Source organism: Chelonia mydas, chromosome 8, assembly GCF_015237465.2.
Source record: "Chelonia mydas isolate rCheMyd1 chromosome 8, rCheMyd1.pri.v2, whole genome shotgun sequence".
NCBI lineage: Eukaryota > Metazoa > Chordata > Testudines > Cheloniidae > Chelonia > Chelonia mydas.
In genome coordinates, this window is record NC_057854.1 from 57,272,699 (window position 1) to 57,416,877 (window position 144,179).

Below are 144,179 nucleotides of genomic sequence, written 5' to 3' on the forward strand. Positions count from 1 at the left end.
GTGGAATTCAAGTATGCCGATCACAAGGCTTGGGGCACCACAGAAAAACACCCTAAGAAAAATAAGCATATATCCTAGATCATTTGGACATAGAGGACCATTTCCCACCAGAATTCTGACTTGCCTGCCTCTTACAAGGTGCACAGTGAGGGGAGAGGCAAAAGGAGTGGTACACCTGCTCCTTTGCTTGACATGCAAGTGGACTGAATAGAATTGCAGTCCCTGTTCTCTGGGGGTTTATCGGACAGTTCCTTTCCCTTGGGAGTGGGGGGAAAAGGAATGGATAAGGTAAATCCAGGGCTCCCCATACCTACAAACCAGTCAGCAAAGCTGTACAGTCATAGAGGGAGGATGCTAAGCTGCATCTTATAAAAATGGTTCAGTAACAACATGCTGCCTGTGAATACCCAGCAACTCTGGGCAAAATACCTGCTGGAGTTCCCTTTAGGGCAAGGGTTCTCAGAACAATTTCTTGGGTGGCCTAAGAGCATGGCCAGCAACCCTTGCTGGTGGTTGTTCTGACAATTTTTCCAAGCCCAAGTCTAGCTGCCCCATCCTGAAGCCCAGGGACTGAAGCCTGCTGAGCACACATGCTGCTCCCACATGTCTGCAGAGGTGCTGCCCAGAGCCCCCTGGAGGCTGCATGGAAAAGGGGTGATGATCCCGTGCTGGCAGTGCCAGCAAACACCAAGGCAGCTGGGTGCTGCGGGAAGGGGCTGCTGCTTTGTCCTGTCCCCCCATCTCAGCCCAGGAGGCTGTTGTTGCTGCAGAAAAATTTCATGGTGGCCTCATTTGAGAAACATTTCCTTAAGATGTTGCAGTTATAGCTAAGTAGAACAACATAGGCCCTCTGGGAACAACAATCATACAGAGTAGATTCATCTTTAATTTTGCCTGCAATTGCTTGTCATGGGGAAAAAAAGGGGGCAGAGGGAGGCTGCTTCGGAATGACACACTTTGGATTTGCTGGATGGTATTCTAACACATCTGAAAACATAACACTACTTCATAGCATTTTAATTAACAGAGGGAAAATGATGTGTTTGGAGTTCTATACTTTATCAAAAGGGTTTTAATTAGTGTAAACTCATTGGAGGCCAGGCAGATAAAGGAATAGCTTTAACAGCTTTTCTCTTTTTCTGGCATCTGAGGTTTTGAAAAGCAATAGCTGTCTGAACCATTAAAGACCTATAGGGGAAGTAGCTTCTTTGCTGTGACTGTTAGTTTAGGGATCTCTTTGGATGTCACCCGAAAGTTAGAAGAAATTTTACACTTTGCTAGAGTTTAATAAAATAAAGACCTATCTGGATAACACTTGCTGAGCGGATTTCCTGTATGACAAAGTATATATCAAAATTAACATTCTCAGTGTAACCCATCAAATATTGATATTCCTATATTTTAGGCTACATGCATCCTTCAGTCCAGACGTGTCAAATATAAATGTTCCATTTTGTATTTGATTTCTAACCGAGAAACACTTATGTGTTTGTTAAATTTAATAGTTACACTCAGCGATGGGCAAACCTCTTGGATCTGCAAAACTGTGTTAGAAATCTCACAACAGATTTTTTTTGTTCACTGTGCTCTTGGCACTGCTGAAGAGGGTGCATTCAGAAATATGATGGGGGGGGGGGGAAGAGAGAGGGTTAGGGTACTTTCAGTTAAGGTTGTAAATTAATTATTTTTTTCCTTACTAACTCTCATGTGGGTAATACTCTTCATGCTGGAAAAGTAACTGATAAAAGTGAAACCTTAATGCATTCAGTAAAAGCCACTTTTTTATTGCTTTTTGATTTCTACAGCTTTAAATAACACTCTCACTGTAGTCAAAAATAAGATTGTCTATTGTTGACATGTAGTTTTCTGTTTAGGTTCTTCTATCATGCACAACATGATGGTATGTGAGCAATTTATGGATGAAACCAATACAAAACTCCAAGATGGCTTACCTCAACTAGTCAAGAGTTTTGTCTTCATTTCTCATATCTCCTGTACAAGAGTTTTCTCATTTTACATACCTCCTGTACAAAGTTATCATCTCTTTCTCTTTTCTGAGTGCAGTTGCTAATAGGTTATGAGCTACTTTGTGGGAAATCAAGGTGCAAAAAACTGGGTTTTCTCTTTAGTCCAGAAAATGGTGGGTAGATGGCCATTCTTAATCCCCGTGGAAGTGAATTCTATATTCTCAGGTTATCTGCCAAGAGCCCTCTGTTCTGTGCTCATGAGTTTCATATTCAAGCTACACAGTTCCATTGCTCCTGAGGGATGGACCTTCATATGTCATAGGGCCAACCACCTGAATTCTCTGAAAATGAAGACTAAGTCTTCAAACTTGATGTAATATTTTATATGTAGCCAATAGAGTGAACAGTGAACTGCAATCACGTGCTAAATGTAGTCTGTCCTGCTGAGGAAAGGAAATGTCACATTCTTTACTAATTGCAGGTACTTTGTTAAGTATGACTTAACTGGATTTTTCCAACACATGTTTTTAAATTTTTGAGTGAGACTAGAGGTGTGTGTCCAAACCCAATTAATCATTGGACAGGGTAGTCCCTAAGTTAACTGTAGATGATAGAAAGGGGGCATTGTATGAACCAATGTAAGAACCAAGTGAGACTGAAGAGTCTGGAAGGACTCCTTGACTACCTTTCTGACTTGGAAGTGAGATATTCTCAAGTGTAGGAGATAGCATAGTGGTGGAGAGTTCTTCAAAATGTTAAACTAAACCCAATAAAGATGGAGGTTAAGGCCAATTCTGCCTCATTCATGTGCCGATCCTGGCCATACATTGGGATAGTTTGACGGTTTTGAGATACAATGTGAAGAGTTGAGTGTCATCTACATTATTGCTACTATTTGAGTCCATAGGATGTCACAGTTCCTTCCAGCACCTGAAGGTAGACAGTGAATATGTCAGGAACTAGTGGTACCCTACTGGGGACGTCGCTGTTGGTAGAGGAGTGGTTGCCCATTAACCACCAGTCATTATCAGGGATGGGTTCAAAGTGTTCCTGTATTAGGATTCTAATAGAAGCAACAACTGCATTTTTAAAGTGAAAGGAAAATAATTCCAGACAACCAGGAAAAAAATCACAATATAACTGATGTAGGAGCCAATTCAAAAAGACTGTTTGATCAGTTAAATAGAGCAGGGAACCAAAGAACAAGTGGTGGAGTACACAATGGCAGGCCTCCCACAAACTTCTGACAGGATAGAGAATGTTCCCATAGAGCAAGAGGTAGGCACTGTATCAGAGTAGACAAGGCAAACAGTGGCTGATGGGCCACTGCTACTTCTCCAGGTCAATATTTTAATACAATTTTAAAAAACAAACCTAAAAACCTATACATCCTTTCCTAAAAGCCCAACACATCTACCTAGTAGCAAAATAGAGAAGTACCAATAGTTGGAACCCGAGAGTTAGCATCACTTTTAGTAATAAAGTTTAAAATGTGTGTTTACTTGCAAACGTTCTGTTTTCTAATACAGGTTATCTTACACAAGAGAACACTTCTATCAGGAAACCTTTTATTTCCTGACTTTGCCTCAGAGTATCTCAGAACATACTGAATATAATTCTATTTCCCTTCTATTAGCAGATCATTTTAAGTAAGGTATTGTTCTTTGTTGGTCTGAGTGATTGAATTAGGTAGGTTTCATGAAGCCTATTTTAAAACGTAATGAAAGTGGATGAAGACATGATGAAAGCTGAAATCAGCAAACAAAGTAAGACACTTTTAACAGTTCATTCTTTGAATCTTTCATTATCTGGTATATAACTAAGCAATTGGAGCTGTATTTTTCTATGACATTTTAAACAAACCATGTAATTAACCATTGAAACAAGGGATGCTGTAAAAATCTCCATCACCTGGAGTCTTTAAATCAAGATTAGATGTCTTTTGAAAATACCTTCCTTGGCTCAGCTGCAAGTTACTGTGTTATATACAGGTATCATAAGGTGAAATTCTATGGCCTATATTGACAAGAGGTCAGACTAGATAAATGGATTCTCTTGGTCTTTAAAATCTGAATTTATAATAATGTTGGTGATGAAGAGGGTCTTATTCTCAGTTGTTTCTCAATCCCAAGAGCAGTAATTCAGTCAGAGGTTACGGGTCTATTACAGGAGTAGGTGGGTGAGCTGTAGCCTGAACTGTTCATGGTGGTCCCTTCTGGCCTTAAAGTCCATGAAGCTTTGAGGTGTGAAGAAGTGATCTATTCCCTAATGACTGTGGAGTTATTTGTTCTCTATCTCTCTAGGATTGCTTTATCCCCTGATATCAATTAGATGTAGTTCTGAAGTTACATTTAATAATTTGTTAGAACAGGTGCTATTTTGATTGTAATTGGTCTCTTATTTATAAATTCTTGAGCATTAAGTTCAACTCTCCAGGTCACATAAAACAAACCAAAACCATCCAAACAGTTTCTGTATCAAATTATTTACTTTCATTGGGGGGGGGGGGGGAAATGTGGGTGTTCATTTAGGGAATTCAGTTCTAGTCGCTCCCATAATTTTTCCATCAATGTCATTACTTTGCATTTATCGACATTGAATTTCATCTGCAATTTTGTTGCCCAGTCACCCAGTTTTGAGAGATCCTTTTGTGGCTCTTTGCAGTCTGCCTGGGACTTAACTATCTTGAGTAATTTTGTATCATCTGCAAATTTTTTCACCTCACTGTTTACCCCTATTTCCAGGTAATTTAGGAATATGTTGAATAGGACTGGTCCCAGTACAGACCCCTGGGGGACACCACTATTTACCTGTCTTCATTATGAAAACTGACCATTTATTCCTACTCTTTGTTTCCTATCTTTTAACCAGTTACCAATCCATTAGAGAACCTTCCCTCTTATCCCATGACTGCTTACTATGCTTAAGAGCCTTTGGTGAGGGACCTTGTCAAAGTCTTTCTTAAAATCTAAGTACACTATATCCACTGGATCCCCTTGTTCACACCCTCAAAGAATTCTAGGAGATTGGTGAGGCATGATTTCCCTTTACAAAAACCATGTTGACTCTTCCCCAACAAATTATGTTCATCTGTGTCTGACAATTTTGTTCTTTACTATAGTTTCAATCAGTTTGCACCGGTACTGAAGTCAGGCTTACCAGCCTGTAATTGCTGGGATCACATCTGGAGCCCTTTTTTAAAAATTGGCATCGCGTTACCTATCCTCCAGTCGTTTGGTACAGAAGCTGCTTTAAATAATAGGTTACAAACTACAGTTCTGCAATTTCACATTTGAGTTCCTTCAGAACTCTTGGGAGAATACCATCTTGTCCTGATGACTTATTACTGTTTAGTTTACCAATTTGTTTCAAAATCTCCTCAATTGACACCTCAATCTGGGACAGTTCCTCAGATTTGTACCTAAAAAGAATGTCTCAGGTTTGGGAATCTCTCTCACATCCTCAGCCATGAAGACCAGTGCAAAGAATCCATTTAGTTTCTCCTCAATGGCCTTATCATCCTTGACTGCTCCTTTAGCATCTCGATTGTCCAGTGGCCCCACTAATTGTTTAGTAGACTTCCTGCTTCTGATGTACTTAAAAACAAATTTTGCTATGACTTTTTGAGTCTTTGGTTAGCTGTTCTTCAAAATCTTTTTTGGTCTTCCTAGTTATAGTTTTACACTTCATTTGGCAGAGTTTATGCTCCTTTCTATTTTTCCTCACTAGGACCAGATCCTGTGCTCCACTTAAGACTAAATTAAGAAGTGCCTCTCCTCTTGTGGATTCTAGGACTAGCTGTTCCAAGAAGTGGTTATTTCATGTGTCCAGAAAGTTTAGAGGGGATCAGACGAGAGAGAGAACCACTACCGTTTATTGATCAAGAAAGAAAAATCTCAGGAAATAATCTGTGGGTGTCCAATGTGGTGAAAACTGGAATATGGAGGGGAAAAAAGTATTTTTAAAGGACATTTCAAAACAGACCAGATATATCATCCCAGTTGTTTTACCAATTTTCAGAAAAGATGTAAATTAATAATTTCTACTTCCCAAAATGCCTTAGTCCTTCCACAAACCCTGTGGTTTCTCCTTCTATCTCCTGACTTTCCCCCAATGCATCTGCTACTATTCTGATTGCTCAGCAATCACAGCACCAATAGAATTTTTCTTCCTAAACCCCTTTTGCAATTTTAATACACTATTTACTGAAAGCAACTCTTGATTAAATCTGTGTTTTCATGTTTGCTGACTGGATGGGGAGAATTGTATCAAATGATTTATCATGTGCCATTAATCGTTAAGTATAACCTCTTAACTGTACTGTTCTATAACTTTCCCATTTCCTAACCCCATCCCTAGCACCTCAAGAAACGAAGTAACATGTAATCACATTATATATGGCTGAGATGCTGATAAATTATTTCACTGCCATAGAACTTGCTTGGTATTGTTGTTCCACTGCTCATTAGAATGTTATCAAACTAAAGCATTATACATCTGTCGAGATGTTGATTAATAGTTGTACTCTTATGAAGTACCCACATGAACAACACAGCATAATACAGTACTCCATATGGACTCATGACATGAATACAAAGCAGTTAAATCATGGTCTGGGATTTTCAAAGGAACCTAAATACAAGATGTTACTTTTGACATACACACACATTTAGCTTACAGGATTCCTACTATCAGGATGCTCACACTAGATATGTGCCTGCAAACAGTACCTGGTATATGTAGAAAAATTCTATGCAGTTCTAGCTTCTGTCTTGTTCATTGTCCTTGGGTCTTATCTTGGTGGACTCACTGTATGGTTGGGCCCAGCTCCTGAGAGAAATAGCAAAAACTGTACTTTGAAATTCTTTGGCCCCTCACAATGATTTGAGGCTCCGCATAGAACATCCTCTTACCATCAAGTTTATTTGACTTTGTCCAAAGGCAGTTCTCCATTTGAGTAAGGCTAGTGCCAGAAAGTGTGTTGAGGAACCATAACACTAAGGCCATTTCCTGGGGTTCACCATTAGATTTTGCCTAGCACACTGCTCTGGACAATCTCTGCAATGATTGCACCCTGGAGACCTGCATAAATTATTTTCACACGCCTCTGCCTGACTCGGAACCTGAGTGTCTATCTGACTCATCCATACCAGGCAATTTCTTTTAAAATTGGTTTCCAATGTTAAGAGCCACTATAGGATCCTTTCTGGTATGATTCAAACTGGACTTCATGCTGACAGTAGTGCAATGCCTGAGTAACTCTGGAATACATGTATAACACTTCCAGAAAGCCTCTTTGTCTCCACTAGATGCAGCTATTTTACAACATTCTCATAATTCCTTCCTTCTTTCCCTTTCCTTTCTGTTTAGAAGTTGATAGGTGCTTTAAGAGTTCCAGAAAGCGCTAATACAATGACAGCTGGAAGGAGAGCTAGTCAGGAATCTTTTAAGTTAAAAAAAACAAACAAACAATTTAATGTTTTATGAAAAAGGGAAGGGGTTAGTTTTGGCAAACTTGAGTTGAAAAGTTTAAATGGTCAAAATGGGACAAAATGACTTTGTGTCGATAATTAGAATAAAAAGACGTTTTAGATTTCAACTGTTTTTATTTCTAACAAATTTTGAAATTATCATAACAAAATATTTCAACCTGAACTGAAATCTTGTTTTCAGATTTGTTTCATTTAAAAAAAAAAAATCAAGATTTTGACTTTTCATCCCAATTTGGGAAGAGGGGGGAATCAAAATCTCAAGTTTTCATGGAACAGGAAACCTGTTTCCAACCAAGCCCAAGTACTGCATGGGGATGTATCAAAAAGGTGTTGTTTGAGACATTCCCTTCCCCACATGACTATGTAGGACCATTGCAAGGACAATAAGTACAACCAACAATGTCATGCAATTGTTGGCCTTTCAGCTTGCTTTAGTGTTTTAGAACAACATAGACTTAAGGTGAATATAGTGCTTTGGAGAAATTGTGTGATTTGGGGGTTTATAATGGCCTGTAACTAAAAATATAAATGTTATCATTAGTCCACCTCTGAAAAAAGGTGGATAAATATAAATCAGCAGACTCCTTCTGTCTGGCATGTTTAGCTATAGAAATCAGGCCTTTGTTCTTGTAACAATTAGTGTGTATTTTAGTGTAAGGAATCTCATTGTCACACTGACAGTTTGTAATTACAGTGAACTGGTGCAGAAAATGGCTGTTCAAAAATTTATACAGCTAATCAGCTTCAAACAAATACTTGAGGAGCTGCTGTCGTGGTCAATGTTTAACTTGATGATAAAAATAATAATGCTTTTTGTATAGGTAACGGTTTCATTTTGATGTGACAATACTCGAGTAACCAAGTGTATAATGTAAATGAAATAAGAACTAATATCTGAAGCAGATTATGGCACACATATCTGAACTGGAGAAGATAGGGAAATCTTTAATCTTACCTTGAAAACTGTATAATTGATTGTGCAAGACAAAATCATTTCACAGATGTCACTGTGCCTCAGGAGATCACAGCTGAGAATACCAGATTCAGGACAAACTACAGAGAAATAGGGCAAACTCACCCCAAACTTGTGGTTATTCTACCAGTAGATATACCATCCCAGTAACAAAAGTAAACTTCTGTCTCACCACACTGGTTAACAAGAAGTCAAAAAATGCAGTCTCCTTAGGTGTTCCAGCACTTATTGCACCACCCACATACTAGACTCTATAGTGAGTGGTTATTGAAAACCAAGAGGTCAGCCACATAGCCAGGTCAATATACAACTCAGTTCTTACCCAATAATCACACTATTGCCAGTCCTTTAGTAACTAAAATGTAAAGGTTTTATTTATAAGAGGAAAGAAGAGAGTTAAAATGGTTAAGGAAATCATATACATATAAGTGATTGCAAAGTTCTTGTCTCAAGTTTAAAGCAGGGATGGAATAAACAGCTAGTTTGCAAAAGTCTCTCTGAAAACAGCTTGGGGGTCGTCAGTCCTTGTTAAGAGCTTCCTTGGTAGAAATCCAGTCCAGAGAAACGAAGTAGGAAATGAAGACAATATGGAGATTTTCCAGGGTCTTTTATATCCTTTGCCATGTGGATAGAATTTTACTGTCCCAAACAAAGCCCACAGCATAGTTTGTGGAAAAGTACAGGCACAGGATGGAGTCCAGGGTCACATGAGTGAGTCACATGCCCTTACATGGCTTCCTGACTCTAAGGGGCAAACCACTGGCCACTTGGCGGCTAAGGCATCTGCAGGAAGAGTCATCTGGGTGAAATGAGTTTCTTCTATAGCCCATTCTGAGAGATAATTGCCTTTGATGGGCCATCAACGCAAAGATGTCTGGCTTCAATGTAGATTTTTCCTGGTGGGTGTTACTCCAGGAACAAACACATTTGGGATACAGATCTATATCCAATATTCACAACTTCAGATGCAGAGATGATATGTGGATTTAAACAGGATAATCACATTTAGAAAATCATAACTTTTCCATTGTCCCTTACATGACATACTGTGCACAGGATTTGTTGCAATTGCCTAACAGTGGGAATATTAATGATGGTCATGTTTCAATCATACAGCATCACAACAGGTAGAAGGCAAATCTGTATAATCTAAAATCCTGTTGCCCAAACTTTGCAGGGGTCATGTGAATGGCTTGAGTCACTCACTCAATTTCAAACAGATTTTTATTCAGTTCTGATTTTTATTATTTTGCATTTAGCAATGCAGTCAGTTTGAGAGAGTCTGACTTGTCTTGTTTGATGAGAGTAAGCACAAAATTAACTTTACTCCTCTTCAAAGCAGATCTTGAGAATGTTACTGTTAATGGGAATCACTACAGAGGGGTCAAAATTCTAACTGAATGACCTTAGTCAATGCTTCCCTCACTCCACAACCTACATAACAATCTATACTACATGTTTCAGAAGGAACGGTAGGTCTTAAAGAAATACCCACAACAAAAGTAGCATCACCATTTTGTGTGAATGTCTCCATGTTGAAAAGCCAGGGGCTTGAGGAGGCAAACTACAAAGCTACTAGTGGAGAAGCCCTCAGGTTTTCCCTTGTGGGGGAGCAATTTCCCTTGGGATTTGGTCTTTTCTGTGGGAACTCTGCAATACAAAATGGAGAAGGAACAGGAGTGGACAGGTGGGAGTGTGTGTAACACCCTTTTTCTGTCACATAGCACAGAGAGCTGCATACAGAACTGTCACTGTTGGGGCCATTTCCCTTTTGATTTGGCCTTCCTCTGGAGGAAAATGGAACTGACATGATGTGCATCCAATGGTCTTTTTGCTAGCAATACTTGCTGTTGAATACAAAATCATGAAATGTGCAAGGAACAGAAAGCTGGCCCTGTTAATTTTATGTTTAAGATTACTAATCCAACAAAACAGGTATTGGCTAAAAGCAGTCTTCTCCCACAGGTTTGTTAATAGGTACCATTGGTGTTAGCAAAGACATTGGTTACAGATGTGGCCGTAATTCCAAATAGGGACATTAAGTATGGATATGGAGATTTTGACTTTATTCATAGGGGCTGGGGGAGGGGGAATGCAGGGGGAAGAATTAACTAATTAACTGTTTAATAGTACTTTTTGAATTCCTTTTGTTGTTTCCTCTTATGCCATTCATAATTGCACTGATGATTTTTAATTAAGCATGTGTTTTATGAAATATGGTACATAATCCTACTGAGACTGACTTTTAATATCTATTCATCATTTGTTTAGTAGGTATAAAGGGCAATAGAAACAATTATTGAAATGTGCTTAGACAGTGTAAAACACAAGAGACCTTGCAGAGAATCTTATTGTCTGATTTCATACATTGACAAGTTTACAATAGAAACTATCTTAACAGATAAGACAACTTTCTTCTTATTATTATTCTTCCTGATACTATGATGAACATCCTAATTCTTTCTGGCAGGTTATTTCTTGGCTACCATTTCATCAGTTCACAAACTGAACATTTAAATGCTTTTAGTGAAGAATGGAGGAATTCACGAAAGAAATAGGAATTAGAAAATATGGTTGAGTGATTAAATATTTTGATGTTTCAGTTCCTAGGTACTGTGCTGATTGGTGCTATAGAAAACCCTAAGATAGACGGATAAATTATAGGAGTGTAATCAGCTCTCAGCTACTTATTAGTGTTTTTTTCAAATACATGGTTTATTTCTGTAAACATGTTAACTCAGTTTCACAGAACTTTGAACACTAAAACATTTTACACTTCTAGTATATTTTACTCAGGCCTGGATTTTAATTTTAAAGCAGGAGAGGCCATGGAGGGGAAGGGTTATTTTTCTTATACTGGGACCCCTGCCTCAGATGTTGTACCTAAAAGCACCACTGTGTTGCTCCTGAGAGAGCGACCTTTGTTATGTTAGCAAATTTGGGGTTTAATCCAATTCCTGTTGAAGTCAGTGGGATTTAATGCTGTCTAAATGCTTTGCTGGGTAGGGTGGGATTTATACACAAGCTTAAGTTTTAAACTCCTGCTTGAGAACTTTGCTGAACTGCGGCCATCATGCCAAGGTCAATGTTCAGAGATGCACTACCACATTTATGTCTCGAATTAACATTTGTATTACACAGATCTAGGTCTGTTGGGATGCAGTGCAGATTTCAGCACTGGATCAAGCATTCATTATGCACAAGCCCATCAAGTAGCATCTAGAAGAAGAGTTCTGTTTGGTAGAGAAAGATCCTGAAGTGCACTCTCACTTTCTTTGGTTTCAACAGCTACTACTAGGCAGCTACTACTCTGCCAACCCAACCTAGGTAGGCGAGCAGCATTGCTTTGTGGGACAACACTGAGAGAACCTGATTTCTGAGCACCCCCTTCACACAAGGTAATGATTCCACAATGCTTCCAATTAGCTAGTGAATAGGACTGCAATATAATTGTCAGGCTGGAACCAGGTTCTAGCATGGTTGTTGGTATGGACAAAGCCCTGGCTGGGATGATTTGATAGGGATAGATCCTGCTTTGAGCAGAGGGTTGGACTAGATGACTCCCTGAGGTTTCTTCCAACCCTAATCTCCTATGAATTCTGTGTTCCACTGCATCCTTGGTCTTTTCTCTAGTCTACAAAAACAAGCAACCCTGGAAAAAACAGGTTTTCTCATGTGGATTAAGAAATCACTTTTCTAGGTTCTTCATGCCTCGTGGTCAGCGCTTGATTTAGGAGAGCCTGCAAACTATTTCCCCTTCCTGTTTATGTACTTTAGAGTGAAATTCACTCTTGTAAAGAGGACCAGCACCAATTCTATGTACCACTTAAGTTCTATTTAAACTCTCCTTCCTAAGTAGGACTAAAGTGGTGACTAGTCCTTGTGTTGGCCCCATGCTCAGGGGTGAATTTCACCCCAAATGTACCCAGGTGATCTGAGCAACTTTTCCAGTGTGAGAGCAGGCCCTCTGCATGGCTCCATTTGATGGGACTTTACTTCTCCCCTGGCTGATTTAATGTGGGGCATGTGTTGTCCTTATCATATTTTTCAAAATGTCTCTCTTAGCCTACATAGTTCTGTGCACTGAAGAAAAGGGGGTGAGGAACACCTTTTTGGTTGACTTAAGTGCACACGCATTACCATGACCAAGATAGGAGACAATAGCACCTGGCAACCACACTTGTATTAAGGATATTTTCCATATGTATCTGTTCTGGAAGGTCAAACCAGGTGGTGCTGTTGCAAACAGTATTCAGAGTTCTTTCTTAACATGCAATCACGTTTTTAGTCTCAGGAGAAATGCTTGTATTGTTGAATAAAATCTAAAGTTAGAGAGTTTGGGACCGAGGAAGCAGAACTGAGAGTGGCAGGAGTTTTGCTCTCTGCCTTGGGTTCTGATCAGAGTCAATTCTTGAGGCAAAATTGCTCCCTGGGAGCTGAGCGTGTTTGGTGGACTGAAATTTCTGGAAAAAAGGGATTGCCTGCACCTCCATTTCCAGACCGGTGTATCTGTGTAAATAAAACAAGTTACACTTGGAATATACTCCATGTCACTGATTATTTTGCCTCTCCATTAGGAAGCTGACCTACAAGGTCACAGACTTTCTGCAGCTGCTTGGCAGAGGGTTGATGCTGGTGTAAGAAAGGAACACTGGTGTTGGAAGAAGAGGCAATATGTACATGTTTTATCTAGTATAGCACAGTGTTCATCGTATGTAATTTGAAATCAAGAAGAATGGAGCAGTAACGGATATAAGGGGAGGGAGGTGTGATGGGGAGACATCACACGAGGAACTTTTTTTTGTGTGTAAAATACCTGTTACCTGGTGTAATCAGGTTCATTCCAAAGGTTAAAAATTGGTTCTTCAGAAATAAAATACCAGGAGCAAGTCATATCTGACAGGGATTGTGTAGTGGAGTCCAGAAAGGGAATTAATTTATTAAGAGATGGGCTAATTACCTCAACCTTTCCATGATGTGGCAGAATTTTAACAAGAGGCTCCTGTGAGCTCCGGAAAACTTCCTTCAACAGATCACTGATTCCTGTTCTTACATTTTTGTGTTTTATTCCTAAAACACCTGAGCTCTTTAGCAATATGTGTACTGCTGGCAATAATCAGCATATTGAGTTGCAGCTCTGCTTTTGTGTGGATTGATGCTTGTATTTCCTTGATTGTACTTGCCACTGGAATCAAAATAACTCCTAATGAATCATTTTCTCTTACATTCAATTCATAGCACCTGCAGATTTCATAGCCTGACCTTAGTGCACATGAGCACCTGACAGCTTTCTTCCAACTGCTGCTTTACACAAGTCTCAGAAGTTTTTGCTAAAAGATTTATTTACTTTTGGTGTTCCCTCCCCTACTCCATTCTTGTTTCCTTATAGTTAAGATGGAGATCCTTTCTTTAATATAGGTAGGGCATTGCCTTCCTCAATGATGCCCACCAAATACAGGCACAGATGGTCCAAATCTGGTTCTGTCAAAACAAATAGGACCAGGATTTGGCTCGGACATTGTCTGTGAGATTTTCAAAGTCAATAGGGGCTAAATGCCTAATTGCAGTTAGTGCCTTTGAAAATCTTTACTGTTATCCTTTAAGCATAGGTACATATCACCCTCAGATGGTAAGGTGACAAAAGCCCTACAAACACTGGGGATGGGGGAGAAGAGGTGGTAACTTAACTATGTAAATGTTTGGGTAGGGGGAAAGTAAGAAAGGTGTGGGTAAATATATTACTTGCACATCCAAAATAGATGGTATTTTGCTACTGTAATACAATAGTGACAAATACTTTCTAAATGGTAAGATATTTTACCCTGAGACTTGCTCAAGGTATGAAAGCATATGATAAACAAACAAAAGTAACTACTGGCTGCAGAACTACAGAAGTCAAATCTAAACTTCTTGCTAGTCTTCTTTAAAAACCAAAACAGAATGCTGGCATTCTTAGTGAATCTTATACAAGGGTTTTGCTCATTTAAATAAGCATAGAGAGCAGTTGCTTTTTGGTCAGTTCATTGTCTTGGATCTTGTATTTACAACACTAGCAGTATTGTAGCTGTCGGAGCCAGTGCAGACAGATATACTGTTTCCTTCCGGAGGCCTGACTTGTTAGAATTGAGTGAAAGTTTCTAAGTCCATGAAATACTGTGGAAAACATCTGTTTCTCATGATGTTCAGCTAGCCCAGCTTTAAGTAGTTGTCTGGGAGAAAAATGAGTATTTCTAAATAGGGCCAAAGAGAGAGAGCGAGTGCACATTTCCTGTCAAGATGTTTTGTTTTTCTCAGCTCTATATTGCTTATTACTTGACTGCTAATGTGGATGTGTACTGAATGGAGAGGCCTTTAAAAAATATTGCTTTGTGGACATAGGAAACAACCCTGCAATGAAGTCTGTACCTGGACCCCTGGACCTGCCTGGGGCCTGTCACAGGGTGAGCTGGACCGTGGGCTGGGTCTCTGCTATACCTGTGCCAAGCTTACTCCACTTCTCCAGGTGAAGGGATGAGTAAGGTAAGAGATCCCAGGGAAAGCAGATCTGGAAGGGGATGATTCACTAAAGGTCAGGAGAATAGCCAGGAAAGGGCCACTGGGGTGGTCATGCTGAACATGTAGGAAGAGACCCTGGGAAAGAAAGATGAAGAAGTTTAGATTATAGGCCAAATAGCCCAATTGTTTAGGGTCTGAAGACTGAGGGGTTATAGTAAAGGATGGGGTGTATGTTCCCTCTATGCCACCACCAGCAGGAAGAAAAGACTAAAGCCCAGAATTAGAAACTGAACCCAGGTAATGGGGTAAAGACTGGGGTGGGAGAAGACCGACCCTGGGAGCAAAGGCTGTGTCCAACAAGTGTTTGGAGTGTTTCTGTTTGGACTCTGACTTCTGCTGGGGAGGACTTTTGTGGAGGGCTAAGTCCCAACAGCAACCTAAGTGCACTGGGAGTCATAGATCCATCAGAGAGGGAAAATTGAAGTCTGACATTGAGGGGAACTGAAGCAATGAGCAGACCTAAAGCCAGACCAGGTCGGTCTCTTCTACAGGGTCCCGTTGAAATCAATAGGGATCTACATGGGGTCAAATGTCTGCCCACATGGAACAACATACCGGACTGGTTGCTGTATCTGGCTGAAAAGCCCTATATGGTACCAGTGTCTCTTATTCTTTTCCTAAGATATAGGTCAACTTAAATGTTGCAGTCAAACTAACAAAGAAGTGACATTTAGAGCTCTTAGCTGTTCAGTTATTTGGACTGAAAAAAATAAATGTTTGGCAAGTAGCCAGAGAGAAAGCTTCAAAGGTGTTTTTTAAAATATGTTTGAATGAACCCATTCTGGGGCTAGAAAGAAACTAGCAAGTTAAGAGAAGTTTCAACAATAATCACAGTGGCACTTTTGGTCTAAATGTTGCGGTGGTGCCTGGAGTAAGCTTCATAGAATACCTCAGTCCTCAATCTCCACAGCAGCTTGCACCATAGGTTTCTACTATGAGTGAGATTTTCAAACATACTGCAGTGGGAGCAGTGTTAGATTATGCAGAGAGCTTCTGAAAAATTCTGCCACCATTCAGTCCGGAATCACCCACAGTCCTTGCATTATAACCCTTCTTTCTCCCACTCCCAGGCCCACCTCTGGCATGGTCCCTGTGTTGAAATTTGCAATGATGTGTGGGCATTTAGTATAACATTAGCTAATGGGTATCATTCTCAACTTGCCTATGCTGGTGTTAATCATGATTATCTCCATTTAAACCAATGAAGTTGCATTGGATTTATATAAAACTGGTGTATCTATACTTTAATTAGATATTTTTCCTCTCCCCTTCTTTGCTATATTTTTTTCCAACAATTGCGCCCAAGCACCACATTGAACCCTATAACTTGGCTTAGAATCTGAGCCAGATTTCCACATCTATGATATTCATGAGGGTTTGAAATTAGTGAAACAGCTTTGCACAGTGTCCATAGCAAGTTGTGCAAATAAAAAAAAAGATCCAGTGGGACCTCTGTTCAGCTATGAATTATTGAGCTGATTTATTTGAATTAAACAAGTTTGAATCTCGCCATTAAATGGACTAATACTTAGAATGCCCAGGAAAAAAATGAGTTCAATGAATTTATGATAAAGCAATAGTGTTTTTGCTATTTGCCAGGCATGTCACTCGGGATGAGGTTATTGCTGATTAAAGGTGCTCAATTCTCCAGTTCAGAAATCGGAATGTTGTCAAACAGTTATGGTCTGAATAAGCCCTCATCTGGTCTTGGATGACCTCAGTCCAAAGAACAACCTGGACAGAAAAAACACTTATTATGGGAAGCTCAGAATGATGGTAGAAATCCCTATCTTGTAGGCAGAAATCTGACTTACTGGCATCTAAAATGCGGATAAAACTGGAAAGCATACTGGAGACAAACTTAAAGTAGGAAATGCCAGTTAGAAGTGCTGCTATGGGCAGCATGCACACAACTGTATAAAAGGGAAAGGTGCTTAGAATTGTGTAAGGAGACATCACATCATATTCATATAACATTTTTCCTCCTGAGGAATCAAGCCCATGATTGAAACACCTTCCGATGATTTACACCATTTGAGGGCCTGGGCCAAAAGTATTTAAATGGGCTCTGAGCCCTGATATTTTGCTATGAGCCAATGACCTTCCATTGTTAGGTATAATAGTAACAACAACTTCTACTCTGAGATGAGGTTAGGTGCTGGGAGAAAGGAAAACAAAGGTAAAAAATGGGAGAAAAGTGAAAAGGGAGGCGGGGGGACCAGTCAGGGCCAGAAGTGAGGAGATAAGTAGCAGAATGTATGTATTGGGAGAGGAATAGAGTAACCATTGTCTAAGATAAAGAGCTGAAAATAAATATTTGTTCATGAAAAATGCTTGCAATTTACTTTTATTACACAAATATCAATCAAATTTCAGAATTCTCAATATCTGTGATGCATTATAGGAAATAAATAAAAAATGGGGGTCATTAAATAGTCGGGGAAATGATCAGCCAACCTGTTCACGTATTTTAAGGTGCTTCTTGGGTTAGCTATGGGCACACCCTGATTCAAAACACACACAAATGCTTGTCCAACAATAGTCCTCATATATGTTTCTGTATTAGGATTAGTGCTGGGCAAATAATTCTTGGATATTTTTGTCTGTTTTTTGTTGTGCATAAATAAAAATAAGACAAATCACGGAGGTGGGGGGGGAAAACCCTTGATTTGGGGCTAACCTAACCATCAAAAGGGAAAACAAATACAAATACTAGTTCATTTCATTTGAAGGTGGCTATTCACCCTTTTTCTCTATTTAGTTTAATCTACCTAAAATTTGAAATGTTTTGACATCTTGTTTCAAAACATCCTAAAAATGTTTCACTTTTTTTGTTTCGGTAACTTTTTTTTACCTTTTCTCCTTCCCGCCACCCCCGAAACATTTTCCCAAATTTGACCACAATTATCAGTTTTAGATCAGCCTCAAATTGCATTTTTCCATGAATAGTTTATTCATTTTTTCCCTCTAGCTCTAGTTAGGACAGCTCTTGACAAAAGAGCAGGATTTCATAGAATCTCAGATCCATAAGGGACCATTATGATCAGTGAGGCTGACATGCCTAACACAGGCCACAGAGGGATCACTTGGTGAAATCTATCTAGCCCCAAAATTTTTGATTGAGCTGAGCATAACTCTTTAAAAACATACCCAGTCTTGATTTAAAGATGCCAAATGATTTTTACCACAAGAAAAATCTACCACATTTATTAGTAAACTGTTCCAGTGGTTATCTATCATACCTTTATCTACCTGATACCATTTTAGAATGGTAGAAATATTGACAGATTTTGTATTATGATAGCAAAAAGAAACTGAGATGAGATCAAGGCTCCATATTGCTAGACACTGGACAAATACAGAAGAGAGAATCCCTGCCAGAAAGAGCTTACAATCAGAATAGAAAGGGTAGAAGAGAGAAGATCTTACTATCCCCATTTTAAAGATGGGGAATGAGGCAAGGAGAAATTAAGTGACTTATCCAAGATCACACAGGAAGAGTGAGACAGAACCAGGAACTGAATTAAAATCTTCTAAGAATTAGCTGAGTGCCTTAATCACAAAATCAACCTTCCTGTAAGCAGTCTACAAATTAAGCATTGAATTTTTGTCCCTACATCAGACAAGCAATTCAGTGATACAAATTGACCTAGAAAGTGCTACATGGTATCAGTTTGCGTTCGAATAAATTATCTAGAGTAATGAGAGAGAGTTTGGTTTTTTTTCCTGTACAAATAGTGAATTTAAAAAAAAATAAAGATGATATTTAAATGTGCTGGGAAACAGTTAGCATTTTTCTTTCAAGAAAGATGAGCAAGGACAAGATTAAAACAATCAGGTGCAAGACTGGAGGGGGAACATGTTTTCTATTTGTGGTTCTGTGATGCTTCCAGGGAGTACCCAGGACTGTGAGGTACCTCATTGCCACTTTCCCTTAGCCTGAGGAAGCCTTGACAGTGCCTGCCAGGGGTCAGCTCCCCAACTCCACCAGCCAGAGGCAACACAAGCAATCCCCTCTCAGCCTTTGCAGGCTCCCCTGTCCTCTGCAGGTAAGCAATATACGCGCCACACCCTGAGCATGAAAAGTTTTCCCCTGGAGCATCCAGCCTCTGGTCTGCTGGATACTCACAGAATTCACAGATCTGGTATTCCTAAAGGGACAGTACACCCCATCCTGACCTCAGGATCACCACTCCACTCAACTTGCAACATTTAGATTTGTTTATAGTGAAAACATGTAGACATTTATTTAACAAAGAACAGAGATTTGTGAAGAAGCAAGTAGAATTAATGGAACCAAATGGCTACATCAAAAATGAAATCATAACACACTTTCTAGAGCTTAATTTAACTAACAAAACATTTTCTTGTCACATACAGGTTAGCTCAAACAGTCTCTCTACCAGCATTAAACAGCGAGACTGGCTGTAATCCTCCATTCATAAAACAAGACAGCTGACAGTTTGTCCCTTAGGTGAGGGATACCTGGGTGTAAATCTATATCCCAGATATATTTCCAACCAACCATTGTCTTCACTGGTAAATATGGTAATCTCTGCTGCTTGTTGTTGTTTTTCTTTCCCCTGGAGACTTTTCAGACCCTTGATTAGCATTTTGCTCTGTGTAAATAGGTATTCATTGTGAAGTATACAATACTCAGTTGACAAATAGCCAGACAGGCAAATAAGCATCTCCGGCCTGAAAGAAACTTGTTTATCACCTTATGGTGACCAGCCCCAACTCTCAAAGTGTAAGAACATAATTTTGAGTATATAAACATAACTTCATACATATTATCTATGGATACATTTTGCAATGACTATATCAATCATTGTGACATGACATCCTTTGACAAACTACTATGTAGCAACCAGACCTAGGGGAACCCTTTAATCCTATATACCCCTGTGACTTCTGCCAGTTGACACCAAGAACTCCCTGGGTCACAGGTTCTATTTTATTTATTGGATTGAAGCAACAAGTGATCAAGAGGGTTTTTAAAAGTTCATTTGGAAATGAGCAACTTTGCTTCATATTATGTAAAATACCAGTATGGAGCCAAAGATTATTTTCAAATTTGCAGATCATGTTTTGAAATCAGAGAATGCATTGAGGATTTTTTACTTTCTTTTTTTTTTAAAGAACATATTGTTTATGTAAAACTGATAGGAACCATTTGGAAGAATTGTATTCCAAATGTTAAAAATAAAAATGACTTAGTGCAAGTGAAACTTTTTATTCTGTACAATACTAACCCTCTTTTACACTTTGAAACATAATTTAAAAATAATGATGTGCTACATAATTTTAAATGGCTTCTCTGGTCACAGAATAGTTGTTTTCCAAGATGGCTTCTATCTCCTTACACTACAGATCCTATTAATGTTATAACTGTCACTTTTTACAAAATGCACTTTTTTTTTAGTCTAGGAAAAATAGCAGATAATGATTAAAGTGTGGGGAGGATGGAGAGGGGGAAGGGAAATTATGGCTATGGATGTTGTCTCCTGGCTCTATCAAAGGGAATGGGAATGAGGCAGACAGGCATAAAGCAACTTCTGCTGGTGGTTGCAGAGTACGGTAATGGGGTAATAACTCTGCCTTCACCCAATATCCTTTAGAGAAGCTAGTGCCTAGCACAGTGCAGAGGCAAAAGGGGTCAGTGTCCCACACCCATACAGGGCTGGGCATGTTCTAGCCAAGAATTTTAAAAGATAATGTCAGAATGTAGAAAAAGTAGAAACAAATGTCAAGGGACGAGTGTATGTTCAGCAGTGTGTTGCAGGAGGAAAAGGAGAAAGGGTTGGGTAAAAGCTTACTCATAAATTGTCCAGTCAGTAAAAGTCATTGGGTGACTTTTAAAAAAAATGCTAGATGGACTTAAATGTGATTGCAACATTTTAGCAGATGAAATTTAAGAAGGCATTATCCAGTGTTACCTTAGTGTCACTGAGAATAGAGTTTGACTCATAGCACCTAGCTTTTACCTCCAGTGTCAGTGAATGCCACAGGATGACTACACTTTGTGTGAGTATATTTTGCTTTATAAGTTTTAACTGTACATATCCTTAATTTTATGTGGCCCCTTGATTTTTTATTATAGGCTAATTGGAGGAAGAGAGATTTGATTTTACTGTTCCCTTCTGAATTTTAACAGCCTCAGTTAAGTTCCCTGTAACCATAATTTTAGGTTTTAGTAATATTTTCTCGTGTAAATCCCGCACACATCTATCCTAAGCATCTTTACTCAATTTTTGTCGAGCTTTTCAATTTTGGCTATATTGGTCTTAAGAGCAATCCAGCAATGCCTGCAAACTGTATGGAAACTTTTTTTAAAAACACCGTTACAGAGGCTCAAAGCAAAGTAAGTGGTCATCGGATAAGTGGGACAGTTCTCTCATGGATCAATAAATGGTTAAAAGAGAGGAAACAAAGGGTAGGAATAAATGGTCAGTTTTCAGACTGGAGAGAGGTAAATAGTTGTGTCCCACCAGGGATCTGCACTGCAACCAGTGCTGGTCAGTGTATCCCTAAATGGTCTGGAAAAAGGAATAAACAGTAAGGTCGCAAAGTTTGCAGATGATACAAATTCACACCCAGGTGAGAGGCAGCATAAGGCACAACTAAGACATGTGTTCAGGCTGGGTTGGATGCTATTGATGGAGTGGCTGTGCAGGGATGTAAGTCCTTGTACGGCCTTTGTACTATGAGAGGTGGGGGTCCTCATGCCAGCATACCGGTATGGAAAAATTCTGTTGAATTTAATAAGGGTGAAGCTGTGATTATTTTTGAAAAAGAGCCTAAGAATTAAGCACCCAAATCCCCTTCAAATGGAGTGACACTTAGCTGCCTACCTATTTTTTAGGTTCCTTTGGGAAGAAGAAGAAGATGGGGGGCAGGAACAGGGAGAGAGTTCCAAAACCTATATGGTTATAAAGAAATTACTCTTAAAAACCAGATCCTTTGCATAGATTGTATGATCCATTTTACAGCACTCTAGTAGGGATATAATTCTATAGAAAGGAAATCTATTCATAGAATCATAGAATATCAGGGTTGGAAGGGACCTCAGGAGGTCATCTAGTCCAACCCTCTGCTCAAAGCAGGACCAATCCCCAACTAAATCATCTCAGCCAGGGCTTTGTCAAACCTGACCTTAAAAACTTCTAAGGAAGTAAGTCCTTTAGGATTCTTCCTTAAGAAGATGCGGGACAGGAGAAGGTGTGGATTAGGGCAGGGGTTGTGTGGTCCACATTTAGGGTACATCAAAGCAGCATTTGGGAGGTGTGAATCACGGCTTGAGTAGATATACAGGCCCTAGCTATGCAGTGTGGCTGTTCTGGCACAGCTAATGGCTCAGGCTACATAACCAAAAGGTCAACTAGGTATTTGAAATAGCATGATGGTCTAGCCTTCGGTTGGATTTCATCATCCCAACCTTCTCTCTCCTTTGTACTTTGACAGCTTGCTTACTCACGCTTTATGAGAGTGGAGTGAATGTATCCTTTTTGTGAGAATTAAGACTTTTTTCATCATGCCTTTGTTTATGATCTAGTTGAAGTTCCATGTGGGACAAACCTCCTCATCTGAAGCCAAATGTCAAAAATAAATTTTTTATATATCTTCCAAGTGTCCTTTTTTGCCCTTAATACTGAAAGATAAAACAGTTGAATGAAATACAGGGGTGACAGAAATATGTCTGAGTATGGTATCACAGCAAGCTAAAGGTCAGATAGACAGATCTAACAAGTAACTAGATCTGTCTGGAACATGTCTTCCTGCTACAGAGTATCTATTCTATGCAGTGTAGATGGTCATAAATAAATAAATCACCATATAGTGTAACTGGTCACAAAAAGAGCATCGGAATATCATCAATACTTTTAATGTAGTTTGATTTGTAACCCTTATGAATGCAATCCAGAATAATTTCCTTGTCTTCAGTAACAATAACACCAATATCTAGATCTCATATAACACATTTAAGCAGTAGTTCTCAAAGTGCTTTACAAAGAACTCCGTATCATTACCCCATTTTACCACTAGGGAAACTGAGATATAGAGAAGTGACTTGCCCATGGACGACTCCAGAGTTCTGGTCCATTGTCCACTGCCTCCGGTAGTTTTTTTTTTTTTTTTTTTTTTTTCCTGTTGGAAACTGCTTATATGACAATATCAAAATGTTTGGGGGAAAGCATTTATGTAGATGGAAAAAAAATCAGTGCTTTGTTGTGACTTGTATATAATAACAACATAAAAGTCAAAATAATAAAGTAAATATGAGGCAACTTGATAGGGTCCTTTCAATATTTGTGATCCCTGCTTCCCACACCCCAAACTATTTAGCAGGAAATTTTGCCTTTTCATTCTAATTCAGGACTTTTTTTTGCCAATTTTCACCCACACATTTATTATTACTATTGTTCCCAATCAAGATCCTGGCCCCCTTGTGTTCGATGCTATACAGTCACAAAGACAGCTGCTGCCCTGCTATTAAGAATTTACAGTCCATGGTCCTGGTCCTGCAAAGAATTCCACCTTTGCTCAGTGGCAGTAAAACCACCAGAAAAAAAAATGATCCCTTTTCATTCCCCTTGAAATAGATTTATTTTTAGAGGATTTTTTACTAATTTTCTCTGCAAATTAAACTAGAATACAGTACACAGATGAGTGGCAGATTTATCTGTATAATAGATTGAGTCATGTAATGGATCATCTAATCCCATTTCATTGTTGAAGTATGGGTTTTCTGTTAATTTAACAGTTATATTCTCCATACTTTCCACTGGGTATTTAAAGCATGTAAATGTGCACCCTGCTTATTGAAAATTATAGTATATAATAAATATATTCTTGTAAAAGCTCCATTTTCTTCATTGACATTTAAGAAGGCCTAATGATTTACTTATCCTTTCATTAATCAAGCCATCAATGAGTGAAATAAACTATGCTCAATAACTGCAGGGATTTACCAGAGTAAGGATAAGTGTTTGAGTTTTCCAAGCCATTGCTTATAAAAATAATAATGAAGTACTTTCATTTCCCATATCAACAAAAGTTCTCAAAAGGACCCAATCTATTTATATAAACCAGCATTCATGTCTCAGGATGAATTATGCTATCTCCTATACATTCTCTGTCACTCTTGTAAGAAATTAATCAATAATTCATAAATTTCAAGGCAAGAAGGGACCATTGTGATCACGTAGTCTGACCTTCTGTATAACACAGGACATGTAACTTCCCCAAAATGATTCCTAAAGCATATCTAAATAATCGAAAGGTACTATTGATATTCATGACAATAACTCAAAGTCAGAGCTGGTTGAACAGTGCAAAGAAGTATTTTTTTTAAAAAAATTCAAATAAAGCCCACAATCATTTGGCCATTAGTCACCTTTGTTTACTTCCCTCAAACATTTAAATCAAATGAACAATTTTTGAGTGAAAAAATATTCACAGACACAGAAAGTGATATAAATGCACATTCTCACAAGTTTTTCTGCTGAAACTGTACTGCTAGCAACTTTGAAAATTCTGGGGCCAGAATGGTACCATGTGATTTTAGGCAACCAATCACACAGCACAAATGGGCCATTACCAATAACAATTATGCAAAGCAATAGTATCGGTGAATAGTAGACTTCACAGACTGAAATTTTGATAAGCATGCAGTGTATAATTTTTTAATAAACATTCATTCATAAAAATCAGGGTTTTTTTGTAGCTAATTTGTCTAATAAACTGCTTCTACTGAAAGGTACATCAGAAGATCGCTGCTGATGCTCTTAGGGTCTTGCAGTAGTGATCTCATAGTCAGGGCTCCATCAGAATTGTCTGTTTTCCAAAGCCTTTACCTCAGAGTCTCACCTTTTTTTTTTTTCGTTCAGAAGCCTTTTTTTTTTTTAAATAGGCCAGGGGGCTTTTGAGCTAAATTTCATTAATTAATATTTGTGTGGAATAAATTCGAAAATATATTTTTGTTTGTGCCTGTCTTTGGGGAAATTTGGAAAAACGAACACACAGAGGGGGAGAGAGAGAGAGAGAGAGCCCCCTGTGACTGCCTGAACAGTAACTTGTATCATCAGAGATAATGCACTCAGTACTCACTCGCTCCAGTTCATTTGTATGCTTGGGGAGAGTCACCAGTGCTTTGGTTGTCATGTACTGGGGTAAGTAACACTGTTTCTTTTCAAAGGGTAGTTGTTTAAATAAATCCATTTACTCATGTCTGAGTATCAGTGATTTCACAGGAGAATTTTTGGAAGCATTCACAATCTATATTAAGTTCCAGTACACTTCAGCCAACTTTTCACTGATCTGGCACACAGCATCCACCCATCCATCTCCTTGCTGGTCATCACCTACAATGATGATCCTCCATGATTCCTTCTATAATAAATTTCTCAGGGTTCTTTCCATTGCTAAGCCTAAATTTAATATGTAAGCTCTTGTCTACTAATTGTTATAATTTATCTGTATGTTGTTGTTTTACCAATCGGGGGCTGTGGCTTTCTGACTATTTACCTTTTTTTATTAAGCAGGAAATTACACATATTTCCTAACTTCCCGAGTTTTCTGTTTATACAATTATTTATATGTATCTATATATCATTTAGAAGCTGCAGTGAAACTGAAGTTGCATTAAAAAGAACAAAAAACAAACATGTTTTGTTTGAATATAGTTTAGTTTAATTATTTTACTTTTAATATGTTGGGCAACATCTAGTGAAATATGGAGCTTCTCAAAGATAACGACAAAAATATGCACTGAAGACAAATATATAAGTGCTTCATTATTTCAATAGCTCGTGATTTTTTTTCTATTAGCAAACTACGGAAAATCATAAACCACAATCTTCATTTGTTAAAGTTGCTCTCATCAATAAACTAAATAATTAAAAAAATTGGAAACACAAAGTTAAGGATTAAAAGGAATTAACAGGTTACAGAAAGTCAAACACCCGTCAATTAGGAAATGCCAGAATTAACAGTGCACGTGCAATCTTGATTCATCCCCCCGAAGTGCATATGCATTTTCATGCATGTCTTTGGGTACATGCAGAAGTAACTACTTGGGAAAAGTCTGCTGTAAATGATTGACTTGGACTTTACATGGAAGCAACAGTTCACAGTGAAATTTAGTGCTGTCTTTAGATTTTGCCAGTTTGTAAAATCCTCCTAAAGTCCTTTATGCCAGCCAGGTAACTCTGAAGCACAGCACAGCTCCATCTCTGCCCTCAAACACACATTTCTACACTAGGGGAGATTCCTTCATGGCATGTGTGTTAGGGGGCTTATTCCTTCACCCACTTACTTCCCTGGTCCTTCTTGCACGAACGGAGAGCAACAATACCCAAAGTCCAAAGGTGCAAACAATTCGATGTTTATTGGAGTGAACTTCCAGCAAGCATGATTCCAGTTTCTTTCCTTAGTGTCCTCCTTCCCAGCTCTGACACCACAGAGCCTTACACCTGTGTCCCTATTCCCATTCCTGCTCTTAACCAAACATGATTCCAATTTCCCCACACCCATTCCCTGTTCCCATTTCCCCTACCCACACCCCACCCACTCACTTCCTGATTGACTGCACACGATATAGTAAAACTTGAGTTCTGCTTAGCTATACCTTAACCAATCATTTTCCTGAAATTTAACTAACCAATCCTAACATACTGTAACATGATTATGTAACCAATTATATCCCACCACCTTAATTAGTTTACACCCAGCAAAATTAATTATACAGCAGACAGGAACAATCACAGAACCAGACAGAGATTATACAGACAAACAATAGCAAAGTGGGAACTATAAAGACAAAACAATACAGAAGTGAGGATTTCACATCCCAGCTATTGATAAGTGAGTTCTTGCCAGACAGGATGCTATCAAACTAAGTTTCCTTTTACATCTTCTAGGCACTTCCTTTTCTCTAGAGGTGATAGGAACTATCAGGACAGGATTGTATTCCTAACAGCCCAATAGCACCTTCTTTCAATGTGACTAGTTTGGAATGTGAGGATATGACCATTCGCTTCCCAGCTTATGGCTGCCTCTGTTGCTTAGCCAAAGGCCTTAGCCTAAGCACAGGGCCTCAAACTGTCACAGTAAGAGAAGGCCCTTACACCGGCAGACAGTGATTTTGATTCTTTCTTTTGTACCTCTATAACTAGCCAAGTGATAAGAATACACCTAAATTCTTAGAGTATAGGCCTTTACAGACAGGCCTGAATATCTATATCCTAACAATGTGAATCCTTGGTTGCCTGGTATATGGTCCATTTACACTGCTCTAAAACTGTAAACAAGCCATAACATGGACCAGGATACTTACCTTTTATTTTTTGTCTACCTCTGTGTCTCAGATTTTGATACAATTCTGTCTGTTTTGCTTCTTTTATTTTAATGTTTCAAGCATGTTTGATGATACTGTTATGAACTAGAGAATGCACATTATTTGAACTCTAGAGGCTTTGCTATATTTTTATATCCACCTCATTGCATGCTAATTGTATGTTTGGAACAATGTGAAAGCCTTTCCCTGGCCAAAATGATATCTGAGTCCCTTTGGATGCATTAAGCAAGGGTTGTTCATTTTATATTGAAATATGAATCCTTCAGGGGCTGTAATAACATTGATCAGCTTATAACTTACCAACATAATACCCCCCCAAAAGGTGCCTGCTATAGGAAATGATGGAGTTAATTTTCCTTTAGACAAAAAAGGTTGCAGCCTAAGACTAATTGCTTGCACGTGTTCAACTCCAGCTAGAGGCTTGAACACATAATTGGTTTCAATCAGAGCCCAAGACAGGTGCTTATAAAAAGCCTACTGGAGAGTAACTCTTCCTTTTAGAAGGTGAGTTAGAAATCTCAAAGGCAATTTTCTTCCCCCACTGAAATAAATTGCCTTTACACAGACTCCCTCGGTGTGTATGTCTCCCTACTGGAGTAGTGGATCAAAATGAGGGGAGTTAAGATGTTGGGACATTAATTTTGCAGAAGGTGTTGAAACGGAAATTCGTGTGAGACTTTAACACTTCACACTGATTTCCCCCCCCCCTCTTTTTAGCCAGTTACCAGAAAAAGAATTAATCAGTCTTCCAGCAACGTTCTGTGTGAGCAACAGTTAGGGTAATAATTATACATAGTTAACCCTTTCTTCTCCCATTGCAATACTGTCATGCTCTGCTTCTTTAGTTCTAATGTTGAATATTTCAGGGTCTGATATTTCAATCTCAATTGCCCTGGGAGATGAGTGCCCATCACTTAGATAAATCAAGTTATTAATATTTAGAAGTGAGGGGGTAGTAACAGTTTCCTGTGGATATACCAGATGGCTTTTTGTAAAGACAACACATGAAGTATATAAAAAATTAAATAGGGTTTATATTTGCTGACCCTCTTAATGCTAGCTAACGACTAGAGTAATCATTCCTTTTAAATAGTGGCTATCTAGAGGGAAATGAAGTATTTTCTGTTTCATTTTAGACTATGTTGTACAAAGTGTGGGCAAGTGGAATGCTCTTGGTGGCGTGTTTGACCAAATATAATATTTATGGAGATTCTCCTCATAAAATTATGGACTGAAAAATAGTGTAATCTTTTATTGGTGGATCACATAACTATTCTGTTAACATAGGCTGGAACCATGCCAGGTTTGATCCCTAGTAGTTCAAAAAGTCCTAGTCTATTTTATCAGATACAGAAAAAATAGAACCTCCTCTGTCTAGTTTTAACAGCAACGGTGGTAAAAGAAAAGGCGGGACTATAAAACCAAATAGAATAAGAAAAATGCTGTAGAAAAGAAGAGGGATTTTTTTTAAAGTGAGGGCACTAGAAAGAAGAGGGTTTTGTTTTGTTTTATTTTAAACAAAATAATGTTGATTATTCTATTAACCCTCTTGATTTAAATTCAGCACAACTCCGATATTTTGCACTCAGGTGAATGAAAGATATGCTAATAGAACAAATTAAGGAAAGCTAAAGTAGAAAAGGTTTATAACTTGGAGATTTTTGTATGGCCTGATCTTAGAAGCTCTTCTTACTGGATGCCAGTCACATTGAGCTTAGCATAGGAAGTGTTTGAATGGCTGGCCTGCTGGTTTATTAAAATCCTAGAATAACAAGATAGGAGCTAAATTCTTCAAATTTGGTTGCCTAAATAAAGGTGGTCTGACTTATTTGCTAATAATCTGTGGTTCATATTGCTTATGGTGATTGCTGGGTCAGGTATCTTTGAAATGAAGATAGGACTAGTAGGACAATAATCACAATAAATATTTAGCACTGTCACTCACTTATGACAGTTTCTGCTGTTGGTGCCCTCTGCAGCTCAGTCATGGAGCTTCTCTCGGCCTCCTTATTTCTGCAGCTGTAGAGGCTAATTACAATTCTTTAGAAAACATTAGCATGCACCCATATTTGGCTCCAACGCTGCCTTAAGTTACGGCTTTTCTTCAAGGAAGTAGAAATTACTGATGGTAAGTAACAGTTAAAATAGGAGGTAACAGTAAATTTGCCAAAGAGCCTTGAAGGCTGAAAATCCAAAATAAACTTTCAGCAAGTCAATGATGTAAGGCAATATTGTTATAGAGGAGTCTATGTAATCATGGAACAATCAACATGAAACATTCTTCCTCCTCCAAAAATCCCTATAATTTTTCTCCAATCTTTGAGGCTTAAGTATGGAAAAAATAATATAATACATAATTAAGAATCATATATGATAGCTAATCTTACCAGATCCCAGTGATTATCCAATACTTTTATGTTGTGGACTTTAAGAGTGTGGGAGGTGAAGATTATTTTATAAACAACCTCCCTTTCTAACCAGTACCTTTCCTTCAGCTGCTATAGTGCTTGGTTATAGTCTCCTTACCAATAAACTAGCTCTAATATGATGTGCATAGCTATTTTGTTGTGCTTATCTGTGCTCTTTCCTCTTCTTGGATGTAGAAATGTACATTATTTACTATTATTTCAGCATCTTAGGTTAACACACAGCATTACAGGCAAGGACAAGTTCCTGCTCCAAAGGCTGACTACAAGATATGTTGTTGGTGGAGCCTCCTAGACTTCAAAGGGACTGCACAGCACTGTGCTTGAATGGAGTAATTTACAGGTCTTAAGGTCCTCCATCCTTCTCATTGAGGATGAGGAGAGTTTTGCCTTTGACTTGAATAAAGCAGGATCTAACCTGACAAAGAACAGCAAGGGATGATAGACAAGAGGGGGTGATGTCATGGGGAAGACTTAGAGAGAAGGTAATTGAATTGCATTTGTTACATATATATTTTATTGTTTCTTCCTTCCTCCTCTCTCTAATTTATCACTAAAATTTTGGACCTGGGTCCTGCAACTGACCCCACACCTGAAGCCTCATCCTCTTTGAGGGTTATGTGGGCACAGGAGCCTACTTGTGTTAATTGCAGTGTTGGGAAGCCTTAAAGTTATGTGTTAATGGACCGACCCTGAGCTGATATAAACTCTAATGGCTCCTTTGTCTTCAAGTTCAGGATCTGTGCCTTTCAGTGTGAAGAAACCAAGTCTGTTTGTAGGCCAAAAGCAGTAGGTTGGAAATCGGTACAGGAAGACTAACATGAAGTGGATGTTTTTAGAGGGATTAAAGGAAGGCTCTCATTCCAGGAGCACAGCCCAAGTCTTCTAAACAAATTAAACTTGATCTGAAGGCCCTGATGTTTCCATCCATCTGCCCTGAAACATTTTTCAAACTAATTCCCAGGGTTGCTAACAATAGTTCATAAATTGAACCTTTTTTTTCTAGGGAGAGTGTTCAAGAGTAATTTAGTAAATCTGCTTGGAAAGAGATGCTGACGTCCTGAGGCAGGCTATCAAAGGATTTTTATTTTTTTTTAGGTAATTTTAAAGAGATTAAAAAGTGGTCTTGTTTTTTAAAGAAACTATTCTATTCCTACATTATTTGTGATGCATTTTATTTAATAATTTAACAAAACCAGCCTGGCAATATTGTATTTCCCTGGAGGTCAGGCAATGACTTAGGAATTATCTTAGATTGTTACAGCTCCAAAGATGCATTAAAATCACATAAGATGGTAAATCCCCAAGTAATGGTAGTTTAGCATATGAATTTTAGTATTCTTTGAGACCTTTTTTGATGGAGAATATTATTCTTGTTTATGAAGGGCTCCATTTGTACCAATAAGAGGTGGATTCCTTATATTGATTAAAACAAACTTCCTTATATTGGGTAAAAACAAAAAAGAGAAGATTTGATGAATTGTCATCCTTTTAGTCTTTAATTTGGATTTCATAAATTTGTTTTAAGCTTTTGGTTTTCTAGGAAGTTGAAGAATCATGAGCTGTGAGAGCTTCTGATGTGGAAAATGAATGATGATTTTTTTGTCTTGTTTCTGGAATGTACTTGATTTGAGTTTTAAAATGTCTGTATTAGGCATGGGCAAATGGTTTGAAGTTAAGTTTTACAAAATTTGTCTTGATTGTATAAAACTACTGTGCTATAATAATTGCATTTCTCTGTGAAAAATCTTTAGGCCCAGATCCCACAAATAACTTGTGAGTAACTTCATGCATGAGAAGTCTGATTGATTTCACAGTTGGGGACTCATTTATTATTGGGCTAGTTCTAAATATCTTGTCAGATGAGAAGTTACCAGTCAAATTCTGTGTAGACTTTATAATCCATGGAGATTACCATAATTCAGTATGATCATTAGCTGTCAGTCAAAAGGACATTTGGGAGGGAGAGGGGAAAAAGGGATGAAATGACCCTGAATTTCTCTTGGTGCGGGCTACTAACATGAAATCTGAGGTATAAAGTTATGTGATTACACTTTTGCATCAATCCTCTCTGATGTTTTACTGGGGAACTAGTATTAAACCCACGAAGGTAAACTGAACAAGTTGGTGGCTGGACTTTCTCTGTCATGTCTACAAACCAAAGGGGCGATTCTGTAAACTGTTTCATGTAGATGGAGCCCTACACTAACATGAAATCTCATTGACTTCACTACATTTCCATGCAGGAAAAAAGGTCAACATTTACAGGGCTGAATCCTTGGCTTTTAGAGGCATTGGACTGTGTTCAGTCTGTCTTATACTGTGCATTGTATAATGTAATTTAAATCTACTGAGTAATCTATTAAGTAATGTGCTTTCCCTGAAGTCAAGGCATATTGCCAAATCTTCTAGGCAATTAGAAGGAAACAGGATGAAAACTGAAATGAGAAAAGTCACCCATGGATATGAGATTTGGAGGATATCCTCCATCGATTGTGAACAGTTTATACCAAGCTGGACATATGGCTAAAAAACTCATGAGGGCAGACTTTTGAGATTTTTAAAACTTTGTTTCCAGCTAAAAGTATTGGAAGAACAACATTCTCTAATGAAGAGCTCTGTTTGGCTCAAAAGCTTGTCTCTCTCACCAACAGAAGTGGGTCCAATAAATTATATTACCTCACACGCCTTGTCTCTGTAATAGTACATCCTCAGTTTTGTTTCCAGGATTTTTCCAGAACCTGTAACTAGAGATGCTTATGGAAAAAAAAAAAGTTGTAGAATTTTCAGAAATGTTTGGCTTGCTTCAGAAAGTGGTCAGTGTTCAGGATACATGATCCTGGCTTTTTTGACAAACCAGCTCATCGCCCCAATGTGACTTGTATCACATTTGTTCTCTTATTTAAACTTATTGACCTGAAGTATTAGAAGCTTTGTGGAAATGACTAGCAATCTATTTTCAAAATCCCCAAATCTCCTATATTTGTAGCCAGGTTATGCAGATAAATATTACATATTCACATGATATAAAATTCATTATCCTAAATCTGGTCAAGCTTAGACTGTTTGAGATTGTTGAGAATAACATTCAAGATCTTGTTTTCCAAAAGGAAAAAATACAATCTATCTAAAGCAATTTTATGCAACTGGTTAGACCGTAACTAGAAACCTGAACAAACAATTGTCTCTAATGAGGGCCCTTCAGAAATCTTTGATATCTCTGCTGAATAGGAGCAGTAATCAGACAGTGAAATGAAGATATTGTAATAAATGTGCAATGATTTTTTTTATTTTTAACTAATGCTTTGCCACTACATTCAATAAATTCAGTGTATGTTTCCTGAAAAAAACTAAAATCACATCCAGATTACTGTTAACAGAATCTTAAGTGAACTTTCACGCTTTATCATACAAGAAAAAAAGAGGTGTGATTTTTACACTTTGCAGTCAGTTGAAAAGGGTTTCCTAGACAGAGCTATGTCAAACTTCAATATTGAAATGCAAAGCTGGAGACTTAGCTGGGCCTGGCCTGATTCAGCTCCACAGAAAAGCCTTTGAACCAGGGATGATGGTTGCAGATGGAATCAAGACAAAATGTGACACTTTTTCCTAAATTTCACTTGGCACTTTGGATTTGTTTCAATGCAAGCTCATGGCATGATGGAGGACTGTATCAAGATCAACTAAGGGAGACTCAAAGATACCTTTGAATAAAAATATTAATAAAAACTGAATGCTAGACTGTGAGTTATAATAAGAACCCCCTTACATAGGCTACTCTGATATTGAGTCTGAATATTCGGGGTAAAAAGGGCTACTTACCTTCTTGCTCACTCAGTGGAGCTGGTCTGGGGACTTAGTTCAACTTCTAATCCCCTACTTTTACTGCTCTGAGTAGCTGAGCTAGCACAGTGAGGGAGGTAGTAATGCTCAGTTGAATTAGACTCGCAGTACATTAATAACCCCGGGAGAGAGAAGGAAGCAGGGAGAGAAATGTGTCCCGGGGAGGGGGTGGGGGGGCGTCGTCGTCTGAGCAGCAGTGTTTCATGAGGCTACGCCTGAGCGGGTGCAACCACGCAGTGGTTACACACTACCCAGTGCTTAGGGCTCTGCCTAGTGTCAAGATCTAGCTCTGAGGTCTGCAATAAACTGCTGCTAGATGCAGTCGATTTCTGAAAAGGGAGGGTAGTTTATTCAGATGCCATAATATATGTATTCTTTTTCGACTGATTGAAACTTTAAGAATTTTCCAGTTTTTACTTCATTAAATTGTTTAATGAAGATTATACTTGTACAAACAACCAAGAAATGTACTGTTTGTTACATTGTATACGTTTTGAGCAACGCTAGCGAGGAAAAAAGATGAAAAGCATGTTGGAATTTGCTGACTTGTTGAAATCCAAATGTTCTGAGGACCTGGTTTAATTTCTAAGGGGTTCTGGTGATACACAGGCAGGCTTCCAGGGAACATGGCTCCAGAGCAGCTCCACAGGCAGGGAGCTGTCTCGGAGCTGGGGCTCCATTTCCTTTCACAAAGAATTTTGTTCCAAATTGAAACACAACCAACTTTTGAAAGAGCACTATCCAACTGAAAACTCTAATTTCTTGTTTTGAGAGATGAAATTCCATTAAGGACTATATTAACTTAAGTTAAATGTGCTTCTGACATAGTCTAAGTAGACATACAATCGGTAAGAAATGTTCTTTTCTGTTCTGGGATCATTTCAGAATCAGCTTGAGATGCGGATTTTTTTGTCTGTCTTTTCCTCATAAACAGTCTCTATCACTGATTTTCTTCAGATCTTTTGGAGCTGATTGTCCTATTTTCAAAATTTAGGGAACAAGGTAGAACAAAAATGATAGTATATTCTGCTTTTTGATGATCTTTAATTGTTAATATAGTTCTGTACTCTTTTTAGAACTTTGAACAATATGGGAGCCTTCCTTTAAGATACTGGGGTCTCAGTGACTACTTGCAAAAACTTGATAAGGCTCTATAAACACTTGGTGAAGCTTCTTACCTCTTAATTTTTTATATTTAGGCCTTATCTTTTATATTTAGGCCTTATCTAAATGGGGGAGTTGAGCACTTGGTGTAGCTACACCAGTGCAAATACCCAGTGTGGACATGTTTACTCCACTTACTCCAAGTACTCCCATTAAAGTCCATGAGACAATTTGAGGATTAAGGTGCTATCAAACATAATTAAGGTTGTCAAAATCTGGACCTTAATTCTGAAAAATTTTATTATAAGGACAGAGTACAACTTAAGAAAGATTTACAACTAGAAAAACTAAAACAGCAAGTGTGGTAAATACAAATATGTCATCAGTGATCTGAATTGCACAGTAGTTATTTTTATTTGAACTACAAACCATTCTTCAGTTCTGATAAAATTCCAACAGGTAAAATAAAGTGCAAAGGCTTTACCCAAAACATACCTTGTCTGACTAAAATTTTTAATTCCAAAGTAGATATAATAGGTTCTCTTAAACAGCTTTCTCTAATTTCTCTTCTTATGGAACTTTTTATTATGAATCTGTAAAATATCCAGATTCAAAAAGCAGATCTCCTAACTATGCAACAGTACAAAATTGCAGCAGTTTCTTTACAGAACACCCCACCAGAGGACACTGAAGAGCAAAGAATCAGTCATTCGAATTACTCTGTGAATCACAGCGTAATAAATCTGTAGCTAGCCTTGGGTGCTTCCATTCCCCTATCTACATGGTTCACCCAATTGAGACTACATATTTTGATATGGCTTATTTTTCCTCTTGCTACTACTTGGTTTATGTAAAAGTATAATCTCTGCATTTATTAATAAAGCAGAAGAGACTAATAGCAGCCTGTTCTGGGCAACACACTTGAAGAGTAACTCATTTTTGCAGCATTATTACACAAAGCCCAAGCACTTCCTGATTATTTTTAACCTAGAAATTGGATAACATAAATCAAAATGTATTACTAAGGCTTTAGTGCCACCATCTATATTTTAGACCTACATTGTAGCATATAACTGGTTTTTGAAAACAGCAGTCACTAAACAGTATAGTTGCCTTTATCAAGTACAATGTATGTTTGCGTGTTGGTACATGTGCACAGCAATGAAGTAGGCCTGGGTATCATGTTAGCAATGAACCCTGAGACAAAAAAAAGTCCTGATATAAGACCAAAAAGCTAATTAGTGAGCAAACATAAATATACACACTTTTAATCTTTGGAGAATTGTACCAGTAAATATTTATTATGTGATGTTCCTGTATTTTTATTGCTTTTGTTTAAACTACAGTTTAGGAGTGAAAATGTCCCCCAGTTCTATTACAGACCCTCGTACAAGTAAACATTGATTTAAAATTCCAGTGTCTATGTTCTCTGAACCTCCACCAATCAGCTGCTTACAACAGCTTTGGTCTTGTTTTGTTTTCAATTTTCTGCGAAGTTGCTGGTTTTGAATGGTGCAGATTTGACATCTCTCAAGATTGATGTCTTCCTGTTTACCAAATAGGTACAGCACAACTTTTACTGCTGCTGCCTACCTTTCAGTGTACCTTATCTAATATTGCAGTGTCCATCCAGTTATTTTTCTCTCAGCTGGAACTGCCAACCAATGTACCAGTTGTAGTGGTGGCATTTGTAACGTAAGCAATATGCTAATAATACTTGCGTCTGCATTTCATTTTCCCTCAATACTGTAATGTCTGCTTTTCCATTCCCTGAGAGAGCTAAACAGGTGAATAGGCCCCAACTGGCTTTACCTCAGGCCAGATAATGTTATAGAAGAATACACCCACACAAATGTGTGTGATTTGTCTTCTGTAGGGAGTGCATATCCAGCTTTTGCCATTATGATTCACCATCTGTAATGGGGGCTACAAACCCAATTGTGAGCTGAGCGGGAGGGTATCCTCTTCTGTCTGCCAGCAAGCAGCTTGACCTCACCCACATCAAGCTACCAGAGCTGCCAACCATGGAAGCAGGCACTCACAGCTGTGTCCAATAGACAAGGCCTACTGTAAAGGAGAGAGTGCAGAGAAGGAAGAGGAGGCAGAAGGGCCTAGGACAGCAAAGGGGCACATCCCAGCACCAGGCTGCCTCCCCGAGCACAGCTAAGAGACAGAGGCAAGATTCTGGACTCAAAAGTCAGAGTAAAGAGCCCCCCTCCGGGGAACAAACTAAGGGGGTCCCAGCAAAACAGCAGCAACCCTCCAAAGGACCAAACCAGGAGACATTGACACCATCTTAGAATCATATTAGTTGTGTTGCTGTTCTTCGACTGTTACTAAAGTCAGAGCTGTGTCTCTTTTCCGGTATGGTTGACCTAGAGGCTAAAAAGTATCTTTCTCTGACCTAAAGCTTGCCATTGTGATCATGTCTTGGTAACTTCAAGACCACATTGCTACGGTGCTTGAAAAAGCACTTGAAAGCTTAGGCTACTGCATTCTATACTAGTTGATCGCTTGAGTGGAATGAACACTATCGCTATTTATCACCTTTTTGTTCTGTGTTTGTACAGTGCTAGCCCATTGGGGTCCTGCTCCATGACTGGGGTTCTCAAGTGCTACAACAATACACCTAACTCATTAATAATAATCCTGACAACCTTGCTGCTCCTAACTAAAATTGGAGGTGTTGCCTGTGCTCTATAAAGATGAGTTCTCTGTCACTGTCCCATCACAGGAATCATATTTTCCTAATAGTTTCTGACATCAGTTCTGGAATTAAACTCCCCTCATCAGCAGCCTTTGCTATAATTCAGTTCCTTTTACGCTGATCTCTCTAGCACTGTTCTACAGCCTGAGGTTGAGCCTCGTGAGGACACAGTAATACTAATTTGTTTGGTCAAGCTTCAGTGAACTTTATTGTTTAATATTGGGCAGTTCTTGTTATGGAGAAGGGATTCAGTTGTTCGGTCTACTAAGCAGAAAGCCTTATTTTTTTTTGGTCTAATGATAGACTTGTTGAGGCAAGGCATCAATGTGTCTAGAAATGGGTATCAGTATAAATAAACAAATGTGACTCCAGCTCCTCCTGGACAGGTATTGAAATCAACATGCTACCACTTGTCAATTTCACTCTAGGGAGCATAAGGCTAGCATGGATAATGGATGGTGATAGTGACAAATATATGGAAGATGGCAGCTAAGAGCATGTACAGTACAAGGCTAGGAAAATACCCTTTTCTCATCACAAAAATATACATGGTAGAAAACTGAAGACCTACTAAACCAGGATGATTTTTTTTTAAACAAACTTCTGTATTTTTTTTAAAAAAAGTCTAGCAGTGTGCAGAATCCACTGAGCTACAGTTAAAAGAAAGGAAATTATCTTTTTCCAGCTATGTGAGAACAAATGTAATTAGAGATGTCAATAAATGCAGAAGCAATGTGAAAAGGAAGGGGGTAGAGAAGGAACCTATCATTGCCTTGCTTCTGATTCAATGAAGTATTAATCAGTCTTCTAATCACTAGCAATACATCACATAACACTTTATTCCAAATGCAGACAATTATGATCACTTAAGTTCTATCTGAAATACAACATAAATAGAAATATTTTATGACAGCACCGTTGCTGCTGTAAAATTGAAGGTTAAGAGAGTAGAATATGTAATGCTGTAAAACTAAACACTATACATTGCAAATCCCTTTAGTCAGACTTCAGGGACACTGGAAACCTTCCAATAAACAGGCTTTTGGTGAGCAGGGAGAGTTAGCCAGGCTCCCAGCTGTGTTGTGCTTAATGGTCTCCCTTCCTGAGTGTGGAAGAATCTCAGGACATCTATAAAATCCCATAAGACCAAACTGAACTTGTTTTTATTTGCTAAGTTGAGTTAAATATGGCTGTATTGTACTTCAAAATGTGAAGTTTGGGGATTTTTGATGGGCAAACTGGCAGGCAGGTGGTGAGGAGGAGGCACCTAATCTGTCCTGTCCTTCTTTGTGATGCCCTCATCCTTCCTCTTACAATCTGGCCTATGAAAAGAGAATTTAAGTTCTCACAATACAGTTTCTACCCCAAACCCCACACAATTCAAGCTCTGTTGTCCATCACACACAAACTAAGCTCCTCCCATGCTTTCCTTGCTCTGCTCTCTCATGTGAGTTCACTTATATCACCCAAAGTGATTGCTTTCTGTTTAAATTCCCATATCAGAGCTGGAATAATGCCATGTGACTTGGGTGAGAAGTCATTCACCACAAGTGTGTAGTTGAAGATAGTCAAAGAAAATGCCTCATAGGCTGAAATATATTCACGAAACAATTATGAACAATTATGTAAAAATCAATCTGGGGGTCAGACAACTTGCAAATGGAACAAAATGCTAAATCAATCAGGTGATTTGTTTGCTATGAATACATCTCCTAGCTCTGGTTATTGCTATGCTACATACAATGGACACTCAGACTTCACCATGACAACATGGAAGTCGTATCCTCCTAGTCTAAATATGTATGTCCTTATTGCCTCCCCCTTTCTGCTGCTTGCAGTGTAGGATCTAGTATAGAGGTGAACAGTTTCAATTCTATCCAGCAAAAGTAGCCAATTTGTTAAAATGTTAATAATTTTTAAAACTAACGAAATCATACTGAAGTTGAAGATAATTATACTTTGGTTAATAGGAGGTGGATTGGGTTCATGGGAGGACACAACTAATTGAAACACTTGACTTGAAAAGCAGTGTGTAACCCAGATAAAGAAAATGGAAGGAAGTGCTTAGGGTATGTCGACACTATGAAATTAGGTAGTTTTTATAGAAGTCAAGTTTTAGAAATCGATTTTATACAGTCAATTGTATATGTCCCCACTAAGCGGATTAAGTCAGTGGAGTGCGTCCTCAATGCCATCGCTAGCATCGACTTTTGGAGTGGTGCATTGTGGGTAGCTATCCCACAGTTCCCACAGTCTCTCCTGCCCACTGGAATTCTGGGTTACGCTCCCAATGCCTGATGGGGCAAAAACATTGTTGCAGGAGGTTTTGGGTATATGTTGTCAGTTGCCCCTCCCTCCCTCTGTGAAAGCAAAGGCAGACACTCATTTCATGCCTTTTTTCCTGGGTTACCCAAGCAGACGCCATACTATGGCAAGCATGGAGCCCGCTCAGCTCACCGCTGCTGTTGTGAGCATTGTAAACACCTCGCACATTATCCTGGAGTATGTGCAGAACTGGGCTAAGAGATGCCAGCATGAGGACGATTGTGATGAGGACATGGACACAGACGTTCCTGAAAGCACGGGCTGTGGCAATTGGGACATCATGGAGGCACTGGGGCTGGTTGATACAGTGGAACACCAATTCTGGGCCTGGCGAACAAGCCCAGACTGGTGGGACCGCATAGTGTTGCAGGTATGGGGTGATCCACAATGGCTGTGAAACTTTCACATGCATAAGGCCACTTTCCTTGAACTTTGTGAGTTGCTTTCCCCTGCCCTGAAGTGCAGGAATACCAAGATGAGAGCTGCCCTGGCAGTTGAGAAGCGAGTGGCAATAGCCCTGTGGAAGCTTGCAACACCTGACTGCTACTGGTCAGTCGGGAATCAATTTGGAGTGGGCAAGTTGTGGGCACTGCTGTGATCCAAGTAGACAATGCAATCACTGACATTCTGTTATCAAGGGTAATGACTCTGGGAAATGTGCAGGTCATACTGGATGGCTTTGCTGTAATGGGGTTCCCTAACTGTGGTGGGGCAATAGATGGAACGCATATCCCTATCTTGGCACCTGACCACCTTGCCAGCCAGTATGTAAACCGCAAGGGGTACTTCTCAATGGTGCTGCAAGCACTGGTGGATCACAAGGGATGTTTCATCGAAATCAACATGGGATGGCTGGGAAAGGTGCATGATGCTCGCATCTTTAGGAACTCCGGGCTGTTCAAGCAGTTGCAAGAAGGGACTGACTTCCCAGACCAGAAAATTACCGTTGGAATGTTGAAATGCCAATAGTTATCCTTGGGGACCCAGCCTACCCTTTGCTCATGAAGCCATACACAGGCAGCCTGGGCAGTAGTCAGGAGCAGTTCAACTATAAGCTGAGCAAGAAAGGTGGTAGAATGTGCCTTTGGACGTTTAAAAGCTCGCTGGTGGTGTGTGTTGACTAGGTTAGACCTCAGCACAACCAACATTCCCATTGTTATTGCTGCTTGCTGTGTGCTCCATAATATCTGTGAGAGTAAAGGGGAAACGTTTATGGTGGGGTGGGAGATTGAGGTAGATTGCCTGGTGGACGATTTTGAGCAGCCAGACACCAGGGCGAATAGATGAGCACAGCTAGGCACACTGCGCATCAGAGAGGCTTTGAAAACCAGTTTCATGACTGGCCAGGCTACAGTGTGATAGTTGTGTGTGTTTCTCCTTGCTGCAAACCCGCTCCCTTTCTTGATTTTAATTCCCTGTAAGCCAACCACCCTCCCCCGTTCAATCACAGCTGGCAAAGGAAATAAAGTAACTATTGTTTGAAACCATGCATTCTTTCTTTATTAATTAAAAAAAAAAGTGAGATAACTGACAAGGTAGCGCGGGTGGGGGAGCAGGGAAGGACAAGGCCACATTGCTTATTGTAGCCACACTACAAATCAAAACTGTTTGAATGACAGTCTTCTGTTGCTTGGGCCATCCTCTGGAGTGGAGTGGCTGGGTGCCCGGAGCCTCTCCTTCCATGTTCTTGGGTGTCTGGGTGAGGAGGATATGGAACTTGGGGAGGAGGGCAGGTGGTTATACAATGGATGCAGCAAGGGTCTGTGCTCTTGTTGGCTTTCCTGCAGCTTCAACAGATGCTTCATCGTGTCCGTTTGCTCCCTCATTAGCCTCAGCATCGCCTCCTGCCTCTGCTCTTCGTGCTCACTTAATGCTTTCCTGGTCTCTGCCACTGAATGCCTCCATGCATTAAGCTGTGCCCTATCAGTGTGGGAGGACGGCATGAACTCCGAAAACATGTCATCACGAGTGTGTTTTTTTCGCCTTCTAATCTGTGATAACCTCAGGGACGGAGATGATAGAAGGAGCATAGAAACATTTGCACCTGGGGGGAGGTAAAAAGGGAGAGTAAAATTTAAGATGATACATTTCTGAGAACAAAATGGGGACTCTTTCACAGTGAATCAAACAATTCACAGCAGACAGCACATGTGCTTTAGGTACAAGGTTGCATTTTGCTTTTTATATTGAGTGCCTGCCGGTACGGTAACACATCACAAACGGCTGGGCAACAGAATTCAGTTTCCAGGCAGCCATGGTAAGCCTTTTGGTACATGGAGTTGACTTCTTACGCCTTCATAATGTGTGGGAATGGTTTCAAACTGCAGCGCCATCCTTTCCCATAGCAAGCAATGCCAGCTGGGTTTCACATTTAAAAGGAGGGGCTGCGGTTTTCAGATGGATGTGCAGCACACACCTCCCCGCACCCCACCGCATGGCTATTCTCTGGGATGATCCCTTCACCCCTCCTCCCGCCGTGTGGCTATTCTTCGGGATGATCCCTTTTAGCCGAGCGCAAACAGTCCAGCATGAACGGGGTCCTTTTACTGTTCCCTTACAAAAATTCCCCTATTTCAACCAGGTGACCATGAATGTTATCACTCTCCTGAGGCTAACACAGAAAGATATAGCCCGAATGTTGCTTGAATGCGACCAAAACCCAGGACCATTTGCTGCCATGCTTTGTGATTCAGTGATTCCAGACTACTTGCTACTGGCTTGATGTGGTAAAGTATCCTACTGTGGAGGACAAAATAAGGCAGCCCTCCCCTGAAATCTTCTGTAAAGGCTTTCAGAGTACCTCCAGGAAAGCTTCATGAAGATGTTTCTGGAGGATTCCCACTCCATCCCCAGACACGTTAACAGACTTTTCCACTAGCTGTACTGGCCGCGAATGCATCCCAATTCTTCAGGGCAAATCGAACATTTAAACACTATTGCTTTTAAGCCCTGTACTGTAGTTACAAATGTGCACCCACCAGAGGTGCCTTCTCCGGCTTCAGGGTCGGGTATCCTGCCTTTGGAGGGTATTGGCTCCAGGGTGATGAAAAGGTCCTGGCTATTGGGGAAAATGGATTCACCGCTTGCCTGCTGTGCATTCTCCTCCTCCTCATCCACAAAATCCTCCTCCCTGTTGCTTGAGACTCCCCCCTTGCAGGTGTCCACAGACAGTAGTAGGGTAGTGGTAGGGTCCCCCCCTAAAATGCCATGCAGCTGATCATAGAAGCAGCATGTATGGGGCTCTGACCTAGAGAGACCATTTGCCTCCTTTGTCTTTTGGTAGGCTTGTCTGAGCTCCTTGACTTTCACGCGGCCCTGCTGTGTGTCCCTGTTGTAGCCTGTGTCCACCATGCCCTGTGCGATTTTGGCATATAAGCATTTCTTCTTTTTGATAGAAGTTTGGCCTGCACAGATTCTTCTCCCCATACAGCAATCAGATCCAGTGTCTCCCTTTCTGTCCATGCTGGAGCTCGTTTGCGATTCTGGGGGGACTGCATGGTCACCTGTGCTGCTGAGTTTGCCATGCTGACCAAACAGGAAATGAAATTCAAAATTTCCCAGGGCTTTCCTGTGTACCTGGCTAGTGCATCAGAATTGAAAGTGCTGTCCAGAGCGGTCACATTGGAGCACTCTGGGATAGCTCCTGGAGGCCAATAACGTCGATTTGCGTCCGCACTACCCCAAATTCGACCCAGCAAGGTCGATTTTAGGGCTACTCCCCTTGCCGGGGAGGAGTACAGAAGTTGATTTTAAGAGCCCTTTGGTTGATGGAATGGGGTTGGTTGTGTAGACGCATTCATTTAAAAATCGACCTAATGCGGCTAAATTCGACCTAACCCCGTGGTGTAGACCAGGGCTAAGAGTGGAATGTCCCTTTCAGATACTCTTAGAAAAATGTTCAGAGCACATGTAATAAGGAGGATTAATTTGAGGTAACGCTGAAAAAAGAATATTATTTTTCAAAGCAATTATAGAAACATGGTGAAATTTGCATGAGTGGAATATCAGCATTGTTTTATACAATGAACAGGGCACAGAAGGGGAAATAGTAAGTGGGACATTCCTAGTATATAGTTAGAATCAAAACACCAAGAAGTGACATGCATGTTGTATGGAGTATCTTATTGTTATAAGTATGTGTGAGGTGGCTTTAAAAAAGCCAATAGTTAACTCTGCATTCAATATAGAGTATTGTGTGATTCCCATAGCAGAGTTGCAGCTTTGAGTAGGTTGTGGCTACTGTGGTGTTCATTGGATGTAAGGTAAGAATTTTTTTTAAAAGTAGTTAAGTACAAGCTCCATACAGGTAGTAATTCTACTTGTCCCAGTAAGATGGTATTGATTAGAATACTAAGGCAATAAGAGTAAGTGGGAAGAATTGACAATTGGAATTCCATATAAGAGACCTACATGAAAAGTAAAGATGGTAGAAGACGGAAAATAAAGATGGTATGGACACATGGGGCCAGATCTTCAGCTGGTGTAAACAGCATTATGGAGCTACATCTTTTTACACCAACTGGATCTGGAACTCAAGAGATTCTAACGACCCAGTTAACTGATGGAGGGAACATATGTGTATAATAGCAAATCTTCTGGTTCATGTTTACTGTTCCTGTAATTTCATGTTTCTACTAGTTACCAGCAGGGGTCAGGATCCCCAGTGTCCAACTGATCTCTTATTGGGGTTCAGAAGAAATTTTTCCTTGGGTCAGATTAGCAGTGACTTTGGGGGTCTTTTGCTTTCCTCTGCAGCATATGGTGCAGGCAACTTGCTGGCAACATCTGGTATATCTTACTTAATCAATTCCCTGCCTTTGGAGGGGACTTGGGCTTTGGTGCACCTTGGTTCCGCCTGTTTTTTGCCTGTGGCACACAATAGTTTAATCTCTTGAGGACTGTAATAATTTGGCAGTTGTATTTAGCATGCATGTGCTGGGTATTGGTGGCCTGTGATATACAGGCGGTCAGGCTAGATGATGTGGTGGTCCCTTCTGGGCTTAAATTCTGACTCCAAAACCATAGTTCGAAGCCTGTTTTTAAACATGATCCACTCAGTGTGGTGAAGGAATGGGATTTGCTTGGAGCAGATTGTCACCCCTTGCTTACATGGAGTAGTTCCTTATTACACCAGTGGCCCCATGGTACTATTAAGTGGGGTAAGTAATATTCAGCATCAATAAGTGAATCTGAATCTAGCTCTGTGGGATTTGTTGCTAACTAATAACCTTTTGCCCTTTTGTTAAGTTTTTATACTGTTCCCAATTCTGTCTCATGCATGTCATCTTGGGCACTGATTCAATAAAGCATTTGAGCACATGCTTACTTTTTAAGGATGTGCTTAAGCAGTGCCTTTAAGAATTGGAGCCAGAAACTGTGGGACAATGAATGTGTTCTTGTCTGTGGACAGTGTTTTGCATGTTTGGGGCACTATCCTAATAGAAAAAGTAAATAATAATAGGTGAGCAGGGAGATCAGATTGTTGGCCAGGGTAGCAGACCTAATGATGATAGAAATCAGTCCTCCATTTTTGATGTACCTGATGGTAGTATCTCACTTCTCATTGAAGCAAATTAATGACAACAGAAATGCTAATCAGTGAACCTAATGTTTTATATTGAAGTACTATACATGTTTTGTAGAAACTAACCCCACATAATTTCACGCTCCATCCTCTGCAGTGTTGTGTTGTGCTCTAATTTTGAGTCGTTATCACACTTGTGAAAGGCTTATGTTTCCCATTTCAGTGTTGGCAGTTTGAAATCTGTTTGCATAAATTAGGACTCTTCATCAAACTCATACATCAGCTAATCATCATCCTTCCAAGGCTGTTAAATTTAGAATGACACTAAGGCAGTTGCAAGAATTTGTATGGCTTTTGTCATAAAGCCAAATTTGTATGAAAATATTCTTGTCCAGTTTTTATGTATGGATGAAATGAGTTGTCCTTTCACTTTTACTAAAATAATTCATTGCATCATGGCCCTTATCCTTCTCCCATTAAAATCAATAAGCATTTTTCCATTGGGTGGAAGGATGTTGCCAGATATAAGCTCTTTGTGCACAGGTGCTGCTGTAAAAAGTCCTTGGGTGTGGGAAGGACGCACACAGTCATAACAGAGTAGAAGGGGAGGATTTTATCAGTAAAAATCAGCAAATAAAAAAATAGATATCATTCAGCGTTCTCTTGAGTTGGAGAAAGTAATCCTACCTTTCTGGTATGCCACTGTGTCATCTTCTGAAGTGTTATGGGTGAATAGAGTGTCTTCATATTTCCATTACTCTAAGTATTCCATTGTTTAGGTTCTTTCAGGTTCTACAGCTGCTCACCTTTTTATGTATTTATATATTTCTGAGAACTTTAATGGGTTCAGTAGATTTTTTTTTCTTCTTCAGACCAAAGGGCCAACTAAAATAATCTAGGCCATGAATTCTCATCATGCAGGTTCTAGCAGGTCAAAACCAACTTCCATTCCCTATGGTTAAATGAGAGAGTGGGTCTGAAACTTTTCTCTCTCTCGCTTGCAACAACATGGGTCCACAGTATGGGAAATGTTCAGAACCAGTTGTCTAGCCTGACCTCCTACATAAGATAGGATACAATATAATTAAGGACCAAAGGTACTTCATGGATAAATGTTTGGAAGATTTTCATACCCGATGTTTAAATTGGTCTTGGTCACAAGATGTCACAGATCTGGCTAAAGCAAAAATGCCTTAAGTGAATTGTTAGGGGGTATTACAAATGTATATAGACAAGCTAAAGCCCTAAAAGTTTTCCACAAACTAAAGAAATTCCTCTAATGGGCAATGCCAGCCCTGGCACTGTTCTGTATCTACTTCAAGCCCTGTTATACGGCGTATCATATTTTAGTACCTCTTTTAATTCCTTTAATAACCAGTGCATTTGCATGAAAACAGGATCTTTGCTGCCTAAGAGTTTGATGCCTGCTACTTAATCCTGACTTGAAATCATAATCTTCTGTTTGAGCTATCACAATTGGTTACTTTGGAGGTAGTTATGATGTCACAAAAAGAGCATTATGACTTTGGGTTGGAATTAAGCAGCAGGAACAGATGAGCTATTTGAAGCAAAGAACTGTTTTTCATGTGAATGTTCATATTAAAGGATGGAGGGGAAATAGTGTGTGAATATCATATATGTCCCAAACAAAATACTTTGTAAAGTTTCTCATGGGGCAGCAGCTTTTGAAATTGAACTATTTTTAATATAAGAAACATAATTTGTCAAAGGTCATATGTATGTATTTATCCAAAGATGTCTAAAAATATTGTAAACCTTAAGTAAGCCTCTCAATATAGAATATAATATGAAAAATTATTATTAGACTTCTTCAGTTGTTTACTCTACATAGAGGGAAAGGGCCAGAGTGACACATCATTCCGTTGCCAGATCATGATCCACTTGCTCTTCCATAAGTATTCACTGATTACAATGGCCCAGCTCATTGTGCAGTGGTAAAATAATCCGACCCTAAATGATTTATCCAAGCCTGTATTGGGCAATGTCTACACAAAATAACTTACTAGGGAGGGGGAAATGTCACTAGTTCATTTGAGCTAGTGTTGGGACTGGAGAACTATAGCATAGAGAAAGTTTTCATGACTAGCCCCCTTTTTAGCAAACGCTACTGAAAAACAAATCTAATTGAAATGGTGATTAAAAACATGTCCACTTTTCTACCCTAGATTTCCCACTAGTTCAGCTAGATCATTTCAGAATGGTTAGTTAGCACCAAATGAACAGTATATTTACTAGAAAAAATACAAACGTTGAAGAAAATGCCATAATACCATTTTTATCCTAAGTCTCCTATGCCCTACTCTCAGTATTAACATCACCCGAGTCTGTTCTTCCTGTTAACCCAAAGCCCTTGCCAGCAAGTGCTGACTATTGGTGTCATATGTTCAGCTTTTTCAATTGTACTTTATTAAACTATATTGAATTGGGGAGACACACACTACTGTGTAGCAAACAAAACATTTCTGTATCAATATTTACAAAGAGGTCTTAGCATCAGGTGTATATGGTAATTTGTTAGGGCAAGGATAGAATTGGCCAAGGTTTCTGTAAGAACGTATTCTGTAAAGCTCAAGATATATCTAAGTGGTTTAAAATTCATCTCTCTGGGAAATGTCATATAAACTTCAGTGATGAATCTAGAACCCTCTAACATTAAGAGGTTAAACAAATCTGGCCCAAGGAGTGTTTTCATTCAGCCCCACTTATTAATTAATTTAGTACGTTAAAATAACTGTTTAGTTGGAAATCAGAGTTTCCCATTTCAAAGAGTTTTACAGGTAAGTCTTCAAACAGTACAGCATGGAATTGAGATACATGAATGGCCATACTGGGCTAGATGGACTATAGACCTGGTCCAGTATCTTGTCCTCTGGCAGTGGCCAGTGCCAGATACTTCAGAGAGAATTAACAGAACAGGGCAAGTGAGTGATCCACCCCTTGCTGTCCAGTCCCAGCTTCTGGCAGTTAGAAGTTTAGGGACACCAAGGTCATGGAGTTGCATCTCTGATCACCAGGACTAATAGCCATTGATGGACTTATCCTCCATGAACTTACTGATGCTTTTTTGAACCCAGTTATACTTTTGGCCTTCACAGCATCCCCGGCAATGAATTCCACAGGTTGTGTGAAGAAGTAATTGTTTGTTTGTTTTAAATCTGTTGCCTAATAATTTCATTGACTGTCCCTTGGTTCTTGTGTTATGTGAAGGAGTAAATAAAGCTTTCCTATTCACTTTCTCTGCACCATTCATGATAGACCTGCAGCATAGATCCTCCTTAGTTGTCTTGTCTAAGATGAGCAGTCCCAATCATTTTAATGCCTTCTCATATGGAAGCTGATCCATATCTGTAACTTTTGTTGCCCTTCTCCATACCTTTTCCAATTCTAATATATCTTTTTTATATGGTGGACTAGAACTGAAATATTCAAGATGTGGGTGTACCATGGATTTTTATAGTGGCATTATATTTTCTGTCTTTTATTAATTATGCCGTTCCTAATGGTTCCTAAAATTCTGTTAGCCTTTTTGATTGCCGCTGCGCATCGAACAGATGTTTTCAGAGAGTTATCCATGATCACTTCAAGAGCTTTCTTGAGTGGTAGCTAATTTAGACCCCATCATTTTGTATGTATAGTGAGGATTACATTTATCAGTATACATTAATTGGCACTTACCAACGTTGGCTGTCATATGCTATTTTGTTGCCCACTTCTCCAGGTAATATCTAAAGTGCATTGAGGTGTCCAGGAGGAAGGAGCTAGCTACTTTTCCCATCCAAAAACATACCGAGCAGTTGGAAACAAGGAGGAGCCAGCACCATGTGAACTACTCTACATATATACCACAAACAAGGCCTGTGGTTCTCAACCAGGGCTATGCGTATGTAGGGGAGGGGAGAGTACTTAAAGGTCTTCCAGTGGGTACATCAACTCATCTAGATATTTGTCTTGTTTTACAACAGGCTACATAAAAAGGACTAGCGAAGTCAATACAGATTAAAATACAATATTTATATTCCGATTGATTTATTTTATAATTATATGGTAAAAATGAGAAAGTAAGCAATTTTTCAGTAATAGTGTACTGTGACACTTCTGTATTTTTTATGTCTGATTTTGTAAGTTTTTAAGTGAGGTGAAACTTGGGGGTACACAAGACAAATCAGCCTCTTGAAGGGGTAAAGTAGTCTGGAAAGATTGAGAGTCACTGCTATAGGCCAACAGTTTGATAACCTCTGGTCTGTAGATCTAGTGGCTAAGCTGCAGGAATAGAAGTCAGTAGATCTGGGTTTTATTCTTTTCTTTTATCTGCTTTTATTCTCAGCTCTGTTACAGACTGTCTTCCAGCAAGTTTCTTAATTTCAGTGTTTCAGCTTTTGTAAAGAAGATATCTTTGAGGCCAAGAACTCCATAATATCAGGACTAGACGCTTATTTGAATAATGAGAATCTTCACAGTTACATAAAATGTTTAAAAAACCATAAGGGATATGCACACTTGTATTTCATGGAATAAACTAACCTATAATTATCATTGACATGTTAGGTAATTGTCCATTGTGGGGTTCCTTGAGTCTTTCTCCTAAACATGTGGTCTGTGGCTGCTAGCCACGGTAAGAGATTAGATAGAAGTCAACATGGACAACTGGTGTGAACTGGTATGTCCATTATTCTATGTCTAATACTTCACTAACACCTGTAATGTAGGTTACTAGTTTAATTAAAATCTAAAGTGCATTGAGGTGTCCAGGAGGAAGGAGCTAGCAAAATATAGCATTACATCATGTTATCTGACACAATCTGCCTTTATAGATAGTTCAACATACACTGCTCATCTTTGGGGGGACAAAGGGCCAAGTGGAGGATTTGATTGTCTTCCAAATTGTTGGGCTCTGGTAAGTAATTGACATTTTACAGTGAACAAATCTATTGATGTGCAGTTCATGCAACTGTTTGGTTGCTTGCGTTTGAAGTGTACTTGCTAATGGTACAAAAATTTTATCCCATTTGTTATGGATTTCTTTTGAAGTCCCACTGAATATATGTTTTCATAAGTAACAGAAACAAAAAGCTTGAGTGTTCCTACTCTATGATAGAGTAAAGAAATTTGCATTTTAAAATGAGGATTGACTTAGGAGGAGTAGATGAAATAGGGTAATCAGAAGCTGAGAAGCTGGGTTGAATCTGGCCCCAAATAAACACTGCCAACCTGATTTTTTTTCATTTCTATACGAAACTGCATACTTCCTGTGGACGAGAGCAGTTTCTGTAATACTGTACATATGTTGAACATAGGTATTTATGTAATTGAACATATGAACATGTGAATGACATACCACTATGCCAATAGCTAGTCTCCTGTAGTCCATCATTCTCTTCTCTAACACTAAATTTTTTAACCAAGTGGGTTTTTAAGGTGAGATTTTCAATACTGCCTAAGGAATTTGGATTCCAAACCCATTAGGCAGCTCTGAAAATCTTGTCCTTTAATCTGACTTTCCCATTTGTATATTGTCGAAAATCCTTTGCAACAGAGTACTTCCAAAAGGTATTTTTCTGTGCAGCTTCCTATTGAAGGATCTCTGCAGCTAACAGGACAATTAACCTCATTCCCTGAAAACTTGTAGGAGTTGGATAACTTCATCTACTTGATACCCAAAACAAGTTACATCTCTCACCCATGGTTTCATGTTCTCTGTGTATATAAATCTCCCCACTGTATTTTCTCACCCGTTGTTTCATGTTCTCTGTGTATATAAATCTCCCCACTGTATTTTCCACTGCCTGCATCCAATGAAGTGAGCTGTAGCTCACGAAAGCTTATGCTCAAATACATTTATTAGTCTCTAAGGTGCCACAAGTGCTCCTTTTCTCTCAGTTCCTGAGGCTACTAACTGAAAATCTCCTGATTTATTTTTTAATAAATAAAGCCATAATTTTAATATACAAACATTACATCAGAATAGTGAGAGAGAAGTGTTGTGTGTTAGTGAATATAAAGATTGAGGGAAGCATAACTACTATATAGACGGGTGCAGGATAGGAAGGTACCTCCTGAGTACAAGTTATGAAAGTTTGTTTTTAAAATGTTTGTGTTTGTTTTTTGTTACTCCACCAGTCAACTTCTTTAGGTCTGAAAGAGGTTGCACAGGTTCTTTAGAAGTATTTATTGATTTATTATACAATTTCTTAAAAAATCAAGAGTATTCTCATCTGAATGTGCATAATTCCCTAAACATCAAGAGGAGAAAAATATACCCATATGTTGAACTATTTATTAAATAAAATTAGCTTTAAGACCATCTTGGGTTTTGTAAATTGAGATCTTGGGTGGAGGGGACAGGAGAATACCCTGTAAATGCACAATATGAGAAAACCAAACTTATTAGACTTGAAATAAGATAAATGTGTTTTCCCTTTCTCAGAACATTGATATAGTTTTAAGAACTAATGACCCAAAGCCTACTGGAAGTAAAACTGGCTTTGCAGCAGGCCTCTAGAGCCTATGAACATTTGAAATGGCTACTCATACTCATGACTTCTTTAAGAGTCCTTTGCTCAAATTAAATGCTACCAGTCTGTGCCTTTGTGGGCCACTGAATTATAAAAGCAGCTTCTGAAGCCACGTATTCCACTGTGTTTATCGAGTTAGTCATTGGGTTCATAGATTTGTATATTTCAGAACTGTAAATCCTATTGGGTTTATCTATTTTGGCTTGAAATATTCCTGTTGTTATTGTGGCACATAGAAAATATTGTATTGTTCCAGTTGTTTTAAGAGGGATTTGAATGGCTTGAGGACTAAACTCATTCAAGGCAATAGTGACTAAAATAATTTCCATCTAAAGGCTCGCTCAGATCTAATGTGAAATGAATGGGTGGTCTTAGTCCAATATATAATGGATGGGTATCCACAACACGAGCCATATCCCAAAATGACACTAATTGGCATTCTGCTGGCAGTCACAGCTAGGAAAAAGGAGATTTGTTTGCTCATGCAGTTACATATTTGCTCATTTTGCATAGCTGGGTTACTCCAGAACAGGTAAGATATATGGTGGGATAACTTGTTGAAAGATTGTATTACCATTGCTCATACTTGCTGCACCTCTCTTGTTGGTAAATAGATGCCTTCATTTTGCAGTGTGATCAGTCTAATAGCTTTCCTCATAACATTCATAATTTTAAAGTGTTTTGAAAATCAAGAAGATGGGTGTGCAAAAAAATCTTGATTTGCACCTACAACTAAACTTCATTCGCAAAAAAGGTAGAATCAAGTCACATTTTTTTCATAAATATCGTATGCCCCTTTATGTGGCTGGTGTGATATTTTTTTATCCCCTGCCTAGTAGATCAAAAGAGATTGTTAAAATAAACCAGGGATGAAATACGAAACAATGACTTGTTTCAGGAACATTCCTTCAAACAATAGCCAGGTTTACAAGCATAAGAAGGGACTCCTCAGCCCCAACCCTTGTGACAGAGCTGTTTGTCAAGTTTGAGAACCTAGAAGATATTAAAAAAAAAAAACACGAAAGGGAGGGGAGAAGAGTCAGAAGCTGCAAGCTGACAGCTGACTGAGAGCTGGGATCCGTGGCAAGCAGGCTACAGCTTGATTCCCAAGGGAATTTGGGGAAGTCAGGACTAAGTCATGTCTATTTAGGAGTTTGGGGGAATGCCAAGTGTGGGTAAGACAGCATGCGTATAGGTGTCTTCATATTTTAAATCCATTTCTCTAAGCACTTTGTACCTTTCTGGCAAATACTTCAAAACAAAGTGTGATTTATCTGCTTCTGTCATTGCATAGCTTCACTGTCCATAGGCTCCCAAAGGGAAACTCCTGCAGGTGCCCGTTGGGCCTGCTAGGCATCATGATTGGCTACTGAGCGGTGCAATCTGGAGACCTAGTCAGGAAGTGGATGGGATGTGCCCTATCCCGAGGAAAAGTGGAGGCATAGGCCTGCCAGTAGAAAGAGATGCACTTGGGAGGTAAAGAGGAGGGCTGGAAAAGAGGCCTAAGCAGGGGCAACATGCCTAGGGACTGACAGAGGTCACACTTGAAAAAGTTGCCCTCTATCATCTACTTTTGTATATCTCTACCTAATAAACCCTATAGCTGTACCACAACTCTGTATCTAGAAACAACTCAATAGTTCCCTAATATTGCTTCCAGCCATTTATTCCATGTGTCAATTGCCTTTTGGTAAAGAAGTTTCATCTGATTCTCTAAAAAAAGTTTCCTTCTTCATATCAATCAATAACCTCTTCAATTGGAAACTTGACATCAGTCTGTTCCTTGAACTTCAGGAAATCATATAATTAATGGAAATATCTCTCATTTTTGTTTTGTGCTGCATGGGTCAAGTCTGACTAGACTTTCTCCGTACTCTCTAAAATGCCAAATTACTCGACTTGCCCTCTACTGGACCTTTTCAATCCTTACTATGTCACTCCTAAAATGAGGTTCCAAATTGCAGCATATTTTAGATGAGGTCTCTGTCCCAAACTTTGTTACATTCCTGTGAATTTGGAAAAATAATTAATCCAGGTCTGCTCATCTGTGATTCATTTGTTTGTTCCCTGATTATTACAAAATGTTGTAATTTAGATTTGTGTAATATCAGTAGCAAGAAAATGCTTCATTTCTTGAACCCAGTCCTCAGGTGAGTTGACTTCATATTAAGCACAATTAATAGAGAAGAATGATGGCCTCTTCAAGTTTAGGCTTGACAAAATAATCCTTAAGGAAATTAAGAGACAGGACAGGGTTTGGAGTTGAAAACTCTGTTGCTGGGAGTAACAATTCCATAGGGACTGCTACACTAACCAAGAACTAGGAGGGATACTATATGCTTCAGCCCCCTCCTGCTCGTTGTAGGCTTAGGTTTGAAGTTGGATCCATCTAAATGCAAGGCTAAATCTCAACATGCAGCTGTTTGGAAGGTTCTGATTCAGACCCTGATTTCAAACATCCAGATGTGGGAGTGGCAACCCTATAATCTACAATACTTTCAGACATTGCAATATATGGGACCACAGTCTTGCTTAAACAGGCCTCTGCTAGGAAGAGTAGCAACAAATTATACAATAGGTTGGTTTCCTTCTCATTGTATGACTGGAAAGTAGAATAGGTTGGGAGGTGAGTGAGTGGGGATGGTAGCTTTGATTGTTTTGGGGTGGGGGGGGAGCAAGGGAGGCAGTTGAAAAACTTTAATTTTTGTATAAAAGTTCCTATTTAAAAAAAAACTTTAAAAAAATAGTTTAACTGCAAAAACAAATACTGGCCAATTTGCCAAAAAAACCTCTTTTTTTTTTTAAACTCCATTCCCCCCATACACACACTCTCCCCAAAAAGTAAAACCTAAATTCTCTGGTGGAAACTTCCATTTTTGATGGGAAAAGCCTTTTAAAAACAATTCACATGAAAAATATCAATCAGCTCTACTGGGAACTCATTCTCTTTTCAGATCCTATGAGCTGGGGCTATCTTTTTGTTCTGTGTTTGTACAGTACCTAGCACAATGGCATTCTGGTCCATAATTAGCCCCCCAGGCACTATAGTTATACAAATAATGATTAGTAACTAATAAACTCTAAACACCACAAGAGCCCTGGTGGCCAAAACAGCATAACTGTTAAGAAATATCATCATGCTGAGTTTAGTTAGAAGTCTACTATTAACACTTAAACTGCATTTCAGTATAAGCCTTCTGCCATTAGTTGAGATATAGTGCAAATTTACCTTGAGACAGAACAGTGAATAAGAATCTGTGAATCAAAACTTGCAGCATTCTCTGCCCTCTACACAGGAAATATAACTGCAGATTGGAATGTGTCCCTTTGATGGAAACTAATCTCACAAAGTAGTTGTTGTTGTTTTTACAGATAGAACCAGAGCTGAATGGAAGGTACAATTTCCATCCTGCAGCGTGGAAATTCAAATATATGAACACTTGTTTTCATCCTGAAAAGTTTAAAAATCCAAATTTTTCACTTAGTAAAAAGTTATGAAAAATTGCAAAATGCTTCATTTTTGACATCCCTGAATTAAAAATGCTTGGTTTCGCTGTGTTAAATCAAAATGTTTAGAGTCAGTTCAAAATTAAACTGCATGTGCCTAAAATGTTGTATTGCCTTATTGGAGTTGTACTTTGCATGCTTCATGCTTTCATTCTTCCTTATGGGCCTTGCATCCTGGCTGGACTAAAGCTTCCTTAATGCATCACAGACATAAGACTTCCATAATGCATTGCACAGCTTAGTGGGAGGAGAAACCAAGGTGCATTATAGGATACATAGTCTGGCCAAGGAGGGAAAGAGGGATATGAAACACCTGAATCATGAGGCACTTCAGCAACGGAGGTGGATATTAATATCGAACTGACACAGAAGACAATGCCTAGTTTCGGTTCAACAAACCAAGGTGTTTTGATTCAGGTCAAACTGATCCAAAATGAAATACACTGTTTCAGTTTTCCCAGCAAAATCAAAATATTGGCAAAACTGATTTTTTTGGGGGGGAGGGGGGGAGTTGGATTTTGCAGAATCTGCATTTTCCATTGAAAAATAATTTTGACTGCTAATTCCCAACCAGCTCTAAACAGGACTCAAAGATAGGGTGGGAGGCACCTGGATTATGGGAAATGTTTAACAGATGGAATACCTATTCAGATTCTAAAGGAAGCTGTTAATTTGTGTAACCAGTGCATATTTTGTGCTTGCTCCCATGTAAAAAAACCAACAACTCTATTTTGGGATATAGCCACTGCTAACAGTAAAGATAAATTGTCTCTTTTTCTGATTGTTATGAAGAAAATGACAGTTTTAATGGTCTGATGCATTTCATTACAATGTAGGCAAAAGAAGGGGGGGGGAAAGAGAATTAATCAAATGATGACAAAGCAATCTCACTGAAACTGTGTAGAATGTCTGTTTCTTTTGTCAGTAAGTAAAATACATTTGGAAATGAACTAGACCAGATCTGATGAGATTCAGAAATAATAGCTAGTGATTTCTCCTTGGTGCTCACCACTCAGATTCAATCTAGAGCAAATTAATTGAAGAGCTCCACAAAGAAAATATAGTTTCATAAATAATATGGAATGACTAGAGATATACAATCAAACATGTCAAACTTTTATATCTGTCCTTGTAGTACAGCTACAAATATTGTTTCCTAACTCATCTGTCCAATCAGATAAAATGTATGTAAGACATCCAAAGATCAACTCATTGAGTTGTGATGAGTCATCTGGTTTGAAAAAAATGCAAATCAGCAAATTTCTTTCCCATCTTCCATTGTCTCCAGCAGGGGTCTTGTCTTTTAACATTTTTCTGGATGAAGTTCATCATTGTACAGAGGGCAGTTCAAGTCCACTTCTATGTACCACTTAAGTCCCATTTAGGAGGCTTAACTGGGATGTTAATGGTGCATAGAACTTGGGTTGGTCTCTGTGCATGTATGAACCTCACCCACTCAGAACGTTAGTAGCAAAATTGCCAGATAAGGGCTCTTGGCATCCAATCCTCAAACTGTATGAATTCTAACACTTCCATGGAGCAATGGAAGCCATGCATTCTAGAGTTACTCTTACCTGGAAAATCCCTGGAGTACATCAGATTTTATTAGAACAGCTAGATGTGCAAGAAATGAATGGTTGTTTTTTTGTTTTTGTTTTTTAAACAATGCATTACCAAAGGCAGGGGAACTGGTTAGGATGAGTGCTTTTGTCGTAGTGGATGCAGGTAGGTAGGAAATTGGATGGTAGGATGCTGGAATTGAGGTTAAATAATAAGGTTCAGGAGAAAGGGAAGTTTAGTAATTTAATATTGGGTTGTCTTTAATTTTATTTTAGGGATGTGTAAATTACTGTTATGAGCTAGGTGAAATCTTTTAATGGATTGAGTTAACTTCATTCAAACTGATGTGTGAATGCACCCTTCACTTACATTAGTTGTAAGAAATGTTTAAGGGGCCACACTAAAATAAGGCCTAATAGAATCTGGGTATAAACTAGAACTGTGTGTGGTTGGGTGGGTGTATGTGCGCTCGCATGCACCAGACACAGAACAGAGAGGGGGCACAGGGAAAGAAGACAAGAAAGCTAATCACTAGTCTGTGAGCACAGTGTAACCCTGGAAAAAGCTAGAGAGAGCTTTTGGATCTGCTGCGGGCTAAAGCTTGAAGCTGTAAGCTAAAAAAGTTCTCCTTTTGTTCTCAGTTCTTCCTGCATTTGGAGAAGCAGGACTTGGTACATTCCTTCTAAATAAACAAGATTGGGTAAAAGAAAATACCAGACTCCATCAATTTCTACTTCCAACTGAAACATCCTCTGGACCCTGAAATTTGGCTATCCTCTTGGATCAAAGGGGGCAACAGTATGGAGACACAACAAGAAGCTAGTAGTACATCTGGTATGGCCAAAACAGCCACTACATTATAATAAAAAAACCAATAAAAGTATTGTTCAATCAAGACAGCAAGTCCGACTATGCTAGCATAGCTCTTTGTATTAAAACAGAAAATGTACTGTCTAGGTAGAATAAATCTTTTCTTAGTAGATTTTACAAATATGCCATTGTTAGAGACAATGGGCCCGATTTTTTAAAGAGCTCAACTTCCTTTTAGAAAAAAGAAAAGGAGTACTTGTTGCACCTTAGAGACTTACCAATTTATTTGAGCATAAGCTTTTGTGAGCTACAGCTCACTTCATCGGATGCATCTTTTTAGTCATCAAAATAAGTGAGCAGATTTTTGAAAGAGCTCAAATTTAGTGCATCAAGCACATCTGAAAATCTGGCCCTTATTTAGATCTATAAACAGGAGTTAAGTTCCTCTGGCCCTAAATATGGGTGCTAATCTCATGAATATCTGACCTTAGTCACATTAGATCTGCTGTTGTCAAATAGCCTCACATTGGGATTTAGTTGGTGGCACATGGGTGTATATAACTAGTGCTATATGGACAATGGATTGTGACTCAGTCTATTACTTGGTATGCTACTGTACACCAAAGACAGTGCAAATGCAGGTTTCTCCTTATACTACATGAGTGGCATAAGTTACACCTTTCTCTTCAGAGCTACTGTACGCTAAACCTCAGCTTCTGAATCTGGCATATTGTGCAGTGTGAAAAAGAGAGCCAGTGCTATTGTGGACCTAGCTTTTAACCCGGTGTTGTTTGCCCATGCAGCCTGCATCTTGCTGACTCGCTGTTGCAATAGTTCTGTTAAAAACCAGGTGGAGTTGCACGGTAGGAGAGGCTTGCTGAGGAGAAGGAAAACTATGTTCTGGGAATAAGTAATACTAGAAAAGTCACCCCAGTAACAGCCCAACCTGGGGAGAACAGGGTTCGTCTGGAATTTGTTTGGGGTTTTGTAGTTATTTTTTGCCCAAACCCTCATAGGATGGGTTGAGTTTTATGCCTTTTCCAGTGGTTTGACTGTTACTAAAGCAGGCTAGAAAGCCACTGACTTCAGATGCAGACTTGCCATAACATTTCTAACAGGGTTGAAGTTAGTATGGGATTGTAAGATTTTTGCAACATTCAATTTTAATATGTTATTACTGTAATAGCCCCTTGTGGGACTCATTGTGCTAGACACTATGCAAACACTGCAAATTCTTCAGAGCTAGGACATCTGTTACTGTCTAAATACCCAGACAAAGGATGGGAAGCAAGACAGGGAGATCAAATGACTGGTCCAAGGTCACAGAGTAGGTCAATAGTGGAGCCAGGAATAGAACCCAGATTTTCAGAGTCCTAATCTAGTTTCTTGGCCACTGTACAATGCAAAGTCTCAGATGATAGTGTTAAATAATCTTACATTTAAAATGTTAAGGAGTTGCTGCAAATAGATACTTGTTGATATTTCAGATTCTGATAACTTGCCAGCTTTGTTTCATTATTACTTTTTTAAAATCCCAGAAGCTCCCTGTTCACTCTTGCTATTGACCTGAGGAAAATTCACTTTAAAGTCAAGCTATTTTTGTGTAATAAGAGTGCTTACAAACTTTCACAGTTACAAAATTATTTTTGTCCTATATTACATTACATCCTAAAAATTGAATGCTAAGATCTAGTTTGCCAAGTTTCAGCTAAGAGCAAAGGTTTAAGCTCCTGAATGGAAATGCTGACACAGAGGCAGTTAATGGGTGTAGCATTAGCAGACACCAATCCATTCAAAGCAAATAAACAAAAAAACTGAAACACGCAACTCAAGATATAAAAAACGTATGGCTTCCACAACAGCTGTAACTCATTTCTTGTGTATAGTGTATTTTGTATTACTGTCTATGTTGACAAATATATGCCTCAATGCATTTATGCTATGTCACTATTATGGTTTCCACCAGAACAAAAACTATGAAATTTTTGAGATTTTTGTTTTTAATTGAAAAACTATAATTGCATGGTTAGAGCATGCTTCCAGGAGTCAGGAGATCAGGGTTAGTTACTCTCTGTGTGCCTCAGTATACTATTCATTAAAATGGGGATAATAGTCCTTCCCTGTATCATAAGGTTGGGCACCTTACTTTAACAGTGTTTGTAAAGCACTTTGAGGTTCATGGATGGAAAATGCTACAGACGTATGTTGTATTACTGAAAGTCACATGTAATGAGGTTCTACCGTGCCCTTTGGGGGACTGTTCTACAACCTAATGGATCCTACTGTCAGAAAATGTTTCATGATACTTAAATTAATATTCCCTTTCCTGTTATCCTTACTTCCCTTACTCTGGGCTATAAGACATGATCTAGCTTTATAGTAGTGATGTAATGGAAGGCAGGATAATCACCTTTGGAGCTGGTTCTTAAGATAACTGCCTTGGTTAGTGTTTCTACAGTACAGAGAAAAGACATGACTATAATGAATGCAAAGACAAATATTGAGACTACTGGACATTCTCTGAAACTAGGTCATTTGCTCTGGCTATCCAGGTCCCAAACTGGCTGACACACACATGCCTGATGCCATTTATTATCACACAGGACAAGTGGTTTCCATTGTCTAAGTAAATCTAGTTTCAACAGCCAATGTCTGCTGAATAGATGACACTTATCAAAACAAACAGCTGTGCTGGTAGTGTTAGTGAGCTTGTAAATAGATATGAACGGGTCAGCTTTAACTATCTTTCAGACTTTTTTTTTTCCTGGTGGAAACAAATTGGTCCAATATTGCTTATTTCTCTTGATCCAATAATTGACCTGCTTAGCAGTGGAACATAAGCAGTTTGTAATCAGAATTTTTTTTTTTGTGCAGCTACTTATGCAAAAACAGTCTGATCAGGTTTTCCCTGACTTCTCACTGAGTGAATGATTTCATACTCCTTGGTCACTAATCTTCATTCTCCCCACAATTTACACTTAAACACCCTGAAATAAAAGGGAACTATATTCATTATGGAGATGATTGGCTGTTTGATAAATAGAACAAACATTTGAGATCACAACCACCTGGTGCACCCACCTCCAGTTGCAATAATTGCCAAAGGCCTGATTCCATGCAGTGGATTTCACTGACCCTACAGAGTGGATAAATGGAACACTATATCCTTTTGAATGACACACTTGGTGTTATCTGTAATCCTGTTCACAGGTGTGAATTGGTGCTTGCTTTGCTGTGTGGGTCTTTGCTCATTTCAGATTGCTTTCTTGTTCCTAAGCGAATTGCTTTCATAGTAATATATATTTTGGAGATGTTTAAATGCTTTGGGTTGTGCTTATTTTAAAGTAACTTTTCCAAAGAAACGATGGACTGAAATGATGTATTCCCATGTGCTTTCAATTAATTGTAGTGATTACTAGTCTGGCACACTTTAGTTTCCAGAGTTGCGGTAATTGTGAAGAATCTGCAATACTAGGACTTCAAAAGGACAAGAAGAGGTAGCCAGTCAGGCTTAGCAGCATTCATAGGTCTTGTTTTTCTTATAGTGAACCTTTTGTAAATCCCGCATTTCAGGAGACATGCATTACAACTGGAATTCTGCATAAGACATTTCTAAGAGCAGCTCAGCACTCCAGCCATTTCTCCTGGACTATAAGTATAAACGATCTCTATCTTTATGTGACTAGGACATGCCGCTCAGCACCAATATAGGTTTGTTTGTTTTTTCGTGTGACTGCATACACAGCTTCTTTAGCAGACTTAGTTCAGTACTTATGAGACTGAGCACTCAGTATCATTGAAACTTGTCTGCAAGACCAGACCAAACAGAACATTTCCCTTTTGTCAAATATTCCATTCTCGAAGGTATGAGACAAACTCTGCCTTCTTAGTTTTCTCATTCTGTGCTGAGTGGCTGCGACTTCCATCTAGGTCAGTGGGAGCTGGGGTTGTTCCACACTATTCAGGATCAGGCCCTTTGATACTTTATGGCCAGCTGGGGTAGAGGAAGCTAGTGCCAAGCAGGGATTGTAGTGGGACATTTGGGAAGGATGGCCGTGGGACTGGAATTTGGGACTCGGAATTCAGAACACCAGGGTTTAATTTCCAGCTGTACCATTTAACTTCTCTGTCCCTCCACTCCTCCTCTGTAAAATGTAAATGATACTTCACAAGAGTGTTGTGTGTCATGAGGTTAAACTAACTTATGAGGTGCTCTGATACTATGGTGATGAGGTCTATAGAAAAACGGATAGTTTAATAACTAAACATCATTAATCTGGCTTGTGTGTGAACAGGATCATAGTGTATAGGAATAGGATTGTGTCCCTTAAATTCTTTGAGTCCTCTAGTGGTTGTCACTGTGTTCCATGTTCTAGAATCCTCCAGAAATCAGGCCAGAGTTGCAGTGACCTAAGACAGGCCTTGTATGTTTGTCTGTTTTGTAAACATGGCTACTTGGAATAAAGCTGATCAAGACTTCAAATAAGGCATATGTTTGTAATGGTCAGAGTAAGTAACCACTGGAGTAATTGACCAAAGGTTATGGTGGATTCTCCATCACTGACAATTTTTTAAATCAAGATTGTAGGGTTTTTTTTCTAAAAGATGTGTTCTAGGAATTATTTTGGGGAAGTTCTATGTCCTGTGTTATATATGAGGAAAGATTAGAGGATCACAATGGGCCTTTCTGGATTTGGAATCTATAAGATTTTTTAGGCTAAATGTTTTTGTCAAACATTCATTATGCTGATTCATTAAAATCATACTTCTCACAGGGAAAGGTAGTTTCAACTAATTTCCTGACCAACCTTCTCCCCCTCCCCCCCCAAAAAAGGAAAAAAAAGTTTCAGCAGTGTTGAAACTAAAAAGTCTTATTTTCAGTTGACATAATTTTTCATTCTTAAATTTAAGCTAGTTAGCAATTTTTATTATAATCAAAATGTTTTCAAATTTACGAGCACCAGATCAGACATTATTGATGCAAAATTTGTACTTGTCCTATGTAAATAAAATAAGGACAAGCTCTTCAGTCAAATCTAAATCTGCTGCAATTAAAATATTTAGTCCTTTCTATAAAGATGCTAATGGGTGGTAAACTGTGAAGGCTTTATTTTACACATGCAGGGCAACATGATCATATTTGTCGTATGCTAGCAAAACAGCTGTCCTTGAGGTCTGTAATATTGAAGCTTGTATTGCTGCAACATTCTCTCTGGGGAAGTGTGTGTTTGTGGGTGAACTTATTTTTTGTGACGTACATAATTCAGCTGAACATTATTCATAATTTTGTCAACACTTCCCCTGAGTGTTTTGAAGAGGTTATTTAAGAACTCTGAGAGCAGTGGAATCCTGTTTGAAACTTGATAGATGTGTTGAAGAAAGTTGAAAAGTAGTCTAAATTACAAAGTTCTGTGGTTTTGCCTTGAAAAATGTTGTTGCAGAGCTTTGCCCAGAAGGAGGGAGGCAGGAAGGAGAATAGATCTCCTAGGAGTCAAAGATGGAGCTTTCTTAAATGGTTGAACTTTATACACTATAGAGAGCTTTTTCTCTTCTGTTCATCACTTAGTGTCTTATTTTCTTCTCTGCACACTCTTTTCACTGTTTCATGGGAATAGCTACAAGTATCTTTTTTACACCGTGTAGATTCTCCACGGCAACATCTTGTAGGGGTGGTTGGGAGGTTTGTATGTGTGCATAAGTAAATAGCACAATGAAATTCTGCTTAAAATATCCACTTCTCTAGGACACCTATATAGGAAAACACTTTAGCATATGCTTAATGACCACTAAAATCAATGTGACTTCATCACATTTTTAAATACTATCTGAATAAGCTGAATAGGAACAATGGTTTAAGTGCTTTCCTAAATTGGTGTCTATATATCTACATAGATAGGGCTGGCAGTTCTAGAATCTTCTAATACGGGGAATCCAATATCTAATCGTGGATATGTCAAACATTTTACTGTCTGTAAGGCACCTCTCTGGAATTTATTGGGGAGCAATATTACAAGAAACAGTGTTGGTGGAAACTGATGTAAAATGTGTTCTCCGAATACGTAGAAGCTTGTACATCCTGATGCAAGATAACTGATACTATACCACCAATGTGCCTCCTCCTTTAGCTAGTATCCATCTCTCTGTTGGTAAGGGTGTAATTCTGTCTCCATACACATTAAAACCTTTACTTCTCCACTAACACTGTCAAATATGGTGTCTTTCGTGGAGAGTGTGTGTATGATGTGGACTTTATCTCCTAGGATTATGCCGACTTGATGCTTTTTTGCGGGGTGGGAAACAAAGGGTATTTTCCTTTGTGAAATGCTGCTTAGTTTTCATTTGTAAACATTTCTAAAAAACTGGATCACTAAAAATTATCCACCATGAAGAAGCTAGAATTGTCACTTGTACTCTGTCAGACAACGAAAAAAAAAAATTGCAGAACTGTTGTGGTGACATGAAAGATGGTCTCATTTACAGCTGGTATTTCAATAATCCCCAAATGATCTCTGTGGTTAAATGATCAGTCACTTCGTATATCCAGTGTCTCTAAGACACCCATCATATTATTTGGAAGAGTGACTTGAATCTATTTCCCACATCGCAGGTGAGTGCCCTAACCACTGGGTTGTTCTCTCAGGGGTGGGTCTCTGCTTTTAACCAGAAATTCCATCCTGAACCTGAGAGAACTTCCGATTAAGATGTTGAAACTAACCGTTCAATGAAAAGTTTCTGTTTGCTTGCATTGGCTTTTTCTGATTTTTTTTAAAAAAAGTTTTGCCTAAAATCCTGACCAGCTCTGCTTTATATGTTACATCAACACTGCAGCTGCAAAAAGTAGTCCTTGCTTTGCACAGTATATTGGAATTCACGTCAGATGTAGGTTTTCTAGGATTGACATTTATTAGTCTTTTTATGGACACAGCATTAAATCAGAATGATCATTGGTACAAAAAAGTCATTGTGTATTTTCATTTACTAAATATAGAGAAACATTTTTACATTAGGTGATTTTAATCTAGATTTTTCTGGGCTGTTTGTTTCTGGGGGGAAAATTTCCCCGTCTACTAAGGTAGGTGTTTAATATTAATGCCACAGCCTTTTCTTTTTGGAGAATTCGCTTGGAGGCAGAGAACATGTGGAGGGTGTCAATTATTATGGAAGCTTCACCTGTAGCTAAAAAAGCAAACATCTCACTCATTCTTAGTCTCTTGGATTTGAAGAATGAGTCACCTAGAGCCATATAACTTTTTGAGCTATATAATAAAGTACTTTAGTTCTCTTGGTTAAAAAAAAACTATATATATGATATGAATTTAAAGGTATCTTAGTGATACATTTGTTAAAATATTTAGTGTTGCTAGTGACTTGATCCAAGTGAAAAAATCTGGCAGTTGTACAGGTCTAAACTTAATGGCAAACTAAGTTTGCATTAATAATATATTGCAATGAAACTTTTTATTTCAGTCTTGCATAGACAGAAGTTCTCTATCACATTACTACAAATTGATTCATTCTTTTTTTTAAGGGCCCGGTATGATGTCAATTAAAGTTAATGGGGAATTTTTCCATTGACTTCAATGAGCATTAGGTTACGCCCTAAGAATATGATCTTCAATGTGAGCCTAGACTCAAAGAGCCAGATTCAGCAGAACACTTAAGTAGGGCCTTAAGTTCCTATTGGTGATTTAAACAGGGGTTAAGATCTGTGCTGAGTCTGGGCTCAAGATGATAAGCTTCAATGGAAGTTTTGTAACTAGAATGACGACAGTTGGATCTAAGAATGTAAAACATCTCATTTTGGTAGTTGCTGCAGTAATGTATTATGGATCCAATCAAGTATTCCTTGATCTTCCATTTCAATATATGTTTTGGGTGTATAAGTGCTAAGTGTGATTTGTATGGAGTTTTAGATGAACCTAGACTGTGATGTGAACTAGAAAAATCAAATGATCTGCAGAGATGTACACCAGCTGAGATTCTGACCCATTAGCTCAATGAGAGAGAACAGTGACTCACTCTGTGACATTCTGACTCAGAAACCAAACAAAATGGCAGTTCACAACTGCTCCTGCAAGCAGGAAGGTTCCCCTACATGTAAAGAAGCAGCACACGGTAACTCTTATATTCCATGCTGGCTATGTAACTGATTTGTCCCAGTTTTAACAAGAGGAGCTAAACTTGTTAGTTCTCTTGCACACTGGGGTGAAGAATGGGTGGGATAGAAGAGACACATCTAACTATTTTGAAGATTGACCTCTGTTAAGAAGCACTCTGCTTTCATTTAACTTCTTAGGCTGAATGCTATTTGGGTCACTGACGGTTCTTCTCTGTGTGTGTAGTGCCTAGCACAATATGGCCCCAAGAGACTGGGGTCTCTTGATGCTACCGTAAATAGAGTTTGTTGGGAATTTTTCTTAAAAAAATGCCAGTTGGTCAAAACAAAACCTTTTTGTGGAACTACATTTTGATGAAACTTGTGTGTTGGGAAGGTTTATCAAGACTAAGATGCGATCTCTGATCAGAGAGAGACAGACATTCCAGACCACAAATAGCTCAGGGGTTAGGGCATTCACTAGTGATGTGGGAGACCAGGATCGAGTCCCTTTGTGTATATCTTCATTGTAATTAAACACCTGCAGCTGGCCTGTGTCAGCTGGCTCAGGCTACTGGGCTCTTTAATTGTGGAGTAGGTATTTGATTCCAGGCTCTGAGACCCTCCACTATTTTCGGTGTCCTGGATCCTGGGTTCCAGTCTGAGCCTGAACAGATACACTACAATTAAACATCCCATAAGCCTGAGACAATTGGCATGGGCCAGCTCTGGTGGTTTAATTACAGTGTAGACATACCCTCTGATTCAGACAGAGCAGGGACTTGGGCCTGGGTTTCCCAGATCCCAGATGACTGCCCTATTCACCAGGCTATCAACAAGTTTACGGTGAGGGGGAATCTGTGATTTTTGTGAAAAATTCTGAAAGGTCTTTGTTTTGTTCCAATGCTGAGTAGGAATAAAAATGTAATCTCACATTTTTGCAAATGGAAAAACCATTTCTTATCAGCTTTAATTACAATACAAAGAACAAATAATAATTTGGGAAAGAAGGAACACATTTGAAAAATTTGAACCACACATGTGAGTTTGAAAATGACACATAATTCACTCAGAACATAGTCCCTTATGGCCCAATTCTGCTTCCATTGAAGTCAATTGCAAAGCTTCTATTGACTTTTTGATGGCATATTATTAGGTATTTGCTGTCTTATCCTACAAAACTCTGGCACCTTCTGCTAGGTGATTAGTAGTCTCCTCTCCTCCCATTAAACTCAGTGGAAGTTTAGGATACTCAGCACCTTGAATGAGACACTCATAGTCTCACAGGATCATGACATCGCTCCAGTTTTCAAAAAACAGCATACAGGAGCTGAACTATGCATGAAATACTTTATTTCATTTTGTTGCTGGCCCTTCAGGAGCCAGTCTGCATAGAAATCAATACTTGGACTCGATTTAACAGCTGTAAATAACATCCGCAGCATAAAACTCTTGAGTATGGTGCTATAGCATGTCAGTATAGGGGTATGCCTATTAATGAAGCATTTAAGTGAAACTAGTAGTGTTCTCTGCATGATTAATCATTTCGCACATCAGAAAATCATCCATTAAAGGACCATACACAAACCTTAAGGTTCTTAGAAAACAGTGTGGTGTTTCTTTTCCTTTTTGGTATTATGTGCACATTTGTCAATAGTGTGCTGATATGTTCAGTAACTTTTGATAAAACAGAATTTGTGAATTACAGAAGCTGTAGGAAAAGTAACACTAAAATATACAATGCTTTGTGTTCTTGTACAGTTTATATGTACAAAGTTCTTCACAGTGTACACCAGGTACAGTATTAATGAAATATCTATCACTGCATATTGACTCAGAGGGGGAAAAAAGCCAGTTCTTTCAGAAACTAATGGATATTAGAATAAAAAAGTATCCTGTAGAAAAAGTGGATGACTGTTTGTTTCTTCCTCAGGCCCTGATCCTGCAGTCAAATCAGTGCAGACCCCTACAACTGTATGGAATCCCATTGAAGTCATTGGGTCAGCATATAGGCCTGAGGAGCGCCTTGATAATCAACGCTGATAATTATAGTCTATAGTTAACCTATAACAGATAGATAGATGAATAGCCTAACTATAGTGTTAATATAAACAGGCAAACTTTTTCATTTTTTTCAAAAAGCTTTTTGCTGTTTGCAAAAAAAAAAAAAAAAACACTGTTTAGAGGCACTGATATTTTTTTTAAAAAAGAAATGAACATTGTGGTAGTATTAACAAACATTTTTTGTATTCCAGTAATGCCTAAAAGTACCAGTAATGCGTCAGGGCTCCATTGTGCTGGGTGCTGTATACACGTAGTGAAAAGATGGCCCTCTGACCCAAAGAGGTTGTTGCTTCCCAACCCAAATATGTAGTGTAGCTATAGAGCTCTCTGCTCATAGGTGCTGGAACTAAGCATGCGGGGGATGCTGTAGCACTCCCTGGCTTGAAGCAGTTTCTGTTATATACAGGGTTTACGGTTTTGGTTCAATGGCTCTTAGCACCCGCACTATACAAATTGTTCAGCTGCTGTCTCTGCTGTAAGAAGAAAAGGAGGACTTGTGGCACCTTAGAGACTAACAAATTTATTTGAGCATAAGCTTTCGTGAGCTACAGCTCACTTCATCGGATGTTTGTTTTTAGCACTAGATTGCCGCAATATGAGACAAAACCAGGTTATTTAACTGTTGTCACTCCTTTCTTAATTCCATAGCTCACCATAAAACATAGCACAGCAGCAGAACCACTCCAACTCACAAAAACCACTGAAGTCTCTACTGCTACTTTTGGAACCAGCTCAACCGGTTAAAGATGAACAGATTAAAAATATTCTCCAGGATGCTTTAAAAAACAGACCAGAGCTGAAAATCCTTTAAACCAAAATTAAAAGTCCAATATAATGTTCCAGGAACAATATCACACAGTGAAAGTCGTGTAACACAAGTTACGAAGAAGCACAACCACAGGCTCTTTATCTAGTTTTGAAGCCTGCCCTCACACACTCTGCGATTTCCTTGATTCCAGTAGGGTTGAACAGACATAAATGATGATGGAATTTTAATCCAAGGTAGCCAACTTGGCAACTGGAATACAGAGTGACTCTTCACTCTGCGTCCTGACTTTGTCTGTAAAAGGTGAGGTGAGGGTGTTGTGCAGCTCAGTCCTGGCTTGTAGTTAGGAAGATCAAGTGACAGTCATAGTCACAGCCAGTTTCTTTACTAGCTTAGTAAGGTCACCAGACTGCAGCACTTCCTCTCACTCTGTGACATAACCATACTGCGTGCCTTTGTGACATCGCGGTTGAACTACTTCAAATGAAATTCTGTATGGGGCTACTAAAGAAGCTTGTCAATTACCTGCGGCTAGTACAGAATGCAGCAGGGAAATTATTACGAAGGTTGGGTGGAGGGTTTTTGACCTACCCGCTGCTTTGCTCTGCACAAGCTGCTTGTTGGCGTTTTGATGGAGTTCAAGGTTTTAGTTTTAACACTTAACGCCCTAAATAGACTGGATCACTCACAACTATCTTGCTGAACTTCTGATCTTTAGGAATCTTTCATCTTGCCTTCTGAGATCTGAGGGTAGAAGGTTAATAGTCACGAGGGGTAGAAAGGAAGCTTAGGTTCAGCTTTGTGTCTTTGCTCCTGTACCTTAGACCAGTAGAATTGCCCTCCTTTTAGATTTAAGGAGTAGCGTGGGTCTAGTATCTTAAGAGGTATAAAGTCAGGCTTCTGACCCCTTTTTACATTATTTTTAAGTGAAGGCTAAGGGTTGAAGTGTAAATGACTTAACACAGCCATAATGACATATCTCAACATTCAGTATAGATTTCTACCATGCAATACATTGCAGTTCATTTTCATGAGACTGATCTCCACTGATGTCACAATCTGAATGTCCATATTTCTGGTTCACCTAGCTCATAAGTCTCAAGATGATCCCATATCCATAAATACTCTTGCTGATACTCATCTTCCTTCCTATGAAGGCTAGGAGTTAATTCTTTCAAAGCAGCAATGAACTTGAGTAGTTCCAGCCACTGTCTGAATTCTGGCATCAGATTCCAAGATAAGACAGTCCATCTGCTTTAGTCCTATGGATTTATCTGAGTGACCAAATTTTTGTTCTATTTAGAAAAACTGGCTTCTAAGATGCAAACTGACCTATTGAAAGGAGACCTGGCAGTGTGACAGCTCTTCTAAGTAGGGAACTACTTTAATAAAACAGTTTTGAGATTGTTAAAGCATCAGGCTAACATTTTATAATCCATATAGCTAGTATTACTGATTTTATGTGGCACTGAATGGTATAGACTAGGGCTGTTAAACAATTAAAAAAAGTAATCTTGATTAATTGCGTGATTAATTGTGCTTTTAAAGCATAATAGAATACCATTTATTTAAATATTTTGGAGGTTTTCTACATTTTCTACAATGTCAGACTTTAGAGCCTACAAGTCCAATCAGTCCTACTTCTTTTTCAGCCAATCGCTCAGACAAACCGGTTTGTTTACATTTGCAGAAGATAATGCTGCCTGCTTCTTGTTTACAATGTCACCTGAAAGTGAGAACAGGTGTTTGCATGACACTGTTGTAGCCGGTGCCAGAAGATATTTCCCTGCCAGATGGGCTAAAAATTATGTCCCTTGATGCTTCAACCACCATTACAGAGGACATATGTCCATGCTGATGACAGGTTCTGCTTGATAACGATCCAAAGCAGTGCTGACCGACGCATGTTCATTTTCATAATCTCAATCAGATGCCACCTACAGAAGGCTGATTTTCTTTTTTGGTGGTTAGAGTTCTGTAGTTTCCACATTGGAGTGTTGCTCTTTTAAAACTTCTGAAAGCATGCTCCGCACCTCATCCCTCTCAGATTTTGAAAGGCAATTCAGATTCTTAAATCTTGGGTCCAGTGCTGTAGCTATCTTTAGAAATTTCACATTGGTATCTTCTTTTCATTTTGTCATATCTGCAGTGAAAGTGTTCTTAAAATGAACAACATGTGCTGGGTCATTATCCGAGACTGCTATAACATGAAATGTATGGCAGAATGAGGGTAAAACAGAGCAGGAGACATACAATTCTCCCCCAAGGAGTTCAGTCACAAATATAATTAATGCATTATTTTTTTAATGAGGATCATCAGCATGGAAGCGTGTCCTCTGGAATGATGGCTGAAGCATGAAGAGGAATATGAATCTTTAGTGCATCTGGCATATAAATAGCTTGCACGCCAGCTACAGCAGTGTCATGCAAACACCTGTTCTCACTTTAAAGTGACATTGTAAATAAGAAGAGGGCAGCATTACCTCCTGTAAATATAAACAAACTTGTTTCTCTTAGCGATTGGCTGAACAAGAAGTAGGACTGAGTGGACTTATATACTCTAGAGTTTTACATTGTTTTGGTTTTGAGTGCAGTTATGCAACAAAAAAATCTACGTTTGTAAGTTGCACTTTCATGATAGAGATTGCACAGTAGTACTTTTATGAGGTGAATTGAAAAATACTATTTCTTTTATCATTTTTATAGTGCAAATATTTAATCAAAAATAATATAAAGTGAGCACTGTACACTTTTTCTGTGATGTAACTGAAATTGATATATTTAAAAATGTAGAAAAACATCCAAAATATTTAATGAATTTCAATTGTTGTTCCATTGTTTAACAGTGCAACTAATTGTGATTATTTTTTTTGAGTTAATCACTTGAGTTAACTGTGATTGACAGCCCTAGTATGAACACTATAATCTCTCAGTAACAAAATACACTTTGTGGCACACTTTAAATATTGTCAACAATTACACATTTTAAAAAATATATGGTTCAAACAGGTTAAATTTATTAATAATTTTAAAATTAAACTTCATTTCCTTCCCCCTTATTAATCTGCTCTAATGATAACAAAAACTGTCTCAAGTACTTTAACAGAAGCAGCTCCATACATCTTTCTATATATTTTTAACTCCCCATTCCTTTCTTCATCAAGGTCTTTCCAACGTCTTAAAGTAGCTAGGCTTCACTGATGTGAGCTTGCATTTGTTGTCTTGAAACACTGTAGCTGGCTGTCTATGCTGGACCAATAGGCTTGATCCAGTTCACACTGAGAACAATGGCAGAGAGAGATTCAAAAGACTTTAGCACTGATTGAGAACAATTGGGATCTGCCAAGCACTTCAAAAAACTTAACCCTGAAATTCTTGTCAGATTCAAGATGTTTGTTTAGTGCATAGATACACTTTGACTCAGCTTCCAAGCTTTCCAATAATTGACCCAGACCCAAATGCTTTACTTTTTTACTGGCATCAAACTTTCTTTGTGATATTTTTACAGACCTGTTACAACTATTCCTTGTTTATAATGATCAATATTTTGACCCTATAGTCTTAAAATGTGTGGCTTAAGCCTAAAGCAGCTCTACCACCTGAGTAAATGTGGGGTAAAAGCTATTCTTGGCCATGGCCAAGGACTCTCCAGGGGATCGTGTAATTTGATTCTGAGCTGACTTATTGCCATAGATCAACTGGCCCTTTGGGCATCATCACTGTTACAGTTCAGGGTAACAACACTTGTACTCCCCCTCCATCGTCCAGCAAGGGCACACACTCTAGACTCCCAGCTCCCTCAACTCTCACCTCCATTTGTCCTTCCTGAAAAGTGTTTTTCCAGGCTGCACCGTTTCCTGCCCACCCTGTGATATCTCTAGCAAGACAGATTGCCTAAGTAGTACTGCGTTTCTGCTTTGCTTTCTCTTTAAATGCTGTGAATGGGGAAGTTGCTCACAGGTTTAAATTTCAACACAGGTGGTTTTTTTGTTTGTTTTTTTTTAATCAAGCACATTCATTCTAAAGGTGAAAGAATTATACAAAACATCTATACATATGCTAATAAGCTTAGCGGAGATCTCACACAAGGGCTCTGGTTGATGTCAGTCCTTCCAACACTTCCCTAAGGATTCTGGCTCTCCTCCTGGAGACAGGTTGTTGCCAGTTTGCCGAATCAGAAAGAGGCCCTGAGTCAGCTGAAACTCAGGCTTTTTATCCAAGATTCATTTTTTTGTCTGTTTTCTGGAGAATCCAATTTGAACTATTCTCTAGAAGACTCACCAATAGGTGGTGTCTCTCTGCAGGTGTTACCTCACAAGTGTAGAACCAGTGTTGACAGCTCGAATTTGATCAAGGTGGATGTAGTTCACTCCCAATAATTGAGGAGGAGGTGTCAATTCCAGGAGAAGCAAAGCTGTTTTTGTACTGAGCCAGCTGCTCCCAGTCCCTATTCAAGCCCAAATTAATGGTGTTAAATTTGCAAATGAATTGTAGCTCTGCTGTTTCTCTTTGAAGTCTGTTTCTGAAGTTTTTTTGTTTAAGTATGGCTACTTTTAAATCTGTTATAGAATGTTCAGGAAGATTGAAGTGTTCTCCTACTGGTTTTTGTATGTTACCATTTCTGATGTCTGATTTGTGTCCATTTATTCTTTTACGCGGAGACTGTCTGGTTTGGCACAATGTAATGGCAGAGGGGCATTGCTGGTACATGATGGCATATATAACATTAGTAGATGTGCAGATGAATGAGACCCTGATCGAATTGGCCCTCTCAACACTGGTTCTCCACTTGAGAGATAACTCCCTTCTCTTCATGTGTCAATATAATAATGCCTGCATCTGTAATTTTCACTCCATGCATCTGAAGAAGTGGGTTTTTTACCCACTAAAGTTTATGCCCAAATAAATCTGTTAGTCTTTAAGGTGCCAATGGACTCCTTGTTGTTTCTGAGGATCCACAGAACCTCTTATAACCTTGCCACCCCCCGGGTTGTCTATTGACCATCACATTGAGACAAACTAAATGGGACCTCTAACCTTCAAAAAATCACAGGGACTTCATTGCAAGTTCCTTTCTTTCTACCCCACTGGAGCCACATGGATGTTAGGCCCCCTTTCCACTGGGAGAGGGGCAGTATCTTTAGCACAACTGGCCCCTTTCTCCTCTCCCTGACTATTCTGATCTGAAGCTATCTACCATGTGATCCATTGTCTCCATTGGGCTATTGGTAAGTGTTTCCCTTTTGGAATATGAAGGGAGAACTTTGTGTGTTTCCATATATGACATACCCAAATACCTAACTGGCATGTATTGCAGTAAGCATGTAAGAGGGCAGTAGTAACTTAGACAACACCATCTATGGGGAGAGAGTTGAGTTTCAAAGATTTTTTCCACAAGGCATAGAAGTAACGTAAACAAGTTTTTGGCCTTCTCTACAAGCAGTGCTGCATCTCCTAGTTGCAGATTATTTGTAGGTCCCCACTGCTCTTGTTCACCAAAATGACCAGCTGCAGAATTAGTTGGCACATTATACAGCTAGTTCTTATGGTCTCTAAGCTGTATACATGTTTGTACCTATCTTGCTAGGTATATGCAATGAGTTTCACTTACGTGGATATCTTGTAGCATCTCTAAGAAACTATTCCAATCAGACCCACAGGCAGGAACAAACTTTACAGGTGATTATGAACAATTTCTAAAAAGAACTATGCCACAACTTAGAGGGCATTTCTTCCAAGATCTAACAGTCTCCATATTCAGTTACAGGTAATCTTAAGTGTTGTTGTATTTAATAGAGGTACCTGGTGTCTCATGGTATTACAGCTATACAAAAGGAAATTATCCCTTTAAGGTTTCCCCAACAATATTACAGTAAGTAGTTTTTCTTTTTTCCATTATTACATTGGGTCTAGACTCTCTCCATTTATAGTATCCTTGTTTTGGCACAATTATTATGCAAATAGTATCTAATTCAGAGGGCAATAAGTGTGGAACTTTGAGATCATATTATGCCTGAATCTGAACTGTTCATATCTGATAGGGATTATCAGCTTGTGTGTGGTTTAGATAATAAGGCTTCTGCCATATGTTTGTTAGCTAACTTATTTAAAGTTATTGCAAATCATTTTAACGTTTTACTGTGGGTAAGGGGAGAAATAATCTTCATTTCCTCTCCCTTCCCCTACCCCATTTGAGTATATATATTTTTATTAACAAATTATAACCCAAACTTTTTTTTTTTTTTTTGCTCAGTGTAAAATTTCATTTTAGAAAATCACAGCATGAGGTTTATTTATATATACAATAATGCTGGATAATAAACAGGCATACATGATTTCTTTCTTTATGCAAATGTATATTTTATTGGTATGAACACACAATGTTTCCTTCCTTTGAGTGGTTTTAAAATCCAATTTATTTCTGCTGATTTGAGGTCGTAAATGAAATGTTACATCAGAGAAAAAATAGTATTCTCTGGAATTCTGTGGTAATAAGATTTGTCTGAATTTTCATCAAACATAGACTTTGGTAGAAAAGAAGAAAAAAATTCATCTGATTTTTTCAGTGTATAAGCAGTACAAAACAGTTGGCATACAAATTCTCATTTTGTTATTGTCTAATGCACACGAATGCTCTCTTTGAACTCAAACACATAGTGGGTGGTGATAAAACTATTCTGAATAACACAGGTTACACACTTGGTGTCTTTTTAGCAAACAAATACTATGTAAACAGATCCTAGTTCTCAAATGCACTTGTTACTCATGAGAATTCATTGAACAGTTTGAAAGAGTTTTCAGGCTATGGTTTGATTAACTGTTCACTCAGCTATTTCTGTTGTATGGTAGTTGGTTACCTACATTTCATGGTACTGTTTCTGCTTTCTGATTGGTTGACTAAACGTATGTGAACAAAACAAGAGTGAATAACAAATTACAGATCTGTTCCAGTTTTGTCAAAAAGAATTATTTGAGGTCTGGGAAACATTTCTTTACAGTGAGAGACTTAACCCCTTTTTTAAAAAAGATCCAAGAGGGGATTCGATCACTCTACATGGATCTACATGGACAATGAGATTTTTTGGAAGGAAATGGCTCTTTAATCTATCATGCTCTGCTTTTAAAGGGGTAGTGAGAATTCAGAAATTCTGCAGGGGAAAAATATTGAGTGAAGACAACACAGATCAGAAGAGAACAGGTCTGGAGAATATTTGACAAAGCTTTTTATAGATTGGGAAAAGGGGGGGAAAAAACCTACCTGTGGAATACTGTGAGGGAAACCTTTAAAAATTCATAAGCAGAGAAGAACATGAAATTCCATGGCTGGAAGCTGAAAGTAGACACATTCAAACTAGAAATAAAGGCAAACTTTTTAGCAGTGAGGGTAATTAACAATTGGAACAACTATCGTAGGGATGTCTTTAAATCAAGACTGAATGCCTTTCTAAAAGATAGGTTCCAGAGTAACAGCCGTGTTAGTCTGTATCCGCAAAAAGAAAAGGACTTGTGGCACCTTAGAGACTAACCAATTTATTCGAGCATAAGCTTTCGTGAGCTACAGCTCACTGCATCGGATGCTGTAGCTCACGAAAGCTTATACTCAAATAAATTTGTTAGTCTCTAAGGTGCCACAACTCCTCCTTTTCTTTTTTTCTAAAAAATGTTGGTCACCTCGATTTTTGAGTACAATGTCAACAATCATAGTTTGTACTAATGGGTCTTCGCGTGACTCAATAGGCCAATTTGGGAAGAACCACATTTACTGGACTGGCCACAGAGCCATGTGCTAAAAAAGAGATACGACAGCTAAAACAGAAGTTATGGGATTGATACAGAGTTGACTGAGGTTCTTTAGCCCTTGTTATTCAGGATGTGAGACTAGACTTGTTATGGAGGACATGAGACTAGTAATAGTCCTTTCTGGCCTAAAAATCTATGAAGGCATTTTGGAAACAAGATTTCTTGGGAATTGCAGTTTCTTTTGTAATGGTACCACTGGTGACTTAGTTATCTTTGCTGCCCAACACCCCATTTCTGCACTGAGTGTGTCATATGATGGGGAAAGAGAATTTGACCCTTGATTTCAATTTATTTGTTCTACTTGTAGTATATGTTGTCTTGACAACTTCTGTTGGAAAGAATTTGGTCTATGTATTAACCAGGGCCAAACAAACTATGTTAAAGAAAATATTGTTATCAAGTGATGGTAGTGTGTTAAACACAGAGACAAAATTTACGAATCCTTGAATTATCCTTATTAAAAAAAAATTAATAGATAAGGTATTGAGCAAAACAATAGCTTTGAACTTGGTTGTCTTCTCAATGGCATATAGAAGCACATACCGTGTTCACCTTTGTTCCTAGCTTTACATCCTATTTCATGGCATCAGTACATGGAATTTCTCTCAACATTATGTCACAGTGTTGGGAACTTTCATTTGAGACATCTTTGATTATACTTAGCTATAAAATGACAAAAAATAAACAATGTTGTATGAAGCACACTGTACACAATGTTGATGAAAAATCAGTTTAGCTTTGTTCTGACTGGCCTATCATGGTGAAAAATCTGTCCAATAAAGATGTGACACAGTAAGTTTCCACAAGACAATTAATGTATTTTCTCACTTTTTCATTGAAGCCCAAGAATGCATGCCACAAGATAATCTTCAACGGAACTATAGACAAGCGAGAGCAGTTCAAGTAACCATTGAATAGGAGCACAGCACACCATGTGACATGGAGTACATTACTGTAAGTACAAGATGACTAAAAGCTATTGCAAAATGCATATGATTATGGACAAAAATGCATAATACTGCTTCAATTGTAATGTATAGACATGTACTATGTACTCTAAGGTGTATTCACGCAAAGAACAGAATTAAGTTTGAATGTACAATCTTAACTTTTGGCATTTCTTCACTTTCGTATGTTTAACTATGTTTAAATTCCCATCATTGTAGGTTACTCTAGATACAGATAAATAAAATGTACAACTGTCTGTCAGATGTAACGGCAAGGACAGACTCCATTTAAAGAACTACTTATACATCCCAGAATAGTCTAGACCAAAAGTAAATAGTACATTGTTTTAAAACATACATATTCAAAGCTACAGAAAATTATCATTTTTCAAACCTACAATTCAAGGTTAGATTGTTCAACCTTGAGAGTCAAGACTTCAAAGTTACTAAAACAATATTAAAGTCCCTTTAATTCTGACATACTGCTTTCAAGGTAGTAAGAGGGCATATCACCAATATCTACTAAAGAGCTTCACATTTTTAAACATGAAGTATTCTTTAGATATGTTACTTTTCAAACAAATTAGTGACCTTTGAAAGTAATGTAGCAGATATTTTATGTTAAAATCCCATAAAGGCTCTTTTGATTATATTGGTTTAGACAAGAACTAAACAAAAGTTTTTTTAAAAAGACCAACAACAACAAACAAGAAATATGATGAAAACAGAAAATGTTTTCGGAAAAGTAAGAGCTACAATATTATGTCAGAAGGCATTTACTAAGAGAAATTCTATCTTGGGGAATCTGTTCAATAGCCTAAGACTTAAATTCCTCTCCACCATTTGCTATTTTGTTTTTGATAACTAATTGTCAGTTTAATCTCAAATTGGGCAGAATTAGCTTCCTCACAGAACCAACTCCTGTTTAAGGAAAGATTGCTTGTGCAAACATTTTGGGGTGACGGGTGAGATGAATTAGTCATTCTGACAGGACGGTATGAATTACTGGAATAACCAAATGAAAATGTTATGTGGGACACAGTCACACTGACTGTTGCTAGTTAAACTGATGTATGTGTCCATGCAGCCACACACATGCCCAGACTATGCATAATCCCAGAAATCATAAATACACTTAGATTATTCTGTTAGCTGTTCAGCTTTCATCTTTTTTTGAAATGCTAAAAGCTTTTCTATTTCTTGCTGGCAGAGAAATTACTGAAACTAGCACTACTTTTAAGATAAGCTCAATAAGTTGGTGCTATCAATGGGATTTTTCATGTAAGCACATACAGTATTTATTCGTTTTTGTTCCTAAAATTCAATTAGAATGTAATCAGACTTCATTTTGCAAAGAAAGTGGCTATTTCTGATTGGATTTTTCCTCTGAGTGATTCAGTTAGCGTTCACAAATATATTTATTTGCTAAGGTTAAGTAACACAAACTGGAAATTAGTATATAATGGCACAATGCTCTTGAAAGACAACACAATGAAGTAAAAAATAGAAAACTAACAAGATCTACTGCCAGAAACTTGATGAAGAAATTAAATGAGGAAGAAAGAAATCATCCCGTTCTAAAGCTTATGGAAGATCAAAATATTAAGTGGGGAATGTGTTGTGGATTAGATAAATAACTATCATATGAAAGATCTGAGATTGAAGTACAGTGCCTAAAATTCCATCATTGGTGTGTTACATATGCCCCATTTCTATACTAATGACCACAGTCCAAATCCTGCTTGCCTAGGGTGACCAGATGTCCCCTTTTTAAAGGGACAGTCCCATTTTTGAGGACTTTTTCTTATATAGGCACCTATTACCCCCCATCCCCTGTCCCATTTTTTCACAGTTGCTATCTGGTAACCCTGTGCTTGCCTAATGTGAAGACTAGTCATTGTATTCAGTGGGCTATTGCATGTATCAGATGAACGATCAAATATGTGGAAAATACTTTAAGTTAAGCATTAAGATCACTTCTTTAGGTTCTTATTCTTGAAAATGTTTCTCTTGGTGTGTTAAAGAAGGCTCCTAAACCTAGAGCTAGGCACCAAGATAAGTGTTCAGATCATTAAAAGTTCTGATGACCTATCCCCTGACTTTATTGGGTGCTGCTAGGTACTCAGCATTTTTTTTTTTCAAATAAGGCTCCTTAGGGCTTTTCTACATGCGTGTGGGCGGTAAGCTGGGGTATAAATTTATCCTGTACTAGCCTGCCTTGCATTAAGTGTCCATGTGGATCCTGTTGCCACACACTAATACTACTTAAAGTGGTGTTTGATTTGTCTAGTGTGTGTGTTTTTTAAACTCTCAGTAATTGTATATTATACCTTATTGTATATTGCTATTTACAGTGAATTCCGTTTTAGCAGGGAGTTTATCGCTGGGTTTCTCTTTAAATGTATTGATACAATCAAGTCCAGGGAGATGTTTTTCCTGCAGCAATATAATTTTAGTTTCTTTAAGAATTATGCTATGAGGAGAAAGTTGAAAATCCTATGATATTTTTCAAAAAGACCATGGGATAAGCAGGCATTTTTACCCAACATCTCCCTGGTCAATAAAACAGCTTTCAGGTATATGTAAGGTTTTGTTCATCACTTAATGGCTATTGAGCTTTCCCAATATTCACAATGTTGTCTCTAGTGCATTGATTTTCAGTGCTGTTAAGTCCATAAGACCACTGTAACAATACCGTGGGTCTTCAATATCACAATTACTCAGAGTAACGTACTACATATTATCAAAACTTTAAGAGCAGTAATAACATTTTTTGTTCTGTCATAAATAAAAAAACAAAAAACAGGGGTGGCCTAGGTATTTAAAAAAAAAATGCTTCATGTACATATATGACCTGACTCCATACATGTCATCTTTCACAGATTTAAAGGTATCCATCCTGCAGCAAAAAAACATCAGGACCAGACTTCAAAGTGAAACTGCTGAGCTTCAGTTCATTTTCAAATTTGAGACCATCAGCTCAGGATCAAACAAAGACTGTGAATGGCTCACCAACTACAAAAGCAGTTTCTCCTCCCTTGGTGTTCACACCTCAACTGCTAGAAGAGGGCCTCATCCTCCCTGATTGAACTAACCTCGTTATCCCTAGCCTGATTCTTGCTTGCATATTTATACCTGCCTCTGGAAATTTCCACTACATGCATCTGAAGAAGTGGGTATTCACCCACGAAAGCTTATGCTCCAATACGTCTGTTAGTCTATAAGGTGCCACAGGACTCTTTGCTGCTTTTACAGATCCAGACTAACACGACTATCCCTCTAATACTTGACATCTTTCACATAGGAGCTTCATACTGATTACTCCATGTGAAAAGAGGTACAGGACTTCTACTTCAGTTTTATCCTCAACGTTTTTTCAATTGGCTTCTGTTTCCCATCCTCCTCCCTTGGTTTCATCTTATTTTCAACATTCTGTGAATCTATACCTTTCCTCTTAATCTCTAATATCTATTGCTGCAGATATATATAGTCTTAGTTGCATAGACTGTTCCTGGGCCGTCTTCTTGCTCTCATAAGAACTGATCTGGCACTTGAGAAACCATATATGCAGGTTTCAGAGTAACAGCCGTGTTAGCTTATGCTCAAATAAATTGGTTAGTCTCTAAGGTGCCACAAGTCCTCCTTTTCTTTTTGCATATATGCAGGAAAATGCCCTTTCTGAAGTTCTGAGCAAATTCTCAGAGCCTGATCCTCAGCTGATATTAAAACAGTGGAGCTTCACTGCACTGAAGCTACACCAATTTACATCATCAGAGAATCTAGCTTCTAGGTAGGAGGTGTAGCCCAAGCTTCCTCTTACTGCGCTTGGACTCATGAAAGTTGTATCTCTGGAGGCTGATTCTTTTTAACACCTTCCCCATACCCCAGAGATGCTGAACACCCACATCTTCTGCTGAGATCTGTTGAAGTTATGAGTGTCAGAAGTGTCAGAAATTCAAGACACTGTATTTGAATCTGAAACAGTTAATATCTTTTATAATATCACTTCTTGTAATACTTATTATACTTTTCCTTTACTGTATTCCTCAAATCCATTGATTCCACCTGCCTCACAGGACTCACATTCCTTCCTTGTTCACAATTTTTAATTATACCATTATTAATCTGGAAGAATTTATTGGATCTTTACAGGACTGTCGATGTACTGTCACAGAATTCTCATTGCCATTTAGTACCAATTCCCATTGCCTTTATGAAATATGTCTGAAGTGCAATGTGAATGATTTCATCTCATCATAGTACCGTTTTTGTAGTTTGACAGGCTAGTTAAATAAAAAAACAGAAAAAGAAAGAAAATGCATATTGAGGTTTCCTTTTCTTGTGATTTTTAAGCAACGCAGAGTGTACCCTAAATCTCTGGCGTCTGGTATTTGCTCTTATATCAGGGGGGTAGCCGTATTAGTCTGTATCCACAAAAACAACAAGGAGTCCAGTGGCACCTTAAAGACTAGCAGATTTATTTGGGCATAAGTTTTGTGGGTAAAAAACACCACTTCTTCAGATGCATGGAGTGAAAGTTACAGATACAAGCATAAATATACTGGCACATGACGAGAAGGGAATTACCTTACAAGAGGAGAACCAGTGCTGATGAGGCCAATTCAGTCAGGGTGGATGTGGTCCACTCCCAATAATTGATGAGGAGGTGTCAATTCCAGGAGAGGCAAAGCTGCTTTTGTAGTGAGCCAGCCATTCCCAGTCCCTATTCAAGCCCAAATTAATAGTGTTAAGTTTGCAAATGAATTCTAGCTCTGCAGTTTCTCTTTGAAGTCTGTTTTTGAAGTTTTTTTGTTCAAGTATAGCTTCTTTTAAATCTGTTATGGAATGTCCAAGGAGATTGAACTGTTCTCCTACTGGTTTTTGTATATTACCATTCGTGATGTCTGATTTGTGTCCATTTATTCTTTTACGTAGAGACTATCTGGTTTGGCCAATGTACATGGCAGAGGGGCATTGCTGGCACATGATGGCATATATCACATTAGTAGATGTGCAGGTGAATGAGCCTCTGATGGTGTGGCTGATGTGGTTGGGTCCTCTGATGGTGTTGCTAGAGTAGATATGGGGACAGGGTAGGCAACTGGGTTTATTACAGGGATAGGTTCCTGGGTTAGTGTTTCTGTGGTGTGGTGTGTAGTTGCTGGTGAGTATTTGCTTCAGGTTGGGGGGCTGTTTGTAAGTGAGGACTGGCCTGCCTCCCAAGGTCTGTGAGAGTGAAGGATCATTTTACAGGATAGGTTGTAGATCCTTGATGATGTGCTGGAGAAGTTTTAGTTGGGAGCTGTAGATGATGGCCAATGGTGTTCTATTATTTTCCTTGTTGGGCCTGTTCTGTAGTAGGTGACTTCTGGGTACCCGTCTTGCTCTGTCAGTCTGTTTCCTCACTTCCCCAGGTGGGTATTGTTTTAAGTTTTAAGAATGCTTCATAAAGATCTTGTAGGTGTTGGTCTCTGTCTGAGGGATTGGAGCAAATGCGGTTGTATCTAAGGGCTTGGCTGTAGATAATGGATTGTGTGGTGTGGTCTGGATGAAAGCTGGAGGCCTGTAACTAAGTATTTGCCCTTGTATATCATCCAAAGAAGTTTTAGTGAATGTCTTGTATTTTATCTATATAGTTTTTTCCCACTAATATTAGTTATTATAATTTTCACTTTGATTTCTCTTATGACAATCCAATTGTCCTATTCTCTTTGAATGTTTTACTTCCTTCTAACAGCTAGTTTCTTCTATCACACTGTGAACTTTAAGAATCATCCCTCTGCTTCAGCTTCTTTCCAATGTCCCTACACACACACACACACACACAAATCCACTTCTCTTGATGCCCACTCTTGTCCTTTCAGCCTTCAGAGTTTTTGTGTTTGTTTTGTTTTATGGAAATGTCAAGGGAAGTTTTTGAGATAAATGAGTTTAACTTTTCCTTCCCAAGTACTCTTATTCTTGCTTGCAATTGTCACTTATCTGTAACTGAAAGTAATTTTTCGTCCCTCTGTGCATTGGGAATTAATGGATATTGGCCTGGTTCTTCTTCAGTTGAAGTTAACAGAAATTACCATTTAACTCAATGGGAGAGGGATTGTGGGCCCTCGTTTTCTTCATTGAAAATATGTTATGCTTAATGATTTCATTGACACTCTTACTCTGCTTAGTCTACACTTGTCACAGTACCCTTGCCGAGGTGGACTGTTGTATCTTGATGACTCCTGAGAGACTCTGTGAGGGTGCAGATTGCCACCAAGTGGCTCTCATTGCATCTTTGGGGGGAGAGCTAATTTCAGTCTGTATCAGAAGTGGCTATTCCAGTAACCTGCTTGTATGATGGTCAACAGCGATGTCAAAAATACGATTAATTTTTGATCACTCTGTCCAAGGTACATGGTTTCAATCATTCAATGTGTGCCTTGAGTAGTGATGGACTCTAATGCTATTATTTTTTTTAATATATCATTAATTTTCTAGGCACATGTAAAACATCGGCTATAATTCTCTGCTCTTCATTCCCAAGATTGACTTTTATAACCACAGCGACCTTTTGTGTGTGAGTGCATGTTATAATTAAAGTAGTCCATGTTATAACTGTTTGATTCCCTATAGCAAATAAATATTAAGAGAAAAGGAATTTTTTTCTTTTTTTCTGAAAAGAAAGCTTGTTTGCATTGTTTCATAAGACAATGAATATTCTGTTACTTTAAATGCATTTTATTAATAATCTTTATTAAAGCAGTGTCTAAGGGCCAGTCAAGAATGGACCCCTATTGTGCAAGACACTGTGCAAACACAGAGTAGCCTTGTAGGATTAATGTATTGTCTTTGCAGAAGCTGAAAATCTGTGGGACTTTCACATAATATCATTAGTAAGTAGGCCTTGTTCCTGTGAAGATTTAATCACATACATAACTTGTGAATACTCCCATTCATACCTCTCAGCCTTCATTGGCCTAAATGAAGAATGCAAGATGTCAGACCCAAAATGAGGGAAATGTATAAATTATTAATGCAGAAAATTAGGGCTGCGAGATTCCATTCTTCAGTATAAATAACATTATATCACCTGAGAGTCAGCATTTCTCACCGCACATATTCAAAAATCATGACAGACTCCCACAGACCAGGAGACTTCCAAAAATACATTGAGTTTTTGTTTTTTTTTAATTATCCAATGGCATTTGAGAAGTATAAATCCACACAATTAAAATACTGAAGACATTTCATAAACTATTGCAGTATACCAGCCTATGAAAGTAGGTGAATGGTATAGATTAACCACTAATAGCTTAGCCAAAGTCTTGTGAATAGTCCAGGTGATGTAGTAATCACATCACACACAATTCTGTAACCAGAATATGAATGGTTACTTTCTGGTTTAGGTCATGCTACCATGAGCCTTTTACATATGTATACACAGTGTTTGTGAAACAATGCTCAAATTCTTTAAAAATATTCATAAATATAGATTTGTGCCTAAGTTTAAGTAGCTCCAGCACAAAGATCTGTGATAAACAAGGCAGAAAAAGAAAAATATTTTGATTTAAAAGGTCACAAATTTACCTTTGTCTCTTAAGGTATGTCTGTACTGCAGCGGGGAGTGTGCCTCCCAGCCTGGGAAGGTAGACTCTCACTAGCTTCACTCAAGCCACTATGCTAAAAATAGCAGTATGGATATTACTTCATAGGTGGTGGGTAAGGGTTATATCTGCACTACAGCTACCATCTACACTTGGGGCCAGAGGTGCGGTTTGCAGTTCATGTAGACATACATGTGCAAGCTCTCATGAAGCTAGCACACTTTAAGTTGTGGTAGTGTAGGCAACAGTGAGCGGTGGCATGGGCTAGCCGCCCTGAGTATGTACCCTTGGGGTCCAGGTGGGTTTGCACTCTGGGAGCTTAGCCCATGCCACTGTCCCAATATTGCGGTTACACTACTATTTTTAGCAATGAGAGCTAGTGGGAGTATGTCGTCTTAAGTTTAGAATCACACCCCCAGCTTCAAGTACAGACATAGCCTACAAGTGCAGGTGTGACTTTAGTATGGGTATGTCTACCCACGCTACCTTTTGTCTAATTAGCATTGGTAACAAAAATAGTGAAGAGAGATCAACGTGGGCTTCATCGTGGGCTAACAAGCCCACTATGGAGTCTACCTTTGTACTCAAGTTGATAGGCTACACTGCAGCCCATGACATCATGTCTTCACTACAGTTATGACCTGTGATGTTTAGACTAAAGCTAGCACCGGTATGTCTCCTCTGCTACAATTACATCTTCACTTAGACGTACCCTAAGGGCCTGATCCAGTGAGACATTACTCATCCTCAACTCCTGTTGATTTCAATGGGATCTGAGTACTTGGCTAATTGCAATAGGTACTTAGTATATTATATGTTTAGTCCTTGGATAACATAATCAACAAATGTATACAGTCTAACTTGGGAGGAACTGGTGTATTGGATACAGAATAGTAATTGATTTATTTTAAAAGTTAACCGTTACATGAATACTGATGTAGTCATAGGTCTGTATTATGCAGGAAATCAGACTAGATGATCATGATCTGGCCATAAAATCAATGAATGAATCAGCATTGACCAGCCCAAATGTTAAAAAATCACACAAGTCTGGTCTCTTAAAATAAGGGGGTTTTAAAAGTGTATTCTATCTATTTATCTTTTGTCTTTAGAGCCTTTAGGGTGTACTTGGCTCACATTTTCAGGCTTTCCACAGCAACCAGAAGGGCTAGAATCTTATGTTTTGCTTTTAAATAAAAACAGGGGTATTCTCATGATATACTGTAACTTTAGTAACTGGGACTTTAAGAAATACACAAACAATTGCAAGGAAAAAAATACAGAAATTGACAGCAATTATTAATATGTATTTTAATTTTGATTACATTAATTAACAATAGTTACTAATTTAAAAAAGCAACCTAAATTCACAGATGGATTGAAGCATCTGAAACCCTATTTGTCCTTGGAGCTCTCATAGCATGAGATGGAAGATTATTTTTGGTTTTTGACTCTTCTGCTGATGCTATCAACTAAGAAGCCAGCTAGTTTCAAGAGAACTGATGGTTCTGGGCAATTACAATGGGGAATTCCAGAAGGCAGTAATACCAGATTGCCATTGTGGAGCATGCAGGATTCTGGAAAATTAGGTCTGTGAAGCAACAACAAAACTCTAATCTTTCTCTTATAAAATTATAGGCTTAAACTCTGTGTTAGAGATTCCAGTTCAGTAAAGTTCCCAGACAGTAATATCTAAGGGAATTCCAGCTAGGAAGATTCCAAACCTAAGATATTATAGGTCTCTGTCAGGAATGCATTGGAAACTAAAAGAAGCCAAAACGTAAATTAGCATAGTTGTATGGAAATTTTCTATTTGCACTAGACTGGCTACTTTGCACTAGTCCACTCAACTGCTTTGCTGTATTGGGCCAAAGTTCTCACTGTAGCATTAAGTATGACTTCCTACAGTCACTGACTTGACAAGCCATTAGGAGGCTTTAGTGAAGAGGTATAAAAATTGTAGGCTAGCAGGGATTAAAGATTACCCTGGTGTTCTGAATCTGTGTTCATCTGACACTTAGCATCGTGCAAGATTCAGCCCATTGTGAAAAGCCCAAATGAAAGTAAGGTACATCAATGGAAAAAGAGAGATTTGAAGGCTTTGCTTATTTCCATTTGCTTAAAAGGCCTTGTTTGAACTAATTGTCCGTCTGTCAATGCACTTGTTTTCTGGTGGGAGTGAAATTTACATTGCCTGTAAAGGGAAGATTTTCTTTCTCCAATATTAAAGTCCCCTGAGCTTGATAGACACCTGCCTCTCAAGGGCTTTTATTGTCACTTGTCAGTGCAGTTCTGCTTTACTGGAGTGGCTGAAAGCCATGTTCAGCTTTTCCAAGTTTTGTTAATCAGTTTGTGTCTCAAGAGACAGCTCCCCATATATGCATGAAAAGTGCTAGTAGTTTTTGCAGTCATAGCCATGGGGAATCATTTAAGTTATTAAAAAAATCAAATTGTTTGACTATTGAAATTAAAATGACAATTTATATCAAATTAGCAAAACTGATTTGGGAAACTTTTAGGACACTTCTGAGTTAGGAAGATGGATGAAGAGTTTAATGGGTGCATGTAGGTAACAACTCCTTTTATCAAAAACTGTCTCTTCCTAGAACCAAACCTGAAATATTTCTGGAAGTTTTAAAATAGTCAATTAAATTGCCCCCCTTATATTTAATTGTTCAAGTTTTCCTGCAATTCTCAGTTTCATCCAGAATTGGACATAGAAATGCCAAAGTATCACAAGAGAGGAAGGATTTTTAAAAATCACACCTTTCCCACAAGCTATTTTGGTTTTGGCAAACTAACATTTTTCTGGTGAAACGTTTGTTGGAAAATTCCTGACAATCTCCATTTGGAAGTGTTAAGTCACAATGAAGCATACTTTTGAAGCTTACTTACCGTGGTGTATTTACCTTAAGTAACCATGAAGTGACTTCTATCACACAACCATTTTAATTTACAGGTGTTATATTTGGAATGTAGCTCTGAATGTGAATCCATATCTATTCAAGTTTAGTTTTATTTATTAAACAGTGGTTTTATTTAGAAAAGTGCATAGGCTTTTAAAAAATGTGAATAGGACAATACGAATAAATGCCAAGATAGCTAAGAATTTCACTAATTCACAGATTGTTAGACAGGAGGAGAAGAAAAGATTGCCAAGTTCAAAAAAATATGGGCTCAAACTGTTGTTTTGTGTATCCTAATTCCCTGCTTCCCCTAGCCTCTGTATGAGAAAGGAATTCAGAAAAGTAATTCTAGTTTGGAGACATCTTTCCCCCCGCCCCCCCAAATAGAAGTGCTAAATCAAACCACTTTCCCGGTTAGAAGTAAGCGAATACGAAATGGCGATGGACCAAAACCAAATTTATTACCCAAAATATCCTAAATTTCAGGAATCTAGATACAATGTGACCTGCCTCCAAACAACACTGTAAAACCAGCCATCCAATAAGGATTTCTACAATATCTCTTATTTTGGCTGCAGTAGCCACGTTAAAGTTACCCTTTAACAACATTATTTCCATGTTTTTAATGCTTTGTTTTTTTCTCCTGTTGTGTATCACAGTTAAGTTTTGATCTTCAGCCCTCTGCCATGGACTACAAGTCTGTGACAAAGCTGTTTCATTATTAAAGCTAATGAAGAGAAGCAGAATCCTAAAAGAGGAAAATTAGCAATGACCACAGCTGTAATTCTGGCTGTCTCCAGTCAAAGGCAAACTCCATTTTTGATTCCTTATTCCTGTTTTGTGTGTTTTCATTGGGAGTGTATCATCTGCCTGACTTTTTTAAAACATGGAAACATCAGAACATAAGTCATTTGCTTGACTCAGTAAGCCAATAAGCAAACAGGTCAGCTGAAGGAGCTGACACATTTTTAATCAGCAAGAAGGTACATAAAGTCATCCACCAAGTCACTTTTAGAGGCAGTGAGTGAAATCAAGGCACTTGCTTAGCTTGTCCACGTTCCTGGAACACATCTTTTAACTTAGAGTAGGCATTGCAGAACCTTAACCTGATCACTTTGTACCATATATTTATAAATGAAGAGTTTATAGTTACATGAAAATAGCTCTGAACTTTTGTACAAACACAATTTGGGCCAAGTCCTGCTTCCTTTACTCAGTGACACAGCTCCATTAAGGCTTCTTCTGCAATATTTCTGGCTTGACAGGAGGCAGTAGGTCGTGGAAACCTCATGAAAACATATACTCCAAAGATGTCCAACCTGATTTTACAGACTCGAGAGATGGGGAGGAGAGGGTATGACCATGAAATGAGAGGAGAGGGCATGCCCATGAAATAAGAGGAAAAGACACCCAATGGCAGCTTGCCATCTTCACAGTCCACGTAACTATTGCTGGGGCAAGATTGGAGAGAGTCCACAGGGATAGGGGAATATCATGCATTGACAGGTTTCTGAGGTCTGCACTGCTGTATCTTCTAGATTTCCAGGAAGTGAAAAAACGAAACATTCTGGTCATCCATCCTCTGATCTGTACTGATAATGACCCACCAGTTCTAAGGGGAAAGTAAGGCACCCTGTCAATCCATCCAAAACCATGTCACTATGACAATCTGACACCATTCCATGCTCTTTGCATAAAAGCATACGTTCCAAGGAGCTGAACAAATCAGAACTCTTTACCTCCCCTGAGGAAGTAATGACAATTATCCCTTAAAATAAATACGTGTTTAACTTTGCCAAAAAAAACCAAAAAACAAAAAAAAAACCCAACTTTGACAGTCATGTTAATTTTAGACCTGTAAGGAAATCAAGAAAAAATCTAAGCTCATTGCTCAAATACACATACAGTGTTCTAGAGTTTGTCTCTCACTGGCTGCCAAAATAATAAATGGTTAAGTTCTGTTTCACAGCAGCAACCAACAATAGAGTTGTGAGCAGTGGATAAATAGTTGTGAGCAGTGGTCATGCCATTTCTCTACCAACATGTTCTGGGTGAGAACAAATGTGCCCTCTAACTAGAAGCTGTTACTTCACTCAGATAAAAAGTTGGACAGGTGTCAGGTCACCATTGCAACTTCTCTTGTGCTGCTAAAAACAGACCTAATTTTAGAGGTGTGTGTTCATAGTTTGGTTTGGATTTTGATACCTTAGAAAGTATTAAATGGGCAGGAGTTGGAGTGCAATTTGAATGACTCCTGGGCAATTCTGGGCCATATTTTCTGAATAAAAACATACCTTGGTATGATCAAGAGCTATTTAACCAAATTGTCATGTCTCATATCAATACACGGGTTTGAAAAAAGCAAGAAATGGGACTCTGTGGGTGCAGCAATCACAATGCAGGATTGAGGCCATAGTTTGTAACCCCGAAGAAGCAAGCTTCCTTCAGAACAGTTTTTTCTTTGTAATCCTGAATATAGAAGAAGTATACATTCAAATCTGAGTCAAAATACTTTTTGTAAATAAGATATTTCATTGCCAGTTTCTGGGTTTTTCTTCCTCTTCTATTTTGTGACATTAAACTTACAAAACTCCCATTTTTTTCCCAATGGAAAACTGAAACACATACAGATCCACCTTTAAGACTCTCTTTAAAAAAAGCCCTGTAAAATAAACATTTGTTTCATTCTTAATCTCCTAAATTTCTATTTAGTGTTCAACAAATAATTCATAGTGAATAACTTATTTGAATTTCACATAATTTGCTCTTCACAAATTATTAGCAAGTAAGTTAGTCTTTTATTCATTATTCAAAATTATTCACTGTATTGTCTGAACACAATTCTTAGCCTGTATATTGTGGGTAAGATGTTAACTTTAGATATTTTGACACTGAAGATCTGAGATGTTGGTTGGACATGAAGTTTACATGGCATGTCTGTTCACTGACTGGATGAGCATAATTTTTTAGAATTAGGTTTCAAATAAAAAAAATATAATTTATGAATTCAAAATTCACTTTCCATTAATATTTTCTAAAATTCACTGTTTCCACACACACAAAAAACAATCCGCTTGTTTGCTGGATCATTCACTGAAAGTGACACTTAGGGGCACAGACATTATCAAAACAAACTCATTTTGTTTTCAATGCAATCATAAAAATGGTAGTCATTTACTCAGTTCTATTGACTGCAATGGGAGTTGATCAGAATATGGGAAGATTAAAACCTGAGGAGGACTTCAGGATACATCCAGTTTAAAATAATGGAATTTTTCTTATAGTCAATTTCATTCACAGAACAACTTTATTATCTTGATTCTTTATTGCAATTGTGATGCAGTAACACGCTCTGGAACATTCATTCTAATTAACTATACATTTTCACTACATCTGAATTCACTGTAGATAGGTTCCGCTATTTTACTATTAAGTGCTATCCAATTTGTCACAGTACAAATCACAGACTAGGGGATACTTAGGAATGCTTCCAAACTTGGCAGGGGAAAAGGCAGGATTTGATTTGAAGATGACTGGAACATCCTCTGATGTGAAGGCAAAGCTGGAGCAAAGAGTGCATGGCATGCAGGGTCTCAGTAAAAGGCAAGTGTGTACTTTTTGGATCAAATGAAGAGGGCAGTACAGGTATTGGTTGATATGTATTGTGTCTTTAAGAGAGCACTATACAAGTGGCTTTTCAGAAATCAAAAGAAAGATTGTCAGTTTTTGACCAATCAGGAAAGATTCGGATTCCAGCAGTAAGTTCTTCCCTTGTTGGGAAAGAAATCTGGGACACAGGCTCAGAATTTTCATCCTGGTCTGTTAATTTACTATATGAATATATTTCCTATAATTGGATTAACAGTAAAAAATTAGCAGCAAAGCTTATGTGGATAGAGCATCTGTCATAAATACAAAGGGAAGGGTAACAACCTTCCTGTATACAGTATTATAAAATCCCTCCTGGCCAGAGGCACAGTATCCTTTTACCAGTAAAGGGTTAAGAAGCTCAGGTAACCTGGCTGGCACCTGACCAAAAGGACCAATAAGGGGACAAGATACTTTCACATCTGGGGGGCGGGGAAGGCTTTTGTCTGTCTGTTCTATATGCTTGCCAGAGAGAGATCAAGAAAGCAAGCAATCCAACTCCATTAGAATTAGTAAGTACTAGCAAGGGAATGTGTTAGCTTATTTTTGTTTTGGCTTGTGATTTTCTCTGTGCTGAGAGGAAGGTGTATTCCTGGTTTTCTTTTTGTAACTTTAAAGTTTTTGTCCAGAGGGAAATGCTCTGTTTTAAATCTGATTGCCCTGTCCGATTAGCTTCTTTCTAATTTTACAGAGGTGCTTCTTTTACCTTTTTTCTTTCTAATAAAGTTCTGTTTCTTTTAAGAGCCTGACTGATTTCTCTATGGTCCTAAGACCCAGGGGTTTGGGTCTGTGATCACTTTGTAACCAGCTGGTTAGGATATTATTCTCAAACCTCCCCAGGAAAGGGGGTGTAAGGGCTTGGGGGGATATTTTTGGGGAATAGGAACTTCAAGTGGTCCTTTCCCTAATTCTTTGTAAAATCACTTGGTGGTTGCAGCATACCCTCCAAGAGCAAAAAGTTTGTGCCTTGGGGACGGTTTCACCCTAAGCTGGTAGAAATAAGCTTAGGGGGTCTTTCATGCGAGTCCCCACATCTGTACCCTAGAGTTCAGAGTGTGGAGGGAAAAGAAACAGCACCATTTTTAGTAGTCAAGGAAAAGAGAGCTGGGTTCATATTCCCAGTTACATTACAGTTTGTCTTGCATCCCCATTAAATATATTAAAAATCCATTTAACTCAGTATTGGCAATCTCAGATGGCTTTGGCTGTTCTGTTCTAAATGTTATGCATATTTTGCCCCCCCTAGTTCTCGGTTTCAGCCAAGTGGGCTCTCTGTCCCCTTTTTTTCCAGCTGCCCACTACAATTCAGTGTAGCTCCCTTTGAAATACCCGAGGAGAAATTGGTGCATTGTGTTGGTCTCAATTGATTTAGGCCAGATCTGCACTACAGACATCGGCCAACATGGGTATGTTTGCAGGTCTGGGTGTGAAGAGGTGTGAACACTGACAGACACAGGTGTGATGGCAGAAATCCCTGGTGTAGATGCAGTACCATTTGAAACAGCACAGCTTATTTCTCTCACAGGTTGTGGCTTTGCTATATTGGTTTAAAGCTCAGCTTTGCTAATATAGCTGTGTCCTGTACCAGCACAGCATTTCTAGTGTAGACATGGCCTTAAACTATGAATTAATTTTATCCTAGTTCTCAAGAGTCATCAGCTAATTGTCCATCACCTGTTACCTTATTTCCTTACTTGTGGACTCTGAACCACTGAGTTATTAACCTATCCGTAGACTAGATATATTGGTATGGCCATAGCAATATTTCTACAGTTTCCCATTGCAGAGTCTTATTTTGATAGCACTATTGTTTCATATATTTAACTAGATTCAGTACATTAGGAGGCTGTAATCTACTACTGAAAGTGTTAAATGAATTAAAAGTAATGCTGTTTTTCTCTTGGCTGTTTAGAACAGCTCTAGCATCTTGTGACCTGCAGTGGGATCTCATGCAGTCTCCCATAGACCTACTACTTAAATAAGCATGCAGCCAAAGATGATTAATGCACTTGGCTTGGCTAGGTGTGATTGCAATGTTCTAGTTTCAATAATTACCTCATTAGAAAAATAAAAAGTTACTTTGGTACATAGCTTTCATTCTAAAACAAACAAAATAACATTAAAATTTGCAGCAGCTAGTACGTATAAATTTAGAAACTCAGATATGGTTAAGGAGTCCATAAATTAGCCATGTATATGGAGTTGAACAGCAAGGTAAACAGTTTAATGCAAATTCACTAGCATAGCATTTTAGCGCAGACTTGCATGGAGTGGTCACAAATGTATTTGGCCTGACCATAATCCTTCCTAGATATTTGTCCATAACATAGAAGCATAGCCACAAGTCTGTGCCTGCGTGAAGCCTGGTGCATGGTTCAAAGCAGTTTGAGATGGAGGTGTTTTAGCAGAAGTATTTAAGTTTGTAGGTGGTGGCTAGATACTGATAGGGGGCAGATTGTGATCTCAGCTCTGACTAATCCTGACGGATATACACAATATAAATAAGGTCAGAATCTGGCCCATAACATTTAAAAATATTTTAAAGGTAAATTTTGACGGTGGGAGATAGAATGCAAGATAAGGAAGACCAGAGAATCAGAAATGTTATTACTTCAGATTTACACCAGCCTTAGATGGTAAATGCATTTTTTTCTATATTACTGGCTGTTAAACCTTATCATTAGAGCTATGTGAGAACTAGAAATTCCATTTCATGAGGAAATTCTGTGATGTTTAAATTTATTTAGCTCCAAATTGGAACAAAGCCAATTTATTTAAAATTTCCCTTGGAACAAAATTTCCAAAAAACTTCATTTCAGTTGAAACATTTTATTTTGATGATGTAATTTTTAATATAAAATAAACTTTAAAACAATTGCTCTGAACTATAAAAATTGAACTGCTCCATTCTGAAAATGCCAAAATTGAAACACTTTTTTCCATTTTTTCCAAAACTCAATGCATTGGGAATTGACCTGTTCCTGCAGGAAGTTTGTTTTGAAAAAATGGCATTTTCCAATTGAAAAAATATCCCATGTCAGTCATACTATTGACTTCATTGGAATTACTCATGTGTGTAAAGGTCAGAATTTTCATAAATCTTTGCAGGATCAGGACCTGTTGTTTGTAATATGCATTAATATTCTTAATGAAGTTTGGTGACTGAGTGGTTTAAAGCACTGGACTACAGTCCTAGAGGTCATGGGTTTGAATGTCACTCAATCTCATTCTGAAAAGCCACCTGCAGTTTACCAAAATGCAAAATGGGTACCTATCCATTAGGTTAGGTTAGATCAGTTAAAGGTAGTTGGATCTGATGCTGGCCACATCACTCCCTTGTGTACTGTTGGCTATGAAACTGACATGCTCTAACAATAAGAAAAGGAGTACTTGTGGCACCTTAGAGACTAACCAATTTATCTGAGCATATTTGAGCATAAGTTGCATCCGATGAAGTGAGCTGTAGCTCACGAAAGCTTATGCTCAAATAAATTTGTTAGTCTCTAAGGTGCCACAAGTTCTCCTTTTCTTTTTGAGGATACAGACTAACACAGCTGTTACTCTGAAACATGCTCTAACAATGTCAGTCTGAGCCCTTGGCTTGGGGGAACTTAACTTTGAGTAACTACTCTCTCCTTCAGATGAAATATTTATCTTCCAAAATGTCATGCATAACCTTTACAAGTAATTGAGAAGGTGGATGGACATTTCAAAAGCACATAGAATTGACAAAATTCTTCCATTAAAATCTCGTAGATTTCCTGCTGTCCTCACTGGGAGCATTGTTATGCCAAGGTTGAAATGCTTCGGAAAATCCTTCCCTATACTTTTTAAAAATATCTGTAAGTTATTCATTACCCCAACCTTTCTCTGGCTTACATTTCTTGAATTTCCCTTCATACAAATTTTGAAATCCATTACCATTGTCTGATAAAGGCATATGCCAATTTCCCTGCTATATACATGGGAGACTTTACGGATTTAAGTTTAAGAATCTTTGAGGACCAGGGTACTAAATGAATTATTTATGTTCTGTGGGTCAGGATTGTATGTCCCCTCTAGGGTGAGGGGGAAGAGGTCCCAGGTGCGAGAGTTGGGGGTTGAAAGGACTATATTGAAGAATGTGCCAGATAAGAATGGATTTCTGGAACAGAAAGTGTTAAGAAAGTGGTTTTCCTGGGGAATATCTAGGGAGGGTGAATGCAAATTCCCCACCTCTGGTTATGCAAAAATCTAGCCCTTTGAAGCTGTGCCCTGAGAGGGTGAACCTTGTCTGCTGGTCACTTGTTACATGAGGCCAAGATCAAAGTCCCAAGCTGTATAAAAGACTAAGTGTTCATGGTGGTTCTGATTCTGAGACTGTTATGAACTGGTAACCATAGGAAAAACCCAGTTGTGGGTTTTGAAGGACTGACACCTACCACAGTCTGACGCTGGAGTTGAGGGTGGGTACCTCTGATAAGCTTTGTAACATGCATGAAGGATCTTTTTTTAGTGTTTTCTTTAATTCTTTCACCTTAAGAATAAATATGCTTTCTTATAAAGAGCTGTGCGGTAACCTATAACTGCAGGCAATTATGCCTTCCATAACCTCTGGAGAAAAAGCAAAGCACAGATGTTGGCCTTGTAGGTGGTCTGGTTTGCTGGAGATATCACAGTAATCAACAGGGTATGGTACAGCCTGGAAAAACCCTAGTCAGGAGGGAGAGAGAGACAGGTCTCTTCCCAAAAGAGGTGATGACTGAAAAGCTGGGTGCCTGAAGTGGGTGCTATTGAGCGACAACAAAGAGGGAATAAAGGTGCAGTTGCCCTGAATTGTGATATGGTCATTCAAACTAGCAGGATACCTCAAGGTGATTTGCTTTCCTTTCTTTCCACAGTTCTAGTAGGAGAAGAAAATATTCCTGTCACTGATCTTGGCCCTTTATGATATTTAATTTAAAACAAAAACCAACCAACAAAAAACTTCTAGAGCATAAATTACCAGACAACAGCAAATAATAGTAGGAATTTACCATACCATACAATTTGTACTAATAACTGTTCTTGCTGTATTTTTCCTGTACCAAAATGTGCCTTTCTCAACGTTTTCTTTTCTAAATGCTCTTCTACAAGAATGTTTTAATAGAAGAATGGAAAGCAAGAGGAAACACATGAAGATATAGACCCACTACTCAAAGATACATCCAGCATCACTACTAATTATTTCTTGACATTCTGTTTTGAAAACCAAAAATACTACAGTTTTGTAATGGTTTGCCAGTTTAAATAAATCAAAGCATAAATTTAGATTCTGCAGAAAATAATGAAAACATATTTGAGTTTTCAATTTTTGCTGGCCATTAACTGAAAACCCATTACAATGAATGAATTTCTTGTACAATCACATCAGGATTAGGAAAATTGCTTAAACAAGATTTTTATAAAATCCAGAATGTTCCAGCATTTATTATAATTCATGTACAGTCACCAGTAACTTAAATTGATGTTTTTCTCAGCTCAAGCTTGGCTGCAAAAGTAAATGTTTCTGTTTTCTCTCTTTAGTAACATGCTATTGATTTTTAAAAGCAAGGAGACATTACCAGTCATTAACATTATTTCTTTTTAGAAATACACACATTAAAGCAACTCAGAAGTGGTATCATTTATCTTAAGAGTTGGATAACTGTGATAAATAACTATTCTTTGTGGCATTTGGGGTGGGGAGTTAGTGGAGAGGAAGGAACAGAGAGCATTGCCTGATGTATTAATTATATTGATTATCTACAAACTCCCAATTAACACTGTGAGGTTGGGCATCCTGACGTGCATGGTTGCAACACTCACATTTAGGAAAAATCTTTGTATTTGTAATAGTTTTATTAACACAGTTAGCAAAGTCATTGTCAAGGCTGATTCCCCACTCTGGCATTTCGAGGGCAGAAAGTGGGGGCCTGCGAGGACTCTTAAAAATTAATACTTGCCACTCCAGGTTTGTATTAAATTCCTAAGGTTACAGCTTCTCTCTGACCTTGGATGGGTAGAGGCTGCCACTACCCAAGTGCAGAAACCCTTTAAGAACCCAGGAAGGCGCACTTGTCTTCCTAGACATTTCCTGATCTAGTTACATATCTGGGGTTTTAAATGAGTAGTTTCTAGGCATGATACTGATGATTTTTTTCATTCCTGGCCCAAGCTCTTACAGCATAGCTTTGTCCTGTCCGCCATTCCCCAGAGAACAACCATAGACAGACAAAATTCAAAATTTCAATTTTTAAAAAGTTCTAGCTTTCCCATTGGCTCTTTTGGCCAGGTGCCCACTCACTTCGTTTTACCTATACATAGCAGTCAGATGTTTTTAACCCTTTACAGGTAGAGCAATTAGAGAACAGCTGCTAAGAGGTATTTTATAGCTGCTGGCTGGCTGGGTGTCCATAAAAGGGAGCTCTCCCCCTCCCTGCTTCATTTATCAGTCCTAAACACTCCAACCCAGCAAGGTAGACAGAGATAATACAGAGCATGTGTCTGAGCATCCCTATACTGACACCATCCCTTTCAGAACAACCTGAAGTGTTAATCACTTTATCTTGCTCTTCATCACCATCTTCCTTGTCACCATCACTGGTGGTTATCATCCTGACCTCGCCCAAGGCATGCAGGCCAGGATACAACTTTTATAATGGTTATGCTGATGCCACTATGCCTAATTCATATTCAGTAGGGGTTGGTATTTATTTCCTCACCCTGCTAACATTGGGGTGCCCTTTTCATATAGGTTAATAGGCATTTTACATTAAGCTTATTAGCATATATGTCAATTTGTTACCATGGCATTCTTGTGCTCAGACATCTGCTGATGTTCCTAACTTAAAATATCCCACGCTGGTATAAACTAGCATCTTGTGGTAACCTGTGAGCAGTTAGTTAGCACAGTGTTCCATCTTGTGATATCTTATGATCTTGGGCACGGATTGGCAAGCATCCCTTGCCCCGCGCTGCTTCCTGCATCCCCTTTTGGCCCAGAGCGGTAAACTGCGGCCAGTGGGAGCTGCGATCAGCCGACCCTGTGGACGCGACAGGTAAACAAATGGGCCTGGCCCACCAGGGGGCTTACTTTGTCAGGCAGTGTGCCAAAGGTTGCCGATCCCTGACCTAGGGTTGTTCCTGGCTAGCTGCTTATGCTAAGGCTTTTAGGCCTTGTGCCTTGTTTAGCTAAGCTATTATCTTACAGGCATTGTAGGCTAATTTACATTACTGCTTTAACTTATGCCCCTGCCTTATTTAGCAAATACCTATATCTAGGTATAGGTATAGCCTGCAGGAGGAAGATACTGTAGAGGTGTGTAGCAGCTCCAAATATCAAATTGGATCTCAGTCATGAAAGTTTAGGAAAGCTTAGATCCAAGCCTTGGTTTTGAAGCCCATTTTTAAAGATGTCTAAAGTCATGAGCAGCCTTATACTCACTGGATATGCTAGCTGGTCTCTTCAGCTGCGCTGAATGAGTATTAATTTATATAACGCTGGATGTATGTTAGGCACTTGCAGATGAGTAAGAGTGCTTGTTAGCAGTACAATTCCCTATTTTAGCATTTCAGGGCAATCTCTCTCCACAGCTTTAGCTCATGTAGGAAGGAGAGAAGCTGGATAAAATAAATTAGAAACAAGCTTACACCAGTGCTCTCAATAGTACTGGATCAGAAGCCTTAGGATAGGGAAATCAGATGTGTAAATTACAATCTCAGTAATACGAGTGTGTGTGAGGAGGAAATGATCAGGGGGCTGGGGCATGACTTATAAGGAGAGACTGAAGGAACTGGGCTTCTTTAGTCTTCAGAAGAGAAGAGTGAGGTGGGATTTGATAGCAGCCTTCAAACTACCTTAAGGGGGGTTCTAAAGAGGATGGAGCTTGGCTGGTCTCAGTAGTGGCAGATGACAGAACAAGGAGCAATGGTCTCAAGTTACAGTGCGGGAGGTCTAGGTTGGCTATTAGGAAACACTATTTCAGTAGGAGGGTGGTGAAGCACTAGAATGGGTTACCTAGGGAGGTGGTGGAATCTCCATCCTTAGAGGTTTTTAAGGCCCAGTTTGACAAAGCACAGGCTGGGATGATTTAGTTGGAGTTGGTCCTGCTTTGAGCAGGGGGTTGGACTAGATGACCTCCTGAGGTCTCTTCCAACCCTAATCTTCTATGATTCTCTGATATACTCTCTGGCAAGTTCAGCAGATAACTTTTATGAATTGTATCTTGTAATGGTTTCAGCAAATAAGCAGAGAAACATGTAACTTAGATCTGACCTGGAATATTTAAACACACATGATGATTCGGGGAATGGGAAACCCATCTGCTAGGTAGCACTCATGTGTGTATATGTAGGGACATAGGCTGGGGGCTAAAGCAACTGACTTGCTGTGTGATGATGAATAGCTGACATAACCTCTCCATGTGTCAGTTTGCCCATACATAATATGTTGTCAGACTTAGTTCCTTATTTCTTCTAATCTGCTTTGAAATGGTCAGATAGAAAATTATTGAGATGTCAAATACTTAATTCTAGAGAAAATCATGATGATATTCTGGAGTAATATCCTGTTGTGTTAATGATGTATTCAATTTGTAACTACTTTACAGGCTGTCAACAGACACAATAAACAGAGGTATCAGTGAAAGGAGAAACAAGTCTGTCAGACACATTTAGACCCTATGTAAACACCAGGCCACAATCCTAACATGGGCACAGCTTCAGTGTCACAGCCTGGCATTTGTGCTAGTGGCAGACCACAGCAATCTGACTATCCTGGCCTATTTTGCAAACTTTGGCTCTGATTCATGAAGTCAATGCAACTTCTAAATGCATAAGGTACTTTTTACTTAGATTCCCCTCACACCTGAATCTCTTAGACCTGCTGTATGGATGTGTAATGGGAATCAAAAGTATTGTACCAAGTATCAGTGGGGTAGCCATGTTAGTCTGTATCCACAAAAACAATGAGGAGTCCGGTGGCACCTTAAGGACTAATGGATTTATTTGGGCATAAGCTTTTGTGGGTAAAAAACCCACTTCTTCAGATCCATACATCTGAAGAAGTGGGTTTTTTACTCATGAAAGCTTATATCAAGATAAATCTGTGAAAATTATTGTAATTACCATACTGAGGAGCTAAAGAAAATGCAAGTGAAAGTAGCCACCACTCTATTTTATCTTATACCTTCTGGTTCTTGGAATACAAGTTACATAATAGTCAAAGACTCAAAAAGTCATAGCAATTTTTTTAAGTACATCAGAAACAGGAAGCCTGCTAAACAACCAGTGGGGCCACTGGACGATCGAGGTGCTAACGGAGTACTCAAGGATGATAAGGCCATTGCGGAGAAATAAAATTAATTCTTTGCATTGGTCTTCATGGCTGAGGATGTGAGGGAGATTCCCAAACCTGAGCCATTCTTTTTAGGTGACAGATCTGAGGAACTGTCCCAGATTGAGGTAGCATTAGAGGAGGTTTTGGAACAAATTGATAAATGAAACAGCTATAAGTCACCAGGACCAGATGGTATTCGCCCAAGAGTTCTGAAGGAACTCAACTGTGAAATTGCAGAACTACTAACTCTAGTTTGTAACCTATCATTTAAATCTGCTTCTGTACCAGATAGCTAATGTGACACCAATTTTTAAAAAGGGCTCCAGAGGTGATCCCGGCAATTACAGGCCTGTAAGTCTGACTTCAGTACCGGGCAAACTGATTGAAACGATAGTAAAGAACAATGTTGTCAGCATATAGATGAACATAATTGGTTGAGGAAGAATCAACATGGGAAAGGGAAATCATGCCTCAACAATCTACTAGAATTCTTTGAGGGGGTCAACAAGCATGTGGACCAAGGGGATCCAGTGGATATAGTGTACTTATATTTTCAGAAAGCCTTTGACTAGGTCCCTCACCAAAGGCTCTTACACAAAGTAAGCTGCCATGGGATAAGAGGGAAGGTTTTCTCGTGGATTGCTAACTGGTTAAAAGATAGGAAACAATGGGTAGGTATAAATGGTCAGTTTTCAGAATGGAGAGAGGTAAATAGTGGTGTCCCCTAGGGGTCTGTTCTGAGACCAGTCCTATTCAACATATTCATAAATGATCTGTAAAAAGGGGTAAATAGTGATGTGGCAGAATTTGTAGATGATACAAAATTACTAAAGATAGTTAAGACCCAGGCAGACTGCAAAGAGCTACAAAAGGATCTCTCAAAACTGAGTGACTGTGCAACAAAATGGAAGATGAAATTTAATGTTGATAAATGCAAAGTAATGCACTGGAAAACATACATTGGACAGCATAATCCCTACTATACATATAAAATGATGGGGTCTAAATTAGCTGTTACCACTCAAGAAAGAGATCTTGGAGTCATTGTGGATAGTTCTCTGAAAACATCCACTCAATGTGCAGTGGCAGTCAAAAAAGTGAACAGAATGCTGAGAATAATTAAGAAAGGGATAGATAATAGGACAGAAAATATCATGTTGCCTCTATATAAATCCATGGTATGCCCACATCTTGAATACTGTATGCAAATGTGGTCGCCCCATCTCAAAAAAGATATATTGGAATTGGAAAAGGTTCAGAAAAGGGCGACAAAAATAATTAGGGGTATGGATCGGCTTTCATGTGAGGAGAGATTAATAAGACTGGGACTTTTCAGCCTGGAAAAGAGAAGACTAAGGGGAGATACGATTGATAGATAAAAGTTGATAAGTTAGTATTAGTGTTGTTTACTACCTCTCATAACACAAGAACTAGCGGTCACCAAATTAAATTAATAGGCAGCAGGTTTAAAACAAATAAAAGGAGGAATTTCTTCACACAGTGCAGTCAACCTGTGGAACTCCTTGCCAGAGGATGTTGTGAAGGTCAAGACCATAACAGTGTTCAAAAAGGAACTAGATAAATTCATGGAGGATAGGTCCATCAATGGCTATTAGCTGAGAATGAATGACAGGGGATGGATCACTTGATGATTACCTGTTCTGTTCATTCCATCTGGGGCACCTGGCATTGGCCCCTGTCAGAAGACAGGATACTGGGCTAGATGGGCCTTTGGTCTGACCCAGTAGGGCCGTTCTTATCTATTTAGAGTCCTTTACATATTAGTAACTTAGATTAAAGCATCTAATATATACAGCCATGCATATCTCCTTCGAATTTGGTCTATAGAGTGCAGCAAAATGCACACAAGTTTTAGACTTCAATGAAAAGAGCAATGTAAGGTTTTTTAACTGGTTGGTTTGATTAAACAGTCTTCTAAAAACATGTATTACCATTTCATGCTAATGTGACTAGCCACTGTGCAAACAAACTATGGTTTCAGTGAAAAAGAGGGCTTGCGGGGGGAAAAAAATCAATGTATTATTTAGCTAGGGCATATTAAAAGGTACATATTTGAATAAAGCTCCAAATATCTTTGTCCCAAAATAAATATTCTTGCCATAGGTGCTGGAACTAAGGGTGCTGCTGCACCTACTGGCTTGAAGTGGTTTCCATCGTATATAGGGTTTACACTTTAGTTCAATGGTTCTCAGCACCCTCACTGTAAAAATTGTTCCACCACCTCTGATTCTTGCCACACAGGAGTCTGTAAATGCTCTTAGTGGCATAAGGGTTAATGATGATGCAGTGAATTCCCTTCACATCCATCCTGAATCTGACTCTGGATACACTGTGAAATATTTGGCTTGTCAACCATACCATGAATACTACTCATGAGATGCTGCTCATAATAGAAAATAAGAACATGCTAATCCTTCCTCTGGTTGAAGCCTAACATACACAACATAGTTTGAGGGCTCTATTCATTACAAATGTATTGTAGCCTATAAATTATCCAGTTTTTCTCTTGTGCAGACACGGTAACACATTACAGCTGGGGAGATTTATTTTTTTTTCTGCCATCTCACCTCTCCCTTGGCAAAACATAAAATAAAGCAGGTATCACTATATCAATTTTATTTATTCTTTTATTATTTGTTTTCTTTTAGGCTGTACCACCTTTTCCATAGGTGGTACAGTCAACAATACATGGGTTAAGAGTAGCTTTAAATTCCTGAAGTCTGAAAAATCACAAAGATCAGTACTTGGCCATTTAACAGTTTATTTTAGAAACCTATTATATTAATTATGATAGATGAAACTAGGGCCTGTTCAAACAAAATTCATGCATCTAAATGCAAAATTATATTTCTAAGAACAAGGAATGCAGGCCCTACCTAGAATAAGGGACTTTATGATGGAAAGCTATGACTCAGAAAGGATTTAGGGGACCAAAATAGACAAGCAACTTAACAGGAGCTTCCAGGTGTGATGCTATTGCAAAAAGCCATATTTTGATTCTTAAATATATAGATAAGGGAGTAGGGAGGTGATTTTCCCTCTGTATATAACATTGGTGAGTCTGATGATAGAATACTGCATATAGTTCTGGGGACCACATTTTAAAAGGAAGTTAAAAATGGAGAGGCTGCAGCAAAGAACCATAAAAATGATTCAAGGGCTGGAGAAAATGCTCTACAGTGACAGACGTAAAGCATTCAGTCTGTTTATCTTATCAAAAAGATTACTGAGAGGTGACTTGATTACAGCACATAAGTGCCTTTATAAGGAGAAATACCAGGTACTAAAGGACTCTTAATCTATTAGAGAAAGGCATAACAGGAATCTATGGATGAAAGCTGAAGCCAGACATGTTTAAATTAGTCACACTTTTTAAAGTAAGGGTGATTTAATTACTGGACCTACTAAGAGAAGTGGTAGATTCTCCATCTCTTGATATCTTCTAATCAAGACAGGATTGTTTTCTGGAATATAGGCTTTGGCCAAACACAAGTTATTGGGCTCAGTGCAGGGTAACTGGGTGAAATTTAATGGTGTAGTGTATACATGAAGTCTAATGGTCTTTTCTGGCTTTAAAATCTGTGAATCTATAAGTCATTCTGCTTTAAGAAAAATGTTAGTAATTTAAATTATTCTTGCAGAAGAATAAGGATTGCATGTAGACCTCTTTCAACTTGTTTCTATTAATGCTGTCAAAGTCCTTGGCATGGTTTGAAATGGGAAAGCATCCCCATCCTGAGGAATCTAAGAATATATATTTTGATTATATGACAGGAGCAAGTAATGTCATCTGCCTCTGAAATACTGCTGGATAAATAATTTCACCATACCTCTTGGAAATATGCCTTATACTTTTGTCTGTAAAACCAAAGGTAGCTTTAAAAAAAAATCAAACAATGATTCTTTCAATTTCTGATCTGGAAGAAAAAAAGTGGATATTGTGATGCATGTTGAAAAACTAAAATGGGCTTAAAGGCCTTACTGATCCCACTGTCTATGTATGATCAACAACTTTGGGAGTGTGGAATTTTTTTATTGAGGCTGAACTTGGTCTACAAATTGCATTCAGAGGACAATTTAGATAGAAATTATTTTGGTAGACTGTAAAATTTTTGTCCAAAATGAGGGGGTGCGGGAAGCAATCCTCGTGCTCCTCTTGTATAGAATGTGCTGAAGGCTCTGATAATAGTATTGTAACTTTGAGTATTCCCCATTATCATCTTTCTTGTAAGACAGGACCCAAAAGTATATAGTAATACAGTTTATTTTAAAGTAAACTACAATGAATCCTCAGAGAATTAATAAAATAGCCCACCTGTGAAGGCTGGATTTTTTTTCCCAGATGTGAATATAGACCTTCATAATTCTCTGAAGCGAGGCTCATGAGTTATGGATCTTTTGCACACATGAAAGTAATAATATAAACATCCTTCATGGATGAAATGTTCTGCATTCATATCCTGTTTGCCACTCATGCTCACCGTAACTCAAGACTGTTGTATCTAATAAGGGAATGCTCAAGATAATCATAAATATCACCTATCTATAGCATGCAGAAATATATACCACCACTGTGTGTGTGTGTGTGTGTAATATAGTCAGTGTGCTCTTGGACAATATACAGTACTTGCTTAATGAGAAATTCCTTAATAGGCTAGTAAGGATATACTGTATCGACTACGGTGCCTGGGGGAGATAGTGTAGTCCAGTGTACAGGACACTTGATTAATACTCAGCGGAGGAAGATACCATTCCTGGCTCTGCCCCTAACCTGCTGTGTAGTGTTTCACATGTCTGTGACTCAGTTCAACCTCCCACCCTTTCCCTGGCTCGACTACTAAGAAAGTAATCTCTTTTGGGGCAGAGACCATCTCTCCCCATGTTTTGTACAACACCTATCACATCACTATTCTTGGTTTGGGCATCTAGGTGCTACTGTATATAAATAACAATGGATTCATTCCTCAGCTGTGAAGGGCAAAATCCGTATGTCCCTCAACAACCTATGCATAATCTTGGATAATAATAGACTCTACCAAAGTGTAATGTTTTTCCGGAAATTCTGGAGGTGCTTTACAAACATCTACTGTTTAAGCCTTGCAACACCCATGTGAGGAAGATAGGTCTTTCTACACATTTTACTGAAGGGGAAAATGAGGTTCAGAGGGGAGTTAAGTTGCTTATGAACATAAAGTGAGTCAGTAGTAGGACCAAGAATTGTTTCTTTTTTGTTTGCACGAGGATCTATTTCCAGTTTTGGTTCACCTGGGCCTACATCCTCTGTATTTTGTTCTGAATTTCAGATTCAATGAACAACACAATCTCAAAGCCAAACTCTGTAAAAACTCCCAAGTTTCTCATAAGCTCCACTTCACATCATAACATTTCCCACTGGATCCCTAAAGGCACAATCTGTCCTCCTCTCTAGTGCTACTGAGGTGTTTGAAGGCTCTTGCATGCAGTATATGCATAGGTAGCTGCAGTCACCGCTGCCCAGAAACTGGGTCTGACTAGTTAATTTTGGGAGACTCCATTTTAGGGTGCCCAGCTTGAGAAACACTTACGGGGCCTTAGTTCCAGAAAGTGATGAACACCCACAGTCTCAAAAAATCTCCTATTGGGCACACAAAATGGAGGCTCCAAATCTCATTAGTCACTTTTAGAAAATTTGGTCCCTGATGTCTTTGAGAGGCAGACAACTTTGCTCCTCCCATCTACAGCCTCATCAGCTCCCTGCATGTTCCTTCTGCAACAGGACTGGACAGATCCCTCAAGAAAAGCCTACTTCCATTGAAGACATCTCTACTTCAGGAGGAGCAGGCTACTTGTCCCACATTTGGTAGCAACAATATTCCAAAGCTCCAATGAGAACCATTACTGCTGTAATGGTTAATGGTGGACCCCAGAATGAGGTCATTGCCAAAACTATTGGATGTTCTTAATAATCTTTGCTTCTTAAGCAACCAGGTTTTTGTTCATTTCTGCTTGTTCTTCATGCACTTTGAATCTATATTTTTCTATTTCACACAATATTTCTGTAGAAAGTGATTGTGGGCTTTTTATCTTCTCTCCTTCCTGCCTCCCCCAGTCAGTTTCCTGTTTTTGTTAATATTTATTTGTTTTAAATAGGTGTTGTACAATATGAGTGGCGCTGGGGAATTGCAATTTTAGATAGTAAATAATCACTGTCTATCTAAATAGCCTTTCTGAAATGTCTAAAGGGAAATTAACAAAAAGGAAATTGTTTTGGAATAATTAACCAATTTCTACAAAGCTGCATGCAAAAGCTGGATGAGCACAGCAAACCATAGTTTAGCAATATTAAATTATAATTTCTGTTGTCTCCAGTCCCTCATACCATGTCCAAAGTATTTAATAAAATTCGATCTAAAACAGCTTTCTCTCCTCCCTCTAATTTCATTGCCAGAGGTAACATATATTAAGAGGAAAATGTACAGAAAAGGCCAATATTCTTGTCAGTTAATACCAATTAATTATGAGGCATTTTGACCACTCAAATGATGTATTATAAACTAATATTTCCTCACAATGAAGAGGATATATTTTGCTACAAGGACAATTATTCAAAAACAATTATTTAATTATGACACAACACTTTTTTACCCCATATGTTCTGTGATAGACCCAGGCCAGAGGGTACAGCAGAGTAGCCCTTTTGGGATCCAGGAAGTGGGCGGGCAAAGCTCGCCCACCGCTAAAGGATCCCCCCCCAGCCTAAGGGGGAGATCCACAGGACCTGGAGGCCAAAAAATTACGGGGGACAACTAATGAAAAACAGGGACGGGAGTGCGGTCAAAGCAGAGTAGCCCTATTGGGATCCAGGAAGTGGGCGGGCAAAGCTCGCCCACCGCTAAAGGATCCCCCCCCAGCCTAAGGGGGAGATCCACAGGACCTGGAGGCCAAAAAATTACGGGGGACAACTAATGAAAAACAGGGACGGGAGTGCGGTCAAAGCAGAGTAGCAAAAGGCAGATATACTGGCCACTGGATTAACAGTTTTCTGTTCCCTAACTGACCAGAGCAGGGGCTGCTCCAGGCTAATGAGGACACCTGACTCCAAAGTGTTAACCTGCAAAGAGTCAGGTGAGGCCATTAAGCTAATGTGACCACCTGATTCTAATTAAGGCCCCTCTGATAATACAAAAGGGCTCACTCCAGTCAGGCAGAGAGGAGTGGGAGTGTGATAGAAGGGCTGGTTAATGAAGACACTCTCAAGTCATTGGTAAGGAAGAAGCAGGACAGCTGTGGGGAAGTGGCCCAGGGAAATGTAGCAACTCTGGCAGTAAAAGGTTGGCTGCCAACAGCTGCTACCATTAGGGTCCCTGGGCCGGAACCTGGAGTAGAGGGCGGGCCTGGGTTCGCCCTCCCCCCACCACCACCACCACCACTACAGAAACACCTCCTGGGAGGGGAAAACAGGCCCCTGTCAGGACAGGAGGCTAAACTGTTTTGACATGAGGCCATAGGAGCAACAGAGACTGCGGGAATTCTCTCACCAACCTCCATTGCTGGCTTATGATGAAAAGGAGTCAGTAGACTGTATCCGTGGACCTAGAGAGAGAAGGGCTACGTGGAGGGTTGCAGTGAGCCTCTGAAGCTAGCATAAACTGCCTGGAAGCGCAGGACTCACAGGGACAAGGTCGAAGCTCTGCCACAGTTCTTAATGTTCACTCAGGGATTGCAAACCAGCCAAAGGCATTTACTGGTAGTAAATCAGAGACTGTACAGTGATACAGTATGTGGCTCATAGATGTATGATCATGAAGGGTATACATTTCAGCCATCTGTCAAAAAATATTCCCAGTGATGTTGACTGCAGACAAGTGAAATCTTTAATTAGCTCATCTTTAAAAATGTGTCTTTGCTATGAACAGATGAAGTTCTAGTCCTAAAACTGTTTTGACATTTTATGACTGGAAGTGCATTTTCTTGCCAGCACAGTAATTTAGATTTAATTTTAAAAGATTGTGATTATATTTTTTTCCTATTGCTCATTGTTACTTTTGCTGACTTTAATTGCAGTGTTGCCCACATTGGGTAAAGGTCATTTTTTGGAACTTGTAAGACAAGCTATAGCATACTGCTGAAATCATAACCTTAGGAATTTTTAAATTAAATGCTATTGAAGGGTGAAAAATTAGCAGTATGGCAGGAAAGTAACAATCTGTTTTGGGCACAAAATTTCCCAAACCAAAATATTTATACTGGTCCTCTTAAGCATTATAACTAAGCAACAGTAGACTTCTACTGTGTTCTTCAGCTATCCAGTAACTGGACTGAGTACTTTGCAACTAATATAGCGCACAGAGGCTTAATTTAGGAAGGTATTAAACTACAATTTTCAACAGCAAAACCTAATTCTCCAGAGAGATTTCCTGGAAAATCAAGAATCCTCAAAGATTCATTTAAATACTAAATTGATTGCAGTATCAATTCTGAGGACTCTGCATGAGACAGACCCATAACAATTTTAAATAATTTGACAGAAAATCTACATTACATTCTGTTGTTCTTTTGGTAGTCATTGCACTAGAGAAAGATTAAATACCTGTCACTTGAGAATGAAACTTACCTGAATAAATGTGGTGGTAAATGTTACATAAGAACTTATAATTTATCTAGGATAGTCTAGAGTCATGGGAGTCATACTGAATGGATTAAAAAAGTAAAGGGGGAGCAGTAAATTCATTTCCATACCATTTTCTTTATCCTTATTATCTTCTTGAAACAATTACATATAAATTAGATGCTGAAGTAAAACACAACAAATTCCCATCTTTAGAAATGGCAGACGTGACTAGAATATTCTTCATGTTTATACAGACTTTATTTCCCATATACTCACAAACTAGGGTAGGCATAGGCTACATAAGATAGGACACTGTTTTTTAAAAGATGACTTGTGATTTTTTTTGTCCTGCCCCTTTCACCCTCCCCAATCCAAATAAAAACCACATCAGCACACTGTCCCCTGCTGAGTGAAGATGAGGCTTTGCAGTCGAGTGGTGCTATGGCAACTATTGCCTGCTAGGAGCTGAAGCAAAAGTCTATACTCTAATCTTTCCAAGCCTTAGTAATAGTAGCAGTTGCATTTGCAGCTTAATGGGAAGTTAGAAATGAATGATTATAACAAGGTCTGCTTAATCAGGTCAACTTTCTTGAGTAGTAGTTGAGGAAGACAAATGAAAAGGACCGTTTGCCTCTTTTGACACTGATCTAAGGGGTGTGTGTGTAATATTCTGAAACTGTGTAATCTTACAGGAGGAATGGTCAGAGCTCCCTTTTTATTCATTTGCTAGATACCAAGTTCAGTGATCTGCTATCATTCTATTATGACTGACAAAGGTCCATTTGAGGAAAAAACATCCTATCGCCATAGAAAATGTTTATTTTCAAAAGCCAATTCAAGCAGCTATGAATCACATTCTTCTTTGGGAGTCATTATCTTTGTAGTTCAACCTGAACTACCACCTCCTTTTCTGAGGGTGGAAAAAAATAAGTTCTCTCACTTACGGCATTTTCCTACAATGAGATTATTTCACTGTAATTCTGCTTCATTTCACAGGGGAGTGGAAAGGTGACTTGCTGGCAAGTGTATCAAGAGTTTTCATTAGAAAATGTGATTGTAATGGAGCTTAAACCCTATGGCTACTTAAGTTTTTGGGGGACCTCAGAAAAATTGGGTGTCAGTCTTATATAATCCTATCATTTACCAGCAGTTTGGGAGGATATGGATCATGCCAGCAGAAGGGTTTAGCAGCTGGCAGAGAGTTTAGGTTGCATGTCTGTAGTGTGTGTCTATAAGACACTTGTCACCAAGTGGGTTGGCAAGCTGGGGAGGCGGGAGCATGGAACCGGGGAAAAGACATTCATCAACAGTTAGGATTAACATCAGATCGCTTGTTACTGGAGATAGGGCTTAGCCTTGTGAAATAACAGTGAGCAAAATGGGCTTTTGGTTTGCTTGCCAAAGAGATAATGGGAGAATCTATTAGAATCATACAATATCAGGGTTGAAAGGGACCTCAGGAGGTCATCTAGTCCAACCCCCTGCTCAAAGCAGGACCAATCCCCAACTAACCTGACCTTAAAAACTTCTAAGGAAGGAGATTCCACCACCTCCCTAGGTAACACATTCCAGTGCTTCACCACCCTCCTAGTGAAAAAGTTTTTCCTAATATCCAACCTAAACCTCCCCCACTGCAACTTGAGACCATTACTCCTTGTTCTATCATCTGCTACCACTGAGAACAGTCTAGATCCATCCTCTTTGGAACCCCCTTTCAGGTAGTTGAAAGCAGCTATCAAATCCCCCCTCATTCTTCTCTTCTGTAGACTAAACAATCCCAGTTCCCTCAGCCTCTCCTCGTAAGTCATGTGTTCCAGTCCTCTAATCATTTTTGTTGCCCTCCACTGGACGCTTTCCAATTTTTCCACGTCTTTCTTGTTGTGTGGGGCCCAAAACTGGACAAGTACTCCAGATGAGGCCTCACCAATGTTAAATAGAGGGGAACTATCACGTCCCTCAATCTGCTGGCAATGCCCCTACTTATACATCCCAAAATGCCATTTGCCTTCTTGGCAACAAGGGCACTCTGTTGACTCATATCCAGCTTCTCATCCACTGTAACCTCTACGTCCTTTTCTGCAGAACTGCTGCCTAGCCATTCGGTCCCTAGTCTGTAGCGGTGCATGGGATTCTTCCGTCCTAAGTGCAGGACTCTGCACTTGTCCTCGTTGAACCTCATCAAATTTCTTTTGGCCCAATCCTCTAATTTGTCTAGGTCCCTCTGTATCCTATCATTACCCTCCAGCATAACACAAGGAAGAAAGGAGAGCAGCAGAATACAGACCCTGGACTTCAGAAAAGCAGACTTTGACTCCCTCAGGGAACTGATGGGCAAGATCCCCTAGGAGAATAACATGAGGGGGAAAGGAGTCCAGGAGAGCTGGCTGTATTTTAAAGAATCCTTATTGAGGTTACAGGGACAAACCATCCCGATGTGTAGAAAGAATAGTAAATATGGCAGGCGACCAGCTTGGCTTAACAGTGAAATCCTTGCTGATCTTAAATATAAAAAAGAAGCTTACAAGAAGTGGAAGATGGGACAAATGACCAGGGAGGAGTATTGTCATTTGTCCCATCTTCCACTTCTTGTAAGCTTCTTTTTTGTATTTAAGATCAGCAAGGATTTCACTGTTAAGCCAAGCTGGTCGCCTGCCATATTTACTATTCTTTCTACATAGCCAGACAATCCTGCTGTCATGGTGCCAATGCCTATTCTCCCTTCACCCCACCCCCCGCTGTTCCTCAGATGTTCTTGTCAACTGCTGGAAATGGCCCACCTCGATTATCGCTACAATAGTTTTTTTCTTTCCCACCCCGCCCTCCCGCTCTCCTGCTAGTAATAGCTCACCTTAAGTGATCATTCTCCTTACAGTGTGTATGGTAACACCCATTGTTTCATGTTCTCTGTGTATATAAATCTCCCCACTGTATTTTCCACTGAATGCATCCGATGAAGTGAGCTGTAGCTCACGAAAGCTTATGCTCAAATAAATTTGTTAGTCTCTAAGGTGCCCCATTACTCCTTTTCTTTTTACCTGTGTTCAGCGTACGCTCATTTGTGAGGTGTCTTCCCTCAGATCTCATCCTATCTTCTTTACACTGTTCTCAAGGAATGGTAGCTCCTGTGCATGGCTACGTCTTTATTTTTTTATGATGGTGGTGATATGCTTTTTTAGAACAATATGAAACATGTTGTTACAGTTAAAGAGCTCAGTGAAACATGACTGTACTGAGTTTACCAGGGTCAGCTGTGTAGAGTCTGTATCCTTGGCAGTAAAATAGCAAATTTTAAAGCTGAAAAGCAAGAAGTGAATTTATGGAAAACCTTTTAAAACTGATGTTTTTAAAGTTTTCTGGGAAGTCTGCACTTAGGAACAGTAAATGTATCTACTTCAATTGGAGTTATTTCATTAGAATTGGCATAAGAGAGTGTACATATTTTTTTTAACTCTAAAATTGTTTTAGGAAATTGGTTTTCAGTTGCCCCAATGCAGTAGCCATAAAGGGTAGTCTACAAACATCCTTTATATATTTAACTTATACTGGGATCCAACAAGACACAGGGCCCCTGAGAGAGAGCCTGTCAATGGGATATCATAACAAAGCAAAGTGACTTCCGATGAAGTGAGCTGTAGCTCACGAAAGCTCATGCTCAAATAAATTGGTTAGTCTCTAAGGTGCCACAAGTACTCCTTTTCTTTTTTCCTCTTTTCTGTATCCCATTGGGGGCCAGCAGAGCTCCAAAGTGAGCAGTGCTGAAGGGAGAGGGGGTGTTCAGCATTTTCCTCTGGACACTTTATTTCCCCATCTCCCCTTAGTAGCATGTAGTGCTGGGTCTCCTACAGACTCCCTGGTGAAATAAAAGCTGCCTCCGAGGAAGAAAATCCTGAGGGAGAGTATGTAAGGTGCCCCTGATTGAGTGTTTTACCTTGGGCCCAGTCGCAACTTTGGTTGTCAGATGACAGGTTGGGGCAGGAAGGTCTATAATTCATACCTTCTAGCACCAAGTTCAGTGAATCTGGGTCATCACTGTTATTCAGTGGTAACTTTTAATATTTACTCATAATCCGACAACTGGAGAAAGGTATAATGGAGATAAGGTTTCTAGAAAATGAGTGTTTTATTGAGCTGTTAATGAATTGAAATCTTCTTTAGCTATAGGCCCAGTCCAGTCATGGAGAGGCTGCTGGACCATCTCTTGGGTTGTGTGCTAGGGAGTTGTATGCTTGGAGAGGCCACGGGAAGGAGGAACAATGGTCGAGATGGTAACCAGGAACTGTACCACAAACTTCCTTTGTGACCTCTGGCACATCTTAGTCTTTCTGTGGCTCAGTATTTCATGTATAAAATGAAGATAATAGCATTCCTCTACCTCACAGCAGTGTTGCAAGAACAAATGCATTAAATATTGTGAGGTGTTCAGATCCTACAGATACTACAGTGATGTAAATACCATAGTTAGGAACTTTTGTTGACTTCAGTGGGAGTTCTGTGCTTAAAGGGCCTTCAGGATCAAACCCTATGAACCTCCGCCAGAGAGTGTAAAATAGTTTGAGAAAAGTGTTTGAGAGTTCTAAATCCCATCATTGCATATGGTCCTGACTATTTTCTCCTGCCTGGAATGCCAACTGAAGATGATTGTTTCAATGCATTTTACCAAAAATATCATCCCTCCCCTAAGAAGTTACAGCAATTTACCAGAAATCAAGATTATAACACATTTGTATTGGTAGACCAACTTCATTTCTCATGTGACTCCACTGGCTTAGGACTGGTCCAAAAAGCATATTGTAATGAATTGCCAATGGGTATGTACAGCTCTGTTTGGAACTAGAGAGAATCAGAACCACTCAACAGGTTATGGAGATCCTTCTTTAGCTCAAGTGATGTATGATCAGAGTTCTATCCCTCCAAGTCCTGTGAAATTGAGTGGCCACAGTAAGTGTGATATTGACACAAGATGGTCCAGGATTTATTACACTGTGGGGTGGCAGGGATGGGAAGAAACACTTTTCACTAATCAAGAAGTGAGGAGTTAGCAATAGGTTGGTCTTATGAATCGTAACAACCATTCTGAGACTTTAACACCTAGCAACCCTTATCTAAAATTAAATAATACTCAGCATGCCACCTGTGCAATCTTCTTCAGTTCATTTATAATGGGTTCTTATTCTGATTAAATAAACCCACACATCACTTTATTGCACCTTGCATATGTCCAATGGTACAGCTTCATGACTACAGGCTTGAGTATTGCTGCACTATAGGGAAACACAAAATTATTAATCCTTCATATTCTATTCCACTTCCTTCTGTATGCACTGAATACAGCCCTTGCCACTGATCAGCACTGTCTGAACATATCAGAAGGATCACAGAGTGCAAATATGTTTCATTTGGTCATCTTGGTTCAGAGAGTTCACTTTTCATCCTTTGATCACTGCAGCCACCCCTGTAAGCACTAAAACATGAATTGCCCGGGGGGTGGGGTGGGGGGCGGCGGGAGGAGGGAATAAGGTTGATTGCTTTCTGAAGTTGTTCCTCCCTAGCGACTGTGAAACTCTGGAGACGCTCAGCATTAGTAAACAGCTTGCATCACACCTCATGCAATGAATTTATTTCAGCATGGATAAACATGAAAACATTTTGCTGAAAAGAAAACCTCTGAAAATAACTGTCATGCTCAAGGCATTCTTCAGCCCTGGAGAAAAATCACAAAAATATGCATTTTTCGAGGGTCAGTAGAAATTCCTGTTACATCCCCTTGAAATAGTAAACTTTTTACAAAAAGTCATTGACAGTTTCAAAACTTCTAAAAACATATTGCTTAGGTTTCTGTTTGCTGAGGCAGCAGCAATGTTTAATATTGGAATTTAAAGACAGAATTAACAGAGACTGCAGGTTTATTTATATATATGCACATAGAGCATTATAAAGTATGATTGTAAAAAGGAAAAATGTCAATATTGAAAGTAGAAGCAGAGTGTGGTAAAGATAGAATGAACTATTTAAAAAAAAATACATTATTCCCAAACACAGGTATGTTCAGATACATTGAGTTAGGGGTCTTAATATGCTCTGAGACTGATGACTTCCTCACTGAATCCAGCATCCCATCTGGCTTAATTAGGTACTGAGGCCAAAAACTGAATGGAAAAAGGCTGAATTACCCTCACCACTGTGGAAGTGTCTGTACCAGGAGAGTGTTAAGGCATTAGTGTACAGGGTGAGAGAAATTTATAGAACAAGTTTTGTTGCTTGCTTTACATGAATCTTCAAAGAAACCAGGGAACATAAGATGCCACTTTGCAATGCTGCGCTAACTACTCATCATGAGTCACAGCGAGGGGGAGAGAAGCAGTTTCCACAGGTTTGCTATTTCATCCTCTGTGTAAGTGGGTTGGAATATGCAATATTTCTGATTGCATGAGAGTATATCTTATCTTTTTAGGTTTCCAGTACTCATGGTTATCCATAAATATTCTTCAGTAGAGACTTAAAATTCACTGCCTCAGTTCTTAAAGTTCTTGCCAGTAAATACGTTTACTACAGTGCTCATGGAAAGCGAACACAAAAGATGTTAAAGTTACTGTCATCCATCAACCCTTAGCATATGTCTCTGCTGCAATCAGAGGTATGACTGCAGCATCTGTAGAGATACCCAAGCTAGCTTTGATCTATCTAGTTTGAGTTACTACAGCAGTGAAGCCACAACATCATAATACAGCCACTCAAATCCCAGGTGGGCTTGTACAGTTTGGTTGCTTTAAGCCAAAACCTTTTTTCCGTTGTTTTTTTTTTCCCCCCTTATCCAAAAAAAGAATCATTTCGGTCAAACAAAACTATTTGAATTTTGATTCAAAACAATCTTTTTGGAAACCTTTTGATATTTATTAAAATGATTTTTTCATCAGAAACTATATGCTGAATTTGACCTGAATTTCTGAATAGTTTTGGTTCCCTCAAAAAATGCGCCTTTTTTTTTTTTGTGGTGGTGAATAGTACATTGACCAAAACAAGTCATCCAACTCTCTTTGATGGGTTTTGAGGAGAAAAGTTCCACTGGGATGGAACCCAGCAAAGCCTGTATCATTGCACCCATTTCTAAGACAGTTCTTGAGGAATAAATTTAACCCTTGGGTAAATAATCCAAAGAATGACTGAATTTGGACTAGGGCAGAATTAGACATTGTGCATAATGAATGAAGGAAAAAAAAGGAAATGAGTTCAGTTTCAAATTTCTTGGGGGCTTTTTAAAAGAATGGGTAAAATAAATGAGGGGGGAAAACTTGACAGTGTCCTTTTTAAACTAATAGTGAGTGGGATAATTGTGTTCTAGTTTCTCAATTTCATTAACATAACTTATCATGAAGAAGAATTAATTTGCTGTCAGCTTCCTCTTTTTTGCACATTGTCATGAAAAAGTAGATGAGAATTTAAATGTCCAGCCTGTTCTATAAATAACTCCTGCCTCGTACTTCACTGACCTTTTCAATATTCTGTGTTTAGACTGGTTGGCCATCCCATGTCTCCATTAATTACAGCCTCACTAGCCTATGAAGAAGGGGAAGGAATGATCAACCTTGAATTTTAAAGCATTATGAGGAATATGGAAGGTGAAGGGAGAGCTCTACGTTTCCCAAATATAGCTACAGTACTTATTTCTCACAGAAACAGCCTTAGTTGATCATCTTTGTGCTCTACTTTTTTGTACATAGAGGTTTGTGTTGAAATGAAGATCCAGCACTCAAGAATTTGTTAGAAAACATTTTAATTTGTTTTTAACAAATATACAATAATCAAGAAGTGAAAAATTATACAGTATCTTCCATGCAATGCCTTTAATTCTGAAGGTTAATGTTGCTTTTAAAAGATAGCAAACTTCCTTTGTCTATGTAGATATAGAATACAGGATGGTGTTTGTGGCATAAGGATGTCTTATTCCAATAGAATACCTGATGATATGAAATAAATGTTTTATCACTACATAAATACAAATTGCTTAGCCTTCCGCTGAAATGCAGCATCTTTGTGGTAGAATTAGCACACTAACAATATAGAACAGTAAATGAAGATGACCATACACAGTTGAAAATTTAAAAGGAATTTGAGTAATGAAGATATATATATATATTAAAATAGAACTACTTATTTGGATTTGACACCAAAGCAAATAGCTCTGACTCTTGTGATTGGTTCCATGGGATCTTCAATGTTCACATAATACTTGGCCAGACCAGGAAGATAAACTTAGTTTCTAGGCATTTAATGGAAGCTGAAGAGCATCAGAGCGTCAAGTGGTGCCCCACTGCTGCACGAGTTATGGATTTAGTAAATTGACTGGTTCCATATACTTCAATAGGACTGAAATACTGCTTGGTATATTCTGTTCTCAGAGAGAGCCTATTATATTTCCAGTTATGGGTCTGGTTTTCCTGTGCATAATCTTTGACATCTCTGCAAAGAGTATGTATAAGCCTATTGTCTTCAATCTGGAAATATTTTATACCCATGTTGTTGTTAATGTCATAAGGGTGCAAGAGAGTAGGAACCCAGATCTATATTTTTATGGTACTTTTTTCATACAGAGATGTAGAACTCTCGTTAAAACATTAAGTCGATTCACTCTTTTTATCTTAAATTCAGAGCTTTTTTATTTATAGTTTATTATAGGGTTGAGTGTTGATGCCACAGCAGCCTCGGTTCAATAACCAAGGGACATGTCTCAACCCCAACTGCTGGGAATCAGAGACGTGAAATCTAGGTGCAGCTAGAGTTGTTCCCTCACTGCTTCCTAGATAACTTTCCCTAAATCCATAGTATTTGAGGGAGAACAATAATTTCTGGCTTACTTTCTTCCCAAGATGGGACATTTTTGAGGAATGACCTGGCCACTGCTTGTTTAAGGGAGGTATTAACACACTGAATCAATAGCTGGACCAGTTTCTCTTCCTTTGGCTTTCAACAACCATAAAGGGCAAGGGTCCATCTCAACTTGTAAAGCTTCTCAAGATCATCCAAACTTCAAAGTGTGAAACTGGGAGAGAAAACCCACTGAGATTTTCTTCCATTCTGCTCTGACATTTCCATGGGTGGTCAAATTAGTCTGTGTCTGCTCAATATAAATGATGAAATGCATCAAGAATTCCTCGAAATAAGAAACTCTTGGTTATTTTGGGGGGGTTTTTTTGTTTTGTTTTGTTTTTTTGAAAAGCAAGTTGAGGCCGTCTGGGATAATTGGACTGCCCACAATGAAGTTGCATGGGTCATGACTTTGCAGATGATGTGGCTGACAAATGCTTTGTTTACAATGCAGAATACTTATTTTGCCTACTTTTGAAAAAAGAATAGTCAAGGTTTACTCCAATAACAATAATAATAACATAGTCTGCACATGTAAATCGATCCTTTTCTTAAATCAGAAGTTCTACATATAAACACCTAAACTATATTCTCTTCTGTGGGACCACTGCACTCTATCATTCTGAACCTGTCAACTAATAATGACAAATATTTTTGATGCTATGAAGTGGGATGGCTCCAGATGAGCTTGCATGTGGACTCTGAACTCCCCCACATTCACTTGATTAACCATGAGTGCATACCTGGTTGGTACATGCATTATTTCTTAAGCAACTACAGAGCCTATCATTGCTTCCTAAACCTTTAAAACTTAGGCTGGCTTACTTTCCTCAGCAAAGTTTGCTCACAAAGGACTACAGGATGAATCTGTAAGGAAGTGTGAATTCTATGGCTGATTAGTACTGGTTGCTGACTGTGTTGTGGCAGGCAAGCCACTGCTGGTGAGAGAGTCTCTGCATCTGTAGAGCCTGTCATGTCTGACTGCCAGGAAGAGAAGAATGAAACGTGAGCTGTGCCTTTTTTTCATTGTTTCAATTCATTCAGTTAATTTAATTCAGTTACTACACATGATATAATATTTAGCTTCTTGTTTTTAACCCATGTCTACTCTCATGTCTACTTTCAGTTAGATACTATCACCAAACTACTAAAAGGGTCAAAACCACTAGATTTTTATTATTTTTTTCCTAGAAATAGCTTAGATACTTTTCAATCATTTTTATGTGGGTATGCAATTACTGATTGATTGCAGGTAGCCAAATATGAACTGTTCAGTGATCTCCTCAGCCAGAGGTTCACCTCCTCCCCTTCCTGACATTTCAAGGAGTGTAAAAGTCCTCTCTAACTGTGCTCATGAATCCTCAGCTCAGGCAAAATACTAAAGAACAGAGAGCAGAGGCTTAATGCACTAGAAGCGATCATTTTGGGACGTGGTGCTTCCTCACTGACAAACTCTCCTTGAGAAAATAGTTGATCATTTCTTGTGTTGTGTGCATGAGTTTCTTTACTTTCTTTGAGTCATCAGCTTAATACAAACTCACTGTATGAATCCAGACTTCCTAAGGAACACAGGTGCTTATAACAGATGGGTGGGTAACAAACAGCCCAATCCCATGTGCACTTGTGAGTGACCTATTTTGCAATAACTCTCTGATCCCTTCCATAATTATCATCTCTAAGATAGATGCTTCAAGAAATTAAATTATAGCAAATTTTATAAAGCCACAAATCAGGAAAATTCTTTACTACAGCACATGCTTGAAGGTAAGCTTTACTTTAAGGGGTTTCCCAAATGGATGGGACTCAGGATTTGGAAAACATTTTGTTTAAATATACAGAACATGGTTTGAGGCTGCAACCGTACCGGTGTCTGTGGAGAGGCTATAGCTCAGCACTTGCACTACAGCTGCAAAATAGATAGACCACCAGCTGGAAGCATTTTTAGGGGCTCCCTACAAGCTCAAACGGAATCCTGGAACAACACTGCAAGAAATGGTTTGTGATTTGGAATGTAGCACAAAAGGAGCAGGTGTGTATAAGCTGTCCAGAGAAGTGTGTGTGTGTGTATGTGTATGGATGCATGCATGCATTAAGAATAAAAAAATCACTGCAGCAGAATAAAAAAAAATCCAAATTCTCCATTAAATTATAAGGGGCAAAAATACTGAGCAAAGAAAAGGAAGTATTATGTCTCCATTGTACAGATAGAAAGTGGGGGTGGGGGGCGTATATGATCATGTACTTAAAGACAGTATCATACATAGGCACAAAGAAATCTTGCTTCAGTTGCTTCTAACTTTTCAGTGATAGACTTTGAAGTCTTAAGCATCTTTTAATACAGGGTTTTCTTTGTTTGTTTGCTATATATACACACACTAACTGAGACTAACCATGTCCTTCAAAGTAAGCATCTGTGTCAGTGTTTGCAGGGTCAGGGCCAAAGTGTGTGCCAAGGAATGCTAGCCAGAGCTGTGTGGCTTGAGGGCTAACTAGAGCTGGGGAGCCAGCCTCTTGGGGAGAGCTCCAGCTCTGCAGCAGTGCACCAAGTGGCCTGCCAAGGAGCTGGGAGTCTGGAATCTCTGGTAGCCCCAGCTCCATAGTCACTTGCCTGGTGGGGTATAACAAAGCTTGAGAGCCCTAGCTCCCAAGCTCCCTGCCAGGCAGGATACTATAGAGCCCAGGGACTTGCAGAACCTTGGAGCTGCCAGGTGAGATGCCCATGAGCTGGGGAGGTGAGCAGATGACTTAGCAATAACCAGGTATGTTTCTGAAAGATTTTTGTTTTTTGTTTCAATCTACATGTTCCCACAGGATGCTTAGATTTCAACAAATTGGCATTTTCCAATGATAAAACGTTCAATTGAAAAATTTCTGACCGACTGTAATGCTAACCCAACCAGCACAGTAACTCAATCAATGTTCAACTAACTAAAGAACAGTGCATCATAACTCAAAAGCATGAAGTCCTCTTACTAGGGTGAAAAATCAAGTGATGGTTTCGTAACGTATTTGCAAATCGTCTTTGAAATTGCACTACATATGAATATTTTAATATAAAATACCTGATTAAAAGTTCACAAAAACAGTACTAAAAGTATATAGTGCCTGTAATAATAATAAAAAAAAAGGAAAAAAAAACATAAACATGAAAGAGAAAACAATGGGGACCAATATCTAATAAATGCTGCTATGTTGACAGGAAAGCAATTTTCAGGGATTTACCTACATGATCTTGTTGAATGATTCTCTCTCTGTGCTTCAACGTGAGGCAGACGGAAAGTTTTCAAGATCCCTTTGAATAAGATATTCCCTTACTTCCCAATTTGAAGCCAAAGGAGAGAGACTGTGTGATCAGTTCAACCCTCTGCATATGAGCAAAAATGACTTTGGTGAAGCACTTAATCCCAGCCAGCCACTTAACATTTCAAACCTTCTTAAATTTTACAGTGCATTAGTCACACTTTTTCACAGCACTTATCCAGAAATAGAAGTCACAGTACACTGTATAATTCTGGGTTAGTATGACTTTTTTTCTGGTAATGGACTTGACCAGTGATGAGCTGCCAAAATCTTAATAACTGGTTCCCTCCTCACCCCACGAGGGGGTCGTGGCCCACCCCTGCCCCCCCAGGACTCCTGCCTCATCCAACCCGCTCCCCCCCTGCATTCCTTGATGCCCTCCTCCCCTGACTGCCCCTGGAACCGGGCAGGAGGGTCTCGTGGGCCACCATAGTGGGTGCCCGCTCTGCCCCTAAGAGCCAGAGGGACCTGCCGGGGGGTGAGATGGGGAGTCCTGGTGGGGCTTACCTGCGGCGGCTCCTGGGAAGCATCCAGCAGGTCCCTCTGGCTCCTAGGGGAGGGGTAGCACAACTAGGGGCGGAGCAGGGGAGCAACAAACTCCGTGGGTGCTCTGGGGCTGGAGCATCCACGGGGAAAATTTGGTGGGTGCAGAGCACCCACCGGCAGCTCCCCCGCCCCCCCCAGCCCCAGCTCAGCTCAGCTCAGCTCACCTCACCTCACCTCCGCCACCTCCTCCCCTGAATGCACTGCCCAGCTCCGCTTCTCCAACCCTGCGAATCAGCTGTTCGCATGGGAAGTCAGAGAGGGCTGAGAAGCAGGCGGCGGCTTCGCACTCAGGCCCAGGGAGGCGGAGGCAAGCTGGGGCAGGGAGTGGTTACCCTGCAGGCCCCGCCCTCGGGTTACTTGCTGCGGCGTGGGTGGCCCTCCTTGCACCCCCCCATCCCAGCTCGCCTCCACCTCCCTGGGCCTCAGCGCGAAGCCACCGCTTGCTTCTCAGTCATCCCAGGCTTCCTGCGTGAACAGCTGATTCACGGGAAGCCGCGGGAGGGGGCAGAGAAGCAGAGTGGGGCGGCGCATTCAGGGGAGGGAGTGGAGGCGGAGCGGAGGTAAGCTGGGGCATGGCGGGGAGCTGTTGGTGGGTGCTCTGCACCCACCAAATTTTCCCCGTGGGTGCTCCAGCCCTGGAGAACCCACAGAGTCAGTGCCTAAGGCACCACTTTTGGCTGGTTGTTAAATTTAGAAGCCCTTTTAGAACAGGTTGTCCCTCGCGGGACACACATTTCTGTTGGTTCATTATGCAGCTATTGGTTTCTATCTGATATGGAGTAGAATTAACATAGACAGATAAACAATAGTAAAACTCTTAATATTTTTATATCTTGTTTGTTTAATTACAAAATACCTCAACTCTGTCCTAGGAATTTTAGAATATACTCCCCATGACTCTGTGCTAAGTACTATGTCCCATCCCATGTGAGATATATCCTGTATCCACAAAGTGTATTTATTGAATCTACTGGTTGCTCACTTTGCCATCTATCAGACCATTCAGTACATCAGCTTTTTGATTTTATAGGCACCAATCCTGGAAACACCATATACATGTATTTAACTTTAAGCACATGAGTTTCACTGACCTCACTGGAACTGCTCACATGAGTAAAGTTAAGCACATGCTTTTCAATCTATCACGCTACCACAGTTCCTAGCATTTTTTCCTACAGACAGGGTTGCTGTGGGTGTTAATATGGCTGGGAAGTGGATTTAAATGTCATATCCTGATCACCACCTGAATATCTTGCTCTTGATGTTGTCAACCAGAATCCATAAATATATTATCACTCCTTGTGTTGCAAATGCTAGTGTCATCAATTTCCCATCTGTAAGCCACAATTTGGGCCTGATCAGATGGCCATTCAAAGTCCATGGAAAGACTCTCTTACTTCAATGAGTGTTGGATCAAATAGGACTGGCTGGAAAACCATTGCATCTTGTAGGAAATTGAATTTGCAACATTTTTCATTCTAATATGGAACTAAAGCAAACCTTTTGAAAATGTTCACAGAAAATGAGAAAGATGGATCCAACCCAGCCCCAGAACAACCAATAGTCTGGTGGTTAAAGCACTCAACTAGAATGTGTAAGACCTACGTTCAAGTCCCTGTTCTGCCTGATTCAGAGCATGGACTTGAACCTGCGTGTCTCCTTTTCCAGCTGAGAGCTCTACCCATTAGGCTATTGAGCAGATAGGGAGGCTTCTCTCTTTCTTTTACTGGTTTTTGATCTGAAATTCCATCCTAGACCGAAGAAACTTTCCACATACAATTTTGTTGTTGTTGAAGCCAATACATTTCTTCAAAACATGTTGGATTTGACAAAATGGCTTTTTTTTCCAATGGAAAAGAGTTTTTTGTTAACTTTTCAGCCAACTCTAAAATCAAGCCTTTTGTATCTATGGCTTTGTCTACACTAGCACTTTCGCTGTTAAAACTTTTGTTGCTCAGGAGTATAAAAAACTCTCCCCTGAACAACAAAAGTTTTAACGACAAAAAGCACCTGTGTGGACAGTGCTTTGTCGGCAGGAGTCATGTGCTCCAGGCAACAAAGCTACTGCCTGTCATTGGAGGTAGTTTTATTTTGTCACCAAGATAGATCTCTCTCCCGGCAATAAAGAGCAAGTACATAGCACACCTTATAATGGTATGGCTGCAGTCTTAATGCTACCAAACAGAAGTTCATTCAGAGTTTCAAGAAAGTTTATGCAGTGTTCTACATTGTGTGACAGGGTCGGGCCAGATGGCTATAGGAGAGCAATAGAAGGCAGATATATTAGCCCCAGGCTAAGTAGGTCCCTTTTCCCTGGGTAAGGTAACAGGGAAGGTTCCAGAACAATCAGGAACCTTCTGGAGACAATTAAGACAGGCTGATTAGAACACCTGCAGCCAATCAAGAAGCTGAGAGTGAGAATGCATACTGTTGGAGGACTGAGGTGTAGAAGCATTATCAGACACCAGGAGGAAGGTCCTATGATGAGGATAAAGGTGGTGTTGGGAGGAGGCCATGGGGAACTAGCCCAGGGAGTTGTAGCTGTTGCACAGCTGTTTCAGGAGGCACTCTAGACACCTGCATTCCACAGGGCCCTCGGCTGGAACCCAGAGTAGAGGGTGTGCCCGGGTTCTCCCCAAATCCTCCCAACTCCTGGTCAGACACAGGAGGAGTCGACCTGGACTCTGGGTTCAGAAAAACGGCTAAGCTGAGGTCTGCTGTGAAGCTCCAAGGTGAGCAAATCCTCCAATAAGTGCAAGACCCACCAAGGTAGAGCAGGAACTTTGTCACAATTGTTTTGAATATATATTGAGTGTACAAAATAAAGAATAATTGTTGTTTAAAACAAAATTTCAAATCATCCTATTAAATGGTAAAATCAGGATATTTTGTGTTACTGTGGGCTTTAAATTAAAACTATTTTCAAGTACACAGGCAAAAAAGGAAAAAATCAGAATCCGTATAATACAGATGACTTTGAACAATAAAATGGTTTTTGTGAAATAATGATGAAAAAGAGCCAAGTCTTCAGTTTTCATTACATTTAATATTTCTTTGTTTTTAAAAAAAAATTTCGCTAGGTTGTTTTTTGTGAAGGTCAAACATTATAGAAAAATACTGTCTGTAATTGATACAAACTTCCCTGTGCAGGTCCCCTCATACATCACCATTTAAATGCAAATTTTAACTGCTCTCTTGAACTATTGGGTATATGAGAAAAATTTCTATAAGAACAAGTTTTTAGTTCAAAATAACTACACAGAAATCCAGGTTTCAAAAATTATACCTGTTGCACACTTTCTAATTTTGAATATTTTTAATTTAGGGCTAGACTGTGATTTGAACCATAACCCTGAGCAAGGGTTTGTGTGTATGCCGAACTATCGAAGGAGAAACCCCTGGAGGCACTTTGACTGAGAACACACCCCAAGTCACAATTCTTTCCCTGATTCTTCTTTGCTTCTGTGGCAGGGGGGAGGGGAAGGAAGTTAGTGGTTAACTGCTGACCCATACCTCAAGCAAACTTCTCCTGCTCTACCATAATGGCTCTATTTCTATGGCCATGAAATAATAGGAAAGTCAAGCCATGGCTCTTCCCACTCTCTGTACATTTGCTTCCTGAAGGGAGTAAATGGGTGAGTACCCAGCTGACTACTGTGTCTAGACAGCCTGTGCAGAAGTGCAATGGTGGTTCCAGCTCCCCTACATGGTCATGTAATCTGAGGGGAAAAAGTCTCAGTATACCCTGATGATTCTCAAAGTGCTGGGCAAACTCCTGTTGGGACCTAAAAGACTAGCCAGAGAAGATAAAGCAAACCTCTCCAATGTTCTCTGGATTGGTAGCTTTCATTTAAAAGAAAAAGTGTGGCTCTTTGGGCTGCAAAGAAAATCTTCAAAACATAAGCTGAGTAAAACAATGCAGCCCTGACTGACTGAGTTTGCAGACAGCCTGAAACAATAAGTCTGAGGTGTATGAATGGGACAGCTTACATGTGAAAACTGTCAGCTGCCAATTATCCTTTAAATGTCAATGTTGTTAACTATTTTACTGCTTATGATAAATGACAGAACAAGTATGAAGATCTATGCCTTCTACTCGATGTGAGTGGTCACTCTTAGTAGGTCTTTAACATATGGCAGGGCTGACAAGGGTTGCAGTTGACTTTATTTTCCTGAAGAGGGGGTCAGCTTTGAAAAGTTTGTGAAACTCTCATCTATCTAGCTCTTTATCTTCACAAGGCCTGCTCCTGTGCTCCTTCCTCAGATGAAATTCCCATGAAAGTTAATGAAAGTTTTCCCTGCATAGGGAGTGCAGGAGTTAGCCATTAATTTTCATATTGACAGTGCCAGTGCCTTTCCATTGCTAACTTATGGCTTTACTGAGAAAGGATAACAGTCTGTGATCCAAAGTTTTTTCGAATCATTCCTTTTCATTGAGAGGAAATAGCTGGTAGGAAGGAAGACCTTATTCAGGGCATTATACAGCAACTGCTCACGCTGCTCCTACATTTTCTGAAGTGATCAATGATTTTTTGCCTTAGTTTCTTTCAGTCAAGAAAATGCTGAGCATTCACCCTTTGTAAATCAAGCTCCTTTCTTAAGGAGTCTCAGATTGGTCACCTAAAAACACAAGACTTCAAAAATCACTAGTCACTTTGGAAAATGTAGGGCATTGTACACATATTCTAAGTAATATTTGTGTGTTAATTCTCAGAATTCTATACATTGGCTTTATTTTTCACATCTCATGTAAAAAAATAGTTTGCTCAGGCTTATAATAATAGAATATCAGACATTAGAGGCAGAGGCTTTCTCATTTATACGTAACACCGCATGAATTCAAGTGCCAGGAAGAAAAATATAAATCCCTAAGGTCTGAACTCAGTTTATTTGGCGGCTTTGATTCAAAAGGCTTTCTAGAGATAAACCCAAGAGATTTAACACCATACTTGCCACTCAATGCTTTTCTCTTAGTTCTGCAAGCATGTTTCCAAAACCAGAAAAGCTATCCACACTATTTTTGTAATAAACTTACTTCAAATAGTAACCAAATTAAACGTAAACATCTGTGTTTATAGAACCTTTATAGACATCAATAACATGGAAGATCTTTTTGTCTAGTACATCCCTAGCACTGTTTTACAAATATATGCTCTAGAAGCAAGGTGTGGTTCATAAGACATTCTTTTGATGAATATAGTGAAAGGCATTTTAAAAAATAAACAAACCCAAAACCCTGTATTTCTTAATTATCGTTCTTTTTTACAATGTGAACCGGCAATTCTCTGAGCCACATAGTTGTTATTTCAGGTAAAGCCAAGAGTCCAATCCTGATCCATTGAATACAATAGCTAAAATCACAGGGACAAAATGGGAGTAAGACTGAGTATAGGTAGAGCCATATAGTACCACTCTGATATATGTATGTATTTTAATTATGATTGCCTAGCACTCTAACATCCAAAATGTGTTTATTAACATAAGTAATGTGTGCATGACGTAATTCTTAAGCAGTAGTATTGAAAAGCTTGTTAGCTAACCTAAAATACAATTTAATTCTGTGTCTGCAGTATCCCCTTGTACTTCTCTCTGTTTACTATGGGAAATACCTTTAATACTGCAAACAATTAGTTAACTGGAAAATCTTATTTTGTTTTCAAAGTCAATTAAGTAAAGCAACATCTCCATGTAAATCAAAATCCTGTCAGTTTTACCAATAACCTAGTCCAGAAATTAAATGTAAATTGAGTAATGTAAATGTAATTCATCAGTAAACCTTTTAAAATAATTTTTTTCTTTTTCTGATTGACAAGCTAAGTAACTTTTGTTAAAGATTATTTTTCTTGATGACTCAGTCACAAAAACTGCATATAGAACTTTCACATCATTGCCTCAAGCAGCAGAATGAGCCACGGCTAAATCCCGGGTGCATTGTCAGTCTTTGGCTCTAAACCCAGGTGGTGGTTTAGTAGGGATGAGCTAAAGCTTTAAAGGCTAGAACAGGATCTAAACTGTTCCAGTGTTTGAAATAGGAGAGTTGGATGTTAGGTCTGAGATTCATGTTTAGCTCCATCTCCAAATTGTTGTGATGCTGACCAGGGATACCCAGGGTTGTGATGCCCCTCACTGCTTCCTGTTCTTAGCATTGAAGCAGTCTTGACTCGGCCCGCTGCAGCTCAGCTCCCTGAAAACAGCCCTCTGGTAACACATGTATTACCATCCAGGCCTTGCTCTTTCTGTGCAGGTTGGGGATTGGTGTGTGCCTATCTCTAAGTCCTTGGAGCATTCCCTGCAATATCTAGCCCCTTGTCCACTGGACACTCACAGAATTATAAGGTTTGCTATCCCCAAAGGGACAGTGTATGCACCAGGTTGAATAATTTCAACTCCAGAGCAACACCTTGATTAATACCTAGCACTGAAATATGTTTGTAGTGAAAACAAGAATGTTTAATAATGAAGATTCAATTGATTAGCAAGAGAAGATAATGAAAAGGGTTACTTCTAAAACAAAATCATAACACACTTTCTAGAGATTGAATTTTATAGGCTAACCTCCTGGCTAAAGTAATCTTATCTTACCTAAAGATGACATTACAGCATTTTCAGCCAAGGTTGGTTGACCGTTTACTTCCTCAGGTGCAGGTAAAGGGGTTTCTTTTTGCATTCTCCTTATATTCCCTAAAGTTCATTGTTTTGGCCCCAGAGACTCAGAGGACAATCTCCTATGGTTCAATCTTTGGTGTCTTGTCTCTTTGTTGAGTTTTCATTTCTCTGACTTTGTATGTAAATTTGTTATGCTTATACAAAGTACACGAGATCTTTTATAGGGGAGAAGCCAATACACTGCATTTATTGAGAATACAGCAGTTAGCATATGCTTCACACAGACCACACACACACACACCCCTACCTCCTGTCAGTCGATGTTATAGTTACCAGTTCAGAGTCTGGATCAATCTAGTGGCCAGCCAGATTGGTCACAGAGGGGAGCCGGGCTCTGTCGGTCGTGATCCGATGCTCCTGGAGTTGTTGGCAAGACGAACCCAATGTTACATGGCAAAGCACCCTGCTCTTATAGTCCTTTTTCTCCGTTGAAGTCTATGGATTTTGCTGTGTCATTTGTGACCGGTTACTCCTTAATTGGTGTTATCTTTTGATGTTAACACTCCAAAGCACCTCTGACAAGGTCATCCTGTCCTGGTTTTGATTTGATTTAATTAATTATCTTGTCTTTAAGGGTGATAGCCTCCACGTCAGGGTCATCAATCTGCCCTTCCTCAATTATGGATGCACTTTCATGGTTCTCTGGCGTCATTAAGTCTCTTCACTCCTCCTTCCTTGACCATCTGGTTTCAACAATGGCCTTCACACCTTATCTTTTCCTGATGCATACACTCCTCATTCACACAAACAGTCTTTTACAGAGACCTTTAAAGGTATACAAACAGGAGTGTTTTATATTGAGCAAAAAAGACCTAGTAAATTAAACCTTACTAAATCTTATGCATCGGGGCCCGGGCCTTCGACATTCCTCTTATCTAATTAACATAGACACAAAACAAGATCCTCTCTTACTTACTAGACCTTAAAACAAAGAAATGTATATTTAACTAGAGGGCCTAATTTGTAATGCATATTGGAAATAAGACCCCATAGTAGACATTATAACTTATCCTAAAACAGAGGGTGACCATAATCAGCCATAGGACTGTACTGCTCTGTCCCTGCCTTAACATCAGTAGAGACACTGGCAGTCCGTCAGATGCGTTTCTACCAATGTCCCAGAGGGTCATTCCTTTCTGCTATTCAAAAAGGGTGGCTGGCGGATGAAATCAAATAATACATTAATACTTACTACATTATTATAACCGTCAATCATTATAACCTCTAATACATCCTACTCCTACAAATTGGGCTTCCACTGTGTTTTCATATAATGTTTAATTTACCTGTGACCTGAGATAGGTTTCTGCCAGACAAAGGATGAATATTCACCTATTTGTCAGCCCTGCATTGATTCAGACTTTAGAAACATATTTTGATGATATCTACAAAGTTTTTTAACATAGTATCTGTGTAAATATTTCACAATTTATATTAATGATCAGTGTGATCCTGGCTTTCATTTAAGATGTTACATGATATTCTTAATGGATAAATACCATGAAAATGGTGTATAGAAATTGTGAGTTTGTCAGGCCTGTTAGGAGTTGCTGTTACAGAACAGCAAACACTTTGCCAGCTGGCATCAGTGGACCTCTGTTGCACAATTGTACAAAGGCTTCCGGCATCTGAGCAAAAACTAACATGGTTGCAGTAAGGCTGCAATTTTCAAAATGCAGTGTTGGTCTAACTCTACTACCGTTGACTTCAGTAGGAGCAGTTATGCAGATGTTAAAAATTTTGAAAATCCCACCCTGAGAATCTACTATACCGGAACTTTTCTCCCAAAAACAACAGAATCTGAAACTTGTCTTTTTTTGCGGTTCAAAGAGTTCAGATCACTTTTTCTTTCCTGACCTAAGTTACTTTGTATCAAACTCTGACCAGCTTAAAGCAGAAGGATCATAGGGGAAAAAAATGTCCCCATACTTTTTTTTAAGGTAGAAAATCCTAGAAATTCTATGCAGAAATATATTATTTTCCAGAATAGAGAGGCTTGAATAAGTTAAAATAAGCTTTGGATAAGGATCCTGGCTCTGAATGATACCTGAACTGAACATCTGAAGCTTTGCAGTTTGTTCCTTCTGCACATTAGTGATGAACAATGTGTGAACACATGCAGGAGGACGGTTCTTCTACACATTCTCAAAGAACACACTTAATAGACAGAATAGAAGTGATACTTCTCTTGTATTTCATTCCATTAACATTGGTGCTAGAAAATCCCGTCTGTCTGCCTCCTTAAATGCGAAGTTAGAGACCGATGCTCATTGACAACAACAATCAGCCTTGAATTCAAATCTTAAAATTATCTCCCATCACCTCTTCAGCAAGTGCTGATTGACCCACATTAAATAGACTAAGTGTATCTACATTTTGTCTGAGCTCATACCTATTAAAAACCTTAATAGATTTCTGGGAAAGACCAAGCAATTGAACTGATTTATTGCAGGGATAATAAAATATGGTACATGTATTTTTAAAGTCTTTTTTTAAAAAAAAAGTCAGAGTGCCAAGTGGATATGAAACAAAGAATGTCAAGAGATGTTTAGAATTCGTTAAGGCCTCAATTTAGCAAAGCAATTTATTGTGTGCTTAATTTTAAGCATAGAGTAGTCCTTTTGAATTAATTCTGACTACTCATATGCATAAAGTTACACATGTTCTTAAGTACTTTGCTCAATCAAAGCCTTCAGTGTCACATTGTAATGTCACTATACCCAGACAGATAATGTTCATCTTGAAGTGATTCTGACAAATATCTCTAGGTCAGATCCTCACAGCTCCCCTGATAAGATCCTCGATGGGTATGAAATCATCTCTCTATCTCTCATCTGCCATCAACCATTAATTTTCCCTCCTAATTAGCAGAAGTATTTAGAATATTGGTTTCTTGAAGAACCCTAATTTCCTAGGTCAAAGAACCTGAGGACTGTGGGGTTTTAGAGATGTAAATAATGCTGCTCGCTGATATATATTGCTACTGAAAAATGTTAAAAGTAGATATCTACAACCTTCCATGCTAGTAAAACTATATCTTACAAAAGTCTGCAGGGGGCAACAATAGTCAAAACCAAATTAATGTAAAAGAATATGCACAGAGTAAATTTGCCTATCTCTAGTTAATTCTGAAGCCTTTAGTCAGTATTTTGGTCCATTAGCAACATATAAATATTTTATACTTACTTGGAGACCAGTCCAAAGTTCACTGAAGTCAATGGAGCATTTAATGGGCTGGGCTTTCCTTGCTTGGTTGCTTTCTACTTGACAGACTTAAAAATTCATATTTGTTTCTCAGAGACAAGGTGACTGAGGTAATATCTTTTATTAGATATTAATAAAAGCTTTCAAAGTACACAGAGATCTTCAGGTCTGTGGGCTCAAAAGCTTTTCTCTTTTACCAATAGAGTAGTCCAATAAAAGATATTACTTCACCCACCTTCGCTCTCTGATATCCTGGGGGAGAGAGAACTGCAACAACATTACAAACATTAGTTTCTCAGTCATTTCTGTGTCATCACTAATTACATCAACGTCTTGTCTTATTAATGGACTTATTTTCTAGCTCCTACTAAATTTCCTATTGATATATTTACAACATCTATCAGGATTTGAGCCAAACCCATTGAAGTAAAAAGAAAGGCATCATATAGGCATTGAATTGGTCCCTTATTCAAATGAACCTAAAACTGGTCAAAATTTCCCCCAAATTTTGAGTAAACCCTTAGTTTCAAAACTTAATTTTCACTGGAGAAAATACATCCTTGAAAACTGAGTATTTTGACCAGCTGTTGAGCTGGCTGTATATGATTTTGCTTAGAAATCTTTGATAAAGTGCAGAACCATTGCTTTTATTAATTCAGTAAGAGGCTTATAAAAAGCTAGAGAAGAACACTTGAAAAAATTGGAGGAGTTTGTTAGCTTCAAGGAAGAACAGATTTTGGACCTACTTCCAAATGAGTGTTATGGTCTAGAAATTAGTCTCCTTCTGGCTTTGATTAGATACCGTGTGTTAACATTCTTAAGAACTATAGACCAAGCTCTTGACAGAAAAATGGGATTAGTTATGTTTTATATAGGTTTAACCCATTTGTTCAAAGAACCCCAAAGGTCTCAGGACTAACTCACTTTGGTTGATCGTGAGCAACACAAACACAGGTCCCTCACCAGCACAGTTTGAGTCCTGTCTCTTTTACATTCCATGTAACATATCTGCCAATACTGTATACATCAGTCTTTAATCATATGAACCCCTTTTCCTCCCTCTATGATTAGTGGGTTTTAGGAGAACCATTACATTACAATCCTAAAATGGAGTGACTTAAATTTGAATAATTTTCTCTTCCCTTTCTCCCTATCATCATTACAAGAATAGATTTAGAGCAAGCCATTTTGTCAGTCTAATCAGTTGCATGGGAATTAACTCATGTTAGGCACATTAACACTAAGTTACATGACGCAGGTGAATCCCTAAACAGTGAATTAAGAATATACTTCAGAGAATAAAAATAAGTGTGAATTCATTGCCGTGACACCAATCACAAAGAGCACAAAAATGATACAAACGTATCCCATTCTCATTCCAAATTAAAGACTGGAGCCTATATTTTACTTTTGATTAATCTGGACTGTCTGCAGTTTTTCTTTGTGTGTGTTACTGAAGAATGAGCTGAGAAAAAGGGGAAAACACCTCTGTCTGCTCATCACTATTTACTTATGTTCATTTAGGGCTTCATCCAAAGCCACTGAAGTCAATAACAGTATTTGCATTGACTTCAACATTCCTTGGATAAGGTTTGGCTCTGACACATGTTGAAATTAATGGAAAGATGTCCAAGGATTTCAGTGGGCTTTGGATCAGGACATTATTTCCCAGATGTCAAAGGATTTGTCAAACTAAAACTGAAAATAACTTTATAAAGAAATGACTGTGAATTGGCAACAGCCAACTTTGAGCGACCTCATATACAAGCATTTAGGAACAAAATTAGAAAGGCCAAGGCACAAAATGAGGTTAAACTAGCTGCAGATATAAAGGAATAACAAGAAAACATTCTATAAATACATTAGAAGCAAGAGGAAGAGAAGGATAGTGTAGGCCCATTACTCAATGAGGGGGGCAGAGACAATGACAGAAAATGTGGAAATGGCAGAAATACTAAATGACACTTTTGTTTCAGTTTTCACCAGAAAAGTTGGTAGCAATCAGACATCTAACATAGGGAACACCAATAAAAATGAGGTAGCATTTGAGGTTAAAATAGGGAAAGAACAAGGAAAAAATTAGGTAGACAAGTTAGAAGTCCTCAAGATGGCAGGGCCTGTTGAAATACATCCTAGAATACTCAGGGAGCTGACTGATGATACACCCGAGCCATTATTAATTATCTTCAAAAAGTCATGAAGTATGTAACACTAGTTGGGGAGGGCTCTGAATTACTACAGATAATTCTTTCTTGAGTATCTGCCTGGTGGGTTTTGCCCACATGCCCAGAGTCTAACTGATTGACATATTTGGGGTTGGGAAGGAATTTTCCCCTAAATCAGATTGGCAGAGACCTGTGTCCTCCCCCCCCCCCCCCAACCTTCCTCTGCAGCGTGGGGCATGGGTCGATTGCAGGTTTAAATTAGTGTAAATGGTAAATTCTCTGTAACTTGAAGTCTTTAAACCATGGTGTGAAAATTTCAGTAACTCAGCCAGAGGCTAGAGGTCTATTACTGGAGTGGGTGGATGAGGTTCTGTGGTCTGCAATGTGCAGGAGGTCAGATGAGATCATGATGGTCCTGTTTAAGGCCTTGTCTACACTGCCACTTACAGCGCTGAAACTTTCTTCGCTCAGGGGTGTGAAAAAACACCCCCCTGAGCAGTGCAAGTTTCAGCACTGTAAAGTGGCAGTGTAGACAGTGCTACAGCACTGGGAGCTATTTCCCTCACAGAGGTGGCTTCCCCTCGTGGAGCTCTCTCCCAGTGCTGGAGCCACAGCTATGGCTGTGTAAGCATACACTGACTTTAAAGTCTGAATCCATAAGACTGGAAGAGGTCAAATATAGTGCCAATCAATTAAAAAGGGGAATAAAGACAACCCGGGTAATTACAGACCAGTCAGCTTAACTTCAGTACCCAGATCAAAAATGGAGCAAAGGGCTGGGGCAGGGGATTGGGGCGTGGGCTTACCTCGGGCGGCTTCCGGTCAGCGGCACAGAAGGGGTGCTAAGGCAGGCTTCCTGCCTCTCCTGGCACTGTAGACCATGCTGTGCCCCAGAAGTGGCCAGCAGCAGGTCCAGCTCCTAGGCAGAGGTGTGCAAGTGTCTCCGCACGGCTCTCACCTGCAGGCACTGTCCCCCCACAGCTCACATTGGCTAGTAACCAGCCAATGGGAGTGCAGAGTCAGTGTTCGGGGTGGGGGTAGTGCGCAGAACCCTGTGGCCCTTCCGCCTAGGAGCCGGACCTTCTGCTGGCCACTTCCAGGGCTCAGCGCAGTGTCAGAACAGGTAGAGACTAGCCTGCCTTAGCCAGGCAGCACCGCCGATGGAACTTTTAACGGCCTGGTCAGAGGTGCTAACCAGAGCCACCGTGACCCAGTGCCTTACATTCCATGACCCAGTACTGAGTCACGACCCGCAGTTTGAAAACCACTGGTCTAGCTATTGCTTAGTCCTGGCTTGAGTGCAAGGGATTAGACTAGATGATCTCTTGAGGTCCCTCCCAGTCCTACACTTCTATGATTCTTTCTGTGCTTCAGGTCCCAATCTGTAAAATGGTGATAATATGCCTACTTATTTTTTATAAGATCTTCAAGGAAAGAACTTTGTTTACTATATGGCTATATAGTATCTAGTTCAGTGGGGGTTCTGATCTCAATTTGGGCATTGGAGGACTACCGTAATACAGATAAGTAACTCATAAAATGGCCAAATTGATGGATTATTAGGAGCATTTCTTCCTCTGCAAAGCCCCTGGCCACTGCTAGCCCAGGAGTGAAGTGTGACATAAGCTCAAATATACCCCTTGGTTTGTTCATTTAAAAAAGTAAATAATAAATGAAAGAGGACAGGTGGCTAAAGAAATCCTAACCAGCTTTGTTCTTCATTGTTTAGAGAAATATGCTGACAGTCATGAAAGCTTTCATTCATTAGGTTTATGTGTACCTTCATTGAGAAATGTGTCATTGAGTCCTCCCCACTACTTCTCCTGATGCTGTCATTTAATCATCTTTCTGTATTTTTTCTAGTTGGTCTTTAAACTAACGGAAATATTTGGAGAGCTTTGTATGAATTTATGTCCATGCTTTGTTTTAGTCATTTTCCTAATCACCTTACTACACACTAAAAAGAAAAAAAAAAGATGAAAAATAAATTTTAACCTACAGATATTTGAAAAGGCAATGTGCAAGCCTCATTTCCAAATGAAAAATAAAAACAGATGCATAAACATGGAGGAAGGAAACTGAAAAGTACTATTTAGTTCCAGTTTTCCTTTCCTTGTAACACATTTTTAATCCAGTTCACTTCCAACCCAAGCCCAGTGTGACCACTTCTATAGTTCTCTGATTGGGCAAATTACATAATTGCTATCCAGCATAGTAGCTGCTTATCCTTAGGCAGCAAGACACTACAGGTAGTGCATTAATTGGCTCATTATTGCATGGCCTGTACGTATTGTGGGATCTAAGACATGCGGTGCTATCATTCCAAGATTCAGTCCATCAGTGTTCTACTAATGCATACTTTGTAGCATAAGGCTGCTGTTAAGTATAGACCCAGACATGTCACAGGCAATTTGATATTTTAGAATTTTTTGCCATTAGATTTGCTATAAGTCACAAGGAGAGGATGGAGGGGGGAAATTGAAGGAGGAAGGAAAAATGTTGTACTTATTTCAATCTTTTTTTCAAGTATTTTCAGTTTTGACATATATATTACTATCTTTAAGACTGTGTCAAAGCTTGTATCCTGTTGCTACAGTATTTTGAGAAATGACCCTTTTGAGCTAAGTGGTGGTAGACCCTCCATTTTGAGTCAGTGTGAATGAGGGTAAATTTGGCAATTCTTGAAAAATATCTATATTTCAGTTAAATATCTTTTTAAGGCAGTTTTGTTTTAATTGCAGCTTTAAATATACTGTATATGTGCAAAACTTTTTAAATCGAGTTTTAAAAATGTAATTTAACAAATTAAAAGCCAATCCTGTAAATGGATCCTTGTACCTGTTAAGAATTCATTGATTTCAATGCAACTCTGTGAAAGCACAAAGGCCTACCCAAATTGATCAAATTTCAGGATCAGAACCTTAATTGTGAAAGTATCAATGAAGTATCAAATTGATTTATGGGAACCTTATAATTCTCAATTAAGCACACTACAATAGAAATCTCAATATGTCAATGTTGCAACCTAGGAATACCTTTAATTAAAAGATATAATATTTTCAAAATGGCTTTTCAAATTGTAATAGAAATGGCACATGAATCCCAAAAATCTGCTTATGAAACTAATAAATGTTATATAGTTTTTTTTTCTTTGTAGTTATCTAAGTGAAGCTGAGAAAGTATACTTAAATAGGGCAATAGAAAGATCATTATCTAATTAAATTAATAATCTCATGTATTAAAAGAAAAGCAATTAAACCCTACAGGGGTATAGTTATCAAGATGTAATCAAGCCCCAGGGGCTTTATCAGGCACATGATACAGTCAAATGCTTTTTAATCCCAAGAGTGTGATTATCTCATGATAGCCAAAATCCCTGGAGTTTCTTATTGCTGCTGAGAAATATTTTCAAAGTGAGGGAAATCCATTTCATAATATTTAGAAATATCAGATTAGCATTTGAAAAACAATTTGTAGTATTGTTATTACTAGCTTCCATGTAATAGGTCTGATAAATGCAGTGTGCTGGTAGAAATTTATATATCTACTATAAAGGCCTCTGATCCTCCTGTATTGTGCAAGCATGCAACAATTTGTTGGGACAAGTTCCCTTTAAAAGGCCTCTTGTCATTGAGATAAAGTGATGGCTGGTACAGTGATTCCATCACCTTTTAGATTCTGATTGGTCAGAAAAACTGTCAATCTATATCATTATCTTGACCCTTATAATGAAAGGAAATTATGCCTCTAATTAGAATATTTCAAAAGCATTGGAGCAGAGATTGAATGACAACCAATGAGGAGTAGCTAGAATAAAATCTAAATACAGAAAAAAATCAATGTAACCAATTATTACTTCTAAGAGTTAGATTAAGAGCTGTGATTAATGAGGCAGAGTATCTTTAGACAAGAAGAAAAGTGATCTGAAGACCAGTCTTTCAAGGGTGGTGGTGTTGTTGGTTTGTTTTTTTTTTCCTCCTTGTCCCACTGATGTAAATCTGCCTTACTGGAACCTTGTTAGAAAACTGTTATAGAGTATCTGTTATATTAAACAGTATAGTAACTAGTTTATTATATCTGGGAAAGAAACAAGAGAACAGACGTTTCACTTTGGGCTGACTCTCTCAGATATTTTACTCGCTCCATCTTTGAGGTGAGATTGTTGACCCAAATGGGAGTCTTACCTGATTAAAAACAGAGCAGTGGACTCACAATTTGGCTTATGATTTTTATTATGTATTCAATGCAAAGTAAATAAATGTGAGCAGTTTACAGCAGCAGAATTCCTTAAATCCAGAAAAGTAACACCAGAGATGATTCTTTAAAAAAATCGGTCTTTAATTTTCCTGGTTGGAATTCTTTGGGGGTATTTTATTTATATTTATTTATTAGCGAGTAGCTTGGTGGAGCAACAGAATGGTTTTATGTCCAGATTAAAGAGCATGCAATTCTTAATGTGTCAACCTCAGCTAGAATCACTCTCTGTGGTCACCAGTCTGTTGCAGGGGGACCCAATGGCTAGATCCCATGTGCTTCTAAGCCAACTGGGTATGCATAGCATGGCTCTATAGGCATACTCCCAGTCCAGACCTCTTTTCTGATGCCACTTCCTTGGTATGGGTGACTCTACAGTCCAGCCATCCTAGAAACTCAAATCTCCCCAAATCACTTAGATATGCTCCCCACAGAGTTCCATAAAAACTATTGACACTCTGGGCTTCTAGTTTAACCCCTTTGGTGACAATGTGGCGGGAAAGCAAGGAACACAGGCATAGCAAAAGATTTTCTTAACTACAGTCAATTTATCAGTAAAAAGCAATAGTTATAGATCTCTGTGAAATAACAAAAGTCCAGAGATGCACCTTCGAACAGTCTGATTTATCTTTCTGTGAGTCCAAATTTTGGCAGCATTCAGACAAGGTTCTGCTCTCTGTCTTGCACCTCCTGAGCTGCAATGATCTGCCTCCCTCACAAAGATGCACGCATGCTTAAATAGCCTGTCTCTTTTTGCCGTGTTCTCCAGTCCCCTCTCTCTGGGCTTCTGCCTAGATAGTCCATTGTTCCACGGGGTTGGATGGTAGCTGAGAGACAATCAATGGCCTCAGATTGTTGTCTTGATGGCTTCTCAGAGATTGCGTTGAACAGGATGTTAGGCATTTCTTTTGAACGGGGCACTGTCTGCAATGCAAAGCAAAAGTCATCATGGACATGTTTATTATTATCATTATGAATCATGACTCCTATGGTAGTGCCAAAGGGCCAACAAAGAAGGGCCGTCATCATGCTAAATGCCATACAAACTAAGTGGTAGATTGTCCTTTCCTGAAGAGCTTACAGTCTAAATAGAGAACACAGATGCGGGGTAGGGGAAGGGATCTAACATGCAAACAGTCTGAACAATGCAGTGAAAATTGTAGTAAGGTGAGGCCCTGAAACATAAACCCTTTTGTATCAGAGGCCAGTATGAGACCTAAGGCCTGAGCTAAAGTAATGGTCAAGACTTTGCTAACATAAAGCAAAGTTAAGCTGTGAGCCAGAGGCAGGCCCTGCTCACAGAAGCTGGCAAGGAAAGGGCTGATGTTGCATAAATACATGCTGTTGCACAAACCTATATCTAAAGTGTATTGGATACCAGGGCCATACACAAATGGTACAAGAACATTCTTCTACCGACCCCATAGATAAAAAGGATGGGGCAAAAGGCTAGTATGATGGATAGAGTTGTTTTGTTCGAATCAACATGTACAAGGGGAGAGGCTGCACCTTACTGCGTAGAAGGGTAGTGCATTGTTACGTAAAGGGGTGCACCTCAATACATCAGGAGTGTTATGTAACTTTGTACCTGTGTATAAGAATACATCCCTGGGGCAGTGTCTCTGTCCAGCCTAGGGGGCAGTGGAAAATCCTGCCACTGACTGAGCTGTGTCCATTGACAGGGAGCACATAGGGACTAGCAATAAACTGTAGATGTATAATCCGTGGAGTTAGAGGCTGTGTTTCTCTTCGACAATAAACCTGGCCAATATGGATACCTTACTGGAGTCTGTGGTCATTGAGGGTTCTCTCCGGGTTTGCTGTGCCAGCGATCTGCAGAGCTGGGGTAGCACACAGAGGGGACGCACGCACGCAGCCAACTGATATCAACATCGAGCAAGAGCAGAGCACCACACCAGTAGCATCTGACAACAGAAGTAAATGCCATGTTAGTTCCATGATTTGTGTGGGCCTGGGTGGGAGTTTACTTAGGATGGAATAAGCTAAATGGAGAAGAAGCAGAATGGGGATGAGAGGGGAGTTCGATAGGGGGAAAAATGTAAGAGGGCAGCAAAGGTGAAGAGCCTGTGAGAGAAGGGAAAAATTGGAGCATGGAGTTGCATGTTTGTCTGCTTACTGTTCCTCCCATTGGGAATGAGCTATTTAGACATTTATACTCATATTTCATACTTGCTTAGTATCATCATGGAAGTATATCCACATCTCTTATCAAGATGGAAATGTACATTTCTAGTCCTATTTTACATATGGGGAAGTTTGAAACTCAGATACTAAGGCTCAGTTTTTTGATCCCAAAATGTTCACTAGCTGTGAGTGATTTGATCTTGGGAGCCCAACTGAGAGAGACCAACCTTGAGTTTTCAGAGATGCTGTACGTCTCGAGGTCCCTATCAGCTTTAGTGAAGTTGAACTAAACTTCCCCAAATTAGTGGATGTTTCGGAAAGTTTAGGCCTAAATGGATTTAGTAAAGATAAATTGTCATGGTTGAATTGGGACAGAACAGGTTCCCAATCCTCAGCCATCATAACTAAACTGCACCATAATCCACACAGAGATTTAGTCGTTCTCTTTGTAACTAGCTACATACACTCCTCCATGCCATCTGGCTGATATGAACGTAAGACCCAGCATTAGTGTGTGTGTGTGTGTGTGTGTGTGTGTGTGTGTGTGTGTGTGTGTGTGTGTGTGTGTGTGAACCTACTCAGTTAGGTAGCATCTTTCATCTGTATTCCACACATTATCTAATAGAATTGTCCCCTGATTATGAATAGGAAGACTGGAAAACACATTTATCTCTGTGTGCCACTGCATATGTTCTATCCCCAGCTCTGTTGTTGAGCTGCAATGTGATCTTGGACTTAGTCTGTTCCCCTCTGTGGGCCTCTCTTTTTCTGGTCACCCTCTTGTCTGTCAAGACTGTAAGCTCTTTGGGGCAAGGACTCTCTCACTATGTGTATGTACAGCACCTAGCATGATGGGGCCTGATCTCAGTTGCCTCTTCTAAGTGCTACTGTAGTACAAATAAACAACAAAGAGTAATATTCTTCCAGATAAGAATTAAGTAATTATTTGAATTTCTGCTCAAATGAACACAGGTTAGCAATATTTCTATATTTGTCTAACCCTGATACAGTATCTTTACCAAAGTCCCTTAGGCAGATGCAAGAGTGGGTTTGGTCCAGATGTAGCTTTGAATGTTTTTTAATATTGAATTTTCTATTGAATTGGCACCTATAATTTAATCCAGTATTCACTTGGTTAAGTGTGTGTGTGTGTGTGTGTGTGTTTATCAATGTAGAACTTGCTCTGCATTTGCTATAGTATTCAGGAAAAAACATTTTTTTCACTACACAGCTGTGGTTGACAGCTATGAGATACAGTAACTAAAATCTAGTATGCATCTCAACTTTCTTAACCATGCATATCAGGGTATATAACCCTAATATACTTCTTGTGGCTGTTGAAAGGTCTATGGAACTGACAAATGGCCAACAAAGATGGTGTTAGAAACCAATGTTGGTCTGAACCCCAGATGCACTTTAATGTATTGTGAGGAGCTGAAGTACAGTCTAGAGGTCTAAGCACAGAGTGGGACGCAGAAAATCAGTTTTCTGTTTTTTACACCAGAAGTTTGTGACCTTGGTAAGCCATTTAACACCTGTGTGCATGAGATTAGTTCTGAGTAAACATATTTGCCTTCTTCCATCTAGTGTTAATAGGATGAATACATCAATGTTTGTAAAGTGCTACATGTACAATGACCACAGCTATTGATTGGATCATGCTAAGGATGTTCAGCACCAAAAACACTTGTATTTATCACTTATGCGAAGAGAGAATTCCCTAAGCTTTGAAACAGTAGAAGGCTTTATATAGTTGTTGGGACGAGTCTCTAGATGGAGACATGATCATGTGCACTAGGCCAGTGTATTTCACAGTGTGTTATGTTCAAGGCCAAATAGCTTAAAGAGACTGTTAAGTCTAAGGCCTGGTCTACCCTACAAAAGTTACGTCAACATAAAGCGTGTTAGATCAATTTAATAATGTGTGTCCGTTCCACCAACCTAAGTGGCCTGTAAAATCGACTTCTGTACTCCACCTCCACGAAAGGCATAGCGCTTGATCCACCAGTTGACATGGGGATAGTGTAGACACTGCATTGTGTAATTCGAATGACTTGGCCTCCAAGAGGTGGCCCACAGTGCTCTGCTACCACTGCTCTGGAGAGCACTTTCAACTCCACTGCACATCAGCCAGGTACACAGGAAACAACCATTCCCCTGTTAAAGCACCGAGAACTTTTGAATGTTCATTTCCTGTTTGATCAGTGTGGAGAGCTCATCAGCACAGCTGATCATGGAGACTCAAGGCCACAAATGCGCTCTAGCATGGTGGATCTTATTGCTGTGTGGAGAAAAGAGTCTGTGCAGGCACAACTTTAATCCACAAAAGAAACTCTGACATCTATGACAAAATTGTGCAGGGTATGGGGAAGAAGGGCTATACCAGGGACACGCGGCAGTGCCGCATGAAAATAAAGGAGCTTCGGCAAGCACACCAGAAGACAAGGGAGGTGAACAGTCATTCTGGTTCTGCCCCACAGATGTGCTGCTTTTATGAGGAGCTGCATGCGATTCTCGGTGGTGACTCCACCACTACCCCAAAACGCTCCATGGATACCTTTCAGGAGCCCTGGGTGACCTCCAGCAACAACGAGGAGGACATTGTTCAAGCAGAGGAGGAGGAGAATGTGAGGCAGGCAAGCGGAAGATCCATTCTTCCCAACAGCCAAGAACTGTTTTTAACCCTGGACCCCATCCCTTCACAGGACCTGTTGGTGGCAGAGTGTGATGCTGAGGAGAGCCCCTCCAATGAGTACACATTTCCAGTCAAACTGTAGGGGTTGCACACTATTATTTTTAATGTTTAATCTGAACCAAAAAAGTAGATGTAATGGGTATTGCTGGCCACTCCAGATATGCAGATATGCTCTCCGAAAAAGACTGTTTATGTGCATAGGGATGGCCCGGAAATCCTCCATTGAGCTCTCTAGGAAGCTTTCATGGAGGTACTCTGCAATCCTTTCCAGAAGGTTTCAGGGGGGGCTGCCTTGTTTTGTCCGTCAGGGCAGGACACTTCCCCACACCACTCCACTATTAATCCTGCTGGCATCATTGCAGCACACAGCATAAGGACCAGGTCTGCACCCAAATGCTTGCAGCATCGGCTCCCTTTCTGCCTCTGTTACCCTCAGGAGAGTGATATCACATATGGTCATTTAGGGGACATGGGGGAAGTTTTAAATGCTAGCCCTTAAACCACAAACAATTCAACAAGTAATCCGCCCCTGTTTGGTGAAATCTGGGTCATGCAGCCACGCTTTTCCAAAGGTGCCATGGTTGCGGTTAGAAGAGATCAGTGTGTGTTGCAACCAGCATTTTAAAAAGAGGGGGGAGGGATGATGGCTTCCTGTTTGTCTCCCAAAAGCTGCAACACAAGACCTCTCACCCATGCCTTGTGGCCTTACTCACCATAAGTCATGTTACCCTTGAAGTCATTTGGGAACTGTGATACTTAAAGCATCATAAGCCACTCCTACTAGAACAGCAAGTTTCCCTCCACTGCTTTTCCATCTCCATTTAAGGTATGGTAGGAGAAGACCTAATACTGGCTTCTGGGCTGCTGTTACTCTACTGAAGCAGGTCCTGCTGCACAG

The 144,179-nt window shown here is 39.1% G+C and overlaps 2 long non-coding RNA genes across 2 annotated transcripts; both read left to right on the plus strand.

The window, feature by feature from the left end:
* The first annotated feature begins 14,829 nt into the window (after nt 1-14,829).
* LOC122461494 lies at nt 14,830-106,695 on the plus strand. Its single transcript, XR_006283425.1, has 3 exons — nt 14,830-14,951; nt 77,251-77,363; nt 106,575-106,695. It is a non-coding gene; the product is annotated as an uncharacterized LOC122461494 (long non-coding RNA).
* A 1,358-nt stretch (nt 106,696-108,053) lies between these two features.
* On the plus strand, nt 108,054-117,427 carry LOC122461557. The gene is made up of 3 exons (XR_006283505.1): nt 108,054-108,097; nt 115,896-115,977; nt 116,954-117,427. It is a non-coding gene; the product is annotated as an uncharacterized LOC122461557 (long non-coding RNA).
* Nucleotides 117,428-144,179: the final 26,752 nt, after the last annotated feature.